The following is a 144,179-nucleotide window of genomic DNA, read 5'->3' on the forward strand; positions in this document are numbered from 1 at the left end:
GCACCAAATAAATTCTCTGTAGTTCCTTGGGAGAAATTGCCTTGTTCACATAAGATACTGAGGTTCTGTGATTTCATTTCTGGATTATGGCCTAAGGATATTACAGAAATTTTTCCAATGTCTAGAGAATTGTAATACTTATTATAAAATTTGATTTTCACACCCTGAAAGTCAGGTGATTGACTCTCTATTTTTCAAATGAGGAAATGGAATCTCCGAGATTCAAATAATGCTTAAATTCAGCAAGAGCCAGGGTGGAATATGTAAAATCAATTCTTGTGTCTGTGTATATTTATATCTTATTCTCATTTCTCCTTTTTTTGTCTCACATGTTAATAAAGGATCTGGATTATAGGCTTGTATTGAAAGAAGTAATATTATGTTCAATTTTGCTCTGTACTAAATATGATGCCAGTCATCCTATTATATCCTGAGACCTAAGAGTTAGTTTATCCATATGAAGAAAAACACTGGCTTCGAGTTATGCTCTAATGTAATAGAAAACTACTATTGCAAGGGATTATTGAGGAGATCTTATTTAACTTCTCATAGAAAATGGAAGCACCTTCTAAAGCATTCCTATGAGTGGCGGTATTGGATAGGCCATCAAAGTGTCTGCCATTTATATCCTCTCTTAAGAGCTTGTTTCACACAGGTTGCAGTGTTGACTATCATGTAGACATCACTCTGGTCCCAGCTGAGCCAATGTGGCTGGGTAGCTGTCCAAAAGGCAGTTACCTGGAGAACGCAATCTGTAAGACAGCCTCATGAGAGAACTATGACAGCAATGCACTGTACTAGAGGCTAACAGGCCAATCCAAGAAGATGATCTCCAAGGAGGTTTTAAGGTAAGTCATAGAGGAAAATCATCAGAATTCAAACAACAGAGAAAGGAACTAGTGAGGAGAAGCCATGGGACAGGTTTGCTTGCCCTGAAACATAAGAGGCCATGAGTAGGTGAAGCCATGAGAAGGAAAGAAATTAGAGTCCCAGGGGTGGGCAAACTTTTTGACTCGAGGGCCACAATGGGTTCTTAAACTGGACCGGAGGGCCGGAACAAAAGCATGGATGGAGTGTTTGTGTGAACTAATATAAATTCAAAGTAAACATCATTACATAAAAGGGTACGGTCTTTTTTTTCAATAGTTTTATTCATTTCAAACGGGCCGGATCCGGCCGCGGGCCGTAGTTTGCCCACGGCTGAATTAGACGGTTGTGGGACAGGTCAAAGCAGGGAGAGGAGCAAAGAGGAGAAACACAGTCATGAGCACAATGACTCATGTTGCTGTGTTTGGTCAACAGAATAGTTATTTGATAACCAAAGATAATATTAAATTGTGGACATCAGTAAATAAACTTCTATTTCTTTTTAAAACACAGCTGTGAGATTTCTGAGACTGCTGTTTTCACTAATGAATTTTTGGAGTGAACTCTTTTAAGTGAGGTAGCTGGAAAAACGCCCCTGTTTCTTGGCAAGTTCTAAGACACTATCTAATCAGCCGCCTCTTTCATCAGCCCATCTTCTTCTGAGACAGCTTATTGAATCATTTCATTATGTTACACCTAAACTTAATTGCGTATAACTATCATTTGTTAGTCCTAGTTCGGGACTCTAGAAAAACACCTATTAAGTCTACACCATTATCCTTATGACAGTCTTTTAACTACCACATCTTAGCAACCCCAGAACTTCAGCCACAAAATTACATCAATTAAAATATCCCCAAACTCCCCAGTAATGTCATATGACATAGTTCACACACTTTCAACTTCATTGTCTATGTCTGGCTCTCCTTTAAGTTGTAAACATTCTATTTCAAGGTTTCATCTAGAGCAGTAGTTCTCAACCTTGGCTGCACATTAGAATCACCTGGGAAACTTTTTAAAATCCTGATTTTTGGGCCTCATCCTCCAGAAATTCTGTTTCTTTGTTATGGGGTGAGGCCACAACATTAGTAACAAAGAAACAGAATTTCCGGAGGATGAGGCCCAGAAATCAGGATTTTAAAAAGATTCCCAGGTGATCCTAATGTGCAGCCAAGGTTGAGAACCACTGATCTAGAGCCAAACATTCATCTCATCTTCACCTCCCTTGATATAGACACTATACCTCTATTAATGTAGCCTAGAATTTCATAAACTTTTAACTTTGTCATCATCTTTTGACTCATGGTAGTTCTTCTCTTGAGCATTTTAAAAGACACTGTGGGACTGAATTTTGTTCTTGCATAATCAGGCTTTTAAAATATCAAATGCCAGATTTAAATTTATCTCTATTAAATTTAGTCTTATTGGTTTAGCTCTATATATTATAACTTTTACTGTCTTTCCCAAAATGCTTCCCATGGAACATTCATGTGCTCATGAAGATGGTAAGAACACACACACTCCTCATAATGTTATAAGTTTGAGAAGTTTGGGGTTAAAAGAGGCTACCCTGGTATTGTTTCTTCGTGGTTAGAGCACCAGCCCAAGCACTGAAGGTCTCAGGTTTGATTTCCAGTCAAAGGCAAGTACCTGGGTTTCAGGTTTGCTTCCTACACCCAATTGGGGTGCCTGCATGGGGCAACTAGTCATTGTGTCTCTCTCACATCAATGTTTCTTTCTCTCCCCTTACCTTCCACTCTCTCTGAAAAGAAATGGAAAAAATATGTTCAGGTGAGGATTACTCCTCTCCTCCCTCCAAAAAAAAAAAGAGGCTAAAAGATTTATATCTGCATGATCTCTCAGCACCTAATCTTTAAAGAGAGAAATAGGATAAACTATTGTTCAAAATTTTTTTGACCACGTAACTATTTTTGTAGAATATCTATCAACATTTGCAGGAACACAACTGTCTTTGTGACCTCAGGGATATTATGAATATTCTAGAATCATGGCCTCTTAACTCACAAAGATAATAATATTTATCTTGTAAGGTCAGTCATTATGACTATTAAAGGAGGACATGTATTTGACCCATAGAACAGGCACAGCATTTCCTCTTTTGTATTCTCCTTTAAGATTTGTAGTTTACTGTTTATGACTTTTATTGATATATTGTCTTATTTAGTCATCTGAATAAAAAAAAAAGTATGTGGTCCTAACAGTTTGGCTCAGTAGATAGAGTGTCGGCATGCGGACTGAAGGGTTCCAGGTTCGATTCCTGTCAAGGGCATGTACCTAGGTTGCCAGCACATCCCCAGTAGGAAGTGTGCAGGAGGCAGCTGATGGATGTTTCTCTCTCATCGATGTTTCTAACTCTCTATCATTCTCCCTTCCTCTCTGTAAAAAATCAATAAAATATATATTTTTTAAAAGTATGTGTTTGTCTTTAATATTTCACTGGAATTACCAGACATCTTATCTGATTCTCTATTCTTCACAGTATGCACTTTTATCTAGAATTATTTTCATTTCTATTAAAATATCAAATTAAAATTCCACTTTGTTATCTAGTTTCAGTTCAATTCAACAGCTGTTTCTTGGGAATTCTTGCCAAACATGTTGATGCTGGCCTTTGTTGCCATGCATCGTGAGTCATCATGCACCTCTCCGTCCCCTTTCTCACTTCCCTGAGTGCCATTGCTTTGGGTTCAGATTTTCTTTCGCCCTCTCAACCCAACCTCTAAATCAGACACACAGCTCTTGCCTACTGAGATGAGTTGCTATTTGCAATAAAATAATTCTTTCAATTGAGAAAATCTCAAAGTGACTTTGGATGACATTTGCACAACTTTTTCAGTTTTTTGTTTATTTCTTCCTATTTTGCCTCTGGTAGAAATTGGAAAAAAAGCATTAAATAAACACATGGAAATAAGAGGGACTAGAAACATGCCTGCAACTTCTCTGTTTTGCTGGATCCTGTCTTCACATGCAAGTAGAAGTGCTGCCCCGAGTCTCCCCACCAGGTATCTGGGGCAGTCCCAGCTGCCTCTTTCAGCTGTGGCTTGCGGTGACCCAGAAAAGAGCGAGGTGGCCAAGGGCAGGAAGCCAGTGTGAGGGGAAGTGTGGCCAAGCCAGCAAAACTGCTTCAAAATAACTCCTAATTATTTGGAATATTACAATCCATTTTACTTTATTTTGTTCTTGCACTCCCCAACCTTCTTCCGATAATAATCCATGGAAAGTGCTATGTTAGGAACTTGTGTGTATGGGCAAAGTTCCTGACATTTCTCTGAGCCCACCCTTTCCTCTCCTTTGGGAATCGTAGTCCCCAGTCTGGGAGTCAGGGCTCTGGAGAATTTTATATGCGCACAACACCCGTCAGCCCTTCACCTGCCAGGTGGTGGGTGCAGGTCATCCAGGTCTTCCTCAAGCGTAGGCAGGGAATTAGCACCCCCCCCTTTTCATGCCTCACCGTTTCCTTTACCACTTTAAAGCAGCCTTGTTTCTTCAATCCTAAAGAAAGAAGCTGTGCTAGACTCTTAATTTTATACCCATGAACAGACATGGTTTTGAGAAATAACTGATGTGTGTGTGTGTGTGTGTGTGTGTGTTTGAATTATGTTGGCAAAATTTTGAGGAGACAGAACTAATCTTTAGCATCCTCTTCTACTACTAATTTTCTCCATAAAGTACAGGCCCATCCAGATTTGTCCTCCCTTTCTTAGCAAGATCCCAACCTGCTCACCTCTCCCTTTAGTCGTAGGATTCTTTCCCTCTATGTTTAGTCATAGGATTCTTTCCCTCTGTGTGGTGACATAGAAATTAATGGGTTAATCAAATTTCTTCCTGTGACCCAAAATATTTGCACTCACATTATCACTGCGCTACTTTGTGTCATGGTGATTCTGGCAAGCCTCTCAATAATTCTAGGCTTCAGTTTTCTCATCTGTAAAATGAGGGCATTGCACTAGAATGACTTCGAAAGTGCCCTGCAAAGCTAAGCTAAACTTTAGGTAGCCTAGGTAGTCTATGTATCCAAGGAGACAGACATTTCCTTACCCTCACAAGTGTGCCATTTATTTCTTAGAGCATGAGGCTCAAAGCCAGGTAGCCTCGGTTCTCAACCTCACTTCTTATTAAATGATGTTGTTATATCTGTCAAGGCTCAGCCAGGATAATAGAAACCACTGTGAGGAACATAGTGGCTCCCTAGGACTGAGAGCCACTGCTGTCTCTTCAGAGACATGTGGAAGCCTGTTCTCTACGAAGCTGAGGAGTGGTCGTAGTAAGCTGCCCCCCTAAATGAGAACAATAATGGTGGAAAGCTATCAGCAGCGAACAGCCAGCCAGCCCAGCCTTCAGAAGGTTCAGAAATCGAGGCGCCCGTGAGCAACCTTGCATGCCAGACAGATGCCAGAATTTCACATTCTAGCCAATTGTGTTTTGTGGGCAGTCATCCTTGTCGCTTTTTTGAAAGCACCTAGAGACCAAGAGTCAGAAGCAAAGGAAAAGCGGAGTGCTAGTTGAGAGGGTTACATCTGCTGGAAGAAGGAGCTAATCAAATGGAACTGGTGTCAGCTCTACTTACCCAGCTTCCAAGGCAGAGGATTTTATTTTATTTTCCCCATTTGACATAGGTTCTTCTCTTTATTTATTTTTAAATTTATCGTTGCTGTTGAAAGTATTACAGACATTTCCTCCCTCCCTCCCCCATTCACCTCCTCCTCCCTGCTCCCACCCCTGAGGATTTTAAATCTAACTGTAGACAGCCTTCCTCTGCAGCCTTTGGTTTTTCCTTTTAGATATTTTAATTGTAAATAATGCTTCTCATGAATATTGAGACATGGCCCACGATGAGGTTCCTGGAAACATTTGCATTCCATGTGGCTCAGGACTTTGAGAAACCTTTGTGATGAGAATGTAGAGGTGCCAGTTTCCTTTTCTTATTGGTTGTATAGGATTTAGGTATTTCAGATATTAAGACGTCAGGAGTCCAAAAGTAGACTATGAATGTGGGTGAGATCTCTGAAGAGAAACATCAAAAGGTCTCACCTTCTGACTGTTGATAAAGGCTCTCTTTATACGATACGTATTGTCATGGTGATGGGGAGCAGGGACTGGATTGGGAAAGGCTTAGAGAAGACATTAAAGTGTAGTTAAAGAGCTGGTAAATACAAACTTTGGAGGAAAATATACTTCCTGGATCTAGTCTTGGACATCACACAGCCTACCTACAGGGTACTGGCAGACATTATAGAATCAACAAATAGCTACAGGTTCTGTGAGTTGGGCTGTTGTACTCTACATCATCTGAGCTATAACTTCAAATTTGAGAGTGGGAGTTAGGTATAAAAATTGTGTTGTAGTTAATATCTGAGGTACTTTGAGAAGAGTTGGGAGTGCTCTGATATCTTAAACACAAACTTCCTGATACACCTAAATGTCAATTTAACACATCTGAATATTGAGTTAGCAACAATTGTGCACTCAGTACTCCAATTGTTACTGTAGGGCATGCAAAGGAGGTAGGGTATGATCCTAACTTAAGAAGATAAAAATCAGATATCAAAGGCCAGTTGCATCTTTATCATTTATGTGTGAATCTTTTAAAAATTCTACATAAAGCTTTGGGAAACAGGCTTAGGAATCTGTAACTATGCACCAATTTTTCCAGGAATTATTTTTATAGTACTAATTCATACAAATAAAACTTCATTGATAATATCAGTATAATACATTAAAAAGGTATACAGAATATTTTTTTCCAGTCTTTTATATACTAAATTCATAATTTTTGCCAAACTTTAACTCACTTATACTAGTTTTTTTTTTAAAATTAATTTTATTTATTGGTTTTAGAGAAAGAGGAATGGGGGGGGGGAGAGAGAGAGAGAGAGAGAGAGAGAGAGAGAGAGAGATTTCTAGTTCCACTTATTTATGAATTCATTGGTTGATTCTTTTTTTTTTTTTTTCATTGGTTGATTCTTGTACACGCCCTGACCGAGGGGGAATGAACCCACAACCTTGGCGTATTGGGGCAACACTGTAACCTGGCCAAGGCTCTGCTAGTTTTTGCTTATTTAATAGAAATCAATTTTATTTTTGTTTAAAGCACTTGAAAAACAATGAGTCATTGAGAAAATGTTGCTGGTTATAAAAAGAAGGTAAGAAAACATATGTACAGTTAAAACAAAATAATGTAATTAAATTCTAGACAAATGCTGTTACCTCCTAAAAGGAGGCCTGTGACCTATTGTCCCTTTGTTTCAAAGGGAGATTAACAAGAAAGGTGGGAAACCATACTAGCACCAAACATTTTCTCCTTTACATATTTAGAAGGATTAAAAGAGAAATGCAATATTTTTACTATGTGATTTAGTGTTATTTAATACATGTACAATAGCCATCTAAAATCATCATGTTTCACACTCTGGAATTCACTGTTCTGAGGTCCCAAGATCAAGTTGATGTATTGTATTTCATTTACCCTTACAAGAACCTTATGTGGTTGGTGTTAACAGCATATTCAATTATTTACGCAATTTTACAGATGTGGAAGCAAAGGCACAAACAGATTAAAAGACACACAACCTCCGTCCCACCTTTTGTCTGTGTTAGGTACAGACACAAGCCCAGATTTTTGAAAACCAAACCCCTTTTCCATTATACAATCAACATATAATATTATACTATACACTATTGTTATATTATACATTACCCAACTATCATCTCAAACTTCTTTCTCCTCCCCCAGCTTCATTTAGATATAATTGACTATAACATTGTGAAAGGGTAAAGGTGCACATCTTGTTGATTTGATACACTTATGCATTGCAAAACGATTACAACCATAGTGTTAGCTAAAACCTATATCATGTCACATAATTACCATTTCTTTTTTGTAGTGAGGACATTTAAGATTCACTCTCTTATCATCTTTCAAGTACATAACACAGTATTATTAACTATAGTTACCATGCTGTACATTAGACCCCCCAGAACTTATTCACCTTACAACTGGAGATTTGACCTCTTTGACCAGCATCTCCCCATAACCCCCAGTTCCCCAGCCCCTGACACCTACCATGTTACTCTCTGTTTCTATGAGTTTGGCTTTTTAAGATTCCACATGTAAGTGATATTATGCAGTATTTGTCTTTCTCTGTCTCACTTTTTTTTAAAGCTCTTTATCGTTAAATATCTATCTATATATAAAAGGCTAAGCAAGCGTTATGACCGTATGACCATTTGACTGGTGACTATGAACGCACTGACCACCAGGGTGCAGATGCTCAAAGCAGGAGCTGCCCCCTGGTGGTCAGTGCGCTACCATAGCCAACCTCCCACGGTCCCTCCCCCGGGCTGGCCAGCCTTGATCAGCCCTGGGACTGGGCGAGATGGCCCTCATGGGCCCCAATTACCAGCCAGGACAAGGGACCCCACCCATGCATGAATTCATGCACTGGGCCTCTAGTCTCAAATAAGTAACAATGGAAATTATCAAATATTTTTTTCTTTAAGAAACAGGGCATTTATTTTCCTCATTTCAGTACCCTGATGATAAGCATTTTATTAACTAGAGAGGTATTTGGCATCTCCTCATGGTTTATTTCAACATGGGTCTTGATTAGTAAGTAAATTTTATTCATCTGCATTTGTATATAGTGTAATAGATAGATGGAGAAAAAAGAGATTTTGTTGCCGGTAGCAATGGAGTTCTTCCACAGAGTCACAAGAAAAGCATTTTGGGGACCCTGCATGGGAAAATGAAGTGTAGTGGTAAGACTTATTGAAGCTGGAGCAACACAAAGGACTGTCCACAGGTGCCCGAAATCTGGTCTCATCCATGGCCAGGTGGTTCAGCTCCATTCTGCTGTGGAAAAAGTCCAGTCTAGAAGAAGGGCCAGGGCCCAGAAATTCTGTGCCATCAGTTCAGTCTATGCAAGGCTTAGTCTAGTTCAGTGTCTTTCTCAGTTCGGCTAGTTTAGTTTCTGTCCACGGCTGCACTCTGGCCAGCACTGCCTTTGCTGTACCTAGGCCTGGGCTTGGACCTGGGTTTGGAACCCGCGCTTGGGCCTGCACAGCTGCTAGGCATGCATGACTGCTACAGAGAGAGAATGCACCAACCAAGGGGCACACTAACGTGTGTTATTGAGCAAGAGGCCTTTGTTCAGCTTTGATTATATTATATTGGGCTTTCAAAGTGACCAATTGTCAGGGCCAGCCTGACAGGGTTGAGCCGGGCTGAGGCAGGGAGGTGGGAATTGAGAAAAGAAAGAAAGACAGGAAAGCGGGGTCGGGAGGACCCCAGTTCTCTCGATGAACTGAAGCAACTTTATTAGCCACTCAATACTATTTATACATAACACACTGAATAGGAGGTCTGTCAAGAGGAATGTATTCTTTGTTCCTCTTAATCTCTAAGGGAGAGATACAGCAGAAGGACAAGTTTTCAGTACAGCATATCTCAGTAAATAGTTATAGACTCCTTGGCAAGCTATGAAAGGCTGTTCTCATTCTACAAATGTTACTCCCATTCTACTGATAATCGCTATCCAAACAAGTCTGGGAAAACTGTGTGGGTAAGGGTCCTAGCCTTGCTAGCCCCTGCAGGTGCAAGGACCTTGCCAGCTTACATCTGGCCCCCAACAACCAATCTCTTTTCCAATCCTTCATGGGTTTTTCATGGGCCCTCACCAGAACCAATCTGTTTTGTTCCTCGATTAGACACCTCCCCTTTCTGGTCACCATCTTGGCTTCTACTTGGCATGTGCCCACCAGAGGAATTTCCCCTTTATTGTTTATTCCATCCCCTCATAGTCCAGGTGAGTGGGCTGGTTGTACCCAAGGGAGATTGAAAAGCTGGTCCTTCCTCCCTACATAGGGACAGGGAGGGGTGGTAATCCCCTTGGCAGGGCAGTGTGGCTATCCTCTGAACTGTGTGGAGCTGTAGCTTCTGATATAATTAAGCTTAGCCAGTTTTCCCCTTCTATTTTATTAATATCTAGCTACTTGTGCTAAGAATTTGACATGGGTGGCAGTAGACAAAATCAACTGAACCCTCCAATGAGCTCAGATTTAGAGCGATGGAAATAAGAGCTCCTAATGTTGAAAAATGTAAAGTGGCAGCAGAGAAAGAAGCAAAGATCCAAAGATCAGATTTAGAAAGGCTGAGGTTGGAAATGGGTTGAACTTATGATAAAACCAAGGGTGATCAAAAGATCTTAGTAACATTTAGGACAATAATATGATCATCAAATGAACAAGCTTAAGAGTAGGGGGTTATTTCACAATTAGGTTATTCCACCCCTTCATAGTCTGGGTGAGTGGACATATCCTAGGGTGTAAATAAGGACAGTTATATGTCAAGAAATTTGAAGGATAAAGGGAAAAATGGAAGATAGGAAAATGCAAAAGTAGATTCACATTTTAAAAAGAGGAACCAAAGAAGATTATATTCTGCCATTCCAGAATAGTGAACTCTAAATGAATGTTGGGCAAGGTTCCAGAATGAATTATTAAAGAGATGATTCATAAAATCTTAGAAAGGGATTAAGCAAAAGTTCACTATTCATGACAGAATAACATCATTTTCTTCTTTAGCCAGAAACATTGTCTGTTCTATGAGTATGTCTGATATTCAATAGGCATATTGAAATTGCTTTCATGCCCTAACCTGTTTGGCTCAGTGGATAGAGCATCAACCTGTGGACTCGAGGGTCCCAGGTTTGATTCCTGTCAAGGGCATGTACCTTGGTTGTGGGCACATAAACAGTAGGAGTGTGCAGGAGGCAGCTGATCGATGTTTTTCTCTCATCAATATTTCTAACTCCCTCTCTGTAAAAAATCAATAAAATATATTTTAAGGAAAGAATTGCTTTCATAAAGTTTCTAGGGAAAGGATTCAATGCAATGATCAATACCCTATTGCAAGAAGTTTCATATGTGCATGAACAGGGATGCTTGATAGAATGATATCATACAAAAAGGAGATTCTTATGTTGCCTCATAAGATACTTCCATATTTAACATTTCTTGCATGACAGGTCTATTGGTGACAAATTCCCTCGATTTTTGTTTGTCTGATTAAAGTCTTTATTTCATCTTCACTTTTGAAGGATAATGTCATAGGATATAGAATTCTAAGTTGGTGGAGTTTTTTTTCTTTCAATCTTCTTGATATTTCTCTCTTCTCTTTTGTGGGGGCTGAAAAAAAAACCTAAAAGTTTTCCTACCTTCTAAGTTCTTTTAGCTGGCTAAAAATTCAAATGACATGTAACAGATTAAGAGGAAAAAAATCAGATTTTAATTTGTATACACAGGGAATTCACATAAGCATGAAAAGTGAGGATTTGTGGAAAGGAGGGGGGCCTGAAAGCTGTCTTCAACTATTTGAAGGATTGTTAGAACACAGACTAGACTTGTTCTGTGTGGCTCCACAGAGTTCATTCAAGAACAACTAATGTGTCTGTATGATACATAGGAACATTGTATAGAGAGTAAATCCTATGAGTTCTCATTGCAAGGGAAAACATTTTTCCTTTTTTTCTTTCTTTTCTGTTTATTATATTTATATGAGAAAATAGATTTTAGTTGAACCTATTGTGGTAATCATTTCACAATATATGTAAATCAAACCACCATACTGTCCACTTTAAATTTATACAGTGATATATGTCAATTATTTCTCAATGAAACTGGGAAAAAAACGTATCATTGAGAAACTCCACTCTACTTTCTACTTGTGATGGGCTAAATAATGGCTCCCAAAGATGTCCATGTTCACATCCTCCAAACCTGTGAATATATTACCTTACAAAGCAAAAGGGACTTTGCAGAAGTGATTAAATTAAGGATGCTGAGGTGGATTGTCTGAGTTATCCAGGTATACCTGATATAATCACAGAGATCCTTATAAAAGGGATGCAAAAGAGCAGAGAAAGAGAATATGCTGAGACTTTTGGGGTTACTAGGACCTCTCCATCTCTCCAGTCTCTGTGAACCTTGACTTTTAGTAAGGAAGGGTTCAAATTCTAAATTAGAAATGCAGATAAGTGTAAAGATCATTGCAAGTCTATCCATGAACACCAGACTAAAGAATGTTAACAGTGTGTGAAATTGAACATGGGGATTCTGAAAAGTAAAAGAAGTTGAGACCATCCTATTTAGGATAAAGTAAAAAAAAAAAGATTGAAAGCGTTAAAAGGTGTCATGTGACTGATATATTAGTTACCTGATCCCCTGTGTCTTCCATTAAATAGAAATGCCATACAGGAAACTTGGCCCTTATTTTGAACAACAACTGTTTAGCCCAAGTGACTGATTGGGTAGTGAATATTACTATGCTTTTAATAAAGGGTGGATTTGTGTTTAAGGGCAGAGGCTCTGAGCCCGTCTTTCTTGGTTCAGATTGTGGCTCCTGGCTCTGTCCCTTCCTAGATGGGTGACTTTGGCAAGTTACGTAAACTTTTTCTGTTCCTCACTGTTCTTACCTGTAAAATGATGACAACAGGAGTTACCTATCTCAAAGGGCTGTTGGGAAGATTAGAGGGAGAGTGTATTAAAAACTCCTTGACCAATCTTGGTGCATAATAAGTGTTAGTGTGTGTGTTGGTTATTAATATTATTCCTGTTACTCCCAAAAGTTTATTTGTCCCAAGGCTTTAAGTTCTTAAGTAATATGAATAATAATAATAAAAAAGTTTTGTCCTCCAGGAGAGCTGCTACCCTTTCCTTCCCCTTGTTTAGGCATGAGCTGGAAGTTAGGAAGCACAGTATTGCTTATGAGACAGTGTACCAGACTCACGCAGGTTCTTATTGATAATGCACATTCTGTGTCTCAACCAAAAACAAACTATCTGTGAGTGTGGTCTAGAAACCTGTTTGCTGTAAATGGGTATCTAGAAGATTCGAGGCCAACTGAAGTTTGAAGACAACTGAGTAAAGCAAACAAAACCCTACTTTTGCTTATCACAGCAATAGGTCCATTTCTTGAGCATATAGTAGACACCCGCCACTAAGCTCTCTAAATTGGATCTTATTTAACCCTCACAAGGGTCCTCGGAGGGCAGGTTCTATCATGATTTAAAATTTTCAGGTCAGAAATTATGGCTTTCATGGGTTCAATGACTTGCCCAAAATCTGGTGGAGAGGGGCACACCGAGGGATTGGATGAGGCCTAGCTGTTGAGGTGTTCCTTAACAGGTCGAACAAGTCACATTCTGTCTGAGCCCACAATTCTCTGCTGAGGCTTTCAGTTCTGGCAAATCTGACCCAGAATATTCACCTCCAGATTGGTCATGGCTGATGCAGCAACCCCTCCATATGAGGAGTATATTAGCAAGAGCATTTTCTACAGCCGGGAGGATGGTGAAAAACAGAACATTGAGAATCAACATCCGAGGGGGGCCATAGAGCTGTGTTCCTTTACTTCCTAACTTAAACGCCGCCTATCTGCCAGTAGGTGGCGTCTTCTAAATCATACCGCAATCCTACACTAGAAAAAACAACACTTAGATCCCGAATCCCTCATTTTTTAAATTTAAATAGATAGAAATGGATTTATAAAGAAAGGATGAAAAATGGGGTTGGAGATGTGTTCAAATGAATTTTCCTGTCACGTTCTAATGCCAGAAACCTCCGTTGCCAACTCAAATCAAATTTATACAACATAGACTTTGAATGAGGTATGCTTGTCTCTCTAGAAGTACAAAAACGAACCACACAAAGTTTGCAAGGACCTGACAATACATTAATAGCATTATTGCTATTGCTCAGATCTCACTATGTGTCAGACACTGTAAGTGGTTGATTCTCATGTATATTGTCCTGAAATTTAACAAAAACCTCCATGAGAAAACATTCATTCTCCCAACGCTCAAAGACTCTGAAAAATAAATAATTTGCCCAAGTTCATACAGCTTTTCAGTGGCAGGACTGAGATTTAAATCAGGGTCTTTTCATTACAACATAAGCTTTTCTGGTAGTGAGGTAAGACAATTGCCTAAATATGCAAGGCAACCGGAAACAACATAAACTGCTAAGAGGCTCAAAGAAAAGTACAAGTAGAGCCTTTGGGTAAAAGTGTCATAAAATACTTCCTAGTGGATGTAATACTTGAGATAGGGCTCTGGCTTTGGAAGAGAGAGTGAGGAGGATGCTAGGTGCTGTGCTCTGAGGAGGCAGGTGTTCCAGATATGGGGGAAAGAATAAGCCAAGAAATGGACACAGGAAATTATGTTTGGTATTAAGGAATAGTTCTCTATGGAAGGGTGAGAAAAGAACTGGGCACTGTGGGTTGATAAACCTGAAAAGTAGCTGGATCATGTTATAAGGAGTTTATACTTAATACGACAACAATGGGTCAATGGGCAAAAGCTGTTTTTTTTTTTCATTTATTTGTTTTCTGGTGTGTGTGTGTGTGTGTGTGTGTGTGTGTGTGTGTGTGTGTGTAGGATATTATGGCAAATATAGAATATTTTTAAATTAATTTTGATTGAATGTTTACTATGACTAGATAATGTACTATGTGATTTACCAATATTATCCAATTTGGAGGTGGGAGACAAGAGGTTTAGAGATGAGTTGGGAGACTGGGTTGAAGACTATTATATTAGCCCACATGAGCAATTCTGAGAGGCTAAATTTACTTTACTGTGGGGACTCCATTGAGTCCATGTACTGCTCTGCTCCCACGTGTCTCTGAGTTGCACAGCTCCTGAAGTACATTTCCTGTCTGGCTTCAAGTTCTTGGAGGTGAGTAAGCTAATCAATAAATAGAGCTTTAAAGTCATAGCTCTCTTCATCTAAAGGTCAGTGGTAGGGCTGTCCAATATTCCTTTCTTGGATTCAACACAAAGGCTTTACAAGAGCTTCTAATATACCTACGGATTTATCTCACGCCCTGAGAGCATGCGAATTTTCCTGCTTTCCGTCAGACAGTGTGCTGAGCAAAGTTATCAGAGGATCCTAGGAGGAACGGCATGTTTTCATGATCACATCACTCTCACCTTCTTGCAAAATCAGAGACAACTTGTTTTTTTTTTTTCTTTGTTCCCTAAGGAAAAATGTGTTTAATTATTTTGTTGCATTTCTCCACTGAAAAACAACACGTTGCCTTAAATTCCTGGTGACATTCAAAATGAGAGGCTGCTGACAGTGACATTACTTTCATGCAGTCCTGCTTCCCCAGGAGGATCATAAAATGTTTTCAAACTACCAAAGAGCATGTGTGCATATATGATTCAAAATTCCCTCTCTGCGGTTTTATAAACACCTGCACAAATTCCATTTCTATGTAGCTGACACAGAGTCTCCGTGAACAGAGAAACCATTCTTTCCATTAAAATGTACTAAGAAAAATCCCACTGCAAGTAGACAGAATTATAATTGCTTAGCTTAAAGCTCCAGGGAGCCCAGCTCATTGGGGGCACTCCCTTGTGCATCTGGGAGAGCAGACTCTCTAAATTATGACCAAGAGAGGGAAATGATTTCATTTTGTGGGGATTCCCCCATCCTTATCTGTGCGATTGCTCTGCAATGGTCTCATACATGATTCATTCTCTACTGCATGGATTCATGTGAAGAGGAATCTATGGATCAATGTCTACAGTCACCCTGCTATTTCACACTCTCTTAGGATCAGTTTCCACCAAGTCAATGCACTGGAGTGTTTGTAGTGTCCATAGGCTAATCACACACTAATCCCTATCCAAGGTAAGGAAGATGAAACCATGGTACTCACCCAAAGTGTGTGTTATTAGCTTGAACAGATGCCACCATTGTTTGCAGTGACATCCTACAACAAGCCATTCTAAAGGATGCCAAGCAAAGAATGAAGGTTTTCTGGAGACTATAGGAAGGATAGGACTGAGGCCACATTAGATCTAAACTCCATGTATGTGCACCAATCTCAAGAGTAGGCATGTCACAGCATCCGCATTGCCTTCCACTGAGTAAATAGAACCTTTCAGTTACCAAACTCCACCAGTCTGGCCTCAGAAATAAAGTTTCAGAGTCTGGCTTGTTAAAAAAAAAAACAAAAAAAACAAAAAAAAACACATGCATATGTAGATGAGATATGCCCTGTTCTTTCAGGAGACTTTCTTTCTCAAATAATAATAAAAATAATACATAGTCTTCATGGAAGAGCAATGACAAGCGGCGAGAATTCGCTCGTGCCTGATTGTGAAACTGACCATCGTTGCTCTAAACAGTCCCCTTAAGTCTTGATTTAGACCATTTCCTACTCAAGACTGAATTTTAGGAGATTTGGTAGAAAAATATCAGATGTTTTAGTGTTTGTAATTTTCTTACAGTTTTTTGTAAACTGCTACAAGCGTCAGTCAAACTTGTGTCAGAAAGATGAGAGAGAAGCTAATACAACTTGATTGTGAGAAGCATTTTTGGCCAGTAAGAAGCAATTCAAGATAGTTGAGTATCAAAATTATATGCCCCGCAATGGTTGAAAGAGCTGAATTTTCTGCCCCTAGCCAGTCAATGAAAATGAAGTCAGAGACAGGATAATTAGTGTATTAGTCTCCAATTACTGCACTGACAGATTACCACACTTTTAATGACTTGAACAGTACAAATTAATGTTTTCAGTTCTGGAGGTTTGAAGTCTAAAATCAAGGTGTTGATAGGGCTGTATTCCATTAAGAGGCTTCAGACGAGAACTCAATTTCTTGCCTTTTTCAGCTCTTATAGGCTGCCCACGTTTCTTAGCCCATGATCCCTTCCTCGCATCACTCCAACCTCTTGCCTACAACCCATACTACAATACTACTCTCTTTAACTTTGCCTCCTTTGAAAGTATTACATTAGATTCCATCTAATAATTTCCTCATTTAACATCCTTACTTTAATAATGCCTGCAAAATCCCTTTCACCATGTAAGGTAACATTCTCAGGTTACTGGAATTAGGACATGGCCACCCTTGGGCTGGTCATCATTCAGATGAACACACTCAGCTGGAGATATTAGGGGACTAAAAATAAGACTGAACCCTCAGGTCCACCCAAGTACCTCCTGCTACTCACCTTCCTTGTAATTGGAAAAGGTTATGTGACATTGTTGAAATCCTTGGATCCAAATAAGTATGAAGCCAACTCTGGACTTTCTGCAATGAATACAGGCCTTGCCCAGGGTCACAAAATAGCAGAGCCATGATTTCATTCCAGGTCATCTGATACCTGAGTCCATCCTCTTGACCACTATAGGGGTTACTGATCATATTACTCATTTGTCCTCTATTTGAGGGGGCCTCTTAATTCTTGTTTAGTGCTATCCTTCCCCATCTCGAACCCCTGTATGGGCCACAGGGACTTACATTGTGGCTCCTTTCAGAGCTATACTCTCCACTAATCCTCACCAAATTAACAGCTTATTTCTTCCAATGCTTTTCTTGACATGCACTGACTCACTGGGAAGCCCCAGATTCTAGGATCACAAACAGGTACACCTTCCCTGGGATATAAGAAAGGCCTTGTTTTTAGAGAAATGATTGACATCCCCCTCCCCACCCCACCACCCAACACACACACACACACACACACACACACACACACACACACGCACACAGCACACACACACAAGTGACTCACCTCTAAGTCTGGAAAGCATGCTTCTTATGAGATGCAACTGAATTTTCAAATTCTGTTACATTAAATCCTTAAAACTTAAGTGCTATCCATAGACTACAATACTGGCTTCCTGGGAGGAGCCATCCTTTACTTGAGATCTGGTATTGCCAACATGATAGCTGTTGCTTCACACTAGGCATAAACATAAACACAAGGTGCCAACTTAATTTATACCCAGTGGAAAGCGGTTATTGTTTTTTAAACTAAAATATTTGGAAACTGATTGATTTTATTGTATTATGATATTTTATATTTCTGTCTTATAAATTTGGAATGTTTATTCCTTAGGTGAACCATATCAGATTATCCTATCTCCTCAGGGACCTTCAGGGCTGCACACTTCCCTGAGTTATTACTTTATTCTCTACAGAAGATTCTGTGGGTTATTAGTAGGATTTTGAGCTGAAAGTTTGCACATGGTACCACTCTGGTTCAGAAAGGTACTGAAAGTCCAAAGTAGTGATGATGTTATATCAATCTGAGATTTGCATAAATATTGCCTCCAACCTGCCAGGATAAAACACTGATCTTTTAAATTTACTTCTTGTTTTTATTCAGTGCTCAATGTCTGTTGGAGCTATAACCTGAACTTGTGGCTTGGCTTTTCATATGTTATTAAAGGTCAGGAGCTATGACTTTTCCTTAAGTCTTGTTTTTGGACCTAATATAGCCTTAATGTTAATCATTTGGCATTTGACAAATGGAGTGTAGATATTTACATAATTTTATTTCTATCCTATATAATAAAAGGCTAATATGCAATTTGACCGAACAGTGGAACAACCAGTTGCTATAATGCGCACTGACCACCAGGGGGCAGACACTCAACACAGGAGCTGCCCCCTGATGGTCAGTTCGCTCCCACAGGGGGAGCGCTGCTCAGCCAGAAGCTGGGCTCACAGCTGGCGAGTGCAGTAGCAGTGGCAGGAGCCTCTCCTGCCTCTGTGGCAGTGCTAAGGATATCTGGCTGATGGCTTAGGCCCGCCATTGGTCAGACATCCCCCAAGTGCTCCTGGAAAGTGAGAGGGCACAGGCTGGGCTGAGGCACCTGCCCCCCCTGAGTGCACAAATTATGTGCACTGGGCCTCTAGTACTTTATAAACCCAGGTGAAGAACTCCTCATTATATTTTGTTATAGATTTAATAGTTGATACATTTATATGAATTTATATAATATCCTTTACTAGCATAATAACTAGGGGAAAAGACAACTAATTCAGTAAATCATCTAAAAAAATTATGTTTCATCCTGTGGACATCATGTAATAGTATTTGAATTAAGGATCATTAGTGCAAATTCTAATATACTTTACAAGTAATAGTTTGTTACATACAATGGGTGGCAACTTACCTTGTTAAAGATAAAAGACCCTATGTTTTATTTTTTAATTGGGTAGACTCATCTTGGCGTAAATGTACCTCATGTTGCTAACTACTTGTAGGAACATAATACATGCTGCAAACCAATGACCTGATGTCCATTATTCTGAAGCACAGCATATGAACACGCTCTTTCTAGAGGCAAACACCCTGATTGGTTGATACTGATGGAACTCTGTATCATCTCTCTATCTTTTAAAATCTGAAATTTAATGACAGGAAAAAATGTCAAAGCATGGCATGAAAAAGAAGAATTAAAAAAATTAAACTTCCACAAAAACTAAGCCAGGGGTATGAACTGCAGGTTGCTCTAGGGTCATAGAAATCTAGGGGTGGAAAAGATAAACCCAACTTCCTACACTCTGCTGTGTCCCCGGATTAAGGGGCGTGGCAGTCTCAAGGGAATGGAGAGTGACTGAAGACAGGTCTTCAAGGATAATGTGAGCATCTCTCTGTTTGTATGTTTATTGCGGGGCATTCCATAGAATCGTGTCACTTTCTTTTTTTTTTTTTTTTTTTTTTAAATATATTTTATTGATTTTTTACAGAGAGGAAGGGAGAGAGATAGAGAGTTAGAAACATCGATGAGAGAAACATCGATCAGCTGCCTCCTGCACATCTCCCACTGGGGATATGCCCGCAACCCAGGCACATGCCCTTGACCGGAATCGAACCTGGGACCTTTCAGTCCGCAGGCCGACGCTCTATCCACTGAGCCAAACCGGTTTCGGCGGGGCATTCCATAGAATCGTGTCACTTTCTGCTCTTAAAGAACTCACAATCTAGTATGTCCCCATGTGTCCCTAGCTTTGGTGTTGGTTTTTGTATTTTTCCATCGAATTTCATACATTATTTCCTTCTTGCCTTAGCTCCTGGGCTGTTTAAAATCCAAGTTAGTGGGATGGACTGACCTTGCCCTCAAATTCCAGATTCTGATCTTTGAATCGAGTGATTAACCCTGCTATTCCTGGTGAGAGAAACACCCTGGCCCTCTCAACACTGTCCTCAGCAGCTGGGGTGTCCACTTTAGGGAGGGCTGGTCCACCTCAGGCACTCACTGCCCTTTCCTGGATACAACTACTTCTTGTACATCTTGCTGCAAGGTGGGTCATTCATCAAGCTGGAGCCCAGTGGGACTTATGGCTGAAGGAGACAGTAGCGCCCAGGCCAGGGAAGGCACTCGGCTTCATCTATGCTGCAAACTCTCATGGGTAGGCTTGCTGGCTGTGTGACCTTGAACAAGTTCCTCAATCTCTCTGGGCTTCACTTTTCTAGTCTGTTGAAAGGGGGTAATAATAATACCAACTTTACAGGGCTTTTATGCAGATCAAATGTGTACTATTTGTGAAGCAATTTGAATAGTGCCTGGCATATAGTAAGTGCTATATAAGTATTTGTCAAACAAAATAAGATCAAACAAATGAAGGATAACCGACTATGCCACCCCAACATATGTCTCTTTGGCCTAAGAATTACTGTGAGCCAATTATTTTTCAGAAACAGCAGACACTGGAGAATCTCTAAAAGCAAAGCAGAGGATGTAGGAACATTCCCCTTTGGGGTGGGGAATGGACATTCATAAAGAAAATCTCTGTAAGTGTGTCTCCCTCTTTGTACTAGGAAAGAAGAATTACTCTAAACCACAACAGAATCTCATCAATGGAGAAGATGGAGAAGGCATAACTACTGCAGGACAAACCTTGCCCTTGTTTACTGTGCTTCCCTGGTAATCCCTCATAGCCCCCGCCCCCCCCCCCCCCCCCCCCCCGCCTTTCTTTCCTTTCTCTTTAGTTGAAAGTGATATTTAAGTAACTTGGGCCATCTCGGGGAATTACTCAGTTTCTCTGGGTATCTCCTAGGTATACCTGAGATACACTTGTTAATAAACATCTGTTCCCTGTTCTCTTATCTGTTTTTACTACAAGGCTTCAGCCAGTAACTCAGAGAGTGAAAAATATTTTCCTCTCCTACACAAACAATTAATTAGTGCATTGGGTAGAGAAAAGTGAGTGCAGACAGGGAGATACTTCCAGAATCTGTAGACATGTCTTCATGTACGTCGTGATACGGGGAAAATGGGACTGGAACGTAGTGTTCCTCTGGGCAGGATGATTCCTGGGTTCTTTGTCCAGTGGAGTCGAAGAATGAAACCACGGATGAAAGGTGGTATAGCAAAAGGTGGAAATTATTGAGAAACAAGCACAGACTCCCACGTGGGGAGGGGGAAAGAGTCCCACTGAGTCCCCCCTTCTTACGGCTGCAGTTTTCCTGCCTTGATAACCCCTCTGATTGGTCACTATTTCCCCTTTGATTTGGTCACTATAGCAACTCCTGAGCTCAAGCCTTTACTGTTCTCCTATTCCCTCTGGGCTTTTCTTCCTCCCTCTTTGAATGAGAGGCTTCCTTCCCTTCATTCTGTAACTGTGTACCTTTTGCTACTCTCAGTTCCCTTTCCTTATGGAAATGTAACTTCTGCCTCTCCCAGCTCCCTTGTCTTATGGAAATGTACCCTTTGCAGCTCTATAGCCCTGTGCTTTTTTCATGGACCCCTTAATTCCTAAAATTTCCTAAACCAGCCTATTTCACCCCTAAAAATTCTTTCATTGGGAGAGGATGAGCCCAGTGCCATGTTATTTGTCATTCCTGACATAAATCTTAGTGAGCCTAGCCTCAGATATAATTTTAAAGGTGATACATTTATAATTACTATCCAACCTCTCTTCTTCTCTCTCTCTTTTTTTTTAAAAAATATGTTTTTATTGATTTCAGAGAGGAAGGAAGAGGGAGAGAGAGATAGAAATATCAATGATGACAAAGATTCATCAATCTGCTGCCTCCCCAATGCCCTCTACTGGGGATTGAGCCCCCAAGTTGGGCACCTGTTCCTGACTGAAATCAAACCCAGGAGCCTCCAGTCTGCAGGCTGAAGCTCTAGTGACTAAGCCAAACCAGCCAGGGCTCTTCTCTTTAGAAAAGATCTGAAGTTTATTCTCTTGGGAGTAAAACTTATTCATTTATAATATTCAATGATATATTATTTTATTGAGTACCTACCTAGTTCAAGGCAGATGTTACATGGTGAGGACACATTCTGTTTCTTTGTTATGGGGTGGGGCCACAACATTAGTAACAAAGAAACAGAATTTCCGGAGGATGAGGCCCAGAAATCAGGATTTTAAAAAGATTCCCAGGTGATTCTAATGTGCAGCCAAGGTTGAGAACCACTGCCCTAAGGGCAGGCTATGTTGGTGTTATATAATTTTACCAATGTGGACGAAAGGGGCCACATGCTGACCTGACAAGCTCAGGGGAGGCCTGCATGGTGGTCTTGCAAACTCAGAGACCTGAAGTAACCACAAAGGATGGTCTGAAATTAAACTTTAACTGAAGCAGTTATGGTGGGTAGTCACCTCCTAGGCTGGTATCTTCCCTGACAAGGTCAATCTTTATCTTGACTGAGTTTATTGTCTTTTTGCATCTATGATAACATATCCTTGCAATGCCAGGGTAACTTGCAACTTCCCTTTTTTCAGGACTACTCAGGGCACAACCAAATGCCCTGGGCGCCAGGACAGATTACCACAAATTCTTTCATTGTTATTGTTATCATGTTAATTGTTGACTGTTAACTATCCTGTACCCACCTAAGTAAAAGAAGTATGTGTCTATTATTTTACTTTTTATCCAATCCCAGAGGTCCACCACCCTTTTGCTTCCTCCCTCCTCCCTAATCTATCACCAATAGATTTCATATAACCCACTTACGTCTTCTCCTTTGATTGTAAGGTATAAAAATAGATGAAAAACTGCCATTCTCTGGAGCCAATCCATTGAGATTCTGCTTCCTGGCAATTGTCAACAGTTTGGCTCAAATAAACTCACAAAATTCTTTACAGGTTTGAATGCTTTTACGTTAACACCAGCATCATGCAGTATCCATAGAGAATATAGAGACAATTTCTGATTGGAGGAGGCAGAACTTCATGGGGGAAGTTATGTGAGGGTTTTAAAGGATGGGTTGGGCTTCAATAGATGTAAATAAACTAGAGAATAAGAAGCTATAGACCAAATGCATTACTCTAAAATTGTAATCTTTTTGCTATTAGCAAGATGGCAGAATTTTTTTTTTTCTCTCTTAAGTCCCTTCTCTGGGCTTCTGAAAGCAAAGCATGGGATCTGCTGCCAGAACTGCTTCTAATGAAGTTGTCCTGTTTACAGGTTTTTGATAAGCTGTTTTTATTCTTGAATAAATAAGAAACGATGCCATTGTCCCCTACAAAATAGCTCAGGCTTTACTTGAACAAAATCTGTTTGGAAATGTTAAGCTGGTTTTACAGAACTAATATGCCTCAAGGTGGTCATTCTCTCTGGATTAAAGCTGTGGAACAATTGTGGCTCCTGTTACAAGGAAAATAACAAAAGGCCATTATGAAAAGGGACAACAATCTCTGTTCCCAGAGGGGGGCTGACAAGCTGAAAGTCCCCCTCTACAAGCCAACACAAAAGCCTGATTGCCTCCAATTGTTTGTTTATGTAAATCAAAGGCAGCCATTAATTCTGGGGCTGCTAAGCAGCAAAGAAGGTGGCGATTGGCCCAAATCTTGCTCATGGGCTGGTGGCAAATCTGACAAATACTATTGCTTTTATTCTAAACTGCTCTCTGGGCACCTTTAGAAAAAGAAGCTTGTTATTATGTACTAAAGTAAAAAAATTGTATTCTTAGAGTCGGAGTTGGAACTATAGGACTTGAAGGCAAGAAGGCTTATCAAGGCTCGGTTTACTCAGTTTCCCTAAAGCTCTCTCTAAATTGGACTCAACTGTACATCATGACAGATGTTCCAGTGACATTTAGCCAGGTTGAGTGTAATGGCGATACACCACCTGAAAACGGTAACCCACCAATCCCCAAAACCAATGATGAGGTCAGAGATGTGGATGGCACCGCACCACACTACAGGGTGGAACCGAGTCTTGAAGATTTGCCCACAGAAGGAAATCAGGAGAAAAGTGAAAAATTACAAGGGAAGATGCTGCTCAACTGGCCCAAGGATGAGAAGACTCTTAAAGGTAAAACATTTTCCTTCTTTTCAATTTGCTTGATTTGATTTGTAAACTCATCCAGGATTCTTTTGATAAATTGTCATGACAGGACTGTGATGTACATCCTCCCTCCCCCATCCCTGTCCAGATGTGGCCCCTTTTGCTACTGGGGCTGCATAGTATTAGGACTAAACTTGTGCCTCGGGTTCAATCCAGGCTTATCTACTTGATAGCTCTGTGATCCTGGACAACTTTCCTAGCCTCCTGAAGACTTAGTTTTCAAAAGGCAGAATAATGACATTTGTCAGGTTGCTGTGAGGATTACTCAGTATTGGTTAAATGTTAGCTACTGTTATTTATTATTCTTATGGACAGCTCCATTATTATTTGAGCAAAGGAATTCAGAATTTCCAATTTTTCTTCTAAATATACCATAAAGTGTTTGAATCATGGTTATATACCTAAGATATGGAAGGAAGATTAGCATATGTTTATAAATAAAAGGAACCAAGGAAAAAATGAGGGGGAAGAGGGAAATAGCTATTTTTAGTAATCACAGTTAAAAATCAATTGTTAGAGTCTGAATTAATAATTTATTTAACCCTGAACTACTTAAGCATTAAAATATTAACCTAGTGTGCTTCCTCCCCCGCCCCCCCCCCCCCCACCAGAAAAACCAGAAGAGCATCTCTTCATTGTTCATAAGGCCATCACAGATCTTTCTCTCCAAGAAACCAGTGTTGATGAAATGACATTCAGAGAAGGTAAGAGGAACTGCTCCATTTTGTACACAATTTGTCTGACTGGGTGTGGGTGCCAGTTTTGGCATGGGATGTTGTGCGAGTGTAGTGCTGAGAAAGCAACCCAGGCAATGCCTTCCAAAGCTCAACGCTGCTGTAGGCAGATAAGAGAGTCTTGATTATCTGTGGGTTCCACCTTAGAAAATATTCTAGAAGCTTCAAGACAGACTATATGGATTGGTGTAACTGATTGTCACATTTTGACCTGACAATATGTCTGTCATCTGTCTCTTAGTAAGTTATTCCACTAAATCAATGTTTTTTAAATTTATTTAGTATCTCAAAATTTGTGTGAGTCAACTTGTGAAATATAAATGTTTTCAAAAGGGTTTATCCTAAAAGTTTACCATTGACATACATACAGTTTAAAATAATTTTATAAATTTATTTGGTATAAAGGAAAATTCCAAGCCTCTGAGGTAAACACAAAATGGTTACCTCATTCTTGTCAAAGAAATCTCCCAGGTGGTAATTTTAATTGTATTTTTCAGAATAAAAGCATTGTGAGAATAAAAAAACAAACAAACACTGATTTTTAAGTGACTATATTGTATTTCAAATAAACTCAAGAGACTAAGAGACACACAATCTTTTAGACTTCTCTTCTAAGGAGACACCTATACTCAAGAAATTTCCAAACACAGAGAAGGATAAAAACCGATTAATTAATAACGTGTGTCCTCTCTTGCAGCCATAAGCCTCTTATCTCAAAACTGAAGTCAGCTTGTTAGAACTAAGCAATTTAGTTTAGTTAGGACCTTAACAGGAAAAATATTGATGAGATTATTGGTTGAATTTAAACATTACATACTAGTAAAATAGTAGATGCCAGGGAAGACATGGATGTGATTGGCAGTTTCCTGGGTTTGTCCACTTTGCCTGGACACCTCTCAGACTGCCACTGACCACAAGCAGTGGTCCGCTGTGTAGACACTTAAGGAAGAATGTAGTAAACAACAGGCATTGTCAAGCTCTTACCTTATCACCGATAATTAGTCACTTAAGCCCCTGTGAAATGAACTAAAACTCTTTGCCCTGATCTTTGTGCTTCCAATGTAGGTTTTGAAAGCAGGGATCTCAATTTCCATCTAGAGCCCCTTTCAAATTTCTAATCAGGAATTCTAGTGGAGACAACAGTTTTCTAGGATCTTTCATTTTTATCATATAGAGAACAAAAGCAGTCTGGATTTTGAGAGTAGTGGGTCTAAGGGTGAATTTTCCCCTGAATGAGTCCTTTTGTTTTTGGTGGAACATATGTTTTTCCTGTAAGCTAGAGGTATATGTTTCGTTGTTTTGTTGCCTTTTATGTTCACAATGACAAGCAGCTATAAAGTCTCCAAAGAGAATATTCCTGGGTTAAAGAAAAATAGAAAGATGCTAAAAATATTGAAGAAAAACTGTAATTTAAATTCAAGAAGTAATTTCATGTATGACAACTCCATGCCCGAGTCATGAATATGAGCAAAAAGATCATTTTATTTGGTTCTTATGGAAAAAATAAAACAAAACAAAGTTCAATATTCTCATGCACATTTATTTATAGAGTAAACAGCATGGGCCGGGTATCTGTGCACATGAGTTAGAAGTGAACAGTCCATCTTCAACTCTATTTCTTTTTGTAAGTTTACCATTGACACCTCTAGTTGGGAAAACAAAAGAATAAAAAGAGAATGAAAAATATGTGATGGAAATGAACTTGTGAACATCTTTCAGTGAAAATAGAAAATTGTGGTGGGGAAGGGCAAAGAGAAACCTCATCTCTTACTTTAGGTCAAGGCTCTTAGAGTGTTGAAAGGGAATAGCGGACCCAGGCCTGACAAGGACTCAACACAGGCAGTATTTCTGAGTCATGCGCACTGCAGACAGACGCTTCCTACACAAGTCCTCTGGGGTGAAAGCTCACAGAGCTACCTCTACTCTCTGATAATTAATTCTTTTTTCATTCTCTGTAAATATTGTTGAGAGTATCCTAATAGGATCCATTTGCAAAGTGAAGTTTGCAATGAATTAAGTCTTTTAAAAATCAGGACATGATACCAAACAACCTGAATTAATTAGTTGTCATTAGGGACATGTCTAAAGCAATAGGCTAATCTAGCACTATGTAAATATGACTCAACATTATTTTTAAATCTTGGCTCTCTAGAAATTCGTAGCAGGTATCAGACTAAAGTGTGTGTGCTTTGTGGGTTTGGTTTAGCCTCAGTTCATGACTTCTGACCATCTGTGGTTCTCTGCTCCTCCTTCTATACCTGGTACCATAGGGCAGTGATGGCGAACCTTTTGAGCTCAGTGTGTCAGCATTTTGAAAAGCCCTAACTTAACTCTGGTGCTGTGTCACATATAGAAATTTTTTGATCTTTGCAACCATAGCAAAACAAAGACTTATATTTTTGATATTTATTTTATATATTTAAATACCATTGAACAAAGAAAAATCAACCAAAAAAATGAGTTCGCATGTCACCTCTGACATGCGTGTCATAGGTTCGCCATCACTGCCTTAGGGCAACTCTGAGAAGCGTGGGGGCAAATACTGAATGTGCTACTCTGAGCATGACAGACAGGAACCGTCCTTGTTTTTACTATTGGAAGGAAGCCATCTTCATTTCCCTGTGAGATATTTTTCTAATTTTTTCTGAGGAGGGTGTGTGTGTGTAAGATATAGGTCCAAATATTTATTTTACATATTCACATTTAGTCATGACAAGCTAGACACATTTTTAGAAGTGTATCTCAGCGAATACCGGTCTCACTCAATACAGTAGTCCACAGCAACAACAAATCCATAGTCAAGTGAGGTTGAGTTGCTAACTTTCTTGGAGATTTACAATATTCTTTAGCATTTGAAAGGCTTGAATGAATTCTGAGGAAGCTCACTTAACAGTGTTAAATGCAATGTTTTCCAAATGAATTTGATGGGCTAGCCCACTGTATGGTATAAAATATGTTAGTAATCCACAAAAGAGTATTTCATAAAACAAATGTGGGGAAATGATTGTCCAGAAAAATAATTTTGAGAACAACATCTGAGTTTTTGGAATCTCTGCACATCTCAGCTATCAATTGATTTTGCTACAGGGCATCCGTGGAAGAAGATTCCTCTGAGCAGCAGTAACCAGGAAATAAGTAGACAAAAGGAAAGGATTGCTGAACAACCTCTAGAAGAGCGAGAAGTTGGGGATAGGAAGAACAAAGCTTACCAGGCAACTGAAATCGAATGGCTGGGATTTCGAAAAGCTGGCCAAGTTGATGTGTTGCATGACGAGGAGCAAGAGGTTTGGGATGAAGAAACTAACAATGAAGATGATGATGAAGATGAAGTTCGAGTGATAGAATTTAAGGAAAAACACGTAGAGGGTTCTCACTTCAAAGAGGAAGGTGATCCAAGTGAGGACTCCCCGCTGAGCAGCCCCAGTTCCCAGCCTGTGACCCCTGATGAGCAGCCACCTTTTGGGAAGAAGAGTGATATTTCCAGAAATGTGTATTCAAGATACAACACAATATCCTACCGGAAAATCAGGAAGGGGAATACCAAGCAAAGAATTGATGAATTCGAGTCTATGATGAATTTATAAACTAACTGGATCTGAGAAGTTCTCAGCCCCACTAAAGCAAAAGCTAATTCTGTTTTCCTGAGATGCATCTTTGTACCCCTTATGTCAGTTATCCTCTTAAAAGATGTGGAAGCTTCTTTTCTGTTTCACTGTAGAATAATGTGGAAATAACCCTAGGCAAAATCCAGTCTGGTAACTTCAGATCAAAAACATTTACGTTTATTTACGGACATTTGCTTTTTAAAACTTCACTAACATAGCACATGTGATAAGCCCTGAACAGCTGGAACCCCTGGGGAATCTGGCATGATTTGGCTTTAAAAGGAGCAGCGCTGGGAAATACAGTCATTCAGTGCAGAGACCTATTTGATATGATTCCTGTATTTCTTTTGGGGTCTTTCTTCCTGGACCCTGAGGCTGATAGTCTGTTGTTAACCCTTTCTTAACTTTTAAGCACTATTTTATAGACTCCGCCAGTAAACTTTTCAAAAGACTTCGCCTTTCTTATTACCTTCAAAAGAGATTTTAAATGGTTTCCTTGGCATGTGCAGAGTGAAAATTTGGTACAGGCTTCTTCCTCACTGTTACCATTCACTGAATTTTCTCACTAGAGGAGCTGAGCAATTGTGAGTCCGGAGAATTCTGTTTACTGAATGTTGCCTTTATGCTCTCAAGATGAATTAAATCCATTGTGAGGTTGGTACAGGGAGGGGCTACACAATTGGTGGGCAACAGACTAAAGAATTATATTGGATAGTTTTATTTCTGTGACAAAATAAAATCTAGTCTAGCAAAGTGAAAGTCATTAAAAATGAAAATGAGCGCCTTAGTACGTCTTAAAAAAATACCCCCTCTTTATTATCACACTTTTCCTTATTAATTATATCTCAGAATAATTTTCTTTCCTTAGAAACCTGAGACAACTCTAGTCATAACTGTACTAGTTACTATGAAAATGGAAATAATTATCTGGGAATATTCTCAAAGTAGAGTGTGAGCATGCATTTTTAGTGAGAAGGCTCTGATAGTTGTTGGGAATATATGATTCACTGGACTTCAGCCCAATTCGAGATGCTTAAGTGGAGTTTCATCAAACCAATGTGTCAAATAATGTATTGAATATGTATGAAAAAGGAGAGTCTATATTCATAGGGATTTCTTAGATAGTTTCATAATTTTTTATTTCACGCTTCCATATATATTATCTGGTATTTTCTGTGGCCACAGATAAAGGTATTTTCGGGCCCTGCAAATAAAAAGACAATTCCTTATTGTCCGACTGTAATACAGTCTTCATTGTGCTAGGCAACATTTGTTTCTTTCTTTTTTATTTTGTAAAAAAACCCCACTTTCTCCCTTCACAGATTATTGCTTATTTATGTGTAACAAATCCCAAACATTCTAATGGGAAATTCTTTCATTCTTCCTGGTCATGTAATATATTTCCATAGTATCACGTGCTTTTAGTTAGTGTTTACAAGGCTCAATTTTGAAATAAGATTGCAGTGCTCCTCTTATTCTTTCAAACAGATACTTGGCAACCTGAATGTGTAAATGTTCTGCCATCCTTCATCCGTAGAACCTGTAGCTTTCACTCTTGACAAGGCAAGTTTTCAGATAAAGCTAGGGAAATCAGGTCTTTATTAATAAATGTAGATAGAAGGTGAATGCACTAGATCAATTTCCTGTTTATTTAGATCCTCTAAACTTGTCCATCAGGACAACCTAGTTTCTTTTCTGGATTACTGATGACCCCTACAATTTTCTATTTAACTTCAAAGCTCAGTGTTGGGTTAGCCATCACAGAACAGGATCATATTGTTAATCTACTACCATGAACAGGGCCTATATTTTAAATTATTCCAAGGGAGATGATGATGTGGTCTATGGCCTTTTGATATGGACAAACAACTAGCTCTTTTGCAGCTCCAATGCATATATATAGTAACCGTGGCCTTTTTAGCTTTGTGCTTTTACCAGACAATGCCGCATGAAAGATTTTGTCAACAAAGATTCTTCAGGGCATATTTGATGAGTACATACTTAATGCTCATGGATGAGGCAATGTAGTTGCAAAAGAGCACTGAAACTATTCTTGTTTTAAAAATGTATTTTTATTGATTTTAGAGACGGGGGAGGAGAGAGGGAGAGAGAGAAAAAAACATTAATGTGAGAGCAAGACATCTATTGGCTGCCTGCTGCACACCCCCCACTGGGGATTGAGCACAACCTGGGCGTGTGCCCTGTCTTGAATCAAACCAGCAACCTGTTCGTGCATGGAATGATGCTCAGCCAACTGAGTCACACTGGCCAGGGCTGAAACTATTCTTTGACATTGCCCTGTGCTGCTGCCATTTTATATTAAGGCCACAGAGTTAGGTGGCCATAAATAACATGACAGAGATGGGTGGTTATTTGATTCTTCGTAACCTAGGGAAGACAAGGGACTGGTTCAGATTGCATGAGGAATTTTATTACGTTAGAATACAAATTGGTAGCTATACAGGAAAGTTTACCACTTTTGTGATTCAAGGTTCCCGGCTGGAAGAAGGACTCTGGTATTTGGGAGGAGGGAGAGTTGATTTATTGTGAGAATGCTGATATTTCTTACATGACTTTTAATTTTCTTCAGTGGCTGGATGAACAGGAATTAATAACAGCTCTATTTCTCTGTCAATTTAAAATGTACCTTTAATATAAGGCTAATTTTGAAGACACAGAATATGTCACAGTCTATCCATCCAGTAACAAATTAATTACAGAAATTCTGTGTCTGACTTGTTCTCAATAAAAATTTGGATCCTTGTTTTTGGTGTCTAGGTTTTATTTTCTTTAGCTGACCTTTAAAATTGAGAAGGAAACCTTGCATATCAGCAGCTATTAAGAAGATCAATAAATGCTGCTTCAGAAATCAAGAGAACATGCTATTTCAATTCATTTGCATTGTTTATGTCTATAGGTCTTCAAATGATTGTATATGAAATTGCAAAAATTTCTAATGGGTAGTATGTAATGTTCATGAAAATTTTCTATTATTTTTACAGGAACTGAGCTATTGTTTTAGATGCATCTTAACTCCAAAACTTGAAAAAAAATCTTTGTAGTCATGAAGGTAATATATGTAAACTATGCCAATGCTTTTATAGTAATTGTTTCTGCATATTTACATGGGGTAGTACTCTTGGTACACTTACAAATGGCAAATGGATATTTAAGTTTTTCAAAGTGATATTAAAAATATTTAAAATAAGTAATAATAGAGAATTATGGGAAAAGATGAAGCATTCGTGCATCATAATATGTTTGACCATATGAGAAAGGCAACTCCATTTTTTAAAGCTTGAACTTCCATTGTCCTATAAAAAACAAAAAGGGCTATAAAAAGTAAGGTAAAAAGTTATAGAAAACATTTGCCAATATTACAATATCAGACTATATATATAAAAGGCTAATATGCTAAGTGTCTGACCAGACGCTATGTTGCACACTGACCACCAGTGGGCAGACGCTCAATGCAGGAGCTGCCAAGCTGCAGTGACTTGGCAGTGGCAGTTCTCAGGTGATGCATCCCGAAACCAGAGAAGAGGGAGCCCAGTGGGGTCGCGCGATTCCAGCTTCTGCCGTGGATTATGTTGTTACTGGGGCACTGTTGGCCCCGAATCTGGTTTACTGCACACTTGAGTTTGCGTTCCACATCCTGTACAACAGCAACTTTGCAGAGTGCCCTCTTGCACTACAGGACCCCTCGAGGGATGTAGGAAAGCTGGTTTCGGCCCAATCCCAGCAGGCCAGGCTGAGGGACCCCCACCTGCCAGAGGGACCCTGCTCACTCCACAGGGAGGGACAGCGGGAGGTTGCTCCAGTGCGTGCCCAGCCCATCTCGCCCAGTTCCGCCCCATCAGCCACCTTCTAATTAATTTCTTTTAAACATGCACAAATCCATGCACCAAGTCACTGGTAACATAATAAATATGAATTCCAAAGTGTGTATACAGCTCATAAAGAACACAAGGTGACTAGACCATACAATCAACAGAAACTCAGTGACATGGGTAGAAATCAGCAGTAGGAATCAGTCAGATACATGGCAAACTACATAATCAAATGATAATGTCTAGTAATTAATTGCCAGCTAAGGAAACTTTTGAAAATGAATTTGGAAAGTGATTTAGATTTTTACTTGGAAACTTCAAAATCAAACATTATATGTTTGCTTCCTTCTTTATAATAACTTCAGTTGTTCAGAGGCAGAAACACTGGGTACTTAAAAATATTCAAGTTAACTCCAAATTCTTGTATACTCCATAGTTTTAATCTAGTTTTCCCCATTGACAAATGTTTTCAGATAATCAAAAACAAAATTCACTAATTTTACCTTTGCCTCCTCTCATTTTTATCACCACCTCTTATAGCTAATGTGTATAAAACCAGCAACATTTGGGCAGTTGATTTAAAGGAAGGTATTAAGGCGTGTGTATAACCCTAACCTGAATAACAAACATTTTGAAGATTTAGGGTTTGATTACCCCTTTCAAGTATGAAAAAGAATACCCAGACTGAAAGTCCACCTGCACTTTTGTCCAGAAAGCCAGATGCAGACAGAGCTATGCACTTAAAAAGAGAGTTAAAAATCAAAACCTATTTTTTTATTTTTTTAAAGTAGAAACTCTTGGTTTTACTTTCTCCCAATTCAAAGCATAGAATATAGAGATGCATATATACATACATATATGCATAAAAATAAATATGTGTGTATTTGTATATATTCACATATACAAACATGCACATATCTTTACAAAGATCAATGATGTGGGAAACTGTTTATTGCCTTCACTATCTGATAAGAATAGACAGAGAACTCCCCGAAATCACCCCCCCCCCCAAAGGCTGGGTGCCTTTGAAGCCCTAGCAAAGGTCTGAGCTAGGCGCCACCTCTGTTTGTCCAGACAGTGGTAGCTGAAACTACTCCCCCATTTATTATTATGTAAATCCTTGCTGATGGGCTAGTCTGCTTGTTACTAGGGGGTCACCTGCCTAAGGGCTATGCTATGGGTGCATCCCAGATCAATAAAAGCTTGGTGAGGCCTGAGCACGGAGGAAGTCCTTCGGGACTTGCCGCCTGGTCCCCCAATATTGCAAAATTATCTCGTGTCTTTTTCTGTCATTTGCTGTGCAGCTTCTCTTTCAGATACCGAACCCTACTCCACGCAGAACGTGGAGGGAGTCTTACTCGACAAATATTTTTTCAATAGTCAAGATCTGCTATCAAAAATTTTAGTTTCAATATCTAATATAAAGGATATATATATTATGACTAGTATTCTAAAACTGGCAAATATCTATCAATCAATAATAAAATAGCCTCTGTTTTTAAAGAAATTATTTGTTATTTGATGGCAACTGTCATCATTAGGGACTCAACATATTAGCAGAGTTGCTCTATTTGCTGGAAAATGAGAATTTCATGTGTGTTTTTGCAAAGCAACGATTCACTTAAACTTGCAAAGAGACCCTAATTGGAGTGGTAATTATTAGTTGACTCATTAGGTTGAAAACAGAGGCAGTAAGTCTCCTTAGTGTAGTGGTATTTTTTTCTTTCTTTTTTTTTAGATATAGGCACCAACAACACCTGAAATACCGTCCAATAAACCTCATCAGGAGTATATAATACTTTACATGGTTTATTCAAACCTGTCCATGAGATGACTATTTGCCAAAAATAAATATTTTCTACATTAGCTTTGGTTAGTGTTCCTTTTCTTGTTGCAAGACATTCTGGCTTGTAGGAATTGTTGAGTAACCTATGCAAAAGTTGTTTGTTGCAAAAACACTATGGTGGCAACACATAGAAGTAAAAATTACAAGTCTCGATTTATGCTTTAAATTAAAGGACTCCTCAATTTTTTACTTCCCACCTTTGTTCAGAGCTCTCAGCTTTGATTAATGCTTAGGGGAAGAAAGAATTGGTAATATTCAAAGAGAAGCAATCTCTCTATAGCCACTTCTCCCTCTCATATTTATTCCAGAAAATGGAAAAGAACGTGTCCAACATGAAGTCAAGGAGATAGACCACAGCAAAGCACGTGGGGTTGGCTATCCGTAAGCTACACTTCAGCTGTTTAACAGAAGGGGTGCAACTTCTATTTCCTGACTGTAGAGCATCCAGGAATGAAAACAAAGAGGTTTGATTCCACAACCAAAGGATTTTAACTGAGCTCCACTGAGCTGACTGCCTACTTAAAAAAAGAAAGAAAAGAAAAGAAAAATCATAATAACATGGCATAATGAAAGAGACTTTCTTTCCTCTTTTTTTTTTTTTTTGAGCCACATAGAATAAAAATTAGGTTTTTAGCTATTACAGTGGGATGACATTAGACAATCCCTCTCAAGAGCCATCCTCTGGTCTGCGTAATGAGGAGAATGAGACCTGCCTCTCCGAGTTGTGCACAACACTGAGCTGTGCCTAGCACAGAGTAGGTACTCAAAGATAATTTGTTTTCTTTTTTTCCCATTTACTCCTTGTCATTTCCTTGTTTTTATCCAAGGTATTGGGCCTTCATCTGAGGCATAATTTATTTCCTGTGTTTGCATGTGGAAGTTAAATTAAAGGTGTTAACACCAATAAAGATGGTACTATCTGGTACATCTCAACCCCATTATCTTTCATGAGAGCCTTCTGAAGATCACTGTAAGCGATTCATGAAATCACGGTTGCCCAGGGAAATGGAATTCCTATACTCTAACAGCATTTTTGCCCCTTTACAATTCCTAAGGCCATACTAGAAACAAGGTGTTTTAAAAGCTAAAAGAGTATTTCCAAATTAGTGTGGAGAAGCCAACAATGCATCGTGATCAGGATACATGACGGTTTTTGGCCCAGTGAGTGACAGCTAATTGCATGTCAGCAAGCAGAATTGAGGAAATTTGATGCTGGTGATAAAACATCGTGGTACCAACAACAGCTGTGCCATCCTTTGGGGATGAGTGGGGTAGAAGCTTTGGGTAGCTATTGAAAAAGAGAAAGAAATGGTGCAAACTGAAAAGCTCAGAAGCACTCAGATGGTTTGGTAAGTTAGTTTTTGGTCAAATAAGTCCTTCAAAATATGGTAAAAGCTACACTTGTGTATAAGGTAATAGACATTTTTCTAAGAAGGGCAATGACTCAAGTCAATCAAGGAAAAACTGTGAAGTCCCCAATCACACAGCCCCTATAGAAAAGTTTAGGGCTAATAAGGGTCCTATTGTGTCCCTTCCAAGGGTTTTGCATTAGAAGTATCAGAAGACCTTGTAGTACTTTTACCTTTATTGCAGCCTTCTGAAAACAAAATTTATAGGGCAATGCTTAAAAAAATGTTGGTAGTAGATTTCACAATTAGTACTGGCAAGGTCAGGCCTGGAAGATTCCTAACTAGTGAATAGTTATTTATATCTTATATGAATTGAAAAAAAATACATGCTAAAGGCTGGTTTTAAAATTCTACCCAAGAACAAATATGTGATGTATGAAAACAATCTTTTGTTATATTGACAATATAGATTCAAATATAGCTTCATAAGATAAGTATGTCAAAGTCAAGTCGGGAAGAGCATACACTGAACAGACTCAAAGGTTTTTTTGAGAAAAACATTCAAATTTCTTCTGCTGTTATACCCGAAGTGGAGTGTATGCAAACCATAATTACTCTTTTTCTGAGCGGAGTTGACATTTTTGATGGAATCTGTTTTTGAATAAAAATACAGTCTTTAGACTGGGGGGAAATAACGGTTCAACATTTTCCGGTTACATGAAGAATCACATGAAGCATCTAGCATATTCAGTTTGGTCAGCAATTTAATTAGACATTTGGCAACCACCTTGTGTTTTATTCCCCCACTTGGCTCTGTATTGAAAGAATTAGCTCATTTTCTAATCATTCTCTTATCTCATTTGCAATGTCAATTATTTGAAAAAAAGCATCCCAAATATGATGCAAATATGCAAAACTGTTTCTTCTTCTGATTCTTGGTTATTGCTCTGCTCTTGTGGAATTAATTGGAAATTAAAAATAGAATTTAAATGTTTTTATTAATTTTTTAGAGAGGGAGAAAGGGAGAGGGATAGAAAGATAGAAACATCGATGAGAGAAACATCTCGATTGGCTGCCTCCTGCAAGCCTGATGTTGGGGATCAAGTCCAAAACCTGACCAGGAATTGAATCAGGGTTCTCTTGGTTCATGCTCAACCATCAACCACACCGGCCAGGCTAAAAATAAATTTTAAATAGGAAGTCAGGACTAAAGACGCCCAGGTTTAGCCCTGGCCTGTGTGTCTCAGTTGGTTGGACCATTGTCCCATGCACCAAAAGGAGGTTCGATTCCTGGTCAGGTGCATGCAGGAGGCAACCGATCAATGACTCTCTCTCTCTCTCCTCTTTCTCTCTTAAAAAAAAAAATTCCCAGGTTTATTATCTCCTCACCTGAACAAAGTTTTTAGTTTGTTTGTTTTGTTTTTTTTTTTAAGTATTAACAAGCATATGTTATTTTCCAGAGATCCACCCCCAACAAAATGGTTTCTCATCTCTTTAATAGAAATGCTGTGGAACAGGTTGTGTAGGCTGGTGGCCTGAGGCAATAGAATGAGCCCTGTCTCTGGAGATGCAAGTTCTAATCCTGATTCTCTGGTCTGAGATTTTCAGATGGGTGTCAATTTTCTTACCAAAATGAATTTAGATTTCTAAGGTCTTCTCTGATATGCCTAAGTATTGACATACCTAAGATTAGGGCTCAATATAAATCAAAGAAATATTACTTTTCCCCAGTGTTATCCTTAGGTCCACATCTAAGGCTTTATTATTTCCCCCTCATATAGGTGCCAGATCCCCTTTCTTTTTTGGCCAAATCTAGGGTAATTTTTTCTTACCTCTCTTCCTAAAGATTGCTTACCTCATTCTCTTCCCCTTTCATTGTTTCCTTCATTTTATTTCTACTTTAAAAATCTTTAGGGTCCATTTTAGCATACTTTATCCCCATGAATGCTGCTAAATCTAAGGCAGTATTTTATATAAGAGCCTTAAGATTTTTCAAGGCTCTATTTCTGCTTTATTAGTTTCAACTCCTCATATGTGTTAGTGATTAAATGAATTTTGGGTTACTCTAGTGTATTGTGATCAAGCCTCTTTTACTTTGCCTTTTTGGTTTTTTACTATTCACAAGTCTAGGAAGTTACTAGCATAACCCTTTTTTAAGTGTAGTTTTAAAAGCACAAAATGAACTAAAACAATGTCCACATCTAGAATTGAATAAGCATTTGACATCCTCAATTAAAAATGTGCCACTGACTCAGACTGGTAAAAAAAGCATCATATAGTAATCTAGATCAAAATCCTGCCACCAAGGAGTATCCTATATAATAAAAGCCTGATATGCAAATCGACCTAATGGAGCAAGGACAGGTGGAACAACCGGTTGCTATAATGCACACTGACCACCAGGGGGCAGACACTCAACACAGGAGCTGCCCCCAGCCTGCAGGCCCCAGGCCAGCCAAGGCAGGGGCCAGTGGGGGTCCCCCGATTACCCCACCAGTCACCCCACAGATCAGCCCTGATCACTGGCCAAGCCTAGGAACCCTAACTATGAAATTCGGGCCTCTAGTTATATCAATACTATTCCAAACTGTAAGGTAAACATGAATGTAGTCTGAAGGGATTTTGCCAAGGTGATAGCTGTGTGTTTATGAGTACTTCTAGCCATCAAAACCCAAGTAAATTTTTTGATGAAAAAAATAGTAAATAAAGGACCAGGTATTCTCTACTTGTAGGCCAAAGAGTTGGTTATTATCCAACACAGTCATAATGAATATCATCGTACTTCCCCAAGTACTTCTGTCTTTATTTCTGGGTACCCAATAGGTTGTATGGGGAAATTTTCAGGCTGAGTTTTAGCACAAGGCAGGAAGCAGTCAATTCAGAAAGACTTCTAGTGCTGAGGAAGGACTCCAATCCTATGTTGGACTGTTTCCCTGAGTTAACTTTTGGTATCTCAAATATTCTGATTTTAGAAAATCTTCTATTCAAGTGCTATTCATTTAAAAAATTTAAACGACCATGGAGAAATATAATCACCAAGTTCACTGTCATTTTCACAGTGTATAATGGGCTCACTAGATAAAAACATCATTTCCTCTTCAGTCTTCAAAATAGTTTTCAAATTTCCACTTTTGATATGGCTTCTTTGGGTCACAAGCAGCAACTTTCAGAGTTTTCTGAGAAAAATTTCCTTCCAAGCATAACAACTGATGATAGTTTCCAAAAACAATGTGATTCACCTGGAGAGAAAGGGGATCTGAGAATGAGCCACGGTAAAGAAATGGAAACCAATTAAAAAAAAAAAAAGATAGGTACTTACATTTTTTATTCTTTAGGGGTTATCCTGAAGTAAATTAATAACATGAACACAGGCTGTGGATAGTATTAAGTTTGTCTCTCTCTCTCAAGCTAAGTTCTCATACTTTAAAGATGAATTTTCTGATCATATGGCTGATTACTATATTATTTAAAGAAAATATACCAGATGGCATTTCTATATTTGATGGATGATGGCTCCCTCACTAATGGTAGGAAAGAAAACACACTCACACACACAAAAACCCACATACCATCACAGATAGTGAGTCAGTTAATTTCTTAATTAACTCTATGCCTTAGAATGCAAATTTAGAATACAAAGTGCTAGATAAATAATGTATTCTATTTATGAGCTCCCTACCATAATCTCTGAGTACATAATGCCTGAGGTCCAGAAAATTTGGATGTAATTAGGAAAAAAGTCAAAAGCACTTCAGGCTTCTATTATTGCTTAATATGTATTAATATCCTAGAAATGGTTGATCGCCTACTTAGAACTTGCCCATGGCTTTGTAATTTTTTTTTTAACCTATTATACTTCTCAACTATCCAGGACTATGACAGAGATGATTATATATATATATATATATATATATATATATATATATATATATATATAGAGAGAGAGAGAGAGAGAGAGAGAGAGAGAGAGAGAGAGTTTTATAATACTTTTTAAAAATTATTAAACAGGGCTGACAATAATTTATTTTACAGAAGTTCCTGAAAAACTATGTTAGAAAAAATAGACCTCTGGTAAAATCATTCTAAATGCTTTTGTCTACTGAATCATTTGTAATGTAATTGAGATTTAACTTAGATGATCAAGCATGTCATTGGGTTAGAGTCAGACCTCTCCACTGAAGCTATCGTCAGCATCACTCAGGAGACAGCTGGACATGCTGACTCATCCTCGCCATAGACCTATGGAATCAGAAGCTACGCTGTAACAAACTCCCTTGTGGAACTTTGGCAGTATGATGCTTGAGTGTGCTCAAGGTTTTGTAAAGGAGTTAAACTTGAGCAACATTATCATTGACTACCTACAATGTTCTGCTGCTGGATTGTAAAGAGGTAACTAAAAAACTTGTTCCCAGCCCTGGCCAGTGTCCTCAGTGGTTAGAGCATCAGCCTGTACATTGAAGGATCTCAGGTTCGATTACAATCAAGGGCACCTACCTGGGTTTCAGGTTTGCTTCCCGAACCTAGTCAGGGCTTGTGTGGGAGGCAACCAGTCAATGTTTCTCTCCCTCTCTCCTCCCCGTGCCCCGCCCCCCCCCCCCCCCCTCGTCACCTCCCCATCCCTTGCTCTCCCTTCCACTCTCTCTGAAAAAGCAGTGGAAAAAATATCCCCAGGTGAGGATTAACAACAACAACAACAACAACAAGAAAACACCCCCACACACATCAAAAACGTGTCCCCAACCTAAAGACACATGATGCAGAGGGGTATTCCATTCCCCAAGTCCTAGAAGCCATCTATGAAACTACTTACTTTCAGGTGACCTCATTCCGGAGCATTTGGGGAGGGCTGACCTAGGGAACATCTTTTAAATGCTGGCTTATCAATGTATAACTGTAATAATTCATTGGTATTCAGGGTCAAGCTTACCATTACTCCTCCTCCTTCCATGAAGCACCCAACTCCTAATGCTTTCTGAAAAGGGAATCATGCTCCTGCCATTCATAGTCTTATTTTGCATTTCTCCCTTTTCTTTTTAAGACTTAAAAGGGGTAGTATGAAAACTACCAAAATACTGAAAGAAGAAAAAAGACCATTTTCAAGATATTCATTTCTACGACATCTAGCAGCATGAAAAGGGGAACTCAAGGCAGAAAGCAGCTATATATTGTGTTAAAGTCACAAACAAGGTGGGGGTAAGGGTTTTGTTCTCCTCATATTCTGTATTTTCTTTTTCTCTTCTCTCTCTCTCCCTATCTCTACTTTTCTCTCCCTCTTTCTTCCTCCTTTGGCACAGGGTTAGAGAAGCAGAAGGTAAGATGTAATTTATTTGATACATATTTATGGATTTTCCCACCACCATAAAACATAAAATTAGCAGTTTATGCACTAGTAATTCCTAATTTTTCAGAAAAACTCAATAATATTCATTATTACTAAAGAGAAAAAACATGCCCCGAAGGAACTGAAATGTAACCAAGAAAATCTAAAGGGGGGAAGGCTGGAGAATGTGTGGCTCAGGCCCTGATTTTGACCCTGGGCTGGAAGAAAATTATCCTGAAAAGAATACTCACTGGCTGTGACACCAAAAGGAATGGAGGCACTCCCAGTAAAAAAGTGGGCTTACTTTGGGGCTATTCCTGAGCAAAAGGATGGTCTCCATATACTCAGTGCATTTAGGGGATTTGGCAGCTACCTCCTAGAGAGACAGTGGGAAATCTGAGAAGGCAGTCCTGACATTATTTCTGCCACTCCAACGTCCTACGTCAATGCTTACGACTTTGTACCCAGTTGAAACAGAATTGGGAAAAGCTCAGAGGACTTTGAGGGACTAGGGTGTCGCAGGGATGTTCTGGTAAGCATGAACCACCGGACCGCTGGAAAAACACCCCCTGATTTGTAGCATGGATGTAAATACTCCCACCGTGGCTGGTTTGAATTTACCAAAGCAGGTTCCCTGAAGGTGCAGTTGGTAAGAGTTGATCACAACCAGCTCCTGCAAGCTGGTGGCAGCTGGCTCCAGCTCCCCGGGAGAGCCCAGGTCTCTGGAAACCAGAGGGCGTGAGCAAATGCCCCTTGTTGGAGAAAACAGAATGGGGAACCGGATGCATAGTAAAGTGCAGGCCTTGGGGAGAGCACACCGCTTCTTACTTTCCCCATACACTCTCCCTGTAAGCTTTTCTGGTAACCGATGCAAATCAATTCTAGCCTATCAGCCCAACTTTTGGCATTGTTAAGTGACTAAATAACAACTTTAGAAACAGATGATGATAGCAATACAACCAACAAAACCTGACTTCTATTTAAAATAATTGATTGCCAATAAATTCTTAAAAAAAAGATTTGATCATTTACAAAAATATGCCAATCTCTCTGTAAGAACTTTTTCACTGCCTCTGTTGTCACAAACACATTGAAATCTTCAGATTGAGTTAGCTGCCAGTGAGGGTTTCCTGTCACATTTAGTGGGAAGTTGGATTTGTGGAAAAGAAGAGATACAAATATTTCGCTTACCAGTTCCGAGTGAAAGACTGATGTGGATTTATGTAGCCATTTCAGCCCTTTGTTTCTGTTATCACAAGGGTGCAGCCTCAAGGCTCCTTGATCAGGGACGGGAGCCAAGCACCATTCTTCATGTTTAATAAGTCTTAACCATGTGTAATTAAACTGTTGAAGCTGTGGAAGGAATGAGTAAGAGAAAGGTCACCTCAGGTGGAAAACACAAGTCAGGGCTTTGTCCAACATCTTTGCCAGCAAAGGGTAAGAATATAGGCACTCTGGTCTGATGTTTCGTATTTGAATCCTGGTACTACCACTTTCAACACTGATTGTAGTAGGAGCATAATATTAATCCCGTCTAATCTAATTTTTCTCCATTTTCAGTTGGGTAGAAACTTCAACGTGTCTGTCTCAGAGGCTTAGGTAATGACTGTTAAGTGTTTCGCACACTTACAGAAGCCCTCAAAAAGCGTTAGTTGCAACAATGCACCGTAGTCCAGTTAGTACATATCTGCAAATAAATGTCGTTCCAGGAGCTCGGAATCCCAGACAACCTGGTGCTTGAAGTATTGGAACATCCAAACCACCGCAAGATTACAGCCTTGAGTCAGTGGGGCTCCAGGAGATCCAAGTCAGGGTCCTAAATTACCTTGTGGAAATGATTATGCTAGACAATTGGACCCCTAGAGGAAATGTTAAAAATCTTTCTTTGCTGATAATGTGGAGAACTGCTCTGGGAGAAGTCCAGTTTTGGGGAGTCACCAAAGTCTAAAATAAATACCAATTCAGGCAATGGAACCATGTTTTAAATTTTTATTTATTTTCTTCAGTTATTTACAACCTAGTACGATCTACCTGGTTAATAAACTGTAAGGCTCTGGGTCTGTGGAAAATTTTTAAACATATTAGGAAAAAAAGGCTGTTGGTAAAATCTATCTAAATCAGTGGTTCTCAACCTTCCTAATGCCGCGACCCTTTAATACAGTTCCTCATGTTGTGGTGTCCCCCAATTTCATTGTTACAAATTGAACATAATTAAAGCATAGTGATGAATCACAAAAACAATATGTAATTATATATGTGTTTTCCGATGGTCTTAGGCGACCCCTGTGAAAGGGTCATTCGACCCCCAAAGGGGTCTCGACCCATAAGTTGAGAACTGCTGATTGAAATGCTTTTATCTAATGAATCATTGGTAATGTGATTGAGATTTCATTTAGATTATCAAGTATGCCATTGGGGTAGACCTCTCTGCTGAAAGGTCTTACTCCCTGGCATATGCCACTCTGGACCATCATTAGGTCACCTAGCATCTAGTTGGAAATGCTGAGAATCAGTTCTGCCACGAACCTATTGAATCAGAATTCACATTTAACAAACTCCCCAGGTGATTCGTGTGTATATTAAAATTTGAGAATGGGGAATAAAAGGTGGTTCCATGGAAAGTAACCTCACTGAGTGATCTGATCACAAATTCCCAACAGGGCAGGTCATGGTGGGTGGTCATGCCCCAGGCATGTACATTCTTAGGTAAAAGGCTTACTTTGCCTTAAGCAAGCCCTGTCCATTGTTTCTGTGCATGTAGGTTAAGACATCTTTGAAATGTTCCCTTTTAAAGACCCCTCCAAGGGTGACCACCCTTTCAGACCTGTTTCACAAATGTGTGAGAGCACATAATCCGGACTACTAACCTGTAATCCAGTCCCGGCCTTGATTTTCCCCTCCTTCCTGTACTTCCTTACATACCTTCCTTAATCTCACATGCACAAAAGAAACTGCAAAACTGTTATTCTCTAGAGCCGTGGTAGGCAAACTTAGGCTCCTGAGCCACATGTGGCTCTTTGGCCCCTTGAGTGTGGCTCTTCCTAAGCCTTAGGAGTACCCTAATTAAGTTAACAACAATGTACCTACCTATATAGTTTAAGTTTAAAAAATTTGGCTCTCAAAAGAAATTTCAATTGTTGTACTGTTGATAATTGGCTCTGTTGACTAATGGGTTTGCCGACCACTGCAGAGCATTTGGGATCTTACTCCCTGGTATATGCCATCAGTTTGGCTCAAATAGACTAATTACATTTTTTTATAGGTTTGGATGTTTCTTATGTTCACAAGAAGTATAGACATAATATAAAGAAGCTATACAGCTATGAGGAGAAGCTAGATAGTACCTTGCAAAGGGACACCTCCACTGATTTAGAAGTTAACTAAAGAGTCTTTTTAGGTAAGGTGAAAGATAGGGCTTGGTGGGTCAATCCTACAATCCTAGGGTTTTATTCCTTTTAAGCTTTTTTTTTAAAAAAAAAAAATTATAAATGCTGTAGTCACTGGCTTATATTGTCTCATTATTTCTGGCAAAAATAAGTTAATTTCCACCAAGTTTCTTTACTTTTTATTACTCAAACAAGCCACAGGAAGCAGACGCTGAAAAGGAGTAACAAGACAAAAAGGGAGATGGCATTTGTGGGAGGCGGGGTTGCAGGATTCATACCTTTCCCTCCTAGTCTCCCCTCAAGGGACTCAATGGTTAGGAGACCAGAACTTGGGTTTTCAGATAAAATACTGATGAGACTTGAAGGATTGCAGTATTTAATATTTTATTTTCATATAATTTGGACTAATATTGTTTTGTTTTACTATTTGTGAGTTGTTTCCTCTGAGAATTGTTAATACATACAAGTTATTTCTTTCCATTGATTTTTGACACTTTTATCTTTCAACTGTCTCTTTTTCCTAATTAACAGTCTCCCTAGTCTCAGGTTATAATCCACAGCTGAATTATAGCTGCAGAGATGACAAAATGCCTTTTCTTTTAGTAGCAGCTTTGAATGAAGAGGTAGAGATGGAATGTACTTCAAAATAAAAGCAATATCTCTTAGTTGAATCAAAGTAGTGTGTTTTGGTACTGTCTTTAAAGGGATAACAAACCTATGTTATCACAAAAAAATAATTTCTCTACCTAAGAGTGGCGTACAATTTTAGGGGACTGAATTGTACTGATGAATTGATGCCACTGTGAGTCCTATTTGGCACCCAAACCAGAAACTCTCCCCACAAAATAAGAATGGATGGGGAGCATGTGTTGGAGAGGAAGGTACCTCCAGCTCCCCTCCAGCACTGCGGAGTCCCTGCTCGGTTCTCCCCAGGCCGTTCTCTCCCCTAACCACTGTGCTCTGAGTCCGTGGGAGCGTTGCTGCAGGGTCTTCCATTATGGATCATGGATTATGGGAGTTACATTATTTCCTTCAGATATAGAAGAATGGGGGCAGGGGATAGAATCAGAGAATCAAATTGCTCCCTGAGATTAATTATTTAAAAATATGCCCCGTCTTTTTCTTTATTACTTTACCTTTATACGTCACGTGCTATTTTTCACTTTTTTTGGTCTGTTATAGCGGTGGACATTTGTGGAGCATTAAGTCCTAGGTGTTGTTCTACATCCTTCATAGTTTTATCTAATTCGATTCTCACACTAGCTTTAGGGTAGGCACTATCATTACTGCCATCTACCTAAGGGTTAAGAAACATAGAAAATTAACACACTCTGCAAGTGATGGAGCCAGATCTGCGTTTCTCCTGGGTTGACTTCAGTACCCACATCTTATGATTATATAGGAATTAACTATTGTTTCTATAAGCAAAAACCAATTTCTCAAGTGAGTGGTGAATGTGTTATACCCCACACTTATCAACTACACCAGTACTGTGAACTGCACCTACTATGAGAGGGAAACCCCCAGCTCAGCATACCTTGCTACTCCCGTCACAATCTTCCAGAATGGCTGTGGTATTTTCAATGGAAATGCATTTACCCAAGGCCACGTTAATAAGCTAGGAGGCAAAATATAAAATATGTATGGAGAAACAAATATTTTAAAGTAGATCAAGACATTCAGAAAACACAGAATATAAAACTACAGGAAGGTTAAAAGACAGTTAAGTTAATAGCTCAGCAATACTTAGCACTATAAGATTTCAGTGGTTGCTATCTCTAAGAGACATAATGTAATTTTGCTAAAGTACAGCTTCAATCTGTCAATTGAGGCCTGTGATTTAGCCACCGAGCCAACAAACAGAAGCTTTCAATTAACCCTTGCCTGGAATGCTGAAAAAAAGAATGAGCAAAAGGTGGCAAGAAAAAGTAGTTATTTTCTTGGCTCAAGTTTGTCTGATGCATATATTAAAAGTCAGTGCACACACTTGCAATTTAATCAAACCGACAGCTATGGGCTCTGTTGCCTGGCTGACCCCTCCAAGCTACTTGACTGCTCAGGCACTGAATCATAGATAGATAAATTGAGTCCTTCAAGAACAGCAGATTTCCAGCTGATTCCCTGTCAGAATCTTCCTAATGACTCCGGCAAGCTACAATTCATTACAGGAAAGTCACGAAAATTAATACAGAGCCAAGCTTAAAGGCACTTTCTGGCAGGCCCCCAGCTTTTTAATGGATTTGCAGGGTCAAATATAGAGGCAGCTTTCTATAAGTCACCATTTAACACAGAAAAACGTTGATTCCCTTGCCCCCTTGACATCCTGGGCAGGGCTAACGAGGCAGTGGGTTAATAGTGCAATTTAGACTTCTCAGGTTTCGAGAAGAGCTGTGTAGAACCAAGTTTCTACTCTGGAGAGCCTGCTGAGCTGGGAGGTCTTAGTTGCCAGGGACACTATTAGTGCCCTTTCCTGTTCCATGTGCCTAACACAGAGCTCTAACTCCGGGGCGATGATGCAGGCTGCGTAGCTCACAGAACTGCCAGCGTTCAGAGCACGATGCTCAGTGAGTTGGTCTTTACTTTTCCACACACAACTTAGCTGGCAAGAAAGTAAGGGGTGCCTTCAGGGACCAGAAAATGCAGAACAACAACAACTAAACTAAACTAAAAGCAAGTGGGAAAACTGCAAATACTATAAGAAAGGGATCAAAATTTTACAGACAGGAGAAAAACTTGGGCATGGATTAGCCAGAGGGGTGGGGCTGCAGTCCTCCACATAATGATGCAAAAGTAGAGAAAGGCCCTCCGTGGAATGGTGTCTTGGGAAAAACAACCTACCCTTTAGCAGAGGGACGCCACAGGGAGGTGAGATTCTGCCAGATCTAAAACCTTACAGTGACCTTCATTTGGATTTGAGACACTAATTTACACTTGTAGTGAATATAAACCCTGACAGACCCTTGAGGCACTGAAACAACATAAAAGTAAGTAGCAGGTTGGTTACTTTGGGGATGGCTGGAGTGCAAAAGTAATTCTAGAAGGACGGGAACTCTGTCAGGAATCCTCAAAGAAAGCTCTGTTCACAATTTAAAATGGCAAATATGGGAGAAGACCACCTATCATTAGTAAGTGGGAGCAGTCAGAACTCACAGAAGGAATCAACCATCATGAACTTCAGAGAAGAGAGTTAACAGAGACGAATGAAGGTAGAATAATCCTGGAGATTAAAGAAAGGAAATGGCGCCTCAACTCTTCTCTGGATTTTTAACAGAGATAAATATAAACTCCTCTGCTTGTGGATTATTTAGACAATATTTTATCATCAAAGGGGTGTGGGAATCTCTGGCTTCAATACAGTTGAACAGGTGGTCTTACCCCAGAACCTTTCAGAACTTCCAGTGGGTTAATGTTTAGCTTGCTGCTCTAAGAGGGAATGTAGTGTGTTGTTTGCCAAATGTATTTGACCATGGATCCCTAGTTTTGGCAGCACAGCTAATAACATTGCCCAGAACAGTGTTTGGGAACCCCAGGTTCAATAGATTTCTTTGTATTTATTTTGTACAATTCCTTCTTCCAAGAACTGAAAGGCATTAGAAGGAAAAAGAGCAATCTTTTCTATCCTTGCCTCGCCCTAACCCGCCACCCCCCCGCCCCCACCTACTTCCACACACTTCATCTGAAGATCTGTTTCCTTTCTCTCTTTGTCAGGGATCCCTAGAGAAATTTACTGGAGAAACCGCTTTTCTTCATAACAAAATAACGTTCTAGTTCATCTCACTCTGCATTGCCTGAAGAAAGGTCCTAATTTTTTTTTTTTTTTATTTTAATGGTAATAATGCTCCCTACTGGTTGCTTCAGAAGGAAGCAAATGACACCTTTATTAAAATTTGTGTAAGGAAGGCAACACATAGTGAGAGAAATAATTTGTTTAAATCATTTAAAAATATATTTTTGTTTGCATTTTGATATATAACAACTCAGGCATCAGCCAAAGGCTGTTTCATTAAGAGAACTCTTCAAAAATTTCATGGGAATGCAATCAACTTAGCCGCACAGAGGAGGCAAAAGACAGTTTTTTAGTTCCCTCTGGTGGTTAAAGCTCAGTAATGCTCTTGCTGAGATTTTGTGTGGTTAGGACAGGAAAAGATGACTATAGTGAGGATTTCTTTTCTTTTCCTGTTCAAGAGATAAAATTTAAAAATATAAATTTATTTTACAGACATATCATTTGAATAGTGTATAAGTCCAGGGTATTCTTCCTACCGAGTTGCCTAAAATGAAACACCAGATTGAACTACCTGAAGCAGCACGATTCTATTTTGACCTATAAGGATGGCAATTTCATAATACATTATGGTACATACAAACAGATCATGTGTACCCAGTTGAATTTCATAACAACAGAACAAAACTTCAGACTACTTTCCTCTCTTTCACGATCTTCCAGGATATCCTTATACCACCAGGGAGAATAGTTTTACTAAGTCCTTGTCATCAGGAGATTTGCTACCCCAAGAATGGCTGGTTTGCACAATCCCCTTTCAAAGGTAAGCTGAAAAAAGTTGGCTTAAAAAAGCAGACTTACTGATGTTCGAGTCTGAGAACTTCTGGCATGAAGAAAAAGGAAACTCAAAGAAAATAAAACAACACTGGCAGTAAGACTTAAATGAGAAATAAAACAATAAAAGAAATAAAAAAAATATGCATAACTAGGGATGAGTTCCAGGTCAATGCTTGACTAACCATCTCATAACCCATCCTATGGTAAATGTCCTTACAGCTGACCATCCTCTTCAAGTCCAGCCTCACTCCTAGAATAGGTTGAAACGGCTTTTGTCTAGTTTCTCCTCTTCCTTGATTTTTTTCCTTCGCTTTGTACTCTATCCCACCTATCTAACTTGGTTTCTTCCCCTTTGGTACATTACCTTGTGCCTTGGAGTTTTCTCTGCTATTGTCTGACAATTTGTTATTTTCAACACGTCTTTGAAATCTATAAAATTCTAATTGGATCATGCCATCCCATTGTTTAACCCTACTCAATAACTTACCATTACAAGGTAAGGGAGGAAAGAAGGAAGGAAGGATCTTTACTCTGCCTACAAGGTCCTACGTGATCTGACTCCTGCCTCCCTCTTCAACTTCATCTGGTGCCATTCTTCCCTCCTTCACACCCTGACAACAACATTCATCTCCTTCCCAGTTCTTGAACCCTCGGATGGTCATCAGTCTCAGAGCTTTCACACAAGGGCATCCTTTGTGCTTGGCTGACCTTGGCCTTTCAGACCTAGCCCTCAACATCTCCTCAGATGACCACTCTGACTTAGAAGGATTCTTCACTGCTGGCCGGCCCCCCAGATGAGAGCTATCATATTTATTCACTCTTTACTTGCTTATTTTTATAATTTCCTTTTCTCTTCTCAACTCCAAGCTCCACAAAGAAGAGGTCAGTCTACTTAATTTATCACCTGATAATGCAGTTTTAAAATACTGCCTGGTTTATTGATACTCAATATATATTTGTTGAATTAATCAGTGAACACAACTGCCTGGAAGCCTTCCTCAAGTTTACCTTTTATTTGATCCTCAACCCTGCTTTGTCTCATCTGCACTCATACTTGGTATTTATCTACAATGTAATAATTAATTCATTCTTCCCCACACATTTTCCAAAGTATGTTGGCATTTTATTTTTATGGAGTCAGATTTCAAACTGCTGCTTGAACTTACCACACCACCAGCTCTCACAATGGGAGCTTTCAAGTCAGGAAATACATTCTCCAAGTACCATTTGAAACTCTTGCATTTTAGTTTCTTTCGAAGTTCCCGTTGTTGGGTGAGGTTTCCGACGTCTAGCCCTTGGTCTATGAGGTGATTCCCGTGGCCATAGAACAGCTCCTTGTACTCGTCAAGCCAGACCTCCGCCACCCGCACCAAGTTCCGCTCCACCGTCTTCATCCGGTCTTTGGGGAAGGAATATGGGTTGTCGTTTCTGAATATGTGGCCCACTCTGGAACAGGGAATGATCTCTATTTCGCCACCGCACATCCACACCTGGAACAGTTTAATGATAAGCATCAATTATCAAATCCTTGTCCACAAATTATGGGCAATTAATGATGACACGAAACCACCTGACTATTCCCCTCCCCCGCCCTGTTTGAAGTAGTACTCTCAACTTCCAAAATCTTCTTCAATAGAAAATTAAACTCAAGGGGTTTATTTAGTTTTGTATATTGCTGTGAACCATGTTAGAATTAGTAAAATATATATTCCCCCTTCCTTCCCTTGCAATGTAAATTCCTATTTCCCTAAGAAATCCTCACAGAATCTCAGTATGTAAAATGAGTTCCTGCTTTAGTCGAATCAGGGAAAGGAGTATATATTTTCTTTCTTTCTTTCTTTTTTTTTTTTTTAAACACACAACATGAAAACCATTCTCCTTGATCAGGAGCTCAAATAATACCACTTTTACTACATGTCACCCCGCTGCATAGGAGAGCCATTGCTTTTTGGATGCTGTCCTCTATGGCTGTTGCCACAGCTTCAGATATTAATCAATGACTTTATAAATTACCCAGAGTCCTCTGATATGTCCCCAGTTGCTGGACTATGGCCTGTCCCCAGCCTGCCCCTATGGTCACTTCCTGTCATGTGTGTTCTCCAAGATGACCCATAGCTAAATTATTTCATTACTTCCAATATATTAGAAAAATGTTCCAAGAGAGTTATTTTTATATTAAGTATGAATCCTACAGTGTTTACACGGGATGACAGACAATTATTTTACCCATATTCTGATGCAGAAGCAGTGCTGTGAAATATTAGGGAACTCTAATAAATTTTATGAGTGCTATTGATTCTTCCAAATTCAATCTTGGATATGAAAACATTAATCCAAAGGCCCTAAAATTTCTGTGAAATCCCCCCCCTCCACTCCACCCTGAGGCAGTCACATATCTGATTGTATTAGTACAATGAGACCATTTAAAACTCGTAATTGTAAATAGAATTTGAGAAACACTGGTAATACCTTGAATGACAGCTCCATATTTTCTCCACCCCAAACATCCAGCCCAGGGTCATATGTTCCGAGTTCATAAAAGTAGTTTTTATCAATAGAGAACAACCCACCTGCCATGACAGGGCACCTACAACGAGAAAAGGTTGTTTTTTTACACTTGCATTTCATGGGAGCTCAGTTGTTAGCATAGGTTGTGATGGACTTAGGAGGCTTTTCAGAATAGCTGCCCAAGTGTGGGGAGGTCTTGGAATAGAGTCACAAACAGCACTTAAGTGGCAACTTCCCTGGTTCCTGGTGACAGAGCTTAATTAGAGTCGGTGAAGGCGGGGCCTGGAACTAGGATGAACTGTATCCCAAATGTCCTTCCCAGACTATTCAGATACATCCTCTCCCCAGTATTATGCTGAGTTTAATCTGAACTCTACTACTCCATTGATCTTCAACATGAGAGTCTAATAAAGGCCAAGAGGTTCTTCAGGTGCAGGATCAGAGCAAGAGTGTTAAGTTCAGGCAGATCTGGGTTTCAACCCCAATTTCTGCTTTTACTATCTATGTATCCCTGGGAAAATTACTTCACTATTTTTTAAAATATATTTTTATTGATTTCAGAGGGAAAGGGAGAGGGAATAACTAATCAGCTGCCTCCTGCATGCTCCCTACTGGGGATTGAGCTGGTAACCTGGGCATGTGCCCTTGACCAGAATTGAACCCGGGACCCTTCAGTCTGCAAGCCAATGCTCTGTCCACTGAGCCAAACCAGCTAAGGCTACTTCACTCTTTTAAGTCCTAATTTTCTCATCTCTATAATGGGAATACTGCCCTCTCTCTCCTAGGGTTATAGAGTGGGTTAAAAGCAGAGTGCTTGATAAATAACAGTACTCCTCCTCCAATGCCTACGGGCATCAATCCTGAAGCAGCATATCGGGCAAGGGATGAGTGCATAGTCTGGGCTTGGGATTTCTCTTGGAACTTGCTGGCTTGAGTCTACATAAGATCTCTCTCCCACAGGGAAAGCTCGGGGCTCCCACACCACAGCCTGGGACTGGCTGCCTACTTGTCCTGCAGGGCTGGATGCTGGGGCAAGTGTTAGGGAGCCTCCACTTTGGCTCCCGGTATAAGTTGTGTTCTTCAATCCAGCTTCTCCAGCAATAAAGCTCCAATTTTAATTCATATCCATCTTCTGCATCTATTTATTAATTCATTCACAGAAACTGGCAGCTCTCCCATGAAGGGTAAGACTAGATTCAAAAAGAAAATCCTAAGAGTAGCTATTATTATTATAATGATACTTCTATTACTATTATTTACTCTCTTAATTTTCACTCATCTTGATTTCAATATTATGTGTGTTTATATAGCATATATGCAATATATTCAACTAGCTTGATGATTCTTGAGTTGTAAATTCCAGAAAACAGAAATCGTGTGAGTGAATTCCTCTGCATTCAGGGCTGACTAGGGTTCAGTGGACCATTTGAAAAATGAGCTTTGGTAGTGGGAAACTATTTTCTCAGGAAAATTTTGTTTACTCTTGACTATTGGTTATAACTATAATTCTTGATGTCCTATTGAATGACGGGATATACTTGTTTTGTGAAATTGCTTCCTATGCCTTAAAAAGACACATGAGCCCTGGCTGGTGTGTCTCAGTTGGTTGAGCATCATCCCATGAACTAGGAGGTCACAGTTCAATTTCCAGTCAGGGCACATGCCCTGATTGTGGACTTGATCCCCAGTAGGGGATGTGCAAGAGGCAGCTGACAATGGTTCTTTCTCATCAACGTGTGTCTCTCTCTCCCTCTCCACTCCTTCCTCTCTCTAAAAACAAACAAACTAAAAATAAAAAAAACCATATTTTTTAAAAGACACATGACTACTTTCTAAAATTAAATTTCACACACTTACCTTATTACATCAGTTTCTTTAATTCTGTTTTTTGCTACGACGTCTGGAGGAATTGTTCTCCAACCAAAGTTCATGGGCCACACAAAGATGCCTCTTTGAAAGTTGTCCACTGTCATGTAACTAGTTCAGGGAAAAACCAAAAGTGCTACCTGAGATCATACATGTATACTTAACCGACCCAATGCCATGTCTTGTTTAATGAATAAAACAAGTGCTTATGCAGATGACTTTAGATTATTACAAACTTTGAAATAACATTTCTAGAAAATTTATAAGTACAATTTGCATTAGTGACCAGTTGGCTGAATTGTTTATTTTTAACTTATATTTAATAAAAAATAATATTCTGGCCATTTTTGAGGGGGGTGGGAAAAATATATATATCACAAAAATAAGAACTAATTTTAAGGAAAATAGGTATTTTTGGTTCAGTTGAATACAAAGAGGAAAGAACTGGACAATGGTGTCAAGGGTTACAAATTTGTGATGATCAAATATACAGATTCACCTGCTCTGATCCCAAGATAGGTATTATGTACTAGTATTTCCATTTATTTAAATGGATAAATTGTATGTCTTAGATTTGCAAAAATGCACCCATGGCGGGTGTGATCAGTACTTTCTGTTGCTGCTGGTCAAAGACTCACTTAGAAGCATCTTGTGGAATATGACAATATTACCTCATATCCTTATCATTGATGACTTCAATTACTGGACAGGCTACTTTTTTTCTACTTAAATAAACTCTTTCCAGAAGAGGTTCCAACCAACCAATGTTACATTCCACGTGAGAATCTAAGAATGTCAACACATCACCTAAAGAGCCAGAAAAAAAAAGTGATATAAGGTCTTAGAAATTGTTCCAGAAGTGTGGTTGTAACGGCAGAAGTCTTTTTTTTTTCTCACTGAATTCCTTGTCCCTATAATTTTGTTTTATAATGAAAATAAAAGAAATTTTGTTTCTAGCAGTTGCATGGGGCAAGTACCATTTATGTTTGCAAAAATAATTGATACGCCACATAGAATGGGTAGCCAAGACTCTGAAGGGAATACTTAGCAATAGAAGTGGTTGCTTATGTCCTTCTAAAGAGATGTGTCTCAATAACTCTGGGGGGTGGAGAATTGGGATTTTGTTCTGCAGAAGAGCAGGAGAAGTTTGAGATTCCACGTTTGGCCTCAGGAATTTTGAAGAGGAAAAACTGCTCTGCATAATAGGGGTGAAAAGCAGTTAAGGTAGAGGAGGCAGGAAGACTAGGAGGTAGTGTTAAAATGGTTGTTTAATGGGTCTAGACTCTTTTGCAAGATGAAAAGAGTTCTGAGATCAGTTGCACAACAATGTAAATATACTTCACAATACAGAGCTGTATACTTAAAATGGTTAAGATGGTAAAATTTTATGTTATGTATATTTTATCACGATTTTAAAATTGTGATAAAAAATAAGAGGGGGAAAAAACTTGGAGGCCAGAATTATTTATTAAGAATTCTTTTTTAAAAATTAGTTGTGTGAAATAACAGTCTTTCTCTCCTCAATGAAATCTCAGCAGTACCTACATTGTTCCAAACAGTGTGTGTGTGTGTGTGTGTGTGTGTGTGTGTGTGTGTGATATTGATAATACTCAGAGGAATCTGGCTTGGCCAAAATCCTACGTGGAATCTTTCAGGCTCTACCATAGGCAATTACAAAGGCTTTACCCCGAAGGCTTCATGAAGGAAGCCACCCTCCCCTGGAAAATTTGGTGCACAGCTGGTGCCCTGGGGGGAGGTGCAGTGGAGGACTCAGGCCTTCCCTCCCTCTCAGCTGGACATGCTTTTATGGATATCTGTGTTCCTAGCCCAGGTTTTTCCATTTGGAGACCTCTTTCTCAGGCCGATATCTCTGCCTCATCTTATGGGAGATGGGTGGATCTTGAAAACGTTTTTGTACACTCTGACTCAATACTTTTTCTTTTATAAAAATATATATTTTTAGTGATTTCAGAGATGACGGAAGAGGGAGAGAGGGATAGAAACATCAATGATGAGAGAGAATCATTGATAGGCTGCCTCCTGCATGCCCCCCACTGGGCATGTGCCTTGACCGGGACTTTCTTCTTGTTTAGCTTCTTTACTTACATATGGCAGCAAGTGATGAAAGCTGTGACTGTACTTTCATTTGGGCTCATTGCGTGAATTGATCACTCTGACACCTGGCTGCTCTCCTCTGCTCTTGACAAACCCTTAATAACATCATTTATTATCTATTAAGTGCTTGCTCTATGCCAGACACTGTCGTAAGCATTATACATGGTTGTATTTAATCCTTACAATTAACCTGAAGTATAGGTCTAAATTTATTCCCATTTAAGAGATAAGAAAGCTGAGGAACAAAGAACCTTAGCTGCTCCCACTCCACTTCTGTCCATTCAGACCCAGAGTTCAAATAGCAGTTTCTGCTAGACCCTAGCCCTATCCCCACAACAGGCTTAAAAGGTCAAAGGGGTTGGATCATCTTCCTCAGGCCCCAGTGACAGCAGAATGGGTCCCCACACTTGCCTTCAGTTCCTGCCTGTCCCAGATCCCCACAAAATTTCTCATTCACTTGTTGCCAGGACCCGAGGGAAGTCGCATCTGTCTAAATACATTGGTTCTTAACCTGTGGGTCATGACCCCTTTGGCGGTTGAACGACCCTTTCACAGGAGTCGCCTAAGATCATCCTGCATATCAAATATTTACATTATGATTCATAACAGTAGCAACATTACAGTTATGAAGAAGCAACAAAAATAATTTTATGGTTGGGTCACAACATGAGGAACTGTATTTAAAGGGCCAGAAGGTTGAGAACCACTGGTAAAACATCGGAAGACATTTTATACTATATTTTGGGAGGGACGAGACCCCCCATGCAAGAATGTCATTGCTCCACACTCAGACATTTTATTTTTCAACAGGATCACGAGGATCAGAACAGGGAGCTGTGTCTCTCACTTTCGGTGGGATTTCTAATTGTTCTGGATATTGTTTACGGACATTTTACACACTGTTCTTGAGAGGCATGGTGAAACAGACAGGATTGAAGTTACACAGAACTGTCTTCATCCCAGGACCGCTGCTCTTCGCCACATTGGAGACTTAACTTTAAGCTCATTGAGCTTTCCCTTATGAGGCTATTTCTAATATCTACTTAATACCTAAATGCTTAATAAGTGGTGACTATTGTTTATATTTTTCCCCATAAACAATGAGTGTTTAAGTTACAGCTCAGAATAATTAACTCAATCTGGATAGCCACCTGGCAAGGTTTTTTGTTTATTTGTTTGTTTTCTAAGAATAAGTTCCAGCAATGCTGGAGTGTTTGTATATGGGTTTCTCTGCAACTTATTATTTCTTTTTTTGGCCACCCCAGAGCCACTCAATGTGCCAAACATTTTTGGCTCCTTTTGGAGCACGACTCCCACTTATATTTAGCCGACCAGCTTGGGAGATCGCTGCCAGCACACAGTAGTGCTGGAGTGTTGTGTTTAGGGTTCCTTGAGGAATGTGGACCTGGCTCACCACTTAATTTTGCATAATGATTTATAAGTGATGCTAAGAAAACCACCTGTTTTAACTTCAGCAGAAACTAGTGGTAGAAATTTACAGGACTGTTGCTCTTTTGGAGACCTCAGAGTTGGCCAGGAGTTAGATGCCACTTCTTAAAGTTAGTCAACTCATTCTTTGGCATGCAAAGAGCAATGTCAAGTATTTTGTTAAAGGCCATGAAGGAAATGAAAGTCTGATCTCTACTCCGACTCTCTACTGAATCTGCCTGATTATAGGCTCCTCTTGGCAGGGCAAGATGTCACTGGGCCAGCTGGTTGGCTTATGCCCTTGTACCTCAACGACCACATCTCTTCTTACTTCTGTTGCTTTCATATGGGGAGCCTTTCCCTAGAGATTCATTGGCCATGGCCTTCCCTTCACATTTTGAAATCTTACTTGGCCTCTCTAACTCCTCATTCCTAGTGAACAACTGATTGGAGATTATCTTTTTGCCTGAATGAGATTTAGATGAAGAACTGATCGAGCCCTGGAGTCTGAATGTGTAGTGGACATGGCTAGAGATCAGGGTCACTGCTTTGCCCTTATTCTTTTGTAGAAGACTCAGAATTTCAGAAACAATGCTGAGTTGTGATGTAAAAATTTATCTTATAATAGCTTGAAGGTTATTAAAATAAAACTGAGCTAATGTACTCAAGGGTGCTAATGAATGACTGAGAAACAGATTTATATTTTTACATTTGGATTTATTAAATTCAAAGAAATTAGTTTACAGTTGTAATTACAAGTGCCTGAATGGGCCAATTAGGCAACTGCTTTGATCAAGTTCATGACACTCCATCTGAAGACAGCTTCCCATGTTGCCTAACAATTTAGACTGTTCTGAAGATCCTTACCAGCATGCTTTGTACTCTTTCCTTTGCAAGCAGAGGAATTTTTTTTTTTTTTTTTTTTTTACAAGCGGAACATTTGTGGTTCTGTATTCATCAGCTTTCTTAGGCATCTACATGGATGTCTAATTTTCATCTCGAAATTACATGAACAAAATCAGAACTCATTTGCAATCCCAGATCTATTCCTCTGGCTATGATCCTACTGTCCATTGAGTTGTTCAAATTCTTTCAAATCCTAGGTTTCTTTTTTGACTCCTCTCGTTAATACTTTCTTCACATCTTCTCTGATGTCAAGTCTTATAAGCTCCATGTCCACAATATATTCTAAGTCTGACCACTTCCTCCATCTGTCTTGGTACCTTCCTGGTGCCTAGACAACTACAATAGCCACCTAATTGGTCTCGCTACTTTTTCCTCTCATCTCCATAATATTAATTCTCTACAAAGTGACCACACTAAGCTTTTAAAATATAAATCAGACAGTTTTACTCTCCTCATTAATGTCTTTATTGGCATTACATTATGCCAAGAATATTACCTACACTCCTTAAATGATGCATAAACTTTTAAATGCCTACCATTGCCTTTCTTCCTAAATGAATCTCCTACCTCTCCTTCCATCGTTAGCATTCAGCAGTCATAATAAACTTCTTTCTTTAACCTGAATATACAGAGTTTGTTTCTGCATCAGTATATTTATACTTTTTGTTCCATTTTCCTGGAAATGTTCTTCAACTAGATCTCAGCTCAAAGGTTACCTACTTGGACTATTTCTTGACCAGTTTATTCTGGTACCATTTTTGGACAATTATTTTACATAGAAAATCAAACATGGAAGTTCATTTAATTTTTCCAAATGCACTTCATTATTGAGAATCTTAGTTGTCACTGCAATGCCAATTTTGGTGTGATGTATTTGTTGTCAATTGAAAATTCATATTACCGAGAGAGAAGACATTTTTTTTAGCAAACCAGTGGGATAAGAAGAGTTCCAAATTTGAGCTATAGTTACAGGAATTGAAACTCGGGTGAGCACATAATTCACCATCCGGATAGGCTTGAATGCAATCAGGTGGAGATTTGCGATGCCATGATTTACAGGGGCAGAACGGTGGATACCTATTTACAGACAGCAAAGTGGAGTAGATAAGAGTGACGATTCTGGAGCGAAGGTTTCTGTGTTCCAATCCTGACTCTACCACTTATTAGCTAGGAGAACATGGACATATCCTAATGTCACTGTGTCTATGTATCCTAATGTGTAAAATGAAAATGATTGTACCTACCTCATAAAATTATTCGAGGATTAATTTAGTTACTGTAGAAAGTTTTTCGAATGATACCTGGTACAAAATGTCAGATATTTTTATGAGGTTCTTCCATAGAAGGTGTGAAAATGAACCAAAATGCTTAATGTTCGTTTTAGAATACCCATGGACAGAAAAGGTTCACCTCTCCTATTCATCACCAACACCCACACACTAAAAAGGGTGAGGAAAGAAGTCATATTCTCTTTAGGAAGATAGAAAGGGCTATCAAAAGAGAAAACATATGTCAGAGAAGAGACAATTTTAAAATTCTGAAGATCTGAAATATTGATGGGGTCGGGCTTGAAGGGGCTCCTGGTGTTCAAATTTGGGACAATTGAGCACATTCTCCCCCCCAAATAATACTGGTAATATACACATTTAATTTTTTAAAGCTATAAATCCATAGTGATAAGAGCATGAAGAGGGGAGGAAAAAAGGAGAGAGGGGAGGAGGGAGACATTACTATTTTACAAGTCAATGTCAGCTAATAAAAGAAGAAATGATAGAATTAGAAAAATAAATTTGCAGCCCTCAGTGTAATAACTGAATCAAGCAATGATCATCATTGAATGCTAAACCATTAGATAAAGTCTGTGAGGAAAACAGGATATCTGATTGGATCAAAGAATCACCCCACAACTAACTTTTCATTAACAACTAGCTGCTAATATCTTAACCAAGGGCTCAAAAATGAGTATCACCAACAGCGGGGCAACCTGACATCATGTACCTCTTGATTTGAAGTAATAAGTACACAATTCCTTCACTTATGCAGTTGAGTTCTCTATAGTATTCATGCCAAAAACATTTATCCTGTAGGTAACAGGAAGAAAGAGAAAATTTCAGACTGTGGTCAATTATACAATACAAATGGCCTATACTCTTCAAAAGAACACACACCACAAGTCAATGGTTGTGACTTTGTCTATTCTACACTAAGGGACAAAGGAGAGCAAGCAACCAAATGCAATACATGAAACTTAATTAGTTCTCAAATTTGAAAAGAAAAAAGCAGCCATATAAAATATTTTGGGAGCAATGAGAAAATTTGAAAGGTGATATATTAGGTGATACTTAGGTCTAAAAGTTGTGCCTATGTATGGGAACGTCTCTGTTCTTCAGAGATGCTTGCTGAGGTATTAGATAGAGTGTCATGATGTCTGTAAATTTCTTTTCAAAAGTTCAGAAAAAAAGATGTGTATGTATAGATGTGTCTGTGTATATGTGTAATGAAGCACATATTGCAAAAAAAATGGCAGATATATGGATGCACTGTACTATTATTTCACATTTGATGTATATTAAAAAAAAATTAAAATTAAACAAAAATGTGAACGAAACAGAAAATCAGCAGCTTCTTACCTGTTGCAATCTGTGCTCCTGCCAGTCTGGCTCTTATTAAGCCGTGTCTCTCTTTTAGGTGAAGAATCCGAACTTTTGGAAACTGAGACATGTATTTATCCAAATGATCTTTTAGGTAATCTATATCAGAGTGTGAGAATAGAAAAGACATCACTTAACTAGATCTGGATAATAGCAGAAATAGTGCCTCCTCAATGTTAAACTCCAAAAACTATGATACTTATAAATTAATTTTTTTTCAATTACAGTGGACATACAATATTATATTAGTTTCAGGTGTGAAACATAATGATTAGACATTTATATAGCTTATGAAATGATCACCCCAATAAACCTAGTACCCACCTGACACCATACATAGTTATTATAATATTATTGACTGTATTCCCTGTATTGTACTTTACATCCTTGTGATTAATTTTATAAGTGGTAATTTGTACTTCTTAATCCCTTCATATTTTTCACCGATCCCCACAATCTCCCTCCCACCTGCTAATCATCAATTTGCTCGCTGTATCTATGAGTTTATTTCTGTATTGTTTACTCATTTATTTTATTTTTATTTTTTAGATTTCACATATAAGTGAAATCATATGGTGTTTATTTTTCTCTGTCTGACTTATTCCATTTAGCATAATACCCTGTAGGTCCATCCATGCTGTTGCAAATAAAATTTTATTCCTTTGGGTATTATTTTATTTTCTGATGTCATTTTTTTTGGATGAATTTTTATCTGGGTTCAATACTCTTTTCTTTTTTTTTCTTTTCTTTTCTTTTCTTTTCTTTTCTTTTCTTTTCTTTTCTTTTTGTTTCTTTTCTTTTTTCCAAGTGTTTTTTTAAAAATCTCAAATCCTTCTCTGTGTTGCCAAATTACACACAGGAAGGATCACCTTTTCTGAGTACTTGTTAAGTCCAGGGGCAAATTTACCTAGAAATAAATTAAAGTTGTACCACCACCACCCCCACCACCACCCCCCTTAACAAAATCCCCTTCTAAGGCCCAGGGAAGAGGCTAAGTATTGTATGCAAACTGAAATATTTGCAAAAGAAAGATATTGCGACTGTAATTGCTTAAGAACACTGTCACTTCCTGCTGTGACATCCCCCTCCACCACACCTACCTGGTCTTGTTTGATGTCCAGCTAAAGGAATGTGTGTGCGTGCGTATGTGTGTGTGTGTGTTGCGTTGCGGGGGTGGGGGGGGGGCGGGTATTTTGATGTGCCTTGTGGTCACATCTATGTGCAATTAACATTCCCAGGGAGGACTGGCTTTAGGAATACTTCTGCTGTTCACTTTCCTACTCACTTCGTGTTGTTTTTCTTAAAAAGACTCCATAGAAGCTTCACATGCCACAAAACCTGGATACACCGTTCCTAAAGAGACTGTTACCTGTTTAGTAACTACATGCTATGTCTGTGTCTGCTTTCTTAAAGTTTTCCACTAGCTTTCCTTAGGCATCTCATTGCCTCAGGAGCTCCGTGTGACTCCGGTGGGAAACTCCGAGGCTGAGATCATTGGCTGTCATCGTGGTCATGAACAAGGCTAACCTGCTCTATCAAGGTTTGTCATCTCTTTGCTATTTTCTAAACTTTTTGGAAGTTGGCTGCATTTGGGGAATTTATAATATGGCAGTCATGGGACCTCTGGTAGTCTTGGGACCACTTACACACACAAATTATTTGACAATCCAAAGAGAGAGAGAGAGAGAGTCTTTTCTGTAATAAACAAAACAAAAGTAAAGCCCTGCAATGGAGGATTCTGCTTCTGAACTCCGTTAGAACCTCATCTCTCTGGTCCCATTGGCAATTCATCTTCTTAACACTTAGCTGAAAATATAATATGTTTTGCTCTTGAGGAAGAAGCCATAGGCCTTCCATTTCCTTGTTTTCCATAGAGTCTAACTCAGCCGTGGGCAAACTATGGCCCGCAGGCCGGATCCAGCCCGTTTGAAATGAATAAAACTAAAAAAAAAAAAAAAAAAAAAGACCGTACCCTTTTATGTAATGATGTTTACTTTGAATTTATATTAGTTCACACAAACACTCCATCCATGCTTTTGTTCTGGCCCTCCGGTCCAGTTTAAGAACCCATTGTGGCCCTCGAGTCAAAAAGTTTGCCCACCCCTGGAACTCAAACTCTATTTATAGGAAAGGCACCCCATTAATTGTGGGGTATTTGCTTATTAGATCCCATAAAAAATATGTTTGTGCAATTGAGAGAACATCTTCTAGTTTCTAGATTTCATAGTGCCCATCTCCAAAGAGCTAGAGTTAGAAAACCACTCCTGCATGGCAGAGAAGTCACAGCTGAAAGGAAGTTTGGGAAGGCTACCTGGACAGGGCCCCGGATGGTTGTTAGGAACCATGATTTGGCATTTGTAAAATGTATATGCTTTATCAGATTACCCTGTAAGTTTGCCATTCATCCAAACTGCATTTGTTTTATATCAAACTTTGATTTTTCAGGATTGGTTTTCTTACCTTTGGTGCTGAAGTCATCCACCAGCAGAATCTCCTTGATGAGATGCGGAGGAGAGCGATTGAGGACACTATGAACAGACCTCAGGAGAGTGGACCATACCTCATCCACAAAGCACATGATGACACTGGTGGTTGGGAGGTTGTTGTGAACGAGCTGCTTTGCACACCTGGGCCAGAATACAAGCTGAGCATAAGCAATGTGCTAACAGGATCCACAGGATGGATTTAAGAGTTATAAAGTACGATTGTGTGTGTATATTTGTTATCTATCTATCTATCTATCTATCTATCTATTCATCCATCTATATATATCAAAGAGGATTCTGTTGTGTGCTTTTTCTTGGGGAAGGGTATAAACAAAATAAAAGAGCAAAGGAAGAATAGCCACTAACAGGAGTTGGTGTAAAAGGACTAACAATGTGAGACATGAGAACTCCCTGTGGAGGCATCAGGCTGTAGTGGAAAGGACATGGGCTTTGCAGATGGTTAGACGCTATTTTGAATCCAACCACCAATATTTCTAAGATCTTTATTCATTAATACCTTACTTAATCTCTCTGTGCCTCAGTTTCCTCATCTGTGAGATGAAGTAATGGTTCTTATTGAACTGTGTTTTACAGCCTAGTGAGAATGTTCATAAAATTCCTAGCACAGTTCTTGGCAAAGAAATTCACCAAATGGGAGTATCTTGTTATCCTAATTAGATTATTTACCATGAGAGAACATTCAGAATTATATCATGCTACCAGGTAGTTTATGATTGTCCTTCCAACTGGCTTTCTGCCAAGTGCCAAATAAATTATATGCTTTCCACTCTATGAGTAAATGAATTAATACCAAATACATATATATATATATATATATATATATATATATATATATATATATATACTAGAGGCCCAGTGCACAAAAATTTGTGCACTTGGGGGGAAGGACGGGGTCCCTCAGCCAGGACTGTGCCCTATCACAGTCTGGAACCCCTCGGGAGATAACGACCTGCTGGATTAGGCCTGCTCCCGGGTGGCAGAGGGCAGGTCCAATCCCTAGGTGCAGCCCCTGGTCGGGCTCAGAGCAGGGCTGATTGGGGAGTTGGGGCACTGCCCCCTGTCACACTCAGGGCAGGGCCGATGGGGAGGTTATGGCTCTATCCCGTCACACACAGAGCAGGGCCCGTGGGGGGGGGGGGTTGGGGCACCGCACCCTGTCACACACAGAGCAAGGCCCGTGGGGGAGGGGGTGGGGGCACCGCACCCTGTTACACATAGAGCCGCAGGGCGATCAGGGGGTTGGGGAGCTCCCCCCTATCAGGCACAGAGCAGGGCTGATCAGGGGGTTGGGTGCCTTCCCCTGTCACGAACAGAGCAGGGTGGATAGGGAGGTTGTGGCCCCGCCCCCTGTCACACACAGAGCCACAGGGTGATCAGGGGGTTTGGGCGCTGCCCCCTTTCACGCTGATCCCAGTGCTGGGAGGCATGTTAGCCTTTTACTATATAGGATAGAGGCCTGTTGCATGGGTGGGGGCCGGATGGTTTGCCCTGAAGGGTGTCCTGGATCAGGGTGGGGGTCCCGCTTGGGTGCCTGGCCAGCCTGGATGAGGGGATGATGGCTGTTTGCAGCTGGTCACACACCCTTCAGGGTGGGGGTCCCCACTGGGGTGCCTGGCCAGTCTGGGTGAGGGGCTGAGGGCTGTTTTCAGGCTGGCGGGTGACTGAAGCTCCCAACCGCTCCTTTTTTTCTTTTTTCTTTTTTTATTCTGGGCCAGCTTTAGCTCTGAGGCTTGGCTCCAGCTCTGAGGCCTCGGCTGCTGAAAGCAGGTATCTGGTTTGTTTGGGTTCTATAATCGAAACACTGTTTCAACTCCAGCTCTGAGATCCCGGCTGGCTGAAAGCAGGTTTCTGGGGTTTTGTTTAGCTTCTATATTTGTAACAATGTTTCAAACTGCAAGCTCAGAGGCCGGCAGCGGCAGGCGGGGAACATTGGAGTCCTCCGTCACTGAAGCAAGCAAGCCTCATGTTCACTTCAAGCTGCCTGGCTGCCAGCCGCCATCTTGGCTGGCAGTTAATTTGCATATCGCCCTGATTAGCCAATGGGAAGGGTAGCAGCGGTATGGCTAATTACCATGTTTCTCTTTTATTAGCTAGGATACATATATATAATGTCCCCAAAAGTATATACACACTTTAACAGCTGATAACTCAATTTTGAAAAGGAAATGTATTTTAATAAACACTGCTTTATAATATATATATATATATATATATACACACACACACACACACACATACATTTTTGGGACACTATATACATATATATAATCATTAAACTCTTCAGCTTCTCTTTCCATTTGGGGATTTCTTGCTGAAACTCTCTCTACTAAAGATTAGCCACAGTTGAAATCATTTTGCTGGCATAAAAATGAGAGGAAGGCTACAGTGGGAGTTGGTATTCAGGTGGGTCGTAATTGGTTTTGGTTTTCTTCCATGCCTTGCACTGCACACCGCCTCACTGCTGGCATTTTTCCATCCCCTGCCTGGGTTACTATTCTGGGATTGTGCCCAGTGGAAACTCACAAAGAGTATTTGCCATCCTTTAACACAACAGCTGTTAGCAATGCAATATTTAAATTCTGATGATCATAACTAAGTACTATAGGCAGTCTACATTATTTCAATTTAAACTTTAAATCAACAACATATTATTCTCATTCTATAGGTGAATAATTAAAATCATGGGGAGACTAGTCCATGAATATACTGTTAGTAAAGGGCAGAGTTGGGACTCAAGTTCTGGTCCAAGTATGGCTCCAGAAATAAACATTCAGGAAGTCTTAACACTAGAACAAAAGTAGCTGGCAGTAGATGGGCATTTTGTGGGGTAGTTACACTTTGTTTAGGTCATAAATAAGAAATAGGTACACCTCACATTTGCACAGCACTGTACAGTCTGTCCATAGTTAAATTCAATTTTTATAACAACTACTTGAGATACATATTATTATACTCTTCTTCAAATAGAGCAAACTGAAGCTCAAGAAGATAAATAATTTACCCAACATTATTCACCTAGAAAGCATGTACAGTTGACCCTAGAACAACACAGGGTTTGAGGGCACCAGTCCCAGTGCAGTGGAAAATCCACATATAACTTTGACTCTACAATCTGCCCTTCACATCCATGGATTCAACCAACCATGGCCCAAAAACAGTATTTCTCTCTGTGATGAGGAGTCTGTGGAAGGGAATTGGCAGTTGGGAATGCAAAAATACTGTTATCCATCCTGGGTTGGCTGAATCTGAAGATGTAAAACCCAAGGATATAAGGGCTGATTGTATTCACCAAAAAAGAAAAACAAACAAACAAACAAACCAATTTGTAAGTGGGCCCATAAATTCATAGCTATCTTGTTCAAGGGTCAACTGTATACTTTTTTTGAAGAGAGAGATGACACATCTGTTATTTCCTTAGATGAGTGAGTGCCCTTAGGTGAGTGCCCTCTTTACCTGCCAACAAAAGGCTGGTTTACTTTGAATTAATAGAACCATTAAAGTAAGGGAATATCTTCGTTATTTTTTAAACTACAAAAAAATAATAAACTACATTTGAATCATCTTTGAAGTTGCACATTGAAGATCATGAAAGTGTTAAATTGGTGACATAAAATTATAAATCCTACTATTAAAATTTAGAGTTCTAGCCCAGATGGCATGTCTCAGAGGTTGAGAGTTGACCTTTGAATCAGGAGGTCACATTCAATTCCCAGTCAGAGCATATGCTGGGGTTGCAGGCTTGATGCCCAGTGTGGGGCATGTAGGAGGCAGCCCATCAATGATTCTCTTTCATCATTGATGTTTCTCTCTCTTCCTTCCTCTCCCTTCCTCTCTGTAATCAATAAAAATATTTTTTAAAAAAGTTAGAACACTAATCTACACTAATAAAAGAGAAACATGCAAATTGGTGTCACTCCACTATGCCCACCAGCCAATCAGGATGAGCATGCAAATTAACCCAACAAAGATGGTGGTTAATTTGCATACATAGGCATGGAGCGAAGACTGAAGACGACTGAAGACTGAAGACAACTGAAGATTGAAGAGGCTTGACTTCTCCACTGTGGCCGGAGTGAAGGCCTGGGTCCTGGGTGCTGGAGGAAAAACCGGTGCCAGCAGCCAGGGGAAGGAAGGCCTATTTCACAAATCTCTTCATGCAATGGGCCTCTAGTATTATTTATAATTCAATTATAGAAAAGAAAAATATTAGAAAAAGGGAGAAAAAATATGATGGATTTCTAAGCATTAAGTAAAAGATTATAGCATTTGATTGCATAATTACAATAATTCCAGCAATTCAAGTATAACTTTGATACTAGACAAACTTTAAACTTTGAAATTTTTTCACAAAGCAATGTGACTGTCCAATGATCAGAATCTCTAGTGGAGACCATCAAAGATGAGAGATAATAGGACTAAAATTCCCCAAGGAGGAAATGGGTGGGACTAGAGTACAATGAATTTAGAGTAAAAGGTTGATGAAGGAGTTGAGATTATTTTGTAGACTATTTTGGGAGGAAACCTAGAAAGAAAAGAGATAGGGTAACTAGGTGGGTGTAGGGCAAATTTGTCATCCCTGTTCCCTTCCCTTTCCTGAGTAGGAAGAAACAGATCATATTTATGGGCTTCAGGAAAGGTATACATTGAGTTGATAGTTGAAAGAATCAGTGATTTTTGTGATTATTGGTGGAGCAAGGTCTCTCTCCTTGTATTAATCACTTACAGTGGCAGTTGACTCAATGACAAGTCTTGCCTCCTTGAGTCACTCTCCTTTTCTTTCTCATGAAACACCTCTACTCTCCTGGTTTTCACCCATCACTCACTGTCTTTCTCCCTTCAGTTTCCTTCTAAGCTTTTCCCTCTTTTTACTCTCTAAACAGAAGATTCTCAGAGGTTTTTGTGCCTTCTGTGTACAATGCTACTGTATGATCTCATCCATTTCCACAGCTTTAAATATTATCTTCCAAGTTTATATTCTGGCCAGATTGGTCTCTGAATTCCAGACTCATATATCCAACCAACTACTTAACTTCACCTCTGAATGTCTCACAGGCATCCTACACATAAGTTTTTTTAAATAGAAATCTTCATTTCACTCTACCTCACCCACCAGTTCCTCTGCATTTTCCCTCTTAATTAATGACATCATCACCCACCTTTATCTACAAATATGGATGTTAATTCTAGATTCACTCTCTTTCTGTCAGTAAAACCAATCTCTCATTAACTTCTGCCTGTTGTATTGCCAAAATATATCTCAGCTCCACCTTTAACCTCCTCTGATACCCTTTCTTCTTGAGTTTCCATCATTTTTCTTCAGCATCATTGCTGAAGTCTCCTAACTGGACTCTCTAATTCCACTCTTCACCACATCCATACTACTCTCCTGTTTAAAATCCTTCAATGATTTCTGTGAGATAAAGTAGAAAAAGAATCCAAAATTTTTACCGTAGCCTACAGAACCCAATATAGTATGACCTCTGGCCATCTCTCCAACTGCTTGTGAGTTATTCCACTAGCACATCACACACTTCCCATGGCCACATTGACCTTTTAGTTCCTTAAATGATGTGAAAATTCAAGTTGACCCTCTCTATGCTTTCATGGTTGGCTTCTGTTCATTTAGGTCTTAGCTGAAGTACTACCTCCACAGAGAAGCCTTCTCTAACTACTCAATCAAGATTAGCTACCTTCCTTTTATTCTCTCTTACAGTCATCAGTATTCCTGGAGGAGCATTAATTTACTTACTTTACTCCCTTATCTTCTGCATCTAGAATTTCCTGAGGGCAGGGCAAATATTCCTTGCTTACTACAGTGCCACAAGCTTCTAGCATTGTTACATATAATTATTTGATAATTATGGATTGAATGGATGGTTGAAGGAATGGAGTTGAAATGGAGCTTAAATCACAAGTTTAAATGATGGAAAAGATATTTCCTTTGAGATAGGAAAAATGATGATAATGTATAATAATAATTTTATGTGTCTGGGATGAGAAGTTAAAAGAGTTTGGAGTTCATACAGGAGGAAAGGTTAGTTGCTCATGTAATAGGGTAGAAACTTGAGGAAAACAGAGAATATTTGGGATAGACAATGAACAATAGGATACAGTACTGGCTAAATACACCCCCCCACACACACACACATGCAATCTGAGGGGCCTTGAGCACCTTCCTGAATTTGGATATCCCAAAATTTTAGTCAAAATACAGGAGTGGATTGCTTTACCAGTGTCTGGCAGCCTAGCTGTAGGAGGAGATAAAGCAGACTGTTAGATTAATCCAAGTTTGGGGGTCACCAGAGCAAACGAGGTGGAAAGGAAAGTGACGGAATAGTTTGAGGGTGCTAATGTGGATGGTAAAATGCTTCATCTCGGGCTTTAGTTTGGGAAAGAGGAAGTAAAGCTAAGAGGAATAGAAAATTGAAAGGGAGGGTAGAAAAGACAGTGACTTCCTATGACTTTTTAACATTATAATGTAAATGAATGGGAATTAGATATTTCACACTTAAATATTCTTTACGACATTTGGTGCTGAAAAGATAAATCAGTTCTAAAAAGGAAGGGTCAGCTGCACAAAATCTGCATGTGCCATCTGAACAAGCCAGGCTGGCTGTGAAGTCTGGAGAGTTGCTCTGTGGTTGAAATTTGGTTAACTGTAGAAACATCTGGTTACATTGGGAAGAGTTAACCAAGGACGCTAATGCAGATGAAACTTCTTATATTAGAAATCAGTAGATTTTTGGTCTATTTTAGAAGGAAGTTCTAAGAAGTATTATAATGCTAGCCAGTCTGAAATTGGAGGCAGAAAACGCTCTCAGAGATTTGGGGATGGCACCTCCACTCACCACCCATCGGATCCTCCACTGACCACAGCCTGTCATGGTGCCTTGATTTCACCAGGGGAACCAGGTGGATAGATTAGGGGAAAAAAATGCCACTATCAGCGGTTCTCAACCTGTGAGTCGCGACTCCTTTGGCGGTCGAACAACCCTTTCACAGGAGTCACCTAAGACCATCCTGCATATCAGATATTTACATTACGATTCATAACAGTAGCAACATTACAGTTATGAAGTAGCAACGAAAATAATTTTATGGTTGGGTCACAACATGAGGAATTGTATTTAAAGGGCCAGAAGGTTGAGAACCACTGCACTAGATGCTAATATCCCAGGAAATAAGGAGTGCCTCTGCTAATTACTGACAAGCACATTTTAGATGTATTTAAGGGATCACACTGAAGAAAACAAACCCTGTGGAGGACTGTATTGTACAGATCATACCGGTGTCTGGAAAAGGGGAAGCATTGAAGAGTGGGGAAGTGGGCACAGAAGGAGATGGGGGAGGTTTCAAACCCAGAGTTTCAGAGTGTGCCTTGGTTCAGAGGGCTACGATGTCAGGCCACTCCAATATTTATAGGTACCTGGTTTCCTGCATTACTAAACAGCTTAAACATGTTTTCAGGCGTCTAGAAAAAGAGGCATGCTGTTTTGTTCAAAGGCACTGTGGGTCAGACCAGAGCATTTTCAGTGTTATTAGCTTTCACACCATTTTTACATGCCATCAGCTGCCTAGTTTTCACAGGTGGTAAAATCTATTTCAAGTTATCTTACACTGACCTGGCTGAAGTAAATTTTCTTTCTTCTAATTTGCCTATTGGAAACCTTGTGCTCTGTTATACTGGGTGAGGAATCACAGCTAAAGTCAAGTCTAATGTAAATGCAAGCCGTTTCTGGGTTGGTAATCATTTTTTGGAGAGTAAGAAATCATATTTTTATTCTATATGTGCATTCATTACAAAAATTAGGTATTTGGAGTCTGCAGTTCCCTTGTTATCCTTAAAAATTAGTCCAATCTATTTTGTTTGGGGGAAGTCTAGACTGATTACTGTAGCCAATCCAACAACTAAAAATAAATGGGGCCTCTAATGTGGGGGATTCATGTCCTGCATGAAGTTGATATGCTCCTGTGGTGAGACAGAAAGACTCTGGACTTGAGAGAGATGATGAAGGACTGAGTTTTGAGTCCTTCAAGACACCTACTGTCTGCATGACCATGGGCATACCCTATGACTTTCCAGAACCTTCGTTTCCTCACTGTTAAGATGAAGATTCCGATGCCTTCATCACAAAATGTCTGTGAAGATCTGATGAGATAATGGATATGAATACTTTGCAAGCTCCATGGTAAAAAAAAAAAAAAAAAAAAAAAAAAGCCATGTGAGGACCTATGATTACGAACAATGTAAACACACCCATTTTGACTGGGGGCACTGCCCTTTGCCCAGGAAGTCCTTTAATCCAAGTCTATCAAGGGCTCATCATTTATCAAGAGACTCAGAGAGTGATATGTTTCACTTTCTTGGCTTTGTGTGTGCTGATCCTCAGCCACTCGCTTGATTTGAATGTAGCCCATCAAATAAAGAAGGTTTCAGATGAGAAGATCGAGGGAATGATAACATTCTCTCACGTCTATGAATTTTTCATTTTATTCCAAGACAGTCAAAGTGTAGGTCAAATCTCAGTCCTCTCAGGTTTGAACAGAAGGTCGAGGAGAATATTTTCTCAGCTTCTATTTGCAATTCAACCACTGCCTCGCTGTGAGCCTTGGGGGCTTGCTGCCCAAGCTCTGGTATCTTCAGGATGATCAGAAGGAGAATGGAGCCTGTAGCTGAGGAGCTCTGCCACGAATTTTATTATTTTCTCCAAGACCTTAGGATTATTGGGACTTCTTTTGCACTCACTGATAAGAGAGTATTATTATATAACAATTTTACTTTTATGGTTTGTTATTTCTAGGGTAGGCTACTCCTGACATTTAGTCAGAATTGCCTGACTACTAATTTAGAAGATTTCAGTCACACTCACTCCAAAGGCCTTGGCCGGCTGAAGCCGTGGTTCTTGAGGTAACTGAATATCAAAGCTACTGGACTGGGACTTAGACACATAAACCACCAGCATCCACATTAATCACTTTAACAATAGGCTATTTTGAGCGGGCAGCTGTCAGAGTGAAGCTGGGAGGGAGGGAGGAGAACAGGAGGTGGTGAGATATGGTGGAAATCGTTCTGGGTGGAGGTTAGGGCATCTTAGGGGCCGTTCTCTCTCCCACAGTGTAGGATCTTGGGTGAGTCCCTTCCTTCCTCAGACTTCTTTAGAACAGAAGGGATTAGACTGCTTTTGAAACTTCATCTAGTATCAATATTTGGTGATTCTATATTCATCATTAGCCTCATTCACCCATAAGGGTGTCGCTTCCCTCTGGGACATGAGATTTCTGAGAAAGGTAAGTTGTTCTTTCTATGGCTTTAAATTTTTCAATGTTTCTCGCTGGCTCTTAGAGGAACCTTAACATGGCTCTGAGTATGTGAACTCTACTTACTTGTGTAGCTTCGCCCTATGTCAGATTTCCCTCACTTTCTCAATAGACTCCTCTTTTTACCTCTTTCCTCCCTTCTCTAACTCCCTACCCTTAGGTCAGAGCTCAAATACTTCTGCTCTCTCTCGGGCCACATTTGGCTGTTCCTTTGCTTACTCCTCTAGTATGTACCCTCTGCTTCTGCCTAACGCTGTGCTCCAGGCCTTTGACGCAGGACCATGAGGTTAGAGTGCACAGCAGGAGCCCAGAATATTTGTTCACTACTGAGCTGTGGATGTCGGGCAGTTTTCAAGAATCACCTTTGCTTAGTGCTGTATAGAAAACAGCTTCCTATTAAATTTCTCTCTGATGAGGTACCTTACAGGCCAAAAAAAAAAAAATATTTTCTCTCACACACCTCTGACTTGTGTATAAGGAAAACAGAAATGTTCATTTCTGCCAAGGTCATCTATAATAAAAGTGTAATATGCTAATTAGACTGGACATCCTTCCAGATGACCTTCCAGATGAAGCTGGGGCTGTGAGGAAAGCCTGGGTCCCGGGTGCCAGAGGGAAGCCAGTGCCAGCAGCGGGGGAAGGAAGGCCTACTCTGGCACGAATTTCGTGCATCGGGCCTCTAGTATGACTATAAAGAAAAGGGATCTGTACGCAATGGGGGGGAATCACTAGATTAGAAGTCACAAAATGTTCTTTTGAATCCCAAATCTGCCATTGGCTTGCAGGTATATTGGCTGGTGTTTAGAGCCTCACTTTTCTCCTCTGCAAGTCATATGAGAGGTAGTATGTCCGCTGTGAGGATTGATTAGAAACACACACACACACACACACACACACAACACACACTCATACACACTGCTGCCTGGAACATAAATAAGCTCTTTTTTTGGTGAGGCTCAGCAAGGGAGAGATTCCCCTTATTCAGAGAGTCTTGGCAAACCAGGCGGGGTGGAGGTGACGCTGGTCACCAGAGGGAGCAGTTGGCTGGGGTCTGGGGGAGAGGCATCTGGTGTAGGAGAATGATTACTGAGTGAGGAAGCATCAGAAGACCAGCAGTTGTGTCCCAGCCCTGCCCTTTGTGAGCTGTGGGCCCGTGGGCAAGTTACCTTTCCTGGGTGTTTTCCCTCATCTGTCAATGAGGAGAGGCAGCACTTTATCCATCTTGCAGACCATTGTGAGGATCAAAGGAGATGATGGGAAGGGTGAAAGGTGCCAGCTGCCTGGCATGGTGTGCCCAGCTCATGAGAGTCAGTGAACAAATAGCACATGGGATGAAATGAACTGCCACCATCTGAGTTATCTGCTGCGCCCTGACACCTCAGTTTCCTCTTGATGTCTCAGTTTCTCTATCGGTAAAGCTGGGATAATGAATGATACCATCTGCCTTGAGGAGTGGTTTTAAGGAGCAAATGAGAGGCAAGTCGTAAAGGCCCTTATAAATACTAAGTTTCTCCATATTGCCCCTTCTCACACATGTCCGTAAACCAACATTTTAGAAGCTGGACCAATTTAGAAGATGACGTAGTTTGGAAAAATATAGACATTTATTTATTTATTTATTTATTTATTTATTTATTTATTTATTCACTGAATTTATTAAAGTGAATTGGTTAATAAAATTATATAGGTTTCAGGGTTACAATTCTCTAATACATCATCTGTATCTTGTATCGTGTGTCCACCACCCAAAGTCAAGTCTCTTTCGTCACCATTAATCTCCCCTTTATCCTCTTCTACCTCCCCTCCCCTTTCCCTCTGGCAATCACCATAGTGTTGTCTGTGTCTATGCCTTTTTGTTTTGTGTTGTTTTTATAGAGGGGACTCCACAAAGATCCTTTCATTTTGAAAGCAAACAACAAAACAGAATTTGTAAACATTGCTATGTCCTGAAGTTTCTGACCCTTGAGCAAACAATGTTTCCTTTTCGAGAGGCTCTTGCTCTGAATGGCTCAGCCAGAACAGCCGATGGGAAGTTATTTTCTGGCACCAGAGTAGCCACGGCAATATTATGGCAAGAAGTTGATAAAATTAGGCCAATGGTTAAATTGGGATTAAACTGGGCCCTTAATTGGATGTGTAAAAACGAAGTACAAATAGGTTTGAATTCCTACATTTACTGATTCCTCATTCCCAGAAATACTTCTAGGTCTAGGTTTAGGAGAAAAAGTCACTGATTTGATTTAACATTGCTCAGTTTTACATATATTAGACACTGTTTAACTGTTTTCTTCTTCAAAGATTAGCAGTTGAAACATATTTTACATTCCCTTAGTTATGGGAAAGTGTGGTAGATAAAAGTATCAAAATACTCTGTGATTATCTTTTAGCCACATTTAACCTTGGTTATATGGTCTAGCCTGCAGATTTTTAACTAATTTGCTTTTTATTTCCAATTTTCCTACACGACTTTTCAGTGAAATAGTGCACGCTGCTGTATCACACACAAGCACACAAATGTGTACAGGTATGTGCCACACTCACGCACACACACACACACACACACACACAAGCACCATTGCATAGTGTTGACCTATAAGGGTGAAAGCCAGAAAAGCCCTTCACATCCATCTTGCAAGAGTCCTCCCCCTGCGCCCCCCACCCCCCGTTTGGTTTTTCAGGGAGCCTCTCACAGCTTTTCCAGTCAATTTCAGATAATGTTCTCCAATCACTACTAGTCACAAAAGCAGTCTCAGGCTGATTGATTAAAATATTCATCCCATATAAAAATAAGAGAATTTGAACTTCATTTAACTTTAAAGTTTCTTTTTTTCCAAGCCTGATACATTTTAGGAGCCTGAAGTTTGGAAGGATATGTGGTCAGTTTATTTTCTCTCTCCTAGCTCCTCCTTCTCCTCCTCCTCCTCCTCCACCTTCAGTAATTCATTAGTTACGGTTTTTGACCCCATAAGGGTTGCAAAGGGAGGGGACGGGATGGAAAGTAAGGTTCCAGAAAGGTTTTTCCTTCCCCCCAGTCATTTAGACTGGTTTGTGGCAAATGCATGGTGCTATCTTTTGCTTTTCATATGTGCCAAAAGAAAACTCCCTTTAGCTGTGTAGGAAGGAATCAAATTGTTGGTTGACAGCCTCAGCTGTGGGCTGAGAGCATGAAGGCCGCTTTGCATCATGTTGTGGAGGGGCTTGCCAGAGCTCTGCAGGAAAAGCTGCACCGAGTCCGGGCATGACGACAGCAGGCATGGAGGAGCGTGCTGTCATTCTTAGTGTGCTTTAAAAACGAAACGCTGGCAGCAAGAACCTTGCAGAGTCATTTTTCTCTAAATACAGATTCAGGAAGTGCACTTTTTAAAAGAGTTCATTTTTGGAGTGCCACCTTAACTGTAGCTGCAAGCCCAAAGACAGACTTCTTTGAGGAGAAGTGCCCTGCATTTTCAGTGGACAGGGCCATGTGTAACAACACTTGTATGGAGTATGGGTTACAACGGATTGAAACAAACTCTAATAATTAACAGCAAAAACTATAAGGATTAACTTTGTTTAAAAAAATGATTCATTCTGAAACTTCAAAATGACTTTATAGGCAAAAGTGAAATTGCATTTTACTTACTGACATAAAACATTCTTGTAAGATAAGGAGATTTTCCTCCCATGACAGTTAAAACATTAAAATAAAAAACAACAACAATCTATATATATATAAAACCCTATATATGCAAATAGACCAAATGGCGGAACAACCGAACAATTGTTTGCTACAACGTTTGTTGACCACCGGGGAGGTGAGGGCGGGGGGTGGCCACACAGAACACGGCAGGCATTGGCTGGGGCGGGATGGTGGAGCAGGTGAGTGGGTACACCAGACCAAGGCAGGACACATGTTGCTGTCATCAGGGTGAGTTACTGAAAATTCTTTGCTCTCTCAAGCTGCGATCCTGCCTGGCACTCGCACCCACTGCCGGCACCCTGCCACTAGCCCTGATGGCTCTGCACCATCAGTGGGTGTGAACAATGGCTGCTGGCCCTGACATCCCTCAGGGCTTCTCCACCTCCCCCTGCTCCTGAGGGGCGATCAGGACCAGCAGCACCCGCTCGCACCCACTGTCAGCAATGGCCCCACTCACACCGCTGCTGGCACTGGTCCCAATAGCTCTGCTCCATCAGCATCAGCGGGTGTGAACAGGGTCAGCACCGTCAGCATGTGGGAGCAGTAGCAGCAGGAGCGGGGCTGCTGGCAGACAGGGGACTGGGGGCCATGACAGGAGGGGCTGGGCGGGGGCACGGAGGATGGGCCCAGACCTGCCCCTGTGCCCACTGCAGTCTCGCAGCCCACAGTTTCTTTCAAGGTGCACGAATTCATGCACTGGGCCCCTAGTAACAAAAATATGCACTAAAGTATAAACATGAACTAATGAATATATTGTAATGTTAGGACAAGATGTGTTTACCTTAAACCTGATACTAACATTTTCCCAATATTCAAAATGAAAAATTATAAAGTAATTATTAATTTACTAGAGGCCTGATGCACAAAATTCATGAAAGAGTAGGCCTTCCTTCCCTCGGCTGCTGGTACTGGCTTCCCTCTGGCACCCGGGACCCGGGCTTCTCTCACAGCCCCAACATTGTCCAGAAGGTTGTCCAGAAGGGCATCTGGTCTAATTAGCACATTATGCTTTTATTATTATAGATAGACTCATTGTGAGCTTTATTGGAATAGTTACCTCTCATTACTTTTTAAAAAAATATTAACTTTAAAAAATCATTTTAGCCTGGTCAGTGTGGCTCAGTGGTTGAAAGTCGACCCATGCACCAAGAGGTCACTGGCTTCGAGTCCCCATTAGGGCACATGCCCAGGTTGTGGGACCAATTGCCAGTAGGGGGCATGCAGGAGGCAGCCACTCAATGTTGATATTTCTCTCTCATTGTTGTTTCTATTTCTCTCTTCCTCTCCCTTCCTCTATCTCTAAAATCAATAAAAACATATTTTAAAAAACCATTTTAGAGTAACACATCTTTTAAAGCCATATTGTGTAAACTTGTATCTTTTGAGTGCACAACACTGTGCTCACTGCTAAGGAGTGCAAAATAAAGTACAAGATAGAGTTTTTCTCAGACGCTTATAATTTCACGGAGAAGGCAAACTAGATTCTCAAGGCTCTAGTTAGTGCAGAGCATGCAACCAGGAGTGTTTCAGTGACCACAAGAGCATTAAGGAAGGGACCTTGGAATGCAGGGACTAGCTGATAAAAACATTAGTGGATGGTAATGAGTATAATAATATGTAGGAAAGGGTAATGAGACTAATTTTTCTCATGCTGAGGGCCTATACTGGAGAGAATGCCACATCCAGAAAGCTGTAGCTACACTGCAAGGGGCAGAAACGGGTGTCACTGAGGACAGTGAGAAAAATGCTGAAAACAGCAAGGAGTTCCTGTGCTTTGGGAAAAGGCCATGATCACATCTTAACATCTTAGAAAGATGGTTTCTGGGGACTCAGGAGAAAAGGAGGGAAGATCAGATTTGGAAAGAAGGGTCTGGTTTTAGAACTAGAGCAGATGAGCTTGTCCTGCTTGTCTCATCTCCTCAATGCCAACCTCCTCCTAGTTTATCCACTAAATCATCCTTAAGGAGATATGAACTAGTAACTGGTTATTATTATCTTTATTGAAGGGAATGTAATTTAAATAAACCTACTAGCAAATCTATGGTTTTTATCCTCCCCCTTTTTTTTTATTCAATCTATATTCAATTGGTAGTTATGATGTGCCAGTAACAGTGTTAATCAATCTGTAATGGTAGATTTGGGGGAAATGTAAAAGGCAGCAAGGGAGAGATTCCACAGGATTCTTAAGATGTAAAGGTTTCAGTGGGCTGCTACTGTGGCTAATTATAAGGCTAGCTTCTCTCTCTCTCTCTCTCTCTCTCTCTCTCTCTCTCTCTCTCTATCTATCTATCTCTCTCTCCACACATACACACACACACACACACACACACACACACTTTATCTTATATTCTGTAACCATTTTTCTCTTATGCTTACTTTAACATTTTATCTTAAAAAAGATCTTAATGTATATTTTTAAAGCCATCTCATATACTTTATGAACAAGGCTGAAAATAAATAAAATCAAAGTAAGAAAAAGTCACTCCAATGCCTGCCAATATTTTTCCTTTATGTTTTCTTCCAACCATTATCCATATGAATACATATTTTACACATATTTGTAGTTGTCGTGTTTGAGTAAAAGAAAAAAAAAGAAGATTTGTTCCCTTTCAAGGGAGCATGGCATGAAAGGGCTGCAAATACTTTAGGGTGTCCCAGGCATAGGATCCCTGGTGACTAAACTGTCTCCTCCATCCTGTTGGTAGAGTGGCATCAGGTAGGCAACTTGCAGAGAGCAGCTGTGTTTAGCCAAGGTGGGTTGTGTGATAAGAGGGAAGGGCCTGGCCACATGCTGTCTGATTCATCCTCTCAAGCACACGTGTCAGTTTCTCCTACAATCTGGACAGCCTCCTTCCAAAGACAGAACACGACTGTAAAAGTAACTTTCCTGGGCTGTTCACCTCCATGGACCAAATTTCAGAAACTAATAAGTGCTGGGAGTCAGCAAGCCTTCCGTAAATCCCATGCATAATAGCATCATTATTACTTGCTGCTGGCCACCGTACAAGTGCCCTTTGGAACTGCAGCCTCTGCTCTCTGCATGTCTGATTCTTCCCCGGGATCCGTAGCAATCTGCCGGCTACTGTAGGGATGCTGAAATGGAGCTACTTTCACTATTCCTTCACTCCCTCGCACTTCTGTTCAAAGCTGGCATATGTGTATGTAAATCATATAAAATACATGTGATGTGTAATTTACAAAACTTCAGATCAGAGCTGCGCCACCATAATTTTTAAGATCCTTTATCAGGGAGGGCTGGTTGGGTGGGAGGTGTAATCAGCAAGAGATGGCAGATAACATACAGCATAATTTTGAGCGTGGATTTTAATCATTTCTCTATCATTACTGGCTCTGTCACCACTGACAATGGAACTTCTGGGTCCTCAGTTTCTTCGTCTTTATTTTGGGTACATTTGTGATCTCCTTAGGGTCTGTGAGTTTCACTAGAGTGAGGAACATGAATGGCACAGTAGTTGGCCTATGCAGGCGACTAGTGCATGTCTGATAGTCATCTACCAAAGGCTAAGAGAGTGAAAATGGCCTCCGTGTGGCTGGCATCACAGTGCAGAGGCCCCACTTGCCATTCTGAACACAGGCCTAATGATCTCTGCCTTCCTCCTGGTAGCACTGACTACTTAGATCACAAAAAGAGCGTTTTCTACTGAGGCCAAACAAAGCCCTTGTTTACATACCAAGTGTGCTACACTGGAATCTTGACATTCCCTCACTCCAAATTCCAGGCAAAGATTTTTTGGCTCATGGACCTGCATATCAAGGCATACGTGGAGCTTTGATGTTAATGGGTACAAAGAACCCTAACTTATGAGATAGTTAAAAAGAGGTGGGGACCCAACTGTATTTGAATCAGAGCATATGGTTGTGACTCGATCTGCCTTCTGGTGATGTAGTCATAGGAGTTTAATTCCTTGAAACGCAGGTTCACGAAGGCTCTTTGGGCAGCTTTAGAGCTATGCTACTTTGGGAAAGTGATATAACTTCTGAGCACCTCATCTGTTCATTTGAACCCATAATATCTGCAGTTTCTTTTCTAGGGCTCTTATAAAGTTCATGTGATGTGTAGGCAGGCTCTTTGTAAATGGTGCAACTCTAGAAATACAAGCAGTTATTATTATACTCTTCTACAGGTTTTTGTTAGTTATTGCCTGATTGACTTTTTTCAACAATCTCGTTCCTGTATAACTGAACTCCTGAGCTGTCTACAACCCCTACCTACAACAGATATTACACTTTAGGGAGAAAAGTCACTTTTCACTTGCTATTTTTGTAATCATTTGACATGATTAGGCAGAATTTTGCTGGTTAAGATATGATTTTAGGGAGGCCTTATCTGTCCTCCATTTCCCAAATATGTTCTCGCCAAACCTGCTAACAATGTAAAGTTTTGAAATTGGGAATTCACTTCATTGTCACTCTTCTAATGGAATGACATTTTAAGCTCTATCACTCATACATATCTTATTAAGAATTGAGTTCATCTAATCATTTCTATGTTTTCAATAGAGGAAAGGAAATAAAAAATAAGCTAATAGGGGTGAGGGCCAAAGTTTCAGAGAAATAAGAGTAAGAAAGAACACAGTGGGTATACTAGTACTAATATTGGAACTTTTCTTTTGTGGGTGGTAGACTATTTGGACTATGTCTAATGATTTATATTTCTTTAGTTTTCTAGGCGACCAAGAATCATACGAAATTATCTAGAAATAACTCTTTTCTACATCAGAGCCAACATACTTGGTGTGGAGGAAAGAGAAGAGAAATGGATCTTACCCAACAGGCCTTGTGTCTTCGATGGCTCTGTCCACTGGGATCAAATCGCTGAGGTAGACATTGAAGTTTCCTTCCTTCCATCTTCTTTCTGCCTCCTTCTCCTTTCCCTGGGGCACAACCACAGGACGTCCAAACTGCCCTGGGGCTTTGGGGTCCCTTGGAGAAAGTGTCATATCGACGCTTAATACTTGGTGCATTTCGCTGTCGTTAGGTGAAAGGGCTCTTGTATGCCTTTGGTTGAGTTCTTCATGCTGGACCTTGGCATTTAAGCTGACTCTTGCTGGCTTTAGTCCCCCAGCTAAGATGTGATTAGTTTGAGACACTGTTGCCCTCTGGAGAGCAAGTGAAGAGAAAGATGCCTCACTTCCGTTCTTGGAAATGTGTTTTCTTTGTCTTTCACCCAGTACGAAAGGAAATACAGTTTTGATTTTAGGATTAGGGACCCGTTTGGTGTCTGCCTTTAGCTCCTCTTCCTTGGTTATAATCACAACATGGCTTTCAGAAAAACTGAATTTCTTCCCACCAGCCACTTTGGCTCCATCATCCTTTGGCAAGTCTCCCACCTGTGTCTCATTAATAGATTGCTTCTTGAAGTGATTTAAATTGGCAGAGAACTTGGGAAAGGGAAGGTTCTTATTGGTTTTGTGTTTATATGCAGTTAGATATTTGCTCTGAGCCTCAGTTTTATTTAAGGTTAAGGCTTCCCTAGATTTTGGCACCGGTGGACTGGCAGGGAGTGTCCTCTCATTTGCTACGGCCTGTGATTTCTGCTTTGATCTGTCGCTATTAAACCTGATGGTCACATCCAGGTTCCTTTCAGCGGCTTGTTTTGATGTGTCACTGCTGTGACTATGTCTCTTCTGGGCCTCCTGGTTTATACCAAAAGGTCTTGTGTGTAGAGATAGTTGGGGCAATGGAGTTCCTCTGGCTGCTATGAATGTGGTTTTCTGAGCCCCTTGAGCTGTCGTTTGCTTTGGGGTCACAGGGTGAGAATAGGTTTCAAGTTTGATGGCATGTTCCTCTCTCATCGGCTTCATAAAAGTCACAGGAAAGGTCTGCAGATGTACAGGATGCCACAAAGGTGCAATCTTGACACTTCCTGGAGCTTTCTGTATGTGTCTTTCCTTCTGGATTTGATCCAAATTATCTTCAACCTTGAGCACACCCTCCTCCGTCTTTCTAAAGTTCTCTTTGCCCCATACTCCCTTCCCGTGGCCCCTGAGTGGGGGCTTTATCTCTTTTATGCTGCTGTAAAGAATCTTCATTTGGTCTGGCTGAACTCTGAACCCTATCCTCTCCCTTCTGACTACGTCCTCCTTCAGAACCCTAGTGTTGATCTCACTGAATGAGAGGCGGAGAGCTGCCATGTCAAAGAGCAGCCAGATGATAGAAGCTACAAATATAAATGCCAGGACTCGCCCACTTCCGCGGAAAAACTTTCGGATCTTGTTCATGGTACAAAGGCTTCCCTTGCAGCCTGCCCTCCCTTTGAGCCTGCTTACCTTGGGTGCAGAAGGAGCTGAAGCAGCAGCAGCAGCAGCAGCAGCAGCAGCAGCACTGCCAGAAGGCGCCCCCCTCCCCTGAACACAGCAGGAAACAGCAGTCCAAGGGGAAAGCTCAGCTCCTACCGCTTGTCAGTCTCTGCCTGCGTGGCATTTCACGGCAGCGCATCTGTGCCTGCTGGGCTGGCCCCTGGCTAAACCCTGCGGAAGACTGTCCCCGGGTCACTCTGGGAGCAGTGGATGCCAGCTGCCAGACAGTTCAACATATCACTCGTCTTGTCTCCAGGAGCCCATGTCCACCTTCCTACAAGCCCAAGGAAAGGTGGGGGCCGGGCTGGGGCTGCTGCTTCTCTCCTCCCAGTTTTCAGCCTGCACGCTGTAACTCAACACCACTTCTCATAAGGAAAACATTTCAAGCCATTACCCAGAGAACTTCATTCAGCTCTCACCTTCCGTGTTATGTGAGAGTGTGTATGTTTTCGGGGCAATAAAGGGAAAGAAAGCTATCTCACTTGGAGGGCATGTGTTCCTGCTTTGCAACCCCACCTCCCCCATGCCTGCTCGTTAACCCTGTTGTACCCAGGTCTCCCAATGAGCTGCCTGAGCAATTAATCACTGACCTTAATGTTTCAGCTTTAAGAGGTAGCAGCTTAAAGAGGGGCCTAGCATAATCTCACTTCCAGAGGTGGATGTGTAATTAAGCCTTCCTTGGGGGGTTATCAAAATGTTTGTAAGTCAACTGTTTATTTTAAACGGGTCCATCTATTTTGTTATTTTATTTAATAGCGTCATATTGCTATAAAAGTTTCTAACATCGTACTCCCAGTTTCGATGCTTATCTTATCACAGGCCATCAGTGTGCTGATTGCACTGAACTTGGACCAGACTTTGAGTGGCTCTGGTAGCTGAGCGGTTCCCACACAGGCTTTGCCTTAAAATCACTCCGAGGAAGCCCCTCTAATTTCTGATTAATTATTGGGGAAGAGGGAGGAGATGACAGCCGAGAAGCTTTGCAAGTCTTTCTAATGTAAAACCAAAGATGAGAATCACTGGTTAACAATAAAATGCCTCGCTCTTTTCTGGGTTTTTTTTTTTGTTTGTTTGTTTTGTGTGAGTTGTTTTATTTTTCGGGGGGGGGGGGGCAGGGGTTGAACACATAATTTTTGTGAAATTCTTTCTCACACAGAGTAAAACTTAACAACTGAATCATAACCTGCATTGTAACATGGCCTGTGGTTAACATTGTCCATACAGTTTGAGAAGCACTGCCCAGGAGCACTGCTCTCCGAGGACATCGGCGTGATCTGCAGATGGCCGTGACACTTCTCACTCCCGTGTTGGAGGAGCATAGCCTCCCTGCTTTGAGATCATCTCAGGCTCCCAAAAACGTGGGGAAGGAAGAAGGAAAGATTCTGAATTCTTTATACTTACACATTGCCTTTGCAGCACTTGGCCTTGAAGTTTATACTTTGGCTCAAGGGAGGGAGCCCCAATAAACGCAGCTATCGTAGGCTTCTTGAATCCCTAACTGCCTTTTTTTATTTGGTGACTGCTCACTGAATTGGAATACCCACATGGACTGCAACATTGGCAGCACCACCATTTCCTCCATGCGCCTTGCCTCATCTCGTCCATCCTTCCAATGTCTGTTGAGTATTTTCCATGGCTCAGGTGCTGTGTTTGGTGTCAAGGATATTGAATAAAAGGACATAGTTCATGCCTTTGAGATCTCACAGTCAGGTAGGTGAACACAAGCAGGTAGGCACATATATAACCCTCAACAATCAATAATCCTATATAATAAAGAGGTAATATGCAAATTGACCATCTTACCCTCACAAGATTGCTGCCTATGAGCAAGCCATCAGGGGCTTAGTGAAGGACAACCAAGTGACTGAACAGCAGGCTGTGTGGGATGACCAGGCTGGTGGGGGAGGGCAGTTGGGAGTGACTAGGCCATCAGGGGAGGCAGTTGAGGATGACCAGGCTGGGGTGGGAGGAGGGCAGTTAGGGGTGACCAGGCTGGCAGGGGGGGCAGTTAGGGGCAGGCAGGCAGGCAGGCAGGTAAGCAATTAGGAACCACCAGTCCAGGATTGTGAGAGAGATGTCCGACTCCCTGGGATCGGGCCTAAACCAGCAGTCGGACATCCCCCGAGGGGTCCCGGATTGGAGAGGGTGCAGGCTGGCTGAGGGGACCCCACCCCCCTGCATGAATTTTGTGCACCAGGCCTCTAGTGAGAGAATAATATCCCAGATTCTATGGGGATGCAGTTTAGTTTTAAAATGCACTGATGACTTTTGAAGAAACTATCGATAGGCCTTAGGGATGAGTAAGAACATAATGATCTCTGCTCAGACTGTGGTCTAAGAAAATAAATATTAGTTGGGTGGTGAAAGGTAGATACATTAGCCAAAGCATAGAAGTGAAGAGAGGGTACTGTCCCTTAGGGGAAGCACATGTTTCTGAGAACCAGCATGATCGGAAATACAAGCTTTGGTGTTAGCTTGTGTGCATGTGTGCATGCATGTGTGTGTGTGTGTGTGTGTGTGTGTGTGTGTGTGTGCCCAAGATGTCCCAAACACTTTGTCCAGCTTTTTTTATTGAAAACCAAACAAAGGGTTTGGGACATCTTGGGCACACACACACACACACACACACACACACATGCATGCACACATGTCCCAAAAAAAGGCAGTTAGGGATTCAAGAAGCCTACGATAGCTGCGTTTATTGGGGTTCCCTCCCTTGAGCCAAAGTATAAACTTCAAGGCCAAGTGCTGCAAAGGCAACGTGTAAGTATAAAGAATTCAGAATCTTTCCTTCTTCCTTCCCCACGTTTTTGGGAGCCTGAGATGATCTCAAAGCAGGGAGGCTATACTCCTCCAACACGGGAGTGAGAAGTGTCACGGCCATCTGCAGATCACGCCGATGTCCTCGGAGAGCAGTGCTCCTGGGCAGTGCTTCTCAAACTGTATGGGCAATGTTGACCACAGGCCATGTTAAAATGCAGGTTATGATTCAATTGTTAAGTTTTACTCTGTGTGAGAAAGAATTTCACACACACACATACACACACACAATGAGGAAGATACAAGTATAACTATACTTTGTAATCAAGGGAAAAAAGCTTAGAGAAGTGACACAACTTGTAGTAGAGAGTGGAGGGGCTAGATTTCAAATAAATGACTGCATGATGCCACAGTCCATGTGCTTAAACACCACACAGTACTGCTTCTCTAGCTGTATGACTTTGCAAGTTAGTTAATTTTATGTGTTTACTCAGCAATGAAAAAGAAAAGAATTTCTGTTTCTCAGGTTAATGTGAAAATTTCAGAATATAATTTAAAAACCTTGTTACATAGAATGTACTCCACTAATGATAGTCACTGCCATTAATACTATTGCTGATAGGAGCATGGGGTACAAGTGGGATACAATATACCAGATTGTTTCAAAAATCAAATAGAAGACCAATAACTAACATGATTTAGGCAATGGGGCACCAAGTATATCTGTGTAATTTTTTTTGCTGCTCTTATTTCCTTTTATTATGGATTTAATTAATGAATAATTATTTACTGAGAGATAATTACATGCCCCCTAATGAAATATGTGACATTGTTTCTGCCCTTAATGACCTTAAAACTCCACTGACTAGAATACCCTCAACCCAAACATGGCACAACTATTAAGGATCTATTTTCTAAAATAAAATGAGAAATGTTTTTGTTTGTCAGTATCAGGGATAAGTGGTTTGCATTAAAGAGAATAATGACAATCTATACATGCATCAATGAATTTAGATTTAAATTTTGGGATTCCAGTTTGAAGACAATATGGGATGAGGAAATTTGAATGAGAAAACTTAGTAAATATTACATATCATTTTCCTTTCTTATTTTAATATAGTCATTTTTTCCTTCAACAATTTTTTTGATAAAAAGACACATTGTATCCAACAGAATAACACTATCCTGTGAGCGAAACCCACCCACACACAAAGAGAATGTTAAAATCATAATTTAAAAGCTGGAGTTATTGCAAAATCCATGGGTAGCATACACATAACAAGTGAGACTCTTGTTCCATTTTTAACCAGTTCTTCCCATGAAGATGCATGAATATAATGGTGGCAGCCATTTAAGCATTGATGTATGTCTCCTTTTTTATAAGTTTTGGAAGCTGCTTAAGAAAGAGCCTCAGTCCCTAAGGCCCAGAGAATGAGGCTGCTATGATCTTCCCTTAGACATTTGTTCTTGAAAACGGTTCCTTATATTAGTGGTGGTAAATCATAATCAGTTAAGCCTGACTTAAAAGAAAGATAATATACTGTGCTTAAACTTCAGTTTTCATTTGGTTCTTGATAAGTGGGGAGTAATCCAACATTTGTGCTTTATCGGTCCCTGGCCAGTATTCATTTTTTAATATTTTATTTTGATTAGGAAGAAATTTAATAAAGTTAAAAGTAAAAAATTAATTGAGTATCTTCTTGGATAAAGAACTGTGCTAGGTTTCAGAGAAGAAAATGAGAAGGTCCCTGAAGGACAAGTTGTCAGTGAGCCCAAAACTTGTAACTCAAATACTAAGTTAACATAGGTTTGGTTAATTATAAATTTGGGGCTAAAAAAGAGAACATAGCTCATGGAAACTCCAATATGGGTGTCACTAACTGAGACAGACAAATAGCTTGAGAGAAAAGAGAAATTTAGGTTTAAATGTGTTGGATTTAAAATACATGTGGATTATATAATCATGTATATAGTGTATCCCCCCAAAATGTACACACACTTTAATAGCTGATACCTCAATTTTGAAAATGAAATGTATCTTTGCAAATAATAAAGGCATATATGCTTATTTAAATTCAAGCTATACAGCAAAATTTGGAGTAAAATTTGAAAGCTCATTTTCATATCCATCCTATTGAATATCAAATAAGCATATATGCATTTATTATTTGCGAAAATAATTTTTAAGAATAGACAAACATAGACCCAAATGTTAAAGTGCCTACTCTGGGTCACTGAGTTTCTAGTGATTTTTAAATTATTTTTAATGCTGTTTAACTGTGTTTTGCAATTTGATATTGTCTACCAATACAGTATTGTTTAAAGCTTTTTATGTCTTTTTATGATTTGTACACATTTAAACTACAGTGTAAAGAAACTGGTAAGTCTCACATTGGAGAAACAAAGTGGCTGGTGGACACGGAAGAGAATTTTTCTGAATCCCCTTTGTGCCTTTTCCTATTTACGTGTATCGGCTATTTAGAAAAGTAAGTAAAATTATATACAAATTGCACCCCCAATAATATATATACTTTTAAAAAAGAGATCAGGTTTGAGTTCAACATACTGACATGGCAAGAGCTCATGACATATTGGTAAATGAAAAAAACAACAACACAACATTTAATAAAATAGTAGTTGATCCAATTTTATTTTATAAAATGTGAGTGTATATGATCAGAAAAAATGGTTTCATCACTGGATCAATGATTTCCAGGGGCGGAGGGTGGGGGATAGAATTCAGTGCAAAGGGGCATGAGGAAACCCATTTGGGGTGATGGAAGTATTCCGTGTCCTGATTTGGGTGAGGTATACAGCTCTATGCTGTTAAAAAGTCGATTATTATTAAAAGTAAATTATACCTCAATGAATCCACCCACCTCCACCTCCACCATCGAAAAAGGTCTATATGGCTGTATACCAAAACAAAAACAGCTTATTGTGGTGGGTTAGATTATTCAAAAAGGCTCACTTGCTCACTCCCCACTCCCATGGGAGTCTATTTCTCTGTTCCAATGTTGTTAGGCCCAGCCTTACGACTTCCTTTAGACTCATGGTAGGCCATGTGTTTCCTTGACCTTTGACTTTGGGTTTAGCCACATTCTTGCAAGCTTGTGCTCATTCTTCTGCATCTCTGTCAGCACCTTAAGAAAATCTTCCCCCAGGTGACTGCCGGCCCTTCATCTAGGACTTCAGAATACACTGGGAGCAGATCAGAGCCTTGCCCACAACAAGCAAACCCAGCCAGTCCTGCGGTTTGAACAAAAGCTGCCAGCCACGCCCAACCCACCTCCAGATATATGAGAAATAAGTGTTTATTGGTGAATGCTAAAAAAAAATGAAATGTATCTTAATGAACACTACCTTTATAAGTATTCAAAGTGTGTGTATATCTATTTTTTGGGACACCCTATCTAGGGAACAAATATGTATTGAGTACCAATCATGTACTAGGTTCTGGGAGAACAAAGAATCAAGTTTAGTTTAATTGGTTTCCTTTTGTTTTGTGCATCAGCAATCTCATGGTGAGGGATTATTAAAATATAGATTCACACAATGTACTTGGTAAATGTTGGAATCAGTTGTTATGAAGAGAAAGAAATGCTCTAACTCAGAAGAAGGGCAAGATTGTCAGAGAACTTTGAGAGTCCTGCTGACCTATAAACCAGTGTTTCCAATCTTGAGGAAAACACGCTAAGTCACAACAGAACAGAGTGGGGATCTGGACAGCCCCCCAGCATTCATGAGGCAGAGTGTCAAAGGGTGATGGGGAAGCAGATATGGAGTGATGATTTCTGATCAGCTTGGTGGGAAGTAGGATGCCATGAAAAACTTCTTAAAGCAAGTGAAATGGTTGAATCTTGAAGCATTAAAAGAACTTCTACAGATTAGAGTAGGAAGTAGATAGTAGGGTTTTTTTGGTGTGTGTGTGTGTGTGTGTGTGTGTAAAGGAATATTCTAAAATGACCACAGGCATGTCGGGGGCTTTATCCTTTGAAAATCTATTACTAATCATATAAACATCCTTCATCTGTTTCTTTTGGCAGAAACTGGATTAATCTTCAGCTGTTCCCTGACATCACCCACTTAAAAGTTTCAATGATTCATTTGCAAGGCCTGAGTTTGAAAAAACAAAGGCTTGAGTGAGTATATTTAGGGCTTGGCCAGAACAAAATGATCAGGTGAACTGAAATGAGTGCTTGGTGCCCAACCCTCGGCCTCCCCTGTCCACCTCCCCAAGGAGCTCCACCTGCCTAACTTGAGCCGCCTCTGGGCTACTCCAGGTGCTGCAGCAATCATGCCCTCAGAACATGCCCTGATTCCTTTCTCTTCTTATCCGTCCTACCCCGAAACCTGCCTGTTCTCGTTCTGATCTCCATTCCAGCAAAGAGAACAGAAGGAAGAGCAGAGGAGTAGGAAAGAAGTGTTGTGGGAGGGGCAGCCAGCAGGAGCTCTGGGGGGCATTTGAGGGCACTTTCATGAGCTGTGAAGAAGTGGGATGAAATGAAAGCCTTTCAAAAAGAGCTCCATGCTGTTTCAAATCTCTCCCACCACCTCCAACTCCATTTCTGCCCCCAGGAGAAAGATCAAAATAACTTTCTGTGGGATGAAACGATGACAATGACTTTGGATCCAATTATGTTATCGTAACCTGGAAATAACCCTTCCATTTGAGGCTCGCTAATGTACTGAACTGTGAAACTCAAATTACAATGTGAGAAATGAAAGAGATTTGAACTCAGGGCCCTTTGGACATTTTCCTCAATATCAAAGAATGATTTTTTTTTTTTTATTTCTGATCCCTGAAAATAAGGAAACAGACAAGTGCTAAGCTAACTGAGAAATGGTGGAAGCAATACCTAATTGGAAATGAGACTAAAAGGGGAAAATAAAAATGGGTTCGGATTAATGTCAGCCTTGCAGTTACCACAGGATCTGAATTTGTTGACATTATCACATATTCTCAGAGTTACTGAATGATGTGAAGTGTCTAAGTGTTTCCCTTACCCTTGGGGGCCAAGGATTAGGTAACTTTACAAGGCTGGGCACACAGCAGACAGGAGTATGCAAGTGTCCACTCATGGTTGAGCTAAAAAATGTAAATATAGCTTTCCAGTTCCCCAACTTCCTTCCAGAGGAATGAAGTAATCCTGAGAATAGTGCTACTCCATGAATTGGGGCTGGGTTTTAGCCATGCATGCAAAGAGGGAGCACTTGAGAGAGAAGAAAAGATGAACAAAATATATATTTCGCATGTGCACACATATGTGCCTATATATTTATATGTGGACACACAAGCTCCATGTGTGGTTTATGTTTGTGTGTACACATTGATATGTATCCTCATATGTATGTATAGAGTTCACAGAGCACACACAAACAAATACACACCAGATGTGCTGATTTTTAGCTCAGTAAGAAAAAGGGGGAGGAATGAAACAGCTTTTGAGGACATTGGCCATTTTACCAGGTATATTGCGTTTTGGAGGGCATATCATATGTTTTGTGCATGTTTATTTTGGGTAAGAGGAGACTCAGGGGAACATAATAACTGTTTCAAATTTTTGGATATCAAGTGAAAAAAGGATTTAACTCATTCCATATTGTTCCAGAGGGTAGAAATGAGGCTGAGGCATAGCAGATTTCTGCTCTAAATGAGAACAACTTTCTAACAATTAGTATTATACGAAAGAGACATGTATTCCTTCTAAAAGTAGATAATGATCTGCCTGCTCTTGGAAATGACATGTGGCAGAGGCTGCAGAGCCATCTGTCATGAAAATTGCAGGGGGCATCTTTCCATTTGGTGGGAGTTTACACTACAGGCGTTTGTTGCACCATCTCCATACTGAAATTCAAGGGTTCTCTCACACACAGAAACACATTTTAAGGGAAGTCAAGTCAGATAACTGTTGGCTTTCTGACTTTTTATTTTATTCAGTGACTTATGAGCAGCTAACTCACATCTTAATAGGTTTTAGAAATAGCATTTTTTCTGTCTTCTATTTGATTTCTGTTCTCCCCACTTCTTTCCCTCACCTTTAATTTTTGTGTTTTCTGTTTTTTTTTCCCCTCGTCTTTTCTTCATTCTGCCTGTGTCCAATAGACATAAGGGATGAAGTGAAAACAATGTTTGTTGAAAAAGTAAAATGAGGAAGAAAAATCAGTTAACTTCTATTTTCATTTCAAATCCTGGCTGTGTATAAGTATGTACATGTATACTTGAGTGAGTGTGTGTGTGTGTGTGTGTGTGTGTGTGTGTGTGTGTGTGTAGACCCTCTGTGAGTTGTGGTGTTGCCTGGAAAATAAAGCTCATAGTATTTTTCACCAAAACAGTTCATTTCCCAAGTGGACATTTGTAAGAGTTACGGGTTGGGAACCACTTTTGATTTTCATAATGCCTGGGGGTACTACTGGTGTTTAAGTGGAGAAAGGAAGGAATGTTCAGTGCCTTGCAGTGTTTGGGACAGTCCCATCCAACCAAGTATTATACAACTCCAGAAGACAATAGAGCCCCATCCAGGAATACTAGATAAAGGCTTTGGAGATAGACTATCTGGGTTTGAATCTGGCTCTGCTCTGGACAAGTACTTTAATCACTCAGAGCTTTAGTTTTCTCATCTGTAACATGGGGTGTAATAAGAACATCTACCTCACAGTATTGTTGGGTAGATTAACAAGATAAGTACTTAGAGGAGCACAGACAATAAAACACACTCAACAAGTTTCAGCAACAATTTTTATTTTTCTAAAGTGGGTATTTGGATTCATTTTACACGTTGACTACATGAGAGCTTCTACATGCTTTAACCAGTTTCAGAGGACCAGAACCCAATGAACCAATATGTAAAAAAATGTGATCTATGGAGTTGTGAAGTTGCTGTAATATTACCATGGACATACATGTATAGTAATAATTGACAAGATAAAATTAGTCTGCCTTTTCTTCTCCTCCTCTCACATATATGTACCCAACTATTTCCCTAACACACACACACACACACACACACACACACACACACAGTTGTAATTAATAAAATATATTCATTTAAAGCCTTAGGAGTTTTGCCAGTATGTATTTGCTCAATAAGGGGATATAAAAATACATTTACAATATGTGGGGACTATGGAATTTTGAAAGAGTTTTTTCTGTAATTCATTATACTTGAAAAGGTAATTCATACAATAGACATCCCTAATCCTACACTAATAATGAAGATTATTTTATCTTTTTAAAGAAAGACCCAGAAGGTATTTCAAGATTTGTCACATTTGTCTAGGTCAGTTCCTAGACTCTAAAAATAATCTGTCATAGGTAGTTCTAGAAGGCATGTTTGAATAAGTGGAACCTGTTAAAATATTGTTATGACATAGAAATTGCTTAGATAAGAAATCCCTGGTATTAGCTTGCTTACCTTTCCTTTTAAAATAAAGTTTATGAAAACAGAGTCAAAATTCTTCATAATGGTGTGTACTTTGGCATGGTGAACAATATTTGCAATTGATTTTGTCCTATCTGTTTAAAGAATTTCCCTTTCCTATTTTGTCAGGCTCATTTGGAGGAAAACACAAGTATGTATGACAATATGTGGGTTAAGTCCCCATGATTCCCCCATGATATGACCATTGTATTTTTCTATGCGTATACAAGGAGAGGTAAGAAACCTTTTTCTGCCTTTCTGAATGCACTTGTTGTTGTCCTTCTGGCACAGGCAACCTGCATGTCCTGGATTCCCCAAATTCCATGCAGAGAATGGAGGCATTTTATAATTTATTAAAGTATGCACATTCTCCCATTTTTTACTACCATATTTATTATAAGGATGAAGTGACTTCTTACAGGTCAAGTGATTAGAAAAACACAGACAAATAAAACATATTCAGTAAGTGTCAGCTACAATTTTGATATTTCTGAAGTGGCTGGGAACGGGCTATTTGGGATCATCTTACCTGTGGAGTATATATGAAAATTTCTGTATTCCTTACCCAGTTTTTAATTAATTGGAACATAGTGAACCAGTACTAAAAAATTCTATGGGGAGGATGGAGGTATTTCATAATTCATTTAAATAAGAGGACTGTACGTACCACTCTGGTGCAAGATCTTGATAGTGGGGGAGGCTGTGCATATGTGGGGGCAAAGAATACAATATGTGGGAACTCTCTGTACTTTCGGCTCAATTTTACTGTGAAAATAAAACTTTCCTAAAAATGAAGTCTATTAAGCACTTAAAATACTATTGGGATTATGGTTTGGATTGTAAAATAACAACAACAAGAATAATGTTTGAGTAGTTAGGCATTTTTAAGACCAAAACTTTAGATTACTTTTTTCCTCTCATGTATATTCTCACCCCCAACTCCACTGGGTTTTACCAAAATTCAACTTTATGAGGAATTTCATTTACTGATTTGTGCTTGTCTGCCCCTGAGGAAGTCCAGCCTAGAAAAGAATTCCAACAAGCAGTCACCTTCAGGACTCTCTGATTGGCCTGGTCAGGGCACAGCTGGTTTGTCTGAAGTGCTCGTGGTTCACTGCTTTACAGAACCATGATCTGGGTGTCATTTGCATTGTTTTCTTTTATCTTTACGATTCCGTTGTTTGTGTTTTTGTGCATCAAAGGTTTAATTACATTCAAAGTGGGATTACTCATCCATTATTTATTTTTTTAGCAAGGAAGCAGAAACTTTGAATAGAACACTCCATGCACAAAAATAAGTTATCTATGGGGAGACCAGTTGGCATAGTAAAGAGCAGACAGAGTTTGAGATCACCAAATCTCAAACTCATATCTCAGCTCTGCCATTTTGGGGGGACTTAGGCACCCCAGTACCCTCATTGAGCTTCAGTTTCCTCATGTGAAAGCTGTGCATTTTGATGCTTATTTGTTGGAGTTGTGATAATTGGAGGAGGAAGGTAAAAGGTAAACAATTAGGAGGAGGGTAAAAGCACCTAGCTGTGTCTGGCACATAGTAGATGCTTATTAGATGCTAAGGTAGCAGTTAATGGTGGTTGCTATTGTTATCTTTATGGTGAATTTTTGATGAATATGTTTTGTTAAAGAATTGTCATTTGTTTTCAATTATGACACCATAAAGCGGTGCCTGCAACAACAACAACAAACAACAACAACAACAAAGCCTGGAGACTAAGTTCAACAATTTGTTACATAGTAAGCAGGCAGAAGCCTACATTCCCCAGACATTATTAGCCACAAACTTTAGGGACAAGATACAACAATACTACTCCATGTGACTGAAATGTACACACATCGCCTTAGCATGCATGAGATTAGCATGTGCTTGAAAGTTTCCAAGAAGTAACCCATATTAGATTATGATTTGGATGTAGGTAACCAAAGAGCTAATTTATAATAATAGGAGCCAGACTAAAGTGTAATAAGAATACATGATTAACCAGGAAATTATGAATTTATTTATCAGCTACTTATTTCACAATATTATGTGATTGGTTCTGTGTTATGTGATGGGAACTCATAAGACATATTCCTTAAAATCAAGTTTCTTAGGCTAATAAACTAGCATTTATAACAAAGATAAATGAAAATGTTATGAAGACGCTTGTGCCACATTTAGTAGACTACACAGAAAGACATCTGGTTAGCTTGGAAAGGTCAGGGAAAATAGCTGTAGGGATGAATAATAAAGATTGAATAACAGCTACAGGAAAGACAAAGGGATTGGGTAATTCCAGTCAGAAAGCACAGCGTGTGTAAAGGCACAGCGACTTAAGGAGCATGTGGGACATGTGGTAGATCAGGGAAAATGCAGGAAATAAGCTTGGAGGGGGAAGCAGGGACCAGATCACGACATTGTTTATGTGGTATACTTACCATTATGTAAAAGAAGAGATCCCGAAATCAAGAGTAGCAGGAAGGAGTTTCTCAGTTGTTCCTGTTGTCAGTGAGCTAACACTCTTCTGGGTCCTACATCGCTTGGGTTTTTAAAAAAACCATTTTTATTGATTCCAGAGAGGGAGAGAGAGTGTTAGAAACATCCACAATGAGAGAGAATCATGGATCAGCTGCCTCCTGTGCTCCCCTCCACTGGGGATTGAGCCCACAATCCGAGCATGTGCCTTGACCGGGAATTGAACGACTCTCAACCACTGAGCCATGCCAGCCAGGCCACTTGGGTTTTAATTACAGGGTTGTTGTTTTTTTGCAGTTTCTTTTTCCCTGTCTTGACTCTGCTCCCCAGGGAATCACATACATCCTGGTCACGCTGATCGCCAATACTACAGAGCATTTTTGTGCCCTCTGTGGAGGACATAAGAGTACTTAGAAGTGAACTTTTTGGTAGAAGAACAAAGTCCATGGTAATATGGTAAAAAGTCTGTTGGTGAGCTTACAAGAACCAGAGCCTGTTCTATAAAACAATCCTGGTGCATTATCACCCACCAAACCATATTCTTATTTTGTTAGCTAGCTTGATTCTTCTAATTGTTACATTCACGTAGGAATTAAGAGACTGACGTTGTAAGTATCTGCCTGTGATTTCTCATTTGAGACTCTTCTTGTGGGATTGGATCTCACATGCTGGATTTCCTCCATCTCTCCCAACCTTTGATGACATCTTCCAACCAAAATTCTCCTGTATACCTAGTGACTAGTTAGATCTAATGGCTTATCATGGTTCAATAGCTTCACCTTCCCCAAGAAGAGTATGCTTAATGTCTTCAACATGATATTCCCATTGCCTCACCTTTCTTGCTTACACCCAATTACCCTCTTTGGAAATATTTCATGTAATTTGAAAATCAGGTATTTTTTATAAAACTTATTTTAATTGCTTCCTATATATCCCTTGCCTCCCCCAGAAGCCTAGCCTCCCCCATTATCAACATCCCTCACTAGAGTAATACATTAGTTATAATCAATAACCTACATTGACACATTGTAATTGCCCAGAGTCCATAGTTTACATGATAGTTGATTTTTGGCATTGTGTATTCTATGAGTTTGGACAGACATATCAATGACATGATACCATTGTGGTATTATATAGAATTAAAATATTATATTTCCATTGCCCTAAAAATCTTCTGTGTTCTTGCTTTTATAAAAAGATGTCTTTATTGATTTCAGAGAGGAAGGGAGAGGGAGAGATGGAAACATGAATAATGAGAATCATTGGTCAGCTGCTTCCTGCAGCCTCCTTCACTCCCCCTACTGGGGATGGAGCCTGCAACCTGGGCACGGACCCTGACTGAGAATCTGTGACCTCTTGGTAGATGGTGAACCACCGAGACACTGTGGCTGGGCTGTGCTCTGCCTTTTCTCCCCCCACCCCAACCCTCCACTGATCTTTTTACTGTCTCCATAGTTTTTCCTTTCCCAGAATGCCATGTAGTTAGAATAGTACACTATATAGCCTTTTCAGATTGGCTTCATTTACTTAGTAATATGCATGTTTCCTCCTTGTCATTTTATGTCTTGCTAGCTCATTTTTAGTACTGAATAATAGTCCATTGTCTGGGTGTACCACTGTTTATCTATTCACCTATTGAAGCACATCTCAGTTACTTCCAAGTTTTGGCACTTATAAATAAAGCTGCTATAAAAATCTGTGTGCCTGTTTTTGTGTGGATGTAAATCATTTTCAAATGTCTTTCTTTCTTTCTTTCTTTCTTTCTTTCTTTCTTTCTTTCTTTCTTTCTTTCTTTCTTTCTTTCTTTTTTTGAAGCAAACCCATCAATAATGAGGAAAAAAAACAATACCTTTACTATCAAAGGAACGTCGATTGTTGTAACTTAAGATAGGTCTCCATGGGTTTAATGACATCATAGTAGGCTGACCTGGGTGATATTTGTGGAGGGGGGTCTTTGGCTTCTCAAATCACTAAGTTCAAGAAAGTCGTGATTTGCTCCATTGAGGAATTTTTTACTAAAATTTAATGGTTCTCACTCTTTTCAATTTCAGAACTTGCTATAAATTTTAGTGGTCTACCTAAAAGAATTATGAGCCACACTTACATTGGACAGATCAATAGTCCATCTGTCAGTCAGACAATATTCTACTATGTCATGAACAGCAACTATAATTACTAAACTCCTGATTTTGTCACCATTTAAACACTTTTTTTCCTGTCAAATGCAACATTTATTGTCTTGTCCGTGATTTTATATGTTCTCACCAGGCCAAGTTCTTTGGGGAAATGCATTGTATAGTTCTAGCAGACACCCACCACTATTTTATTCTTTGAGAATGGTGCCTTAGAGTTGTGTCATGCTGCAGCTTTGCATGGTGGGTAAGCATACAATATTTATCTAAGTTAGCCTTGACTGTTATCTCATTCTTCCTTAACCTGCGTATTTTATTATCTCCTCATACATCCCATTCAGCCCGATGTTCATCTGACAAACCACAGTAACATTTTCCACATTAACTAGGATGAAATGGGATCTTGTTCTTGACTTAAGGCCAGTTTCAGCACTGAGTTCGAGAGGGTTGAGTGTGATGGGTGGAAAGTGCTGTGACTATTTGTCCTTTCTTAATTTTTTCCCGATTACATGCTTTTATTTGTAGCAAAAGTTATTTTTACATGTAGATTAAAAGTCACCCAACATTACTTTTTAAATCTTTTGAACACAGCGACCCTATTTGTAGTCAGGGAATTTATATACAGATATTTATACAGACAACTTATCAGCATAACCACCAAAGATCATAAATTCCTCAAACTGAGAGACTTGGTCTCTCTTTCCTTGTTCCCTTTGTGTTACATAAAATATTATGTTACCACTTTGATTTCCTTTCAATCTTTAGCTGAAGGAGCTTCCTAGTCATACAGCATTATTTGTCTTGTTCTGCTATTGTCACTACTTTGAAGAGTCTCTAAGTATTTAAATGAGAACCTTCTCATTGAAAATATAGCCCTTTATGCTATTTTAAAGTTGCAGAGGTGTGGACTTAACTAATCAATTTGTTCACACAAAAGTGACTATTTTCTCAGGGGAGAAAAAACTGTTCAAATAGTCAGAAATATATATGTATTAGTAGAGAAACTCAGTCTATTGTTGCTTGCAGTGGGAAGCCAATAGAAAATTATTTGGCCAGGCTAACTGAATAATTTTCAGGGTTCAGGCCAAGACCACAAGTATAGAGTATAGAGGGTTAAAAGTATAGAGGGTTGTCTTGGGGATTCCTAATGAGAAACTATAGATGGCCAGGCATTCAACTAAGCTGTGTCAAATATCAGACTTCATTTTGTTCAAAAAAATTTCTTCAGCTTCCTCCATCTCTTTTAAAAATGATAATTTTTTTTAGATGAAAAGATGGTGACATAATAACTACTATTGGAAATTCAATATAGAGATCTTTGTAATTGTCATAAATGTGCATTTTCTCCTTTTATTTTTAGAGAGAGCTTCTTATTTCATTTTAATTAAAAAAAACCTACATTATTTAATATCCAGATATTCCAGAGGTTATCCAGAACCCAGCTTTAAGCCTTTAGTTCTTGCATATACCATCAATCAAGAAGAAAATCATTTTGTAGCAGGACACTGCGTCATGATCCTCAAGTACCTGAAGCATCTTCTTTTTTTCACTTTGCATAGTAACCATGCACCTCATATAGTACTCAATGCTTGGGATGTCAAAATGGAATACATTCTTTGTTTTTTGCCCAGCTATCCAGAAGTTTTCCAACAGTGGGGTAAAACAGAAACTTAAAAATACCTGACTGCATATCTATAAGGCTGGGCATCAGTGAGTTCAGTGGAATCACTAAAAAGGAGAGGTGGACTGTGCCTGAATATTTAACTTTACCTTTCTGCTTATTCTTTGACTAAGGGCTTCTTTATCATCCTGGATTATGAATTGTCCACAGGCTTATATTTACTCTTTTTCCCTGAATTCTGCTCTGGAGTTGTGAATCCTGGCTTCCAACACATTATCCTCTAGCAGCCACCTATTGCCCAACCAGACATTAGCACATGAAACCCAGTGGTCTAGTGATCACTGGCTCAAACAAAATCTACTTAAACAGTTATTGATCTGACTGAATTTATGAATTAAATCTCTAAAAGAAATATAGAATACTACTACAGAGCTAAAGCTCTGGGGGAAATTATATAAGAAATAGTCACTTTCTCAATCCATATGTCCCATTTATAGAGCATGAACCTTGAGGTGAGATGAATTAGTTTTGATTTGAATGCTGCCTATGACACTGAAATTGAGTGACTTTGGGCAACTTGTCATAACCAAGTATTTTTTGTTTCTGTAAAGAAGAAATAAGGTAATTAAGTAAAGAATATAACACATTACTAGTCATATACTAAGTGTTTAATAATTGTGGGCTGCTACAATTTCCTTATTAGCATCCTCATAATCCTGTTTCTGCTGCTAAAGAATGGCCCTTCTGCTCAGAGATAAACTTGGGGGGCTACTGAAGTGTGATGTGAGGGATAGTTGAAAGAAACATGTCAAAATAGTCTCCCAAAATATTCATAATATTTTTAGGTTTTAATAACTACATTCAATACATTATTAACTCTAAATTAAAGCTTTCCCACATTTAGTATTCTAACCTAGTCACATCCTTCTATGCAGAAGGAAAGGAAGATTGGTTTGAGACCCAGTGCATCTCTTCCATCTTCCTCTGACGTAATTGACAAAGACCACGGGGGAAGATAATCCAAAAAGGCACTAAAGACAAACGTCACCTCTTTAATTTTATGGAAATATAGAATTTTTGTTTACCTCTGCTTCTTCACATTGTAGATATTAGATTGAATCCAAAAAGAAAAACAAGGGTATAAACCAAGAAATACTATTTAGATGGCTTTTCAGTTACCTAATATGTACATCTCAAATTCTGAAGAGAACGAATTATCCCGTGTGAATGTAATGCCTAAGAATGCATCAATTAGTCTTTTACAAACTATAGGCACTGGATGACAGTGAATGAGATATATCGGACCGATCCTCCTGTTGAGAAAAACTAGAAAATTTGGACAAAATGTAAAAACGAAGCATTCACTTGAATTCTTTAGAACTAACAAGATAGAAAGAAATCTAGGCAGGATGAATAGACAATGACAGTGGGCTGGGGCTGGGAGTGAGGAGGACAGCGGGGTGGGGTTTTGAGATGATTTTTTTGGGGGGGTATTTGCTAATTTCAGGGAATTAGCAAATATTTCAAAAGAATGAAAACATACTAGGTTATCAAACTATAATGTAGTTGAGCTAGAAATCAGTCATAATGATAACCAGGAAATCCTCCTATATTTGGAAATTAAGAAGCATACTTACAAGTAACTTCAGGGTCAAACAAAAAAACCACAATGAACAATAGAAAATGTGTAAATAAATAATGGTAAAAATGCTACACATCAAAACTCATGATACATATACATATATTAGAAATGAAGAATGGCTGAAAATCAGTAAGGCAAGTATCAATATCAAAAAGTTAGTGACAGCAAGTTAAACCCAATGAAAACAAAAGGCACTAAATAATAAAACAAAAGCAGGAAATAATGTAATAAAAACAATCATAAAATAGAGATCGACAAAGCCAAAAGTCAATTTTTTGAAAACGCTAATAAATAGTTAAACGTTTGGTAAAAATAGCACAAAAAGAGATATGAGGGCACAGATAACCAATGGAAAAAATGACATAAAATATCCTTCAGAAATTAAAAATATCAAGAGAGTATATTATGAACAAATTATTTAGTAATGCATTTGAATTTTGATAAATTTCTAAAAATATATAACTTACCAAAACTGATGCAGGAAAAATATGCATGGTCTTTTGACTTTTAAAGATATTGAATTCTAAATTTAATCGATAAATAAACTCAAACCAACAAACAAAATCCAGTCTGTCACAAAGGACACTACCAACTCACATGTCATCTTTAATGAATTCTATCAAATAGTTTAAAAAGAAATACAACCATTTAGATCAATTCTATCAGAAAACAAAGAAAGAACACTCGGTAACTTGTTTTATGTGGCAACTATAACCCTGATACTAAAACCTCATAAGGATATTATGAGTAAGGAAATTTATAGGCCAAACTTACTTATGAACATAGATGTAAAAACCTTAAAAAATATTAGCAAACCCAATCCAGCAATATCCACAAAAAGATACATTATGATTATATTTGGTTTATTATATGAATGTATAATTGGTTTATGGATTGGTAGACTCAACATCATTAAAATGTCCATACTACCCAAAGCAGTCTATAAATTCAATGCACTTCCCATTAAAATACCAACGGCATACTTCACAGATCTAGAACGAACTCTCCAAAAATTCATCTGGAATAAAAGAAGACCCCGAATAGCTGCAGCAATCCTGAAAAAGAAAAAAGTAGGTGGGATCTCAATACCAGATATCAAGATGTATTACAAAGCCACTGTTCTCAAAACTGCCTGGTACTGGCACAAGAACAGGCATATAAATCAATGGAATAGAATAGAGAGCCCAGAAATTGGCCCGAACTAATATGCTCGATTAATATTTGACAAAGGAGGCAAGAACATACAATGGAGCCAAGATAGTCTCTTCAATAAATGGTGTTGGGAAAATTGGACAGATATATGTAAGAAAATGAAACTAGACCACCAACTTACACCATACACAAAAATAAACTCAAAATGGATAAAAGACTTAAATGTACGACAGGAAACCATAAAAATTCTAGAAGAATCCAAAGGCAACAAAATGTCTGAACATATGCCGAAGCAATTTCTTCACTGATACAGCTCCTAGGGCACTTGAAACTAAAGAGAAAATGAACAAATGGGACTACATCAAAATAAAAGGCTTCTGCACAGCAAAAGAAACCATCAACAAAACAACGAGAAAACCCACTGTGTGGGAAAACATATTTGCCAATGTCATATCTGATAAGGGCCTAATCTCCAAAATTTATAGGGAACTCATACAACTTAACAAAAGGAAGATAAACAATCCAATCAAAAAATGGGCAAAGGACCTAAATAGACACCTTTCAAAAGAGGACATTCAGAAAGCCAAGAGACATATGAAAACATGCTCAAAGTCACTAATCATCCAAGAGATGCAAATCAAAACAACAATGAGGTACCATCTCACACCTGTCAGACTGGCTATCATCAACAAATCAACAAACGATAAGTGTTGGAGAGGATGTGGAGAAAAAGGAACACTTGTGCACTGCTGGTGGGAATGCAGACTGGTGCAGCCACTATGGAAGACAGTATGGATCTTCCTTAAAAAACTGAAAATGGAACTCCCATTTGACCCTGTGATCCCACTTCTAGGAATATATCCCAAGAAACCAGAAACACCAGTCAGAAAGGATATATGCAACCCTATGTTCATAGCAGCACAATTCACCATAGCTAAGATCTGGAAACAGCCTAAGTGCCCATTAGTAGATGAATGGATTAGAAAACTGTGGTACATCTACACGATGGAATAATATGCTGCTCTAAAAAGGAAGGAACTCTTACCATTTGCAACGGCATGGATGGAACTGGAGAGCATTATGCTAAGTGAAATAAGCCAGTCAATGAAGGAAAAATACCACATGATCTCACTCATTCATGGATAATAGAGACCATTATAAACTTTTGAACAATAATAGATACAGAGGCAGAGCTGCTTCAAACAGATTGTCAAACTGCAGCGGGAAGGCCGGGGAGGGTTGGGGGGCAGGAGGGAGGGAGGTAAGAGATCAACCTAAGGACTTGTATGCATGCATATAAGCATAACGAAAGGGCATAAGACACTGGGGGATAGGGGAGGCTAGGGGACTGTCAAGGGCAGGGGGGAAAAAAGGACACATATGTAATACCCTTTGTAATACTTTAAGCAATAAAAAAAAAGAAAAAAAATAATCAGTGTACTTCACCAATAAATGAGAACAATCATGTAACCATTTCAATAGATAAAGAAAAAGCTTATGATAGAGTTCAATTCTTTTCCATGATCAAATGTCTCAGCAAACTATGAATACAAGGGAATTCTTAATTTTATAAAGGGTATCTGTAAAGAAATCCAGAAATACAATTGTTAATGGTTTATGCTGAGAGTTTTCCATTTGATTTCAAGAATGAAAAAAAGTGTCGGAATATTCACTTATTTCCAAATTGTCTTTAAGAACCTAAATGATGCTATGGGTGAAGAAAAAGGAGCTATAAGAATTGGGAAGGAAGAAATACAATGGCGATTACATTTCAGATGATATCATTACATACATAAAAAAAAGTCTGAGGCATTGACAGGCAAATTATTAGAATTTATAAGTTAGTTTAGCAAGATTGCTGTGTAAGAAATCAACTGAAAAAGTTTCAATTGTATTCTTATATACTACACCCTGTAGGAACTTCAAAGATAAGCATTAGCTAGCCCACCTAGTCCAATGCAAAATTTTAGACAGACTCAGAAGTGTAATTAGTTTGAATCCATCTGAATCTGTGGAAGGATTTCATATCAAACTAGAGGCACGGTGCACAGTTTTGTGCACTTGTGGGGTCCCTTGGCCTGGCCCAAGGGGTCCCGGATTGCAAGAAGGCACAGGCCAGGCCGAGGGACCCCAGTGGTGCACTATTGGGGCCAGGGAGGACCCATGGGAGGGCTCCAGGGTGTGTTTGGCCTGTCTTGCCCAGTCCGGATCATCCGGACCCCAGCAGCAAGCTAACCTACTGGTCGGATTGTCTGCCCCCTGGTGGTCAGTGTGCATCATAGCGACTGGTCGAATGAACTGTTCGACACTTAGCATATTAGGCTTTTATTATATAGATGTCTCTAAAATTCTCTAAAAATTTTCCTTCATAGTCTTTTTGAAGCAGAATCTTATGGAAATAGTGATAGATTAAAGAATGACTTCATATAAAAGAAGTTATTTGAAGAAAGAGCCAATTTTTTTTTAATCTTGGTATATAAATTCGATATCTGTTAACTTCTTCCAAGATAGCAATGACCAGCAAAGTCTCATCCTGGAGAAGCCATCATCAATAGTTAAATGGGATTTTGTTCTGCTACATTTCCATGCTGCTTTCTTCCCAAGTGTCAGCATTTCCTCATGATCAGCCTCTCTCTTTCCAAGCCCTTCCTGTGGTGAACCCAAATGTTGTTTATCAGATGGGAGTGATTCAACTCACTAAAATACATCCTTGCCAATGGGATTCATGCTATGAACTCCAGCCCCCTCTACCTAGTGGCATACTCATGTTGTTCTCAAAATCTGCATCACGAAGATCTGTAGGCAGATGTAGGTGGTACCAAACAGATGCAAGCTTTTTATTCTTTTGAGTTTTGTCATTCTTTGTCATTTGGACATGATGGTAGTAAAACAATCATCCCCTAGTTATAAAGGATTTAGACAGTCGGCTATTGGGGCTATCCTAACCCTGTCCTGCCCATGTTCTCTGTCAGACCTTGGAAGGGAAAATAAACTCTGTAAGTCTTACATTCTGCAGCTTATTTTAGTCCACTCATTCCTTGCTGTGTTTCTACACCTGGACCATGCGTACCTAACTTGATAAGAGCAGGAAGGCAAGAGATGCCTGAACAAAATCTGGACCTACAAATACATTATTTACTTTCACTTTTATATTAATTAAAAATGTATTTATTTGCCTCTAACACTGAAACATTTTAAAACTTACTTTAGGCCCTAACCAGTTTGGCTCAGTGGATAGAGCATCAGTCTGTGGACTCAAGGGTCCCAGGTTTGATTCCGGTCAAGGGCATATACCTTGGTTGCGGCCACATCCCCAGTAGGGAGTGTGCAGGAGGCAGCTGATTGATGTTTCTCTCTCATCAATGTCTCTGACTCTCTGTCCCTCTCCCTTCCTCTCTGTAAAAATAAAATAAAATATATTAAAACTGACTTCTAGGGCTCAGAAAATATAAACATGTTTTAATTACTTAACAACCCTTTATAGGTTTAGTAGATATATAAGACTATGAGAAAAGAAAATCAGAATTTTATGGTAAAGAATTTCTTTTTTATGTACTCATTTTGTAATTTAAAAAGAATTTTAAAAGCATTCATGAGAATGTAATATCTTTGGAAATATAATAAGAAACTGGTAATAGTGGAAAACTGAAAAACTGGGTGACATAAAGTAGAGGATTAGAAGATATATTTTTACTGCATCCCTTTCTGTATGTTTTGAATTCAGTACCATATTTAGTCTCTATTAAAAAACAAATAGCTCTTGAAAAACCACATGATGTGAAGCATTTAAATTTCCCCTATTCAATCTTTCTATATATATTAATAAAAAAATTTCTTTTTTTTAAAAAAAAACCCTCTTTTACCCAGAAACAAAGCAGGAAACTTCTACACTTGGGTTTTGGAAAGATCCTAGGTTTAGTTAAACCCTAAGTTAAAACACACACACACACACACACACACACACATACACACACACACAGACAAACAGACCACCACATAAGTATGTGACCTATGCTATTTCCTCTTAACTTTTCCAAACTGTTTAATCTAAGGTGAATTTCAAGATTATTTGGAGACATTTTCAGTAGGATATTTCAGGTTTTGTTTTCAAAAGGTCATTCCTACTAGTTTAAATAAACTTAAAACACTTTGAAAACAGGAAGATATGCCTTGTTACATCTAAACAAGAGCACTTTAGAAATCAAATTGTGACATCTGAGGAGAATTTAAACTTGGCAGAACTGCATCTAGAAAAGGAACAGTAGATTTTGAGAGTATTGAAGGCATGTGGTTCATAATGGGAGATTTCACCACATGATCAAATCACTTATTTAAATTAAAAATCTTTCCTCTCTTCTAAACAGTGTTTATTTTGATCTCTTCCTGTTTTCAGATCTGGAACAGAATACCAATTTAGCTTTAGAAGTCCTGCTTTTAATTTTTGTTAAAAAATATCAGATTTGGATTGTCTTTTCAATTATTCAGCGGGTTTGCTATCGGCTGGGTGCCATCTGTGTCCCCACCTGTTACCGGTGGAAGTGGGGTTCTTGGGATGTCTCAAGGAAAGGAATTTCCTGAGACTTACAAGAGTGGATGAGTGATCTTTATTTCTGTGGAATTAAAGCCCTGGGCTTCCAATGTCCCATTTCTCTCCGTCCCACCATGGAAAAAGTCCAATCTTGTCTTCAGCGGAGCTAGAATGAATGCCACTGCCCAGAGTCTCCCCTCCATGTTAAAGCACAGACCAGTCCAGCATCCTGCATGAGGAGTTCACATGGCCTTGAGCCATGCAGCTGCTTAAGGCCACGTGGCTATGATGAGAGGACTGTCAAGTGTGGGTCACAGAACGAGGGAGGAGCAAGTGGGCAAGAGTGAAATAAGAGAAAGAGGGCTCTATCTGGGGATTATAACCAGGAGCTTAACCAGTTAACCCTTCAACATTTCGTGCACTTCCAGTGGCTTCAACCCTTAGCCAATTATCTTTTTTCCAGGTTAGACGGACAGGCAAGCATCTTCTCTACATCATCCCAAGTTCACTGCACATACACCCGTCTCCGGCTTTGTTTGAACCCTCCCCGCAGTGATCTGCAAGGAATGGGCCCGTGGTTCCCTGTGGGGGGTGTGAAGCTGTGGCTTCCTGGGGAAGCTGCCCAGATGACCATGCTTATAAGGTCTGCTCTCCCCTTTGCTTTCTTCCTATTAGCAATGTTAATTACCAGCTAATTACAACAATAAACAGGTTTACTGTATTCAATCACAAGGGCTGTTTCTAGAAAGTAGAAAAAGATTCACATAAAATATTTTTAAGGTGTTTTCTTTCTTTTTAAAAAAAATATATTTTATTGATTTTTTACAGAGAAGAAGGGAGAGGGACAGAGAGTTAAGAACATTGATAAGCGAGAAACATCCATCAGCTGCCTCCTGCATACCCTCTACTGGGGATGTGCCTGCAACCAAGGTACATGTCCTTGACCAGAATCGAACCTGGGACCCTTCAATCCACAGGCTGATGCTCTATCCACTGAGCCAAACCAGTTCGGGCCACATAAAGTATTTTGATTGACCCTGGCATAAGTCTCAAACTTCCACTGGGTCTTTACCCCTTAATTGTAATAGTCTACCAATTTGGGATTGATACCAAGGATACCATACAATTTTCTAGGAGTCCTTCTCAATATGTTTTAAAGTGGCCAAATTAAAATATCTCCACTTGTTAAACATTATTTCAAGGTCCCATTTTATGAAGTTAAAAATTACTTAGGCTTTCATATCCAGGCTTACCTTTTTCTTTTCACTGCACTGGCTTCTAAGCCCTATTAGAGATAGAATATTGATAATACTAAACATGCCAGAATTCTCCAACACATGATTTTGGGTGCTATTTTAAGCATAAGCCTGTTTTTACAGCAGAGTCCATCATGGATTTTTTATTCAAGATTTATATTTTAGAGTTGGTCATGATTCATCATCTGATATTCATACTATATATTTGGGATATTTAAACTCCTTTAGTAAATAATCATCTGCTCCTTGTCCAGAATACATGATGATTTTGCCAGGTGATGAAGATCACAGTGTGGCAAACTCTCATTTGTTCAGAGCTTGCCCCCACTCCCTGACACAGCAATGAGCTCTAACCTCCTTTACTTCCTGACCCCATGCCAACACCTCCCTTAGCTACTTCTATTGGCGCTCCTCACCCTAGAGGGCAGCCTTCCAGGTCATAACCCCATTGACTTGCATTGAGCCCAGCTACTTCAAGTGATGACTACTTGCCTAAACCACCAGCTGCTGAGAGGACAGGTTGATCTCACAGCTGACCTATCTTCTCTGACGACTCACCCAGGTCTTTGCTTTCAAAAGCTACAGAGCAGGAAGCAGATGCCCATCATTTTGTTCATCTATGTTCCTGGTCTCCATGAGACACTTTTATTTGAGGATGGTATCTAATTAATTTTAGTTCTGTCATTGAGTTATTGAGAAATTGCAGGATTGTGACTAATAAAACAAAGGATTGTGTCTTTGTTTTGGTATGTAGGCACTCGATTTAACAGTGAATGTTGCTTAGGATGAAATAAAAGATAAAGATGATAGCTTTATTTTTTACTTTAAGAAGTGAAATTAATATAAACACAATGATGAAGTAATTCACTGACAAAGTAATTTCTGTGACTCCTAGGCTGGGTGGAGTTATTCTACTTAGACTTGAAGAAGGCAATTTTCTCAGTTCTACTGCCTTTTCAGTTTAGGGGATTTTCAATCTGATTACTTTCATTGTCATGGAGTTCCTATTATAAAAAGGAATATATTTTCACAACAAAAATGGGAGTGCTTAAAGGAAGCCAGACTACTCAATAGCATCATTTTGAGTTTAACCTTTCTAGTATGGCTTCCAATTCCTTTTCATCATTATTCTTGTATATAGGGTGGAGCAAAAGTAGGTTTACAGTTGTGAGTACATGAAACACAGAGTTTATTCTCATATTATTATTTGTTAATTATTGTATTGGTAATATCAACCAAAATTTAAGAAGTAATTCCTTCATCAGATGTATGTGTAGGTGTTCTCAATAGTTTGGTTTTAAAATTTTTAGACAGGAAAGGATAAAAATAATCTGTGAGCTTGGTGAGGAGCAGGGCAATGTTGATGAATAATTGGTGAGCTGTGTACAGACAATACTAGCTAAGTCTCTAGTCAAATTGCTATATAACTTAATGATCATATTTTGATTTTTATGATTATAACTCAAAATCTTTAAACTTTAAACTTCTCATGGGTTAAATGACTTAAAACACACATTCATGGAACTGAACTAGAGATAAATGGAAGGCTCCCCATTAGTTGGTCTCACTAATGCTGAGTTTCTGTACTTGAACCAAATTGGTGCTCTTTCTTTCTCCTCCTTTAAAATGCATTGTTTCTGAAATTTCTCTCATATCCTCCTTATAAATGAAATGGAATTTTTGGACTGGAACCCGGGTTCTTTGTCAGCCAGAGTTGAAGAATGAATCCACAGACAGAGAGTAGTATAGCAAAGGTGGAGATTTACTGAAGAACAAGTACACACTCCCACGTGGAGAGGGGGAAAAGGGTCCCACTGAATTCTTTTTTCTCTATGGCTTATAAAGGCTGCAGATCCTGGTTCCTTAATATCCCCTCTGATTGGTCACTATTCCCTTAGACAGGTTACTATAGTAACTCCTGAGCTCAAAGGTCAAACACCACATGGGACATGTGGTGCCCTTCTCCTTCATTGTTCTTTTCTTTCTGGCTTTCTTCCTCCTTCTGTATTTTGTAAATATAGACCTTTTTGGCTACTTCCAGCTCCCTTGTCTTATGTAAATACAACTGTTGCTGCTCCCTGCATCTGGCTTCCTTGTGTTATGGAGATGTACCTGTTGCTGCTTCCTTGTCTTATGGAAATGGAACTACATCTGGCTTCCTTGTGTTATGGAGGTGCACCTTCTCCCAATCTGTAGCCCTGTGTTTTTCCATGGACTCCAATTCTAAAAATTCCCTAAGGTTGCCTATATTCCCTTAAAATTCCTGTTTCATAAACAGACCTTTGGCAAGTTCCTTAACCAGTCCTTTAATCATGTCCAGTCTTGATGTATCTGAGTCAGAGAATGAGCATAGCTTAGTGTAGGATGGGAATAATACTCTAAATGTATCCATTTTATGATTCATTTAAATTGCCCATTGACTTTTTACTCAGTTCATTTGGAAACTTGGTATATATGTTTACTATCACCATTTCAGATATGTTTTCTTATTTATATAATTCACTATAAACCAGGAAAAACATTTTGAAATTCCTGGCTTAGATCTATGTTATCCAAATGAGTTATTGGAGAAGCAATGTGTAGGAGCATCTATATTTTACACTTTTCTAGAGGTGTCCTAGATATGTCATGATGCCAGGTCCTCCCTCCACCCCTAAAACTATATTTTAATTGCAGATATAGAAGCAGAAGGCAGTGGTCACCATAGAGAAGAGTGCAGTTTTGCATATGGTTAAGTGCATGTGTGCAGGTGTGAATTTGAATGAGAGTAGTGGCTAAACAGTGGGATACTTAATACTGCTAAGGCAAACTTTTAGCATTTAGTGTTATTTTACAAAAACATATTAAAGTAGTGTTAATGTATTTTTCTTTATTGTTTTTATTTGAATTGCCATGAAAGTAAACCCTAAATCTTTGGCAAAGTCAAATGATAAGAGCTGTTACCAGTTCCATGAAGCTATTGTAGAAGATTAAATTTGTTATATATGCCTAACCCCTCCCCCCGCCCGCCCCCACTCTCCAAAGCCATTAAACTTCTGTTTTTTGGAACACTGTTTTATTCAAGGTGTTTACAAATTAATATCATTCTTTAAAAATTAAAATAATTGTGTGTGTGTTTGTACATGTATCATTCTCTGAATATAGCACAAAAACTGGTTTATAACACAGTTTGTCTCTATGCACCCCATGGTAGGAAAAAGCCCAGTGAATTTCAGAATGTGAATGAAAATGAAATTAAGGCTCAGTAATTTGCACAAAGGTTCTGTTTCATAATTATGTGTCTTATATAAGCAGTCAGCATGTAAAAATAGATGGTAAATCTGACCAAGAGTTTAAAATAATGAATAACACATAATATATGTGCTAAATTAAAGAATTAATTGAGAAGCAGAAGTTATGAAGAAAACCAGTTGATGTTATACAACATTTGATAATGGCTGTCATTTTTCTACCATTGTTAAATATAATTTGTCTCAATATTATCCTTTGGTAAATTGTTACAACATTGTATGATATATGTAGCTTATTAACAGTTTCATTAATTGCTATTAGAGGAAAAGTTATGAAAGCTAGTACATGTAGGAACAAATGTAGAGGCAGATGGTTGAAGTTAGTGAAATGTGAGCAGTTGCTGAACTAGTTTACTTAATTAGCTTTCTACATCAGAATAGTTTATATGAATTGTATTGTCTTCTGAAAATTAACATTCAGGAGACAATCATATTTTTAAGAATCAAAGAACTGTGGGTGCTGACCCATGACCATTAGTTGGTTCTGTATTGAGTCTGCTTAGAATGAGTGGAAATTTCCCCATTAGGGAATACCAACTGAACTGACATCTTTTCACTGCTTGTAACAGAGAAAACAGAGAGAAAAGAACAAGTGGAAGTTGGCTACTGACCACAAAATTTTCTTGATGCTTTAACTTTTTGTGAATGATTCTCAGAGCAGCTGAAATAGATTTTTAAAATAATAATTTCATAAAACAGTTTCATCTTCAGTGAGAGGCCAGAAAGTTCGAAGGCATCAAAGTTGTAATCCTTTTTATGCTTAAGCCATTCCTGGCTATATTGTCAGGAAGCAGTCAGAGGGAATCAAAGGTACTTACCTTTGGCTAATTCTTACAGATTTGAGTTTGGCACTAATACAATTAAGTAGTCAAAGATGGTAGAGATCTTGATGGAAATATGGTACATATATTGGAAAAAATATATGATGGTATTTTGAATTGTTTAATGTAAGTCTCCAAATTTTGGGTGACCAGCGGTTCTCAACCTGTGGGTCGCGAACAATGAAAATACATCCTGCCTATCAGATATTTACATTATGATTCATAACAGTAGCAAAATTACAGTTATGAAGTAGCAATGAAAATAATTTTATGGTTGGGAGTCACCACAACATGAGGAACTGTATTAAAGGGTCACGGCATTAGGAAGGTTGAGTACTACTATACCCAATGAGGTTTATATAGTTTTGGGAACAATTTATTATGCTTGTTGTAATGCTTTTTCAGTGTTTTTTAAGACATATGTATTTTTAAACTTTGTAGCAGAAGTGAATAGCTAGGCTATTAGTATAGTAAAGATTCCCATTATACAGTCTTTATTTTTCAAACACATGAAAAGTGAGCTTTGGGTGATCATGTGTTTACTGATATGAACCTAAATGACAACTATAAACAAGTATGACCCATTAATTACATAGCTACTCTTTCCCCTACTAGGATATGCTGTGGTATTTTTTCTGCTAATATTAGTTTATAAATTGTTTGATTTAGAAACTACAGAGCTGCTGCTACCAATGGTTTGGCCTTTGTCATCTTCCCTGCCTTTTTCATCAACCTTGGACTTGGAAAAAAAGATAGGAGTGAGCTCTTTTTTTTCATTGTACATTTGCTGCTGCTGAGCCAAGAACCTTTGAACTTTCCAAGGTCCCAGAGACTGTTTGCATCTTGAACTTTAAAATTTATTTTTATATTATGAAACCAAATAATGAAAAAAAAATGAAATTAGTAAGTTTTTACATATCTACAACCTGTAATTTAAAAAGTAATCAATTGCTGTTTACTGAACTCTTAGATAGTAATATATAAGTAATAATTATTATTGTGGAAAGTAGGTTTATTTTTTATGTATTTTCTCTGAGAAAAAAAATAATTTAAAATACAGTCAGTCCCTATCAAACTATGTTTCTATTTCCATGTTTATACTCAGCAAAATGAAATTAGGTGCATTTTTACCACTTGTTTAAGGCCATCATATTAAGCCCTCAATTTTAATACTCTTTTTGAAAAATAAGACAGATACTAAGCATGATGCTAACTTGTTAGAATTTAGGAACAAAATTTAGGGATCCTAGTATGATCATTCAAAACATAAATAAGCTTAATATTATTCTTCCAAATGATAATGGCTGTAAGACAAAGAATGCCATTTCAAATACTCTGCATGTGAAGAATCTAGAGATAAAAGTATACTAAGTAATTAGGCCAATGGTACTATTATTTTTAACATAGAATTGGCTCTCTAAGCAAAATATGAGTCAGCATAGCTATATAACATAATTAGTAGTAAAACATGTAACAGTAACACAAAGAATTAGTGAAAGGAAATAATGTATAGTTATTACAACATATGGAAATGACATATTTTTAGAAGGTAGGTTGTGAGAAGAGGTATATTGTAAACCCTATAGAAAATATTAAAAAGTAAACCAGAAACTATATAACTAGTAGGCCAATAGTGGAGATAACATTGAATCAGAAAATAGTAATTTAACCCAGAAGCAGGGCAGAAAAGAGAAAATACAGAATTGCTGACACATCTAGAGAACAAATAGTAAAAAGGTAAATTGAAATCTAACCATATTGGTAATTTTACTAAATGTAAATAATGTGAACATTTCAGTTAAAAGCTAGGTATTGTCAAATTGGAGCAAGATACAACTATATTTTGTCCACATAAACTCACTTTAAATATATAGATACAAGAGGCCCGGTGCACAAAAATTTGTGCACTTGGGGCGGGGGGGGGGGGGAGGGAGGATCCCTCAGCCCAGCCTGTGCCCTCTCACAGTCTGGGACCCCTCAGGGGATGTCCACCTGTTGGCTTAAGCCCGCTCCCTGAGGGATTGGGCCTAAGATGGCAATCAGACATCCCTCTGGCAGCCCGGAAGCCCTCGGGGGATGTCCACTTGCCAGCGGGGAGCAGGCCTAAACTGCAGTCAGACATCCTTAGCACTGCTGAGGAGGCAGGAGAGGCTCCCACCACCACCGCTGTACTGTCAGCCATCAGCCTGGCTTGTGACTGAGCAGAGCTCCTCCCATGTGAGAGCACCCTGACCACCAGAGGGCAGCTCCTGCATTGAGTGTCTGCCCCCTGGTGGTCAGTGTGTGTCATAGTGACCAGTCATTCCCAGTCTTTCTGCTGTTAGGGTCAGTTTGCATATTACCCTTTTACTATATAGGATAGAGGCCTGGTGCATGGGTGGGGGCGGGCTGGTTTGCCTTGAAGGGTGTCCCGGATCAGGGTGGGGGTCCCGCTTGGGTGCCTGGCCAGCCTGGATGAGGGGATGATGGCTGTTTGCAGCTGGTCATACCCCCATTCAGGGTGGGGGTCCTGCTTGGGTGCCTGGTCAGTCTGGGTGAGGGGCTGAGGGCAGTTTTCAGGCTGGCAGGTGACTGAAGCTCCCAACCTCTCCTTTTTTTCTTTTCTTTTCTTTTTTTTTTTTTTATTCTGGGATTTATTTACCTTCTATGGCTGTCACTGGAACTGAGAGCCGGCTTTAGCTCTGAGTCTTGGCTCCAGCTCTGAGACCTCGGCTGCTGAAAGCAGGTATCTGGGTTTGTTTGGGTTCTATAATTGTAACACTGTTGCAGTCCTGCTCGCTCCAGCTCTGATGGCTGAAAGCAGGTTTCTGGGGTTTGTTTAGGTTCTATAATTTCAACATTGTTTCTTAGAGTGCAAGCTCAGGGGCCGACAGCAGCAGGCGGGGAACCTTGGTTTCCTCCATCACTGGAGCAAGCAAGCCTCCTGTTCACTTCAGCTGCCTGGCTGCTGGCCGCCATCTTGGTTGGCAGTTAATTTGCATATCTCGCTGATTAGCCAATGGGAAAGGTAGCAAAGTTACGGTTAATTACCATGTTTCTCTATTATTAGATAGGATATTTAAAGCAAAATGATGGAAAAAGATATACCATGTAAAAACTAATCAAATAAAGCTGAAGGTAGTATATTATCTTTAGACAAAATAGACTTCAGAGCAAGAAATATTATAAGAGACATAAAGAGATATTGCACAATGATTAATAAATCATTTAATCCATAAACTATAATAATCCTAAATATGTATTCTTCAAATGATAGATGGTCAAAATATATGAAGAAAAAACATGATAGACATAAAAGGATACAGAAACAAATCCACAATTATAGTTGGAAAGTTGAAAAAATTTTTCTTTATAAATGATACATGTAGACAAAAAAAATCAAGACAAAGATTTAAGCAATAGTATTAATCATCTTTACCACACTGATTTTTATAGAATATTCCAACAAATAATAGCAAAATGCACATCCTTCTAAATGCACTAGGACAATAAAGAAGATTAAACATTTTGGGGCCACAAAAATTTGGAGGGTTCACATGGCCTGATTTGAAAACTTACTTTGAAGTTACCCTAAACAAACAGTGTAGCACTACTCTGGCCAGTTTTCTCAGAGGTTACAGCATTGGCCCTCAGACCTAAGGTTTGAGGGTTTCATTTCTGGTCCAGGGCACATACCTCATACCTTGTTGCAGATTCCCTAGCTCCATAAAAGGCAACCAATCAATGAATCCCTCTCACATCGGTGTTTTTCTCTCTCTGTCTTTCCCTATCCTCCCTCCCTCCCACTCAATGGAAAAAATACCCTCTGGTGAGGGTTAAAAAAACAAATAAACAAAAAATAGTGTAGTATTGATTTAAGGATAGACACATTGAACAATGGAACAGAGTCAAAACTAGAAACATATATGGTCAATTGGCTTTCGATAAAGATGTCAAGGTAAGTTACTGGAGAATGAATACTTTTTTAACATATGAGATTGAAAAAATTGGGATCTGTATGCAAAATAATGAAATTCAACACCTATTTGAGATGATAGTAAAAAAAAGGGGGGGGGCTCAAAATGGATTACAGACCTAAATGTAATAACTAAACCCAGAATAATTTCCATATTAAAACATAAGAAAAAATATATTCTACATCAAGTTTGGCAGAGATAACTTAGGACACACACAAAACATAAACTATGAAAGGAAAACAAATTGATAATACTGACTATGTAACTTTTAAGAAGTTAGTTGGTTATTATGTCCCTCATTTCTTTTATCTATAAACTGAGACAATAATTCAACCATAATACATTTTTAGTGAAGAGCATATGTGTAAAGTATAGTAGCTGCTCAAATTAGTAGTACCTATTTGTAATTATTATTTACTAGAGGCCCGGTGCACAGATTCATGCACTGGTGGGGTCCCTTGGCCTGGCCTGCGGGGATAGGGCTGAAACCAGCAGCCCGACATCCCGCGAGGGGCCCCAGAGTGCAAGAGGGCACTCTGCAAAGTAGCTATCGCTCGGCAGCTCCTGGGTTGAGTGTCTGCCCCCTGATGATCAGTGGGCGTCATAGCTACCAACCTTTTATATATATAGATACTAGAGACCTGATGCATGAAATTCATGCAAGGGGCTCAGCCCTCGAAGCCCAGGCTTCGCCTGGAAGGACATATAGAAGGTCATTCGGCTGTCTGGTCTAATTAGCATATTATGCTTTTATTATTATAGATTAGTAGTAATATGGCCAGTGACATCTGAAGCAAAATGTTTCTCTTCAAGAATTTTCTTGCTTATAAAGTCTTATCTTTCCATAGGAAATACTTAGAAGTATTTAAGCAGTTTCTACGAAGATCAGAAAAAAAATTTATACTGGAACATTATTAAACTTCTTCTTTTGTACTTCTAGTCATTAGTGGGGTGGGGATGGAGCATGGCCACTAGAAAATGTGTCAAAGTGAATTTTCAATCCACTTCTTCCCATCTCTTTTCTTCACTCTTCATAGCTTTCTCCAATCTAATTTATGGATTTAGATTTCTTTAATACCTACTGTAATTGGTCAATGAGGACTGATTGATATTAAGTAAATACTAATAGTTAATAAGTATCACAAACAGAATTCTGAACAATATTAATTTAAACATATATATTTTCCTTCTAGATGTTATAAGCAGCAGTATATATGTGAACATTATTGACAGGAAAGTAAAAACCACATAGCGCAGTGTTAGAAATTGACTTTTAGAGATGAATTTTTTTTTTGAAATATGCCCTATGTTAAGACATTGGTGACTACTATGCCAAATCAGTGACCCAACCTTCCTTTTCTCCACTTAAAGAGCCAATGCTGTGGACTAACAGCATTTTTATTTTAGCTTTTTATTGATTATGACTCTAGCAAGTGAACAGAAGGGCTTATTTTTTAGAAATTCTGGTGAACAGCTTGCTGCAAGTTTAATCAAAACAAGTTTTTATTCAGACCAAGCTTGTCATTCTTGATACAAGAGGGGACAATAGACAAAGGCCTTCATGGGATCTTAGAAATGAGGCCACACTAAACGGCGTACTTATTTTGTAAGTTCCTAGAAGGGTGTTGTTTGAAGATTGTGTTTCTGATGTGTTCATGGGGAACAATTTTTGTGATCTTTAACCTATCTCTTGAAAACTTATCATAATCTTATCATGAAAATTTTGGTTTTCTATTTAAAGTGATTATTTGAAAGATTTTGCTTAATAACCTCAATTTTTATGATTATATTCAATGTCTTGAAAAAGAATCAGATTAGAACATAATTATTCCACATAGTATCATTACCACTATAACAAATCACTAATAGCAGAACAGAGAGAAACTAAATGTGAATGTAAAGGTTCAAAATAATGTACTACCTAGTCTTTTTATCACCTGTATTTCTAGATAATTGAAAACTAGGGGAAGTTTCAGAGAAGGATACAAAGACAGTTCTTGTTAGAAGAGCCTGTCAGAAAACCTTAAAAATATGACAGCAGTTGTTCTAGGAAAAGTCAAGTTGATTTTATTTTCTACATTTTTTTTCTAACTTAAATGTATTGGGATAACATCTATAATAATAAAAGCATAATATGCTAATTAGACTGGACGTCCTTCCAGATGTCCTTCTGGACGACCTTCTGGATGAAGCCAGGGCTGCGAGGAAAACCTGGGTCCTGGGTGCCAGAGGAAAGCTGGTGCCAGCAGCCGGGGAAAAGAAGGCCTACTCTTGCATGAATTTTGTGCTTTGGGCCTCTAATTGGTTAATAATATTATATAGGTTTCAAGTGTACAATTCTATGATACATCATCTGTATATTGCATTGTGTTTACCACCCAAAGTCAAATCTCCTTCCATTACCATATATTTGACCCCTTTTATCCTGCACTACTCCCCACCCCCTTTTTCCTCTAGTAACCACCATAATTCTCTGTTTCTATGAGTTCTAATTTGTCTTGTTTGTTCTCTTGTTGCTTTCAGTTTTATATCCCACATATGAGTGAATTCATATGCTTCTTATCTTTTACTGACTGACTTATTTCACTCAGCACAATATCCTCAAGGTTTATCCATCTATACTAATAAAAGGGTAATATGCTAATTAGACTGGGAGACCTTCCAGGAGACCTTTTGGATGTCCTTTCATACAAAGCCATGGTGGCAGGGCTGAGGCAGAGGCAGTTAGGAGTGATCAGACCAGGAGGGGAGGGTAGTGGGGGGGTGATCAGGCTGGTTGCGGGGGCAGTTGACGGTGAGTAAGCCAGCAGTGGGAGGCAGTTGGGGGTGATCAGGCCGGTGGGGGGAGGAGTTGGGGATGAGAAGGCCGCCAGGGGGCAGTTGGGAGCGAGCAGGCCAGGAGGCAGAGTGGTTAAGGGCAATCAGGCAGGAGGGCAAGTGAGCAGTTAGGAGCCAGCAATCCCACATCACCTGAGGTGTCCCAGATTGGAGAGGGTGCAGGCCGGGCTGAGGAACACCCCCCCCCCCATACACAAATTCTGTGCACCAGGCCACTAGTATTGTCATAAATGGCTGTATTTCATCCTTTCTTATGGCTGAGTGGTATTCCATTGTGTATATGTACCCCATAACTTCTTTCTCTCTCCAGGGACACTTAAGTTGTTTCCATGTCTTGGCTACTATGAATAATGCTGCAATAAACATAGGGGTGCATTTATGTTTGGGAATAAACATTTTCAAAATTTTCAGGTAACCTGGCTGGTATGGCTTGGTGGTTGAGTGTCAATCTATGAAGTAGGAGGTTATGGTTTGATTCACAGTCAGAGCACATGCTTAGGTTGCAAGCTCCATCCCCCTTGTGGGGCATACAGGAGGCAGCTGATCAATGATTCTCTTTTATCATTGATGTTTCTATCTCTCTCCTTCTCCCTTCCTCTCTGAAATAAACAAAAATATACTTAAAAGTTATTTTTTTTAAGGGGTTGCTGGGTCATATGGTAACTTTATTCTGAAATTTTTTAGGAACCTCTATAGTGGTTTTAGCAGTTTACATTCCCACCAGCAGTGTCATCTTCATCTTCTGAAGGTCATTATTCCTCTACAATGGAAATGATTTTGCCCCGTCCCCTTACCCATGAACATTTGGCAATGTCAGACGAATGTTTTTGGTTGTCACCTTAGGTAGGGAGGTTTGATATTGATATCTAGTGGGTAGAGGCCAGGTATACTGCTAAACATCCTCTGATGCACCAGATAGCCTGCTACCACAAAGAATTTTCAACGTCCAAATGCCAAAAAAAACCCCAAAATTGAAAAACCCTTATGTACAATCATATATTTTAGTGTTCCCAATGATATTTTCAATACCCACTTGGCATGATACGTAGTTATCACAATATTACTGACTATATTCCCTATGCTGTACTTTATATCCCATGACTATTTGTAAGTACCAATTTGTACTTCTAATCCCTTCACCTTTTTTGCGCAGACCCCCAGCCTTTCTCACCTTTGGCAACAACTCGTCCAGTCTCTGTGTCTATCAGTCTGTTTGAACTTCGTTTGCTCATTTATTTTGTTCTTTAGATTTCAATATGTTTATGAGACCAAAATGGACAATTTGTTACATTTAGATTGTTTTGAGATTGTCTAGTTATCTTCCTGATATCGATTTCTAGTTTAATTCCAGTGTGACCTGAGAACGGACATTTGCATGATTTATCTGTTTAATGTGTGTTTTATGGCCCAGAATGTGGCCTATCTTGGTGAATGTTCTATGTGACCTTTAGAAGAATGTGCAAGGAAGAGCCTCAAATAAAGCTGTTTTGTTCAACACTGCTTTGTTATAATATTGATAATATACCACAGAAACCTAACTCTTACATATATCAATTAGTCTATGGTAAAATTGGTTTCATTATACAGGGTGGAACAAAAGTAGGTTTACAGTTGCTCATAAGTAATACAATAATAAACAATAATACAAGCATAAACTCTGTGTTTTATGTACTCACAACAGTAATCATTCTTTTGCCCCACCTTGTATATCAGTTCTTTTAAAATCACAGAACCTATCAATGACATTAAGTGAGGACTTACTGTAATTTGTTGTTAACTAGATGAAGTGGCTTATAGACGTCATGATTTTCAGTTGATTGATGGCATTGTTGAGTTCAACTATGTCCTCACTGATTTCCTGCCTGTGGGATATGTACAGTTCTGATAGAGGAGTCTCAGTGTCTCCAACTATGAGAGTGAATTTATCTATTTCTCCTTGCAATCAGTTTTTACTTCCCACATCTTAATGTGTGGCAAGGTGCATGCACATTAAGAATTGTTACGTCTGCTTAGAGTATTAACCCTTTCATAATTATGTAATATCCCTCTTTATCACTGATAACTTTCCTTGCTCTGAAGTCTGTTTTGTCTGGATTTACTAGTAATACAGCTATCCCTGCTTCTTTTGATGAGGTTAACATAGTGTATTTTTCTTTATCCATTTACTTTTAATCTACTAGTATACTTGTATTATATTTAATGTGGGTTTCTTGTAGACAACATATACAGTAGCTGGATTTTTTTCTTTTGTTTCCTTTTTTTTAATTAATAAATCTTTATTGTTCAGATTATTACAGATATTCCTCCTTTTTTTCCCCATACCTCCCCTCCACCTGGTTCCCACCCCACCCCATGCCCTTACCCCCTTGCCACTGTCCTCATCCATAGGTGTAAGATTTTTGTCCAATCTCTTCCCACACCCCCCACACCCCCTTCCCCCCAAGAATTGTCAGTTCACTCCCTTTATATGCCCCTGCTTCTATTATATTCACCAGTTTATTCTGACTTAATTTTTAGGTTCACTTGTTGATAGGTATTTATTTGTTGTCACTTTATTGTTCATAGATTTTATCTTTACCTTTTTCTTCTTCCTCCTCTTCTTAAAGAATATCCTTCAACATATATAATCCAGGTTTGGTGGTGATGAACTCCTTTAGCTTTTTCTTGTCTGTGAAGCTCTTTATCTGACTTTCAATTCTACATGATAGCTTTGCTGGGTAGAGTAATCTTGGCTGTAGGTTCTTGCTATTCATCACTTTGAATATTTCTTGCCACTCCCTTCTGGCCTGCATGGTTTCTGTCAAGAAATCAGCTGACAGTCGTATGGGTACTCCCTTGTAGGTAACTAACTGTTTTTCTCTTGCTGCTTTTAAGATTCTCTCTTTGTCTTTAGCCCTTGGCATTTTAATCATGATGTGTCTTGGTGTGGTCCTCTTTGGATTCCTCTTGTTTGGGGTTCTCTTCACTTCCTGGACTTGTAAGTCTATTTCTTTCATCAGGTAGGGGAAGTTTTCTGTCATGATTTCTTCTAATAGGCTTTCAGTATCTTGCTCTCTCTCTTCTTCTGGCACCTCGATAATTCGGATGTTGGTACGTTTGAAGTTGTCCCAGACCTCCTTACACTATCTTCATATTTTTGGATTCTTTTTTCGTTTTGCTTTTCTGGATGGGTGTTTTTTGCTTCTTCATATTTCAAATCTTTGACTTGAAATTTGGGATCCTCTTGTCTGCTGTTGGATCTCTGCATATTATTCTTTATTTCAGTCAGTGTATGTTTAATTTCTGACTGGTCCTTTTCCATTTTTTTGGCATTGTCATTAAGATCCTTGATGGTCTCACTAAGTTCCTCGGGGGTTCGTAGAAGATTCTTGAGTAATCTTATAACTGTGGTTCTGAACTCTATGTCCTCCATTACTTTGCTTTCCTCCATTTCTTTCATTTGTGACATGTTTCTTTGTCTTCGCATTTTTGGCTGACTGCGAGGACCCACTGTGTCTATAAGAAGAACTGCTGTGCTGGAGACACCCTTTTGGGGCAGGACTTGCTTCAGTGGGGCTTTGGTGCTCACTGAGTCTGCCTCTTGAGTGTGTCCCTTATGGATGTGAGGATTTGAAATCTGGTATCTGACCAGGGGTACCCTGGCTCCTGGATCTCCAAGTCAACCACTGTGTGAGTCCACCCAGAGGAGCTACAGCGATGTCAGCAGATTTCTCCTCTTTGTTTGGGATTTGGAAGTTTTGGAACTCTCTGACCCAGCTGCAGTTAGATTAGGCTGCAAAAGCCGAGGTGATTCCTTGGTGCCACTGAGCACAGATTGGGAGGGGATGTAATTTGAGTGGGGCGGGGTCTCAGAGAATCAAGAGGGCAGAGCAAACAGCAATGGCTGTCCTCAGCGTCTCCGCAACCCCTCGCGTCTCTGCGACTCTGCGTCTCTGCAGTCCTGCACCCCCACAGTTACAATGATTCCTGCGAGCAGCTCTGTGAGAAAGCTCCCCTCACTTTTCAAACCGCTGCAAGACAGTCCAGTTTCTCCCCATAGGAGTCTGGGACCCCAGAATCTCGCCTTAAAGGAGCTCAGTGCGTTCGAGAGCTTGTATCTCTTTCCAGTTGAAAAAAACCGTGCATCCAGGTGCAGCCTGCCTCACACGCGCCTTTGTATCTCTGTTCTTGGCGCCTCTGCACCTCCTACTGGTCTCAATGTGCTTCTTTCTTTCCTTCTAGTTGTAGAACTTCCACTCAGCCAGCTTTCCCATGGTTCTGGATGGTAGCTGTTTTGTCTTATAGTTGTAGTTTCGATGTTGTTGTGGGGGGCAGCACGCACAGGTTTATACCTTATGCTGCCATGTTGGTTCTCTACAGTAGCTGGATTTTGATCCTGTCTGACAATCTGTCTTTTAATTAGTTTATTTTGACCATTAATATTTGAAATGATTATTGATAAGTTTGGATTAATATTTATCATACTTGTTACTATTTTCTTTTTGTTGCTTCTACTTTTTCCTGCTTTTTGTGGTTTTAATTGAGCATTCTATATGATTTCATTTCCTCTCCTTTCTTAGCATATCAGTTTACTTCTTTTTTAAAAAACATTTTTTAGTAGTTGTCATAGAATTTGCAATATATATTTACAACTAATCCAAGCCACTTTCAAATCACACTGTATCACTTCATAGGTAGTACAAGTACTTTAGAATAATAAAATATCCCTAATCTCTTCCTTCAAATCACACTGTACCACTTCATAGGTAGTAAAAGTACTTTAGAATAATAAAATATCCCTAATCCCTTCCTTCCATCACTTCCATCATTGCTGTCATTTATTTCACTTACATCTAAGCATACATAAGCCTATGTGTGTATAAATATTTCCAAATGGTTGCTAATTTTTTGAACAAATGGTTATCTGTTGGAACTATTAACAATAATATAAATTAAAGTTCTATTTTTACTTTCATTCATTTTTCAGTCCTTTGCCTTTTTTTATGTAGATCTGAGTTTCTGATTCATGTCATTTGCCTCCTCTTTGAAGAACTTCTTTTAGAACAGTTTTTGCAAGGCAAATCTACAACTTTGTTTGTGATAATAACACTGTGATTTGTTTTTTAGAGGTATATGTTGAAGTATTTATGAATGAAATGATTTCTGATGTTTTCTTATAATAAACCAGAAGGATGGGAGAGAATAACAGGAAAATCATTTAGTTTAATTAGTCTAAAATTTCCATTTTATTGATAAAGGGACAAACCCAGAGAGGCTAAGGAGCTTATGTATGGATATCAAGTATAGTTAATGGCTAAGTTGAAACTAAGATTAATTACTTACTTTCATTCCAGTACTTTAAAAAACATATTTTTAAATACATTTATATAATCTCAATCGAATTAATTTGTTTAACTAAACAGAAGTTAAGAAGAATTAGAAATAACCTCTAGCTGAACAATTTTTAATCAATGGTATTTAACTTAAGTTGAATGAAGTGTGAACTTTAGACCTAAACTTTTTTTTTGGCTTTGATAATGTTTCTTTCAGGGAAATACAATTTGTAAAAAATTATGTATCTTATCACTTTAGCACCATTTTTAGTGTTGCCCTGTTTCTGTTTGAAACCCTTATCATACTTGTCGGCTGTCATATTGATACTCACACTGCAAGCCCAAGTTCTTCCTGGGATCATGTCCCATGGAGTTGAAGAAGAAAATCATGGACAAAAAAGATTAATGGAACCAAAGGTTATTGGGAGAAGCTAGTCCTGGAAAAGGTGTAGCTGGGGTTCCAAGAGCAGGCCAGTGTCTAGGGCTCCGTTCCATGTTACAGACCGGAGTAGTTTAGTATCCAAGCTAATAAAAGTCTCTTAGTCCACGTGTGGAGGCCCACACCACCATACGTCACATGGACCCAGGGACATGCTCCCCAGCCACAGGAAGGAACCCATTGCATGCTCCAGAGAAGAGAGGGGACAAGAGGACGGGCATGTCTTTTAATTTAGGGTGTGGGTAGTTTTGCTAGTTCCTAATTGGTCTTTTCAAAGAATTCTGCCTGTTAGTAATATCCTTTGGATTGGTTTATGCTCCTTACTGCCTTGTGATTGGTTATCTGCACACTGCCTGTCTTAGCAACATCCATACATTTTAAAGTTAATGCCTTTCTCATGAGTACCCTTCCTTCCCTGCCCAGTTGAGGTGCCCTAGTAACTTCACCTAGTTGGGTTTCTGGTTCTACTTCCTCTTCTGTGGTCCCACCCCTCTCTACCCAGCTTCCTTTTGTCTCCTCAATATCCCCCCCCACTGTGGCATTTCATAGATTTTGGTCATTTCCCATATATCTGACTTTTATAGACCTTCATTTCCTTTACTCCAGTTCTTTACTACTTGGTTTTTTCTGAGTAGTTTCTTGAAAGTGACCAGCTAATATTGGTAAAGTAATTTCGGATGTTAATGCATGATAACAACTTGGCTTGAATGTGATATCTTTCTGAAATACCTGAAAGAGTTATATGGAAATGTTACTGAACCAAAGGGGTTCATATACCTGCACACATCAAAGCTCAATCACATGGGAATAGGAGTTTGTGGCAAGAAAGTAAAGGCTCATTTATAAGAGAATTAGTGACCCAGTGCATGGATTTGTGCACATTGAAAGGAAATTAATGAGAAGGTGGTTGGCAGGGTGGGACTGGGCAAGATGGGCCAGACACACCCTGGAGCCAACCTCCCACAGTCCCTCCCTGGCGCCTGCAGAGTGAGCGGGTTCCCTCCGGCAGGTGGTGTCTCTCGGCCTGGCCTGTGGAGATTGGGCTGAAACCAACTCTCCAACATCCCCTGAGGGATCCCGGAGTGCGAGAGGGCACTCTGCAAAGTTGCTATCATACAGGGTGTGGAACGCAAATGCAAGTGTTCAGTAAACCAGATTCGGGCCGACAGTGCCCCAGCAACAACATAACCCACAGCCAAAGATGGAATTGTGCAGCCCCATGAGGAATCAGGCTCCCTCCTCTCTGGTTTCGGGATGTTTCACCTGAGAACAGCCACTGCCAAGTCCCTGCAGCTCAGCAGCTCTTGCATTGAGTGTCTGCCCCCTGGTGGTCAGTGCGCACCATAGTGACCGGTCAACCGGTCATTCGGTCATTTGCTCGCTTAAGCTTTTATATATATAGATGGTGCCAAACCTGGCATCACAGGTGAGTTGTTATTCCTAAGACCTGGCTCTCCGATGGTTCCTAGGGGATGGGTTATATAGGAGAAAAATCACTAATCATGGTATGTTAGGGTTGTGGTCTCCATTGATTGGTTGACACTAGGGCAGTGATGAGGAACCTATAACACGCGCGTCAAAGGTGACACGTGAACTCATATTTTTGGTTGATTTTTCTTTGTTAAATGGCATTTAAATATATAAAATAAATATCAAAAATATAAATCTTTGTTTTACTATGGTTGCAAATATCAAAAAATTTCTATATGAGTTAAGTTAGGGTTTTTCAAAATGCTGACATGCCGAGCTCAAAAGGTTTGCCATCACTGCCCTAGGGTAAAGGGTAGCTAATCATTGCATTTGGTCCTGTTGTTCGCCAGATTTCACAAGGGTGTGGTCGTTGGGATTATTCTGCCTAACACAACTGAGGCCTAGATGTTATTTCTAGTTTAACCAAAACTGTCTCTATGGTCAACAGACCTCAGGGTTTGTTTCTAAGATTATTTGATGCTGACCAGAACCTCATTGTCCTGAGGGCTTAATGCTTAGGGTGTGGATGTGCAAGAGTGAGGTGAATGAGCCAGGGTTCTCCTAGGCTGGACAAGGCCAGTTTGAATCAAAAGGAAGAACGAGAAAAGATCAGAGTAAATGAATTTTCTGTGTGGTTATAGAAATGTAGGCGATTGTGCTAGGCTGGTGAAGACTAGGAATATTGTTAATGGTGGGTGGGAAAACTTTTAGTGTTCTTCTCATAATATTACATCTTATAATATTTAAGACCATTCTTATTGCCACCCACTTCAATATTTAACTACTGTTCAGTATTTTCAACTTTAAGTGCCAGAAATAATCAAATTATGGTTCAAACAATTCTGATGATTATATTGGTGTACTAATATTTATGTCCTTTTGCTACCCATCAAATACAGACAAGAATAGCTTTTGGTTAATTTCCTTCAAAGATATCATCTCCCATTAACTTTTTTAAAATTTAAATTTACAATACATTTATTAAGACAACTTTCCATAACCAAATAAAAGTGCAGATAAAATTTTACACCTACCATTACCACTCAGAAAGTTTATATTTCACATTTTATATAAGTGAGAAAAGATCAAAGTTCTGTAAGCAAGGCTTAAGTACTCTTTCACTGAAAAATGTTATTATTTTTTGAATTCACATGTACTTTAGAAAAATTAGATTAAATTGAATTCTCTTCAATTGAGAAAATATTAAATTCTCTTTTACAACACCTTTTCCCCCGTTTCTCTTTCTTACCATTCATTTACCTCTCTTATTTCTGGGTGAAATTTGTGATGATAAAATATTTTGTTTTGATAAATTCCTTTTGTTCTAAAGTCCATAAACTTCCTGCTCTTTTAGAAAAATAGTTAATACATAAGTATCAAAAAGAATCCTAGAATTAGAATGGGTTCAAAAAACACAACAACATAATTTCTGTGTTAGATCTAAAGCTAACTTTAAGTTAATTTCTAAAGGCCAACTTGAAATTGAACCCAAAGCTAGCTTTAATTTAATTTATTTTTGTCAGGTAACAAAATGTTGAGCATTTATTTATGCTAAAAATATATATCAGATGTTATAGAAGACTTTAGAAGAAAAATGACACGAAATTCAAATTATAAGAGAAGAATAAAACTTCACACATAAATATGGTTGAAAATACTTTAAAGCAACATATAAGCAAGAGCTCATTAACTGCTCAGGTGGTCAGGGATCATCGGCAGCACAGCAACTGAAAGAGTCCCAACTGGAATTGAGAGATCTGGGTTTGAATCACGGCCTGCCTTTCATTTTGACTTAGGATAAAGTAATCCCTTGTATTACAAAGTTTTCTTTTCTAAAAAATATGAATAATCAGAGGTGTGCTGGAACATACTTAAACTGGGTTGCAAGAGCCAACTGTTAAATTTTCAGGAATTGGGAAGTCTGGTCACTAAGCACTGTCATTAAAATTAAATCATATAAACTTTCAAAGATCATGTTAACACCAAAGGTTATATATACTCAAAACTTAACACTTGTGAATTATTTTTATGTTTTAGTACTACCTATGCTTTTGAGGTTATTTATGTCAGGGATATCTATAGGGTGGAAATAATATATAGCATATAGTAGTATATTCTTTCCACATACTGATGACATATAAAGTAGGGCTCAATTTATTGTTTTGTTGATTTCTAGATTTAAGAAAGTGATGGTAAATGTTAACATTACAGGTTAAATCTGTAAGTGTACTATGAGTCCTAGCTGATTTGGCTCAGTGGACAGAGGTTGGCCTGCAGACTGAGGGGTCCCAGTTTTGGTTCTGGTCAGGGGCATATGTCCAGGTTGTGGGCTTGATCTCCAGTAGTGGGCATGCAGGAGGCAGCCGATCAATGATTCTTTCACATCATTGATGTTTCTATCTCTCTCTCCCTCTCCCTTCCCCTCTGATATCAATAAAAATATATTTAAAGTAAATAAATAGAAGTGTATCATGATTGTAACTGCAAATAGCTCAAAGACTGAGGAATTATTCTTCTAGCATTTGAAAACAATGATCAAATTCAGCAAAAAGTCACTCACTTATTGATGAATGAAATTCAACACATGTCTTCTTTTTTGCTTTCATCGTACACATTATCCTAAATAAGATACCAACTACATTCATGTTGGAACTACACTTGTTTCTCAGTTGCAACCATAGGTTAGCTACTGATAGAAGACATGCTTAACAATCAATGAAAGCATTCTGTGAGAATCAGTTGGGTAAATGGAACTTACAATAAAGATTATTGTATATGTTCTCATGATTTAAACAAGACAAAATATCTAGAGCACCCATAACAATATAGAGAAGGAGAAATTGAAGAGTTGAATTTATCAGTAACATGTTTAGTGGTAGATTTTGAAGAAGTGGAGTTATGAATTGAGATAGTTTAAGACTGACAGCTACAATAAGGAGAATTCACTGATGTTCAATTTTGTCTTCTTTGTTTAATTATTTTGTCTTTTACGTTTAGCTTAAATAGTCTGGTGTTCCTCACTAGCATCACAGGAAGTTTTTCTTTGTTTTTTTTTTTGTTTTTTTAACAAATGGAATCTTGGACTTCAGAGCCAATCGACTAAATCGGAATCTCCAGGGATTAGAGATGTATCTTGTAAGTACCGCGCGCTAACCGATTGAGCCACTGGAGCTTCTGGAGATGTATCTTGATAATTCTGGTGCAGCCAGCCAAGCTACCCCTGAGGGCTGGGGTTTGAAAAAAATGCTAGAATGAGGAGGTGGAGCCTGAGTTCTTGATTTACATTCAGCTTCTGCTTTTTCTAGCTCTGTAAACTTGGCAAAGTTACTTGAGCCCCCTGTGTTTTGATGATCCCACCTCTGAAAAGGAGCAATGATAAAATAGTGATGAAGTTGCCGTGTATAGAAGACAGACGATGCTCAGTGTTGCCAAAATAGAAAATACTTCATGGCTTAGTGTCCCATATTATTTTTTTATATTTTTAAAATTCTGTGAACATATATGTTGCTGTTTGAATCATTAACTCATCCCATTTTCTTTTTTTCACCACAAACAAAATTTGCCATATACAAATACTAGTATTTTAAAAACTCAATTTATATTAATTTTGTGATAAAAATTGCTACTTCCTACTGGAAAAATAATTGACTATATTTTTTAATTTAAAATGATCTATAGGCAAACTTTCATGAATGAAACACAAATTTACTATTTCTTAAAAATAAATTCTATTTTTATTTAAAAAATTTTTTAAATATATATTTTATTGATTTTTTACAGAGAGGAAGGGAGAGAGATAGAGAGTTAGAAACATCAATGAGAGAGAAACATCGATCAGCTGCCTCCTACACATCTCCCACTGGTGATGTGCCCGCAACCCAGGTACATGCCCTTGACCGGAATCGAACCTGGGACCCTTCAGTCCGCAGGCCGACGCTCTATCCACTGAGCCAAACCGGTTTCGGCAATTTTTATTTTAAATTTGACTAAAGAATTTCAACCTTATATGTAACTGGGATTTGTAATCTTGAATCATATCTGTATACAAATGTGTTAACGATATATTCACTTCTAAATTGTATTAAGTTAGTTAGCCACCTGTTTTAGAGAAAGTTACCACGTGCTTAAAATTACACTTGACAAATATTTCATACAAAGTATGTGTGAAAAAAAAAGTTATTTATGCCTCAGATTGGCTTAAAGTACTTCTTGCTTCTAGCCACAAGATGGTGCTTTTGCACTCTGTATTTCCATTGAGGAATCTTTAAAATGGTTGACAAAGACTTTAATTTTATAAGAATCATTAGAGTTCAAAGTGCTTGTAATCATTAAAAAAAAAATACTCTTCACTATACCCTTGGGTAAGAAATGTTAATATAAAGGTGTAAATGAAAAGCATTTTTTAAATCCATAGGGACCATCCATTTTGTCTCTTTTTAAGCAGGGCTGTGACTTTGAGTATAGTCATTTCTGTTCATAACTGGGGAAAGTCCCAGTAAGTAACCAACATCTGTATATCACTACATAATCCCCAATGCGTCATTCACCCATTTATTAAGATGCCAGGACCGGAGCTGGTGAAATGCTAGTCTCAGTAAACGGTTCTCTAAATGTGGTTGGGTTTAAACGGGAAAAGGTAAAAAGGAAGAATCCTCTACAATTAGCAGTGTTATGCTTCATATCCAAAATGTCTTACTTTCTTCAGCTTGGATGCCATTGTTCCGTTCTTATTCTGCTCTTTTATCCTAAAAGGACCCATAACTTGTACCATATTGAGCTTGCTCCTTCCATGTGACAATCAAGACTCGGGAGCTAGAAAGCCTGTAAATATCCTTCCGCCAACTTCTCAGCCAGAGTAGGCATTCTCTGTATACCGTCTTTTGATCTACTAACTACTGTTCCATCAACAAGAACTTTTCTGTGATGGCTTTTGCTCGTGTTTTTGTTGTTGTTTTTTTTGCTTTTAAAAAAAATCTGGCCATAACCGGTTTGGCTCAGTGGATAGAGCGTCTGCCTGCGGACTGAAGGGTCCCGGGTTCGATTCCAGTCAAGGGCATGTACCTTGGTTGCAGGCACATCCCCAGTGGGAGATGTGCAGGAGTCAGCTGATCGATGTTTCTCTCTCATCGATGTTTCTGACTCTCTATCTCTCTCCCTTCCTCTCTGTAAAAAATCAATTATATATATATATATATATATATATATATATATATATATATTCTGCTAACCTCATTCAGATTTTACTGCTTTAAGAGAATTTATGAAGATCAAATATCTCCTAGCTTTTCTATATCTTGCCTTTTAAAATGTATGCCACTAGAGCAAATTATGTTTCAAAACAGAATCACCATCCACTTGCCTGTTAGGTCTTCTGGAGACATTGTATGGCATGTTTTGTTTTGTTTTTTGTTTTGCTTTGTATGTTTTTTTTTCAGGCAGCTACTTACCATTATAAAAACAATTACCCCAGGGTTCTCCCCCATGAAGGACTACACTTTCACCTAACTTCTAACCATTTTGAAGGTTCTTGTTCCCCCAACCAGTCTTTTGCCTGCTCTTTCAAAGGCAGTACACACAAATGAATGCTACCTCTGTGAAGCCTAGTCTTTCTTCCATTCAAGCATCATTATTTTTACACTAGGGGCCCAGTGCACGAATTTGTGCACCTTCAAAGAAGCTGTGGGCCACAGGGCTGCAGTAGACACAGGGGTGGGTCTCGGCCCATCCTCTGCACCCCTGCCTGGCCCCTCCCACCACAGCTCTGGTCCTCTGTCTGCTGGCAGCTCTGCTCCCGCCACCGCTGTTCCCACATGCTGACAGCAAAGGTCCCGCTCACACCCGCTGACGGTGCAGAGAGATTGGGGCCAGTGCCAGCAGTGGGTATTCAGGCGGAGCTGGCGCTGTCAAGGGATGTGAGCAGCGGCTGCTGCCCCGATCACCCCTCAGGAGCAGGGGGAGGTGGAGAAGCCCTCAGGGGAGATCAGGGCCAGCAGCTGCCGATTGCACCCCCTGACGGCACCCAGCGATCAGGGTTGGTGCTGGGTTCTGGCAACAGGTGTGAGCAGCGGCTCTGGCACCGGCTGTGGGTGTAAGAGGTGGCCCTAATCATCTCTCAGGAGCAGGAGGAGGTGGAGAAGCCCTGAGGGGCAATCGGGGCTGACAACTGCCACTCGCACCCATTGATGGCGCCGAGCGATCAGGGCTCGTGCTGGCACTGGCAGCAGGTGTGAGTGGTGGTTCCAGTGCTGACAGAGGTTGCAAGCGGGGCCGTCGCCAGAAGCAGGTGTGAGTGCTGGGCAGGATAGTGGTGCATGTGAGCAAAGATTTTTCAGTAACCACGAGAGGATCGCCCCGATGACAGCCACCGGTGCCCTACCTTGGTCTGGTGCCCCCGTTCACCTGCTCCACCATCCCGCTATGGCCAACGCCAACCATATTCCGTGAGCTCCCCCTGGTGGTCAATGCACTTCATAGCAACCGGTTGTTTGGTTGTTCCGCCATATGGTCTATTTGCATATTAGCCTTTTATTATATAGGATAAAAATTTTACTTGCATATCTCAGTTTCTTGCACATCTCAAGTCGTTGTAAGCCTTTGTGAGAATGGGGGCATGGGTTAAAGGGGAGTGAAGCAGAGGAGAGGCAAAGGAGGAGAATATGGAGTTACCTAACTTACACGGAGGCAGCAAGGAGACAACTGCAGAGAGAACTCACCTTTATAAGTAGCTCCTATCTTAAGGAGCTACTTATAGTCTCCCAGAGTCTCCAGAAGAATTTTATTTGACCTTTTTGTAAAAGACCGCCTCTACAAGGCAACAGATTTTCCTGTTCCCAAGGGTGGAGGGTTGAGTCAGGTGTTTCTGTTTCTGTAATATATAAAAAATGTATCAAATCACGTGGTTCCTGTGTAGGACCAAGGAGTCCTTAATCTAAAAATGGAAGAGACAGTTACAATTCCTGATTCAAGGATTACGTTACCTTTGTGTGATTATCACCATCTTGGGTGACATTATTTTTTAAATTCTTTGCTCCTAAGAGACGATTGAACAGTGAGAGCACTCCTGCCTGAGACAGAAGGATGTTTTAGGCCAGTGGTCGGCAAACTCATTAGTCAACAGAGCCAAATATCAACAGTACAACGATTGAAATTTCTTTTGAGAGCCAAATTTTTTAAACTTAAACTATATAGGTAGGTACATTGTTATTAACTTAATTAGGGTACTCCTCAGGCTTAGGAAGAGCCACACTCAAGAGGCCAAAGAGCCGCATGGAGCTCTCAAGCCACAGTTTGCTGAATGTCAGTAAAGGAAACTTTGTGTTTCAGGTTAGTAATGTCTAAAGTGCATCAATTACTTAGGGCAACATGTCAACAAGTGAGATGCTTTCATGTCCAGCTGCTTGAGGGGACAAAAGAACTGTTGCACATTGCCAAGGTAAAAATCATTCAGATGACCTTCCCATGTCTCCCATCACCCCTGTTGTATCAAATTTAAAAGAGAACGTCTGCCACACTGTAAAATATATTTTTGTAAACACCACGTTATGCTCCTGGGGGAAAGTATACTGCACTCTTCTCCCCATGAGCACCTGAGGTGTTTTGATATGAGGGTAAGAGCGTCGTTCTCAGTACCATATCACCCAGAGCTATACCTGTCACATGTCTATGCTGCATGAGCCTCCAGGATGACCCTAAGCAAAAAAGCACCGGACCTATTCAGTTTTTTAATGTGTGTTTTTCTAATATCAAAGTCTCGGTCATAATTATACTCGCCTTTTTGTTTTATTCCTCAGGTTACTTCAAGTGGCCCAGTTTATTGTTGCAAAACTTAAGGATGCCAACTATCTGGGAAGGTATTGGGTTGCATTTCTTGTCCAATTGAAAGCGTTGAGGAGGAAACATTTCTAGGGAGTCTTTCCCACCCATCTCTAACTTAGGTAGGTAAACGAACCAACTGTCCATCAGGTAGTCCCAAGCGTTATCACCTGACCTCAGTTAATATCATGAAGAAAGAGGATAACAGACACCTGAGAAATCTCTGCCTTTGCCAAGGATGGGGATAGATGATAGGAAGCTGTCCTTGGGTTCTGAAGCCACAGATAGGATTAAAACGATGCTGAACAAGGCAGGTCAGTATCTTGAATCATTCAATGCGTGGGCACATCCTTATGGTACCAGTATTCAATTTGAAGAAGAGGAAAAGCTGGCCCAGGAGTTTGGGGGGAGGTATGGAAGGTTGGATGACTGGGGATGCCTGTAGGCAGGAGAGGGTGACATTGATGGCTCACCACCCAACTGGGGCATCCATCAAGTCGAATGTGAAAATCTAGCTCCCAGAAGCTTTTCATAATAAATTGTGACCATTGATATCAAGTCAAGCTACAATTTTTTCTAACATCTGACTAAGTTTGTCAGAGGATAATTATTTACCATTCTGATGAGTCCAGGCGGTCCACTAATTAATTCTTCAATGGGATGCGTGCCATCCCTGTCGTTCCTTAACACTGCATGCTGGGGGTTGTGCACAACCAGGATTGGCACGGAGCCCACCATAATGATTATACACATGGAACGTTTGGTGCCAAGTGCTATTTAATTCAGTTTCCCGGAGGTCAGGAGGGAGGGCTTCTGCTGTGCCATGTATTTACAATTTTTAGAAGAAGAGTAAGTGAAAATGTGGTTTTACCACCGGCAGTTTGAAACATTCCTGGCCCAGTAAGTATTGGAAAATAATTAGGACTAGGTACAAATTTATTACAAATCTGCAGATGAGTATTAAATGCACTGGTGGGACTGAGAGCTTGCTAACATATTTAATATTTCTATCAGTAAACAGGATCACAGCACTTAAGAAATATCTCCGATTCTTTCCAGACAAGGACACAAGAAACAAGTGAGTGACGTGCAAGGTCATAAGACCTTAGTCATAATAAAAAGAAATGAGAAGTCAAGTGAACATATTTTAAGTAAGTCTTTTTTAAAAGGTGGGGTTGGAAATGATCTGGGTCAGATTTGCCTTCTAGGGCAAGACTAATTAAAATATGCTTAATTGATAAAGATTGTTGATTAGTTGTGTTTTCTTGTCATCTGTGCTACAAAACTCAGAGGGATATTATTCAGTTTCATTTTCTATCTCCTGCCTTTTTAAAATTCCAACTTATATTATTTTATGTTAAACTGCATTGGGGATGCCAGTTATGAGCAATATTTCACTTAGGACAGACACCCAATTAAGTTGACCTTGTCATTAAGAGAATCATGTGTTTCATTGCTGAATTTAAAGCTTTGATAATCATTTTAATGGTGCTTCAAAATGACCAGAAATCTCTAGCAATAGGGATTACAAATCCTCACATTTCCCCAGGCAAATAAAGGACAGGACAAGCCACCTGGTCTTGTTCCAAAAGGCTTTCCCCTATCTTTATCAGATAAGTATTTATGGCAGACAAGCTACCTCCAGGCTTTATCGATGATGATGATAAACTGAGAAGGAATGACAGCTGAAGGAGAGAGGAAAAACAGGAAGGCGAGCGTGATCCGTGGACAGGGGCGTCAGTGTGCTTCAGAGAGAGCCACCACGCATCCCCGGGAGCATGGGGACCTCAGGAGCTGAGGACTGTGTGGAGTGACTCCGGAAAACCATTCAGAGTTTTAAAAATTCCAGGAAGTTGAAGAAAGCTAAAGAACTCTTAATTTCCACATGTGCTGTTTTCTAAACCTTGAGCCATATTTATCACTCAGATAGTTCTTGGGCATTCTTATTCCTGTCCCTTTTTGGAATGCTGTCATTTTTTGTCGTTATGACATGGGTGTGGGTCATGTAGTACTGGGAGTCAAGTCGTGACTGTATGCCATGGAACAGCAAGTCCCCCTGCAGATGCTTCCTGCTTCTGCTGTGTTCGCTTAGAGCCTAGGGTGCCTGCCAAAGTACTTATTTGTTGTTTCCTCAGATGTATGCTAGATGATTTACCTTCTGCCACTCAAACTTGTCTGACCTCTCCTCACTTCTTCTTCTTCTTCTTCTTTTTAAATATATCTTATTGATTTTTTACAGAGAGAACGGGAGAGGGACAGAGAGTTAGAAACATTGATGAGAGAGAAACATCAATTCAGCTGCCTCCTGCACACTTCCCACTGGGGATGTATGTGCCTGCAACCAAGGTATATGCCCTTGACCGGAATCAAGCCTGGGACCCTTCAATCCACAGGCTGACCCTCTATCCACTGAGCTAAACCAGTCAGGGCTCCCCTCACTTCTTAGTCTGCCAAGGCAGAACCTGGAATTTTCATTCTATTTCAACTCAAGAATAAGTTTATATCATATTTGTGGTTTAGTAACCACTTTTAAATCATTGTTATGATTTATTTCCTGAAACTATTCTGAAGTAGGAACAAGGTGCAATGTCTTTCAGTTCTTAATTTTTCTGGTCAAAGTGTGACAAATAGTATGATGGAGATCTCACTGATGTGACATTTGTGGGTTTTGCTGCCCTCCCATTCCTGGGAATTCTAGGCACAGTGACCTATGCACTCTGTAATATGTGTAATATTTTTTAAGTTGCTGTCCCAATCGGAAAAAATAAATCCAGCTTACCTTGTTCTTTGGAAACTTGTGGCTCTTCATCAGAGACTTCCTGAGAGAGGCAGGTCAACAAGGGACTTGGGAGATGTGCATAGCCTCCTGCTATTTCTCCTTTCTTACCAAACACTTTCAAGTGTCCCATGCTCTTGGCAAAGACACCCCCTCCACCCATATGCTACCCAGCACAATCATCTCTGTTTTCCACCCTACAATATGCTATATGAAAATTCCGCTTTCCTGTTGTCAACAGTGATTGGGACAACTATTATCCTTACCCAATGTGTGTCTCTACATTCAAATTTTTACTTGTGTGTTGAATGAATTCTTAAGCATCACAATATAGAACCAGTGGTCTCCAAACTGATTTTTGTCATCAACCCCATCAGTAATAGATCTTTTGAGCATGCCTTACCCCACAAACTATACATATTTATTTATTTAATAGGTTACATGCATATAGAATTAGTATACTATATATTTCATATTGTATTTATATATTACATATTATAAATGTAATACATATTATATTGTATATCTTATATAATAAAAGACTAATATGCAAATTATCCCCTTGGGAGTTTGACCAACTGGGAGTTTGACCACTCGCTATGATGTGCACTGACCACCAGGAGGTGGCACAGAATGAAGGAAGGCCCCAGCCAGCAGCCAGCAGCCAGCAGCCGGGGGAAGGAAGGCACCCATAGGCCCTGATCACTGCCCAGGCCTAGGGACCTGTGCACAAATGTCATGCACTGGGCCTCTAGTTTATTAATAATATAGTAGCAATATTAACATTGTATATTAAAGCTAGTATATTTATACAGACTAATCCATAATAGTTTTAGTGTATTATAAAACAGTATAGTTTACACTATATTAAATATACACAAAGAACATGATTAAGAAGGTAAATGTAAATATAAACTCAAGGCAATTGCTTTCCTTCCAAACTTAATTGGCTGTCTTGTACAACACCCTGGGTTTTGTGCATCACCTTTGCCAAATGCTGCTTTATTCTAGCAAGAAGCTTTAATAGAACTGTTACTACAACAAAAATACAATTTAAAATTATTTTATATGATGTGACTTGCTGGTTTGTTCTTTGACTTCACTTAGCAGTCCTTAAAATCATATTGGAAGTAATTTGCATCTCCTGATGGGGTACTTATGAGGTAGTGAATAGAATATCTTGAGCAGTAATGAAAAACTGGCTTGAGATTAAAAATTCTCTCTGAATAAATTTAAAAGTAAATAATTTACAAGTGGTTGATTGTGACTTTATGGGGGGAAATGGAGATATAAGGATGGCAGCATTTTCCTGAGATTCATGGAGTAAGTGCCGAAGGCAAAAGTGGAAATAGAAAATAAGTCCCAGGCCTTGGGGTTCTGAAACAGTTGCTTTGGTACTTTTGACACTTACAGTTTCTACAATTAAAGAATACACTTATGCCCTGGCTGGGTGACCCAGTTGGTTGGAGCATTTTCCCATGCACCAAAAAAGGTTACAGGTTCAATTCGTGTGTTCAATCCTTGGTAGGGGCACCTATGGGAAGTAACAGATCTCCCTCTCTCTGTCTGTCTCTCATTCTCCCCCTTTCACTCTCTCTAAAAATCAATAAACATATCCTTGGGTGAGGATTAAAAATAAAAAAGGATGTACACATCCCTGTGGATAAGGTCTCTAACAGTTAACGTAATTAGTTATAGCCTTCTATGTAAACCACATGTGTCTAAAATTCCTCTCATTTAGATAACCTTTCACAAAGAAATATATAGCCAAGAATGAGAATGTATATTTTTTTCTCCAGTTGGCACATTAAAGTATTTTAATTGATACAGAACATTGACCAACATGTAAGTTAATGTTCATTGTTGACTATTCTTTTTAACATTATATATATATACCATGGGCATATACATTGCCTTCCATGTCCAAATATCATTTCAAAAGTCTTTTCTTTTTGGCCATGCAAACAAGTGGGTTTAAAAAATGTTGTTTGTTTTTAATATTTTTAAAAATACAAATAATACTCTTGGTGAAAACTGTTGGCTCTCTTTCCACCCCAAATTCACCTATTTACCAAATGCTATTAGGTTAAAAACCCTGTTCTAGTATTATTACAATATAAAACATTTCTTTCACCTGCCTTAACTCATAGAAAAATTATTTTTAATAAAGTTATATATAAAATAAAATTTACTATTTTCTTATGAACTTTATATATGAAATTGTAGATGTGCCTCTGAGATAGCAGCTTAAAAGAAAGGGATATGGAAACATTAACTAGGGAAACAAAATAAGGGAAAATCTTCCTCTACTATGATTGACATTTTCAACCTTTGAGGATGGCTGAGTCAGGACAATGACAAGAGAATTCTCAAAAGTATGGGGTTGATTTCAGAATTTGTTGGGTAAGAATCTGGACTATAACAGGCATCTCTGGTCTGTCGAGAGCATTTGCCATGGTGGTGAAAAGATTGGTGGGCCTCAAGATTTGGGGGTTGAGGTTGGAAACAGGGAATGTGAGACTAGAGGCCAAGAGTTAGTACAATTGGGAAAGAGGAAGGGAAGTCCTGTATGAATCAGGAATGAGAACTATTTACCAAACCACACTGACGGCTGGTCTAGAGGTAGGTCTGTTTAAGAAGAAAAACTAGGACTTCCCTACTTGGTCCAACTGAGCTTACCGGAATTGCCCCTACTTATTAATAAATACACCAACCCTAACAGCGGTTGTAACATTTACCAGGGGAGAACAGAATTTAGATTTCACTGAGTGATAAATACAGAATACTTGGAAATCATATTACCTTGTGTCTTTATTGGAAAGTGCTCCAATGTTTTTCTTATGTTATTGAATCTCTTCTACCAAATCATTATATATTATTTTGCCACAGCCTGGGAACTATTTGTAGACAGTAAGTGCTTTTCAACACTTTCCTGCCTCAGGGACTTTGCACATGTGCTTTCTCTATATTCCGCTTTTCTGTGATAAATTTATTGGCCCCTTCTCTCATCTCCTTGGGTTTTTACCTAAATGACATACTTTCTATGAGGTCACCTCTTACCATCTTATTAGAACTATGCTCTTTAATATTGTTTATCCCTTTGCCTTGCTTTATTTTCTCTCATTATTTAGCATGATGCAACATCAGCAATATCTTGCTTATTTTTTATATTTACTTTCTGTCTCCTCCCAATATAATATAATCTCTATGATGGAAGACTGTGTGTTTCTTGTTTCATGCTGTATGCTGTATCTCAAGTAGCTGGAACAATGCATATAATGAGACACTTGATAAATATTTATTAAATGAGCAATGGAAAACTAGGTAATTTCATTTATTCATGCAACAATTATTTATGCAGTACCGTTTACATGCAGAGCACATTGTGGTCACTTGGGATATGATAGTGAAATTTGCACGGTCTATGTTCTCAAGGAGCTTATAGTATATCCAGGAAGACAGACCCATAAGTAAATAAACATAGCACAATGATATAAACACCATAAGATACTGAGAGGTTACAGAAGAAGGAGCTGCTAACTCTTCCTGGAGTAGTTGAGCTTGCTGAGCAATTGAACTTTGAGGTTGTGTAATTAAGGATAAGTGAAAATTCACTAGGAGAGAAGGGAGGACAGGTTGCATTTAGTATGTAGGAATATTTGGTTAGAGTCAAAAAGGCTGCCATTCGCAAATATTTTTAGGCATGTAAATACACGTGGAAAAAAAGGATGCCTATTAGCCACTTTGCACTGGGTACCTCTGAAGATGATCTTTGATTAACAGCATGGACTGATAGGTATAATATTTCTTTCCTGCCCTGACCAGTTTGGCTCAGTGGCCAGAGCGTTGGCCTGTGGACTGAAGAGTCCTAGGTTCGATTCCGGTCAAGGACATGTACCTTGGTTGCAGGCACATCCCCAGTAGTGGGTGTGTAGGAGGCAGCTGATTGATGTTTCTCTCTCATCAATGTTTCTAACTCTCTATCCCTCTCCCTTCCTCTCTGTAAAAAATCAATAAAATATAAAAAAATATTTATTTCCTTATGATCTTTTTTGCCTCTTAGCCAGTGTTATGCTTTTGCTCAAAAAGAGCCACCTCATTCTCTGATTGTTTTATGCCAAGTTGGTGTGTTGCCTGTGATTGTTTCCCAGCATTCCACAGCTTGACGTTTGCTTTAGTGTATCCTTATGGTGTTTCTTATGCCTGCCCTGCTTGCAGGCTACATATGTTGTACCATTTTACACTTGGAGACCTTCCAAAATGTGTGAGAGAGAATGAGACCAAAGTGGGTGCCTTTAACCAGAAGTGGGTAGACAGGCAAAGAATCCAGGATTCCTAGAATCAAAGAGTTGAAACAGACTTGAGAAGTCTATTAGGTAATTTTCTGGGCTCTTGGCAGGATTACAGAAAAGCCAGTCCACTAAGTAAACTAATTCTAAGTAACAATTCACTATTAAAAGTTGAACATCGAATGCACAACCTTTACTGCTTAGGATAATGCAAGTTTTCATTTTTAGTAATGTATTTATTCATGCAAATGACAGGTACTATGATGTTAAAAAATGAAATAGGTTTCATAATTGTAAAACATGATGTTTGGAAAGAATTTGTCTTTGAGAGGTCCATTACTGAAATGGAACTCTTTTATCTTCACATTGATTCTGACCTTTCAGAGTGATGCAAAAAAGTTGGTACTGGTTAGAAGGTAACATTATGTAAAGCAATCATTTCCAACTCTGTAACTGGGGCTGTATTATAGTCTATACTCTTAAGAAGAGTCACTCCCAAAGAGTACAGAATAAAAGAGTGTCAAAAAAGGGAATTATTGGAGATTTATCAAGACAGGGATCACTCAACAAATATGGAAAGTATTATAACCATGAAAATGCAAGACATAATTTATATCCTCAAAGGATTCTTATGCTAATTGAGATTACATTTACACACTGGAAAATAGAAGATGGTACATGCTGAATATTCTAACAGTGAATGTGTGACAGTGCTGCTGAGCATTATGAACAAGTGGTATGTTAGCAAATACTCCAGAACTTAGTGGTTGGAGACATTGCAGGGGGTTGACGTAGACAGAGGAGACACTCAGGATTCAAGTGGAACCGGAGATGGGCTTGAGGGGTAGGTTTTGCATGAATAGAGAGAAATAGCAAGGACATCTTGGATTAGAAAAATATGCATGAGTAATATGTAAAATGTTCAAGAATAGAGCATACATAGCCAAATTGGAAGAGTCAGGTTGGAGGGTTAGATAGAGACCAAGACATATTTGGAGTCTATTGAATGCCAAGAGGACAACTTGAATTTCATTCTGTTGGAAATGCAGAGCTGTGGAAGACTGATCAGAGGAGAAACAAAATGGAAAGCAGTGCTTTAAAAAAGAAACATGAGTTTCAGTCCTTCAGATACTAACAAGGCACAACACCAAAGAATTGGTCGGGAATGTATGCTAGGATCATCTAACATGGTCAGAGAAGAGGTAAAGAATGATAGTTTGGGAGTAAAACTGGTTGAATTTGAATTCTGGCATCACCACTGGGTATATTAGTTAACTTTTTAGTGCTTCCTCATCCTCATCTGTAAATTATGGAGATTGACAGGGATTGTGTCATGACTTTGTAGATAAGCAGATATGCATAAGGTTTTTAAAACAGTGCCCAGTAAAAGTTTAATGAATGTTAGCTTATTTTAGAGAACAGTGCTGACTAGCTTCCATGAAAAGATTATTGAGTAGATTTATATAAATCTCAGCAATAGAAATAATGACGACTCCTAGATTGCAGGGGTGTGGTTATGATCAAATGAAATAAACCTTGTAAAGTTTTCTGGTACAGAGCAAACATGAATGATTATTACTTGGTTAATTGATGGCACCATCCCCAGGCTGCAATTTAAATCCGCTACCTTTAAGTTCAGATGGACCTGTTTAGCAAAGTTTGGTAAAAGTCCCTGTGGTCTCTGGATGCAGAAGTCAGCCTCCGATCAAATACCTTATTTGGGTTTCCTGTAGAATGACGAAGACACAAAGACATGAAGCAAAGCCTTTGTTTGGGGAAACTTGATACTTTTTTGTTATTGCCAAAACAAACTCATTTGGACAAATAAAATTTGATTTGGAAATTTTAAAATAAAAATTGCAAACCAAACAGGACGTAGCTTGGTTAGGGAGGAAATGATTCACTAGATTAGTGTAATGAGAGAGCTCTATTTGTGCAAGACTTAATTAGTAAGTTCTTCCTTTGCTACTGAGTGCTGCTGCTGCTGCTGCTGCCCAGTTCTGGTCTGTTCTAGGTGGAAAATGAGAAGCAGAGGGAGGCAAGCACACAGCTTTCCCGTATGTGTGTGTGTTGTATGTGTGTGCACGCACACCCATCTACTTAGTACCTTTGCTGGCTATCAGATTTTCTTACAACTTTGTGCTTCCAAATGATTTTTACATTTTAGTGTGATTTTGGCAGAGGAGAGCTTTCCTCGCGTTGAACAAAAGGCAATGAGATCAAAGGCACCAAGTAGAAACTGTCTGAAAGCGCAAGAGCTATCGCTTAAGGTTTCTCTCCTTTTCTTTATTCAGTAAAAGAGAGGTTAGAGCGTGGCATGTGGCTAGAGGAGTTGCAGCCACATGATGGAGGATGGGAGAGCTGTCACCTGCTTTGCTACGCAGGGTGCCCAGCTTAACCCATCTTTCTTTGGCAACTGTGCCCCAGTGAGAAAAGCTAGCAGTCCATATGTTGAGTAGGCACCATGCCATTTTGACAGGCGTGAGAGTCGGCAAGAAAGGGACCATGTATGAGCATCAAATGTGTTTGTTGTGGGAAGGATTCTAGGCCAGGAATATTAAAATAACTGTCTGTCCTTAGCTCTAGCACATATGGTTAAAGAGATATGCTATGATGACTCACATTAACGTTGGGAAAAATATATTTAGAATACACAACCATGCTAAGTTAAGATTCTGGTGTGGATAAATCGAGTCTGGAATCTTCACAAAGGAAGGTTGTAGAGACGTACATAGCAATAATAGGCTCTTTTCCATCTATCAAATAGAACTGACTAAAGACTAAATTCACATACAATTTCAGTTCCACTGAATTGATGAATAAACCGAAAGGTCCAGTTACATTTTTACTGGGAGGTCCTCAGGTATTTTCTAACACTATTTGAAAAATAAATAGGATAGTATGGATTCATGTATATTTCAATCCCAAAGAAATTAAATTAATTTTAGCAATGTTAGTTCAACTATTTCCCTGTTACAGGGACCATTTGTTTTAAAATTTTTAAAGAATTTTAAATGACATTGTCCTAACATTTGGTGTGATTCAATTAAGGGAATTGGTGTAAGTCCTTTTATTTTTCCTTGGCTTTCTGCATGAATTGTATGTCTTTCTATCCAGGAGAAAGAAATTACTTAGCTGTTTTTCTAGTTATAGCCACTTGTATATGTGTGTGTGTGTGTTGACTGTATAAGTGTTTAGGCATGGAAATGCTTCAGTTGACAATGGTGTCCCTTCATAGTTTCCCCAGGGCTTGCTTAACTTCTTGGAAAGTCAGCAGTATTTGGTGCAAAGGATATAGGACTAAAAGTCTAAAGAGACATATGTAAGATTTGATAGTTGTCCACATGGTGTTTAAACTTATACCTACACACACACACAATTCCCCGTCCATACCCACATGAGCTTACCATTTGTCATGTTGAAGCCAAGGGAGGCACATCTAAGTTTTAGTCATTGGCGTCCTAGGGAAATACCCTGGTAACAATCTAAATATATCTCAGGGAGGGTCTCACTAAAGAAGGTGTTGTTTCGTAAGAACATGTTTCTCAAGGATGAAAAACATCTTTGCACATACTATAGAATTCTCATCTATTATGTTTATTGACAGCTTTCCCTGACTGAAAATGTAAGCCACGGAGAAGGACTTTGGGCCTGCTTTTATTATTATTATTATTATTATTATTATTATTATTATTATTAGTCTGGCCCAGGCCCCTAGGTAGAACAATGCCTGGCACAAACTGGTAACTCAATAAATATTTTATGTAACAAATGCATCAATAAGCGAGGCTTTTCTATAGTGACGGCGAAAAGGCAGATGCCTGGGCTCCGTTTGGTGTTAGGGCCAAGGGCAGTAACCACTCTGATCTCCATCAGCTCCCTCTGTTCTCAAACAAAAATAGCACTTTTAATATGGCCAATGCAATCCTTCTTGTATAAAGTGTGACTAAAAGTATATTTAGAAAACTTTAATATTGATACTGCTCTGTAACATACACACGAAGTTAAAAAGAGTGTGCTTGCTTTGCAAACATAGCCTTGTGGCAAGGCTCCCAGCTTCCTCTTCCAACCAGATGGCCTCCCCTAAGCCCTACCCTTCATAGAATTTTGGAGATGGAGCTGGCCCTACCCCAGATCCAAGTCAGGGGGTCTGGGGTGGGATCTGGAATCAGCATTTTTTCAAGCTGCCTAGGCGAGTCGTATGAAACACCAAGGTCTGAGAGCACGCAGCCCGGGAGCTCTTTTCTTGCGTGGGTTCTTTACCCCCGTGTTCA

The 144,179-nt window shown here is 39.3% G+C and overlaps 2 protein-coding genes across 2 annotated transcripts; one reads left to right on the plus strand and one right to left on the minus strand.

The window, feature by feature from the left end:
- Nucleotides 1–23,449: 23,449 nt before the first annotated feature.
- On the plus strand, nt 23,450–31,093 carry ERMN (ermin). The gene is made up of 3 exons (XM_081095967.1): nt 23,450–23,958; nt 24,603–24,695; nt 27,813–31,093. Exons 1-3 carry the CDS (start codon nt 23,718–23,720, stop codon nt 28,307–28,309), a joined length of 831 nt encoding a protein of 276 aa, XP_080952093.1. The 5' UTR covers nt 23,450–23,717; the 3' UTR covers nt 28,310–31,093.
- A 6,326-nt stretch (nt 31,094–37,419) lies between these two features.
- Nucleotides 37,420–81,842, minus strand: GALNT5 (polypeptide N-acetylgalactosaminyltransferase 5; the record flags this gene model as incomplete). The annotated part of the gene is made up of 10 exons (XM_081095141.1): nt 37,420–38,594; nt 41,867–42,028; nt 45,599–45,679; nt 49,789–50,112; nt 51,092–51,209; nt 52,988–53,107; nt 53,668–53,803; nt 60,076–60,195; nt 62,557–62,723; nt 80,389–81,842. 10 exons carry the CDS (start codon nt 81,840–81,842, stop codon nt 38,454–38,456), a joined length of 2,823 nt encoding a protein of 940 aa, XP_080951267.1. The 3' UTR covers nt 37,420–38,453.
- Nucleotides 81,843–144,179: the final 62,337 nt, after the last annotated feature.

This window comes from Myotis nattereri (assembly GCF_964212035.1).
Source record: "Myotis nattereri genome assembly, chromosome: 7".
In the NCBI taxonomy this organism is placed as follows: Eukaryota; Metazoa; Chordata; class Mammalia; order Chiroptera; family Vespertilionidae; genus Myotis; species Myotis nattereri.

Bases quoted from the DNA above. Each gene is read 5' to 3' on its own strand.
- ERMN (XM_081095967.1), top strand. From the start codon at position 23,718: ATGACAGATGTTCCAGTGACATTTAGCCAGGTTGAGTGTAATGGCGAT. The intron at 23,959-24,602 runs GTAAAACATTTT...CCCCCCCACCAG, and splicing joins GGATGAGAAGACTCTTAAAG to AAAAACCAGAAGAGCATCTC. The intron at 24,696-27,812 runs GTAAGAGGAACT...ATTTTGCTACAG, and splicing joins TGAAATGACATTCAGAGAAG to GGCATCCGTGGAAGAAGATT.